A 144,179-nucleotide genomic window follows, 5' to 3' on the forward strand; every position below is an offset into this window, starting at 1 on the left:
CTCGTGCTTCACTCCGCCCAGCATATCCACTTCCTCCAACCACGGGGTAAAGGGGTATCCCATAAGGGGGGTTAGTAGTAACAACAGTTGAATATTCATACCCGACGGGTCGAGAATTCACAGGTACATGCACTTGTTGAACTTAAGCATTCGTACCTTGAATAGTCGGGGGAGTTGTCCCTTGTGGCTGAGGTTGAGTTGCCCCTATCTGGGCTTCCCCTTGAGTAGATGCATAAGTTGAATGGGGAGGAATCTCCACGGTTGACGAAATCACCTGAGTTGTCCCTGATGGTGTTCCTTCCTCCAGAGCTCTAATTGTTCTCCGTGTTCTCGCCATGGTTATTGTTGGGCTTTCCCATAGACGACGCCAAATGTTATGGATAAAAAACTAATATATATAATTGCTGTATTTATTACTAAGGTACGTGAGCTCAAGGCCTTTAATGGCTGCTCTCGTATTTCGTAGCTTAACTCTGCCTTTACGAGATGCCTACGTATCTCTGTGAATTAGAGAATCAAGCCAAAAAACATAGTTCTGATTTGTGGGGTGAGACCCCTTATATAGATGTTGGAAGTCCTTGAATTGGACTTGGTATAGGAGACTTGGTGGGCAAGTCTCATAATTAGAATGGACTTTGGAGTCCTAGATAGTAGGAAACTGATTCCTTATCCTTTTAGGTCCCCTTGAGGCCAATCTACAAGGATTTATATCCCCACTAGGACTTATCTTAATAGCTGTTTTCACCCTTATTCATTAATTATGAATTTAATCAGGGTTTTTGGGCCTTCTTTGTCTCATCAGGCCTGATCCGGTCCATCAGGCCTGATCAACATGTTAACCTTTCTGGTCTGAATGTCATACATTTTCTTATTAGGCCTTGGAGCCCAAACTATAATAACTAATTATGCAATCAGGATTTATTCATCCCTATCATTAGGTTAGAAAGGAGTTTTCGGAAGAGTTTCGGGTTGTAAAAAGGTAAAAACGGTTAAGGTTGGACGATTCCCGGCTTTAGAAAATGATTTTGTAATTATTCAGAAAATAATTAATAAATTCATAAATCAATATAAAATCATATAACCCTCCAAAAATTACCAAAAAATACCTTAATTTTTTATATTTTATTTTGGACATAATAAAATTAATATACTTAGACTTTACCACATATGACCATTAACATAACAACACCAATCGTCAGATAATTCACCAAAAATCACATAATAATCATTTATTAATAAAAACAATTACACGCTATATCCCGGATATTACATCCTTCCCCCCTTAAAAGGATTCTGTTCTCAGAATCGCATTAAGGATCATATAATGATATATTCCAGTATCTCACTTCCATTTTTCTCAGGTTGATCTCTCAACCTTACCACTTTTCAGAAACTTTTACTCGCAGTATTACTCATTACTCAACAGCCTCTCGCTGACATCATATTCTATTAGTTGCTCCTATAACTCAACTCAAGTCTCCATTTTATATATAATGGATCTTAATTACTTTTTGTGAATATACACATTTAAACACCCTATGAACCAGCTATACAAGTGGCGGTGAAGCCAACTCACTTACAATTATCTTCTCTATTTTATTATTTCTAAAAGGACCAACATAACGTCTATTAATTTTATTTTCTTTCTAATTCTAGAAATTCGTGCTCACAAATGTTTCCAATAGTTACTGGTTGCTGAATCTCATTCCCACATGTTTCTCTGTTCAATTAACCAAGTTTGTAATCGCTTTCAATCGCATTCGAGGCTCTTTAATCGTTCTCTTAATCCTCTCGTTCATCTGCGAATGATATACTGAAACCAGGGCGTATTCGATTTCTGACGTTTTCGAAATTACAGTAGAGTAAAATTAACGAGAAAATCTCGATGGGATACGATTAGCTTGAATCATTTGCATTATGGTAGCCAGATTCTTATCTTTTAGTTCTTCCTTACTTATTGTCCGTTCATCTAGGAGTGGTATATACTATTCCGGTTTGACCTAATTCCTCGCATTATAAATACTCATGTTAGTTCTCAAATCAATTAAATATAGATCATTTTCAATCAATTTCTGGATCTGATGACGTATCACCCTTTCTTCAAGCAATGACCATTCCACTTATTAGACAACTTTGGTTCTCAGGTGACTTCACTATGACATTTCCTGGAAAAATGTATCCATCTATTCTTTGACGTCCCGCCTTAGCTCTTGGGTAGGTCTAACATTTATCTATGTGTTGCCTCCCCATTTTATCTTTATGACTGGTCACTAGATATCTTCTTTTAGGCCTCAGTACTTGATCATTCTCCTGGGATGCATTCCCTATCTCCATTTGCCAATGTTTCCTAAAACATTTTTTCCATCTTACTTCTATTCCTCATGTTACCCATATCTTCTCTATAAATTTTCTTTATCATCCTTTTGATTCCACTTTCTTTCCTATTTCCGTTCTTCATTCTCATAGCGTATTCACACCCGAACTCCTGATATTAATACTTATTTTGATGTCATATCAAATTAGATATCAATACGAACTTTGATGCTCACAACATCCCATACTGAAGTAAACATCAATCATCTGTATTAATACCACTTTTGATATTTAACAACAACCTAAGTATCAATATCAATCAAAAACTGAACTAAAATGGTATCTCACCTTTTATCCAGAACAGAAATACTTGATAAATCATTTATTATATGATTATCAAAACAATTTGGAACCAAGACATTCTTAAATCTTTCGTACTTAAAACATCCTTCTCTCCTGTCCATACAAATAACTTTCTATCCCTATTATCCATTACTAAGGGCATATTCATCCAAGTAAAGCCTTACACACTTGGAGCAACTTCTGAACTCCACTGGTGTCTTTACCTTACCCAAATTCCTCATTGCTTTGATTTCGGATTTGAAAGTCACATCAAAATTTGACTTAATCTAATTGGAATCGATTTCCATCTAACTGATCATTAATTGGTAAAATTAACCAATTAACTTACTTAATTGATCAATTACACCAAGTGATGACTAGCTAAATAAAATCAAAGACCAATTATATGTAGTTGGATTGGCTGTAACAACCTCTTTCAAGAACCGAGATCAAAATCATCTGGAGTATTAACATGAATATCAATAACACACGGAAGTATACTTTATATCTTTAAGAGTAGGGTATTTTCTGAAAATTTGGGCAGCATCTCCTTTATATTATTGACTACTAGCCGGACTCAAGCCGACACCAACAATCAATTAAACAACCAACAATCAACTCACAAGTAGACCAATCAACTCACCATTTCACCATCACATATAATATTAACCAGTACAACCCATATTTTTGTTCAACTTAAGATTATAACAAATAATTCTTATTATATCATATCATTTTTCATATTCTTTGTTTATAACCGAATGTCACAACTGAGTACTATTATAAATTATTCAAAAACTCTTATAGTTAATGTTTCAATTCAAGCTCTCTCATTAACAATTCATCTATCCTTGACAATATACACTTGTACTTATTAGTTAACTCGTTCAACTTCTGATAACCAGCACATGGTCTCAACCAACACTCTCATAGTCTTATGAAAAAAAATTACTTTGGTTTTAAAGCATCACTTCTTAAAAATTCTTGTAGTTGAATCACCATATCTTCATCTCCACCTTATGTCTTTTCATACTGAACTTCTTTCTCTGGCTCACTTACGAGTATCAGATTTACCATAACTCATTTACTTAAGTAGGAAAACCCAACCGTTCCTTGGGGAACACCTTTTGAAGTTTATTCGTAACTAGTACTTCCTCGATCTTGAATCTTCATGAAAAAAATATCTCCCACATGATTAAGGTATGCTTCATTTTCACAATGTATTAATCGATTATCTGGTTATTATTAAGAATTTCTTCATTCGCTTCAGCTGTCCAACCAATCATTTTCCTTATCTGATATACGCAGCTTTACTTTCTTATTCTTTCAATTAATTTACCTCATACGGTTCGCTAACTATTCCAATTTAGGCCAAAATCTCATACTTGCAATGTATCATGTATACATATCTTTTCCTCTGATTTGATGTCCTTGCAACAATCTCGTTATCGGCATAATGGTTCTTCTCTATATGTAAATGTCCACCCTTTATCATCTTGCAATTATCCACACTTATCATATAACTTCATCGGCTACACAATTCCATTTCACTTTCCTTTTAAAACATTCAAGGAATAGACCTTACACAAGAAGGTAATTTGTTTATAAGATTCTGATTGGTAACCTTTTGTAAGGAATAAGAGTACAAGGAAACAATCGGAAGGATATTAACAAATCATGATTGAAGAAGGAATAATGGATAATGATTTAGATATGAATGAGACAACCATATTTGTACTCAAGATGGCCAGTCCTTCATACTATATGGCATACAGCACATGATTAGGTGGCGTCCCACCAGACTCTTTATCATTTCGATAAAGCGTCATACCATAACACTGTTTGTCTCAATCAGAAAGCAATATTTTGAAGGAGGAATGATTTGAAAGGGATTCAACAATTTTCTGGTCACCTTATAGAGCTGATCATGAAAGAGGTTCATACTTTATTCAAGAATCATAAGAATATATATGGTTTTATAGAAAAGAATGATATCATTGGTCATCATCCATATTACATCTGTTTACAGCTTCAATGCTTGTCCAACCAATAGGTCCCATTTCGAGTCATATATCAACTTTAGAAAGTTCTCAGAAAGGCTTTCTTGAATCGATTATTAAGATAATTTTCCCATTTATTAGGTCTTGTATCTTTAGCGTCATGCTTCCATGTTCAATATTCCTATACTTCAACCCAATTTGCATTCTTTACGATATTTACAATCACAACTTCCAAATTCCGCTTACACCACGGATCATATCCACTCCCTTGCTAATAACATTCTTCCTTCAGAAAGTCTGGAGATTTGCTTAATCTTCTTTCCTCGTACTCAGCTTCTCATGAATCGATATATTCTTCAATCTCTAATCATCTCAGAACTTGAATAAACAACTTCTCCGTACATTGCTCATGTTGTTAAACTTATCGAACAATATTTGCACTCTTCTGCTAGGAACAATCAAATCTTCTCCATAATAGTGGGTCTACTTGGCCTTCTAACTGAACTATACTAACTTCTAGAACAAGTATTCTCCTGGATAATCTGAATCTTATGACAAACAACAACTCAAGTAGTAGTTTTGACAACCAATTTTTAAAACTTGTTTTGTTTCAAGGACTTTTAGAAAAAATATTATTATGAATTTTTTTTTGAAAGCTGTTTAAAATTTTGAAAATCATACGCCTTATCGTCATTACTATATGAGTTGGTTGTCATCCTTCACTACTAAGTATCCAATTAGCAGAACACTCAGGTAATAACCCATTCATTTCCATATACCCTCTATCCCTTAATGGGTCCATTTTATCTTCATTGGTCAACAAAAACTCCAATTACCGTTGCATACTATCTTATTCAAAACTTCACTTCTGGTCTTCCATACTTGTAACATTCCCACCATCATCTCTTACAGTTACTAAGTATAACAAATCTATTCAGCGATCATCAGATTTATTTTATAACACAGGGCCGATCACATTACTTCTACACGTATCATACTTAGTCATAACATCATCTAATTCCAAGAAAACTCTCAATCTCCAATCCTCTGAAATTTCTTTAGAAATTCATCTCACTCACTTCACAAGATAGTCATGGGTGGCATACTCATTAGCAGTTCCATATAACCTGGTAGCATCTATCCTTCGGATTAACTAAATTTTCTCTCTAGGTTTCTTCTTACCCCTCTTAATATCTCGTGTATTCACCATATATTGTAGCTCTCGAATCCATCCTCATAGGTGCTATTACTTTACAAGATGGGTTTTAAAACTAATGGTATAGAACAAGGTGTAAGGGAGAAAAAAAAGATGCACCCACAGTTGAATATCCGGTAGAACCAGAATTAGTATGTGGGGAATTCTCAAATAGGTAGTCTCGCATCAGGGGATGAGATAAGAACTTGAAAAGGTACAATCGCCGCAACATGATATGACATGGCTAACACCAGTGGACGAGTAGGGCGTAGATCAGCTGACGGTCCTCCAACTGACGGCTCCGAGTGATCAGTTGGTACCGAAATAAAAGAATCTGCCATTGTCGCTATCTCAAAATCACGTCGCTAGATAAGGATCTCGAATCTCATCACATATCACCCTAAAACCTACTATTTAATCACACTCAACCTCTTGACATTCTATTTTTCTATTTTATAATACTAATCTTAACCCTCTACCCATTCCCGACAATCTAGGCTTGTTTCAGGGACTTATAACCTGTGGCTCTGATACCAAACCTGTGACGCCCTCAAAACCCAGGTCAGAAGTTTGGGGTTCACAACATACACACACACTCAATATATATAGATACCTGCTTATAAAAGTAATATATGTAAAGACCCTACTTACCATAATCATGGATCGCAACAGGTTAAAGTATGAAAACAAGCCACAACCTTAACTTTTATTACATCGTACCAAATCCCAACTAGTTCCGCTTACAACTGATAATGACATCATTCTTACAATCTTACATATCTCATCTACATTATAAAACTCCTGCTAACTCGGTCCGTCTTATCCTGGAATCCTAGCTCGCACACTGGACTGGGAATCCTCGTTATCAACCATTTCCTTTTCAACTGTAAAATAACATGACAGATTTGCAAGAGTGAGCTAACTTGCTCAGCAAGTCATAATAGCAATAACTGAGGTTCAACAATGATCAGTTGAAATTATTCATAAGAATCAAGTTTCGGGATAAGCAATGAATATAATTGGATATCCTTTTCATTTTTTAAAAAAAAATCAAGGTTAGGCTCCTGATCAGTCACGCATTAACCCCGGGCAAGGCTCCCGGCTTTGCTCTATATACTGGATCCAAGGCACGCATTAGCCTAATATGACCACGAATCTGGTCTGACCACGAATTTGGTCCACATTTATAAAACCATCCAATTCTAAAACAATTCCATAGAAATATCATTGCAATTCAATAAAACAGAATCATAATTAACATTGATAAAGCATTTATCTCAGAACATAAAGCATTTCACAGGTATCACCAGGATATGTCAAGGTGTAAATATGAAGAACGGTTTTAAGCCTGATGAAAAATCAAGTATCAAAAGAACAATGGTTCAAAGATAATACAGGGTATTGACCTTTGATGTGTTAGGGTATTCCATGGTGTATACGTTTTTGCATACTCAAGAAATTCTGTTGAAATACTTGGTTTATGGGGTGTATGTATTTGTGGAGTAGTATTGTATATGTTTGGCTCGTATCTGAGAATTCAACAATCAATGGTTTCCTGAAGAATAAGGCTCATGGCTCAAGATCAACTAGAATCAGGGTTCAAAGTTAAATAGTTTAAAGTGCTTGCAATATAAAATAAGATTTACTTTGAATAATAACAACATGTTATGAGAAATTTTATAAATATTCACAATATATCTCGAAGAAAGGTTCAGAAGGACTTGCCTTATCATAAATGATTTCCAACTTTACTTGTACTCATCTAACAGTTCTACTCATCATTCACTTTCCTTCTTTTTCTATGCCTTGCTTTATTCGTCCATCACTTGCCTTCTCTTTTTATGCTTTAATTCTATCTAAGGATCACTGACTTTCTTTGTCTATGCCTCGCTTACTCTGATAGGCATCATAACCATCTATCAATACTCAATCTTACATTATTCTAATCGTCACATAGACAACATATGCTTTTATCTAACCTTCGTTTTACCCAAATCCGATTTACGGATTGAAAGTTATGACCAAAATGGTCAAACAATAACCACATAGGCATATAACACATTAATCAGATAATACGTAGCACTTTGCATGCAAGATATTCAATAGAAATAATTTTTCAAAGAAGATTCGGGGTCAAAATTATTTTTCAAGAATTTAATAAGAAATTTTGAACATTTTTCAGAATTAAAATTGGACTCCGATTCATTTTATAATTAAATAATAGGGTTCGAACACCTGAATTTGGCTTTAAAATAATTTTATAATAATTATCGAGCCCTAAAAATAATTTAAAATAATATTTTAAAGCTCGAAACTATTTTTTGGAATTTTTAAACCAATTTTAAATAACTAAATCCAATTAAATAATCAATTAAAATTAATTAATAACTAAATAAATTAATTAATCAATTAATATTTAAATTAATTGACTAATTAAATAATTTATTATCAACTAAAATTAATTAATTAAATAATTAAGATTTATTTTAGAATAAAAATAATTTTCAGAATTGAAAATATTGATTTTTGGATTTTTAAATAAATAAAAACAATTTCTGTAAATAATTGTAAAAAGAAAATATCATTTTTATAAATAACTAAAATAGGAATACCATTTTTGAATATTCTGGAAAAGCCAGGGACTAATCTGTAAAATCCACTAAACCACAGGGGTTAGACGGTAATTCCACCGTCGTCTTCCCCGTTCGCCGGCTTCGGTGGTCGGCTGCCATTAACGGCGGCCACCAAGCTTTCCGGCCACCTTTAGATCTAAACCAGAATCCAGCCAAAACAACAGGGATGGATAATTACTCCTCCAGAAGCTGAATTATGAAATCAAAATCGCCAAAAAAGCAGCGAATCGGCCGGAAATTCTGGTCAAACTTCGCCGCCGGCGAAGCTTCCCCAGAATCCGGTGATCGATTCTGGCTTCCACTGCTAAAACGGATCCTACCTATCAATTCCTTTTCACACGATCTATTTAATGGTGTAAGTCTTAGGTTCCCTGGTTTTACTAATCGAAAATCCGGCCAAAGGTATGAGTTTTCCGGTGAAATTATTCAAGAACACGAAGAACATTCAAACTCAAAGAACAAATCAACTTTCCTACATGTTATTGAACTCAATTTTTGACATATAATATACCAAATTGACGAGGAAGAAAAGATCTACATGATTATGCCATCAAATCATATCAAAAATATCAAGAACAAAAATTTATAATTCAATCCATAATTAATTCGAATTAAAATAAATAAATTAGAAAAATACGTTGATTTCTGGGAAAAACTGATGGTTGATTCAGAAAGAAGATTTTGAGGGCTTCATTTTGATATATTACACGCGCGAATCGGAGTTCGATAAAGCCTTCGTTTATGTGATTGATTTTCAAGAATAAGGTGTTTTAATACAGTCTTCTCTGGTTTTCAGGGTTTGTACTTTCTGATTATGATTTTTGCGCGTGAAAATGAAATAAGAAAGGGCTATTTATATTTACAAAATATTAATAATTCTGGATCGTGTTGGATGGATAAATACGTTTGTTTTGGATAAACATTATCCTTTTTGGATAAACACTATCCTGTTTTGGATAAGCACTATCCTGTTTTGGATAAACACTATCCTCTTTTGGATAAAGTTATCCTATTTCGGATAATTATCAAAACCGGGCTTTTATAAAATGATTGTACAAAGATAATGTTATCGAAAAGGGTTAGCGTATCGAAAATATTGCGTCGGGTCGCGCACGGGTCAAACCGTAATCCGGATCGAAAAAGTCAAAACATGGAAAATGTCTGGAATTACCAGATTAGGTTAGAAAGGAGTTTTCGGAAGAGTTTCAGGTTATAAAAACGTAAAAATGGTTAAGTTTGGACGATTCCCGGCTTTAGACAATTATTTTGTAATTATTCAGAAAATAATTATTAAATTCATAAATCATTATAAAATCATATAACACTCCAAAAATTACCAGAAAATACCTTAATTATCTATATTTTATTCTGGACATAATAAAATTAACATACTTAGACTTTACCACATATTAACATTCACATAACAACACCAAGCGTCAGATAATTCACCAAAAATCACATAATAATCACATAATTATAATTTATCAATTAAAATAATTACGCGTTATGTCCCGGATATTACACTTAACCGACTGAAACTATTTGATAGTAACAATAGTTATAACTGGTGGTATTTGGGTCTCAGGACGAGGTGGCTGTTGTAACATTTGTTATTGAATCTGCTGCTGTTGTTGTTGCTTCTACTGTTGCATCATTACCATCTGTTGTTACATCAGATGGAACATTTGGTTCATGGTATCATTGGTTTGTTCTTCGGAATTGCTGTTAGATGTCTCAGTCCTAGTCTTTTTCTTGGGTGGCATTTGCTGATAATAAAATAAATGATGTATTTTTAACAATGTCTTAAATAATTGACAATAGGTAAGAAAACAATTTATTCTTTATTAACAAAATTTAGATAATGGTCTGAAGAAAGAAAATAGTTTGCTTAATATCAAAACAGGAACTATAAAAAATTTATGTTGATATAAAAACAGAAATGTAAACAGTTGAATGAAATGTTTGTTCTTTTGTTTTTCTTTTTTTCAGAATTTAAAGTACGAAAAGCTGTTAAACAATAAAGTCAAGGTAAATGTTGTAAAATTGTAAAGACTGAAATTTAAAACAACATAAAAGAAAATTTGAAAAGTTCATTTTATATATATGTGACACCAGCCTCAGGTGTTAGTGCTTGTACAAAAAGTCTCGCTCTGCTGGTCATGGCTACTGTTACTAGTCAAACTACTACTACAAGTCAAGCGGTTACTACACATATACACACTACTCACTATGTTATACTAGGTTGCATCTATGTACATATGTCAACTCCAATACGTCATTCCTCTGGTAGTCGAAATCTCAGAACCCCGGCGGAATACGCCTCAGCTCGTCTCGAAGTATCTAAACCAACGTCTGTGCTAAACGGAAAATCCTATAAAACTCTGCAAAAGAAGGTGGCCCGTCATATGTCAAATCATCTAACTCTCATGTAGCAATCATCAAAACAGACTGTAACCTCTGTCTCATTATATAATCTGGCTGTAATGCGGCTAATGGTCCTCGGTCTCTCTGATCAAATAAGTGCATAATCTCCATACACTGAGCTTTCCAGTACTCAACGTCCTCTCTCATAACACTGTACTCATGATACGGTACCATATGTGGCTGTGCAACATATCCTACTGACTCCTGTGACGGAACCCTCGGCATCCCTGCACCCTGCTGTGGGAACCCCATATGTAACTCTATCTCATGCTCACTCATACCCTCAACTGGAACCATCTGAAATATCTTTGGCTCTGGAGCATGTACATGAATAGGTGGTAAGACTGGTGGTGGTGGAAGCTCTGGCTCAATCCCTGGTATGAACTGGTACTCTACTGGCAATGGAGGTGGGAGCATCGGCTCGAAGAACTCTAACGGATCAAACATCTCTATAGGATTAGGAATCAGATCTGGAACTGGTGGTGCTGGCTCCTGGGGCAATGGTGGAGGAGGTGGAAGTGGTGGAAACATATAATCAGATACTGGTGGAATCACTGGTGCAACTGGTCCTGTCACAGTCCTCTCGGATGAACCTAAATATCCTGATGATGCCATCTGATAATATACCAAAGAAAGAAGAAAGGTCACTAAACCATTCCTAGAACTAATACCTTCTTATCCTAATCTTACCTAAATCCTAACACTACTCTTCCTAATTGACTATTCTTATCCTATGTGATCTCCCTATCTTATCTTAATCCTAATGTTCTTGTTTTCGGGGACCAAACTTATAGCTCTGATGCCAAACCTGTAACACCCTCCAGACCCGGGATAGAAGTCTGGGGGTTACTCGCTAATCACCAAACATGTGCAATCTGTATAGAAAATAATAAAGAAATATATCTAAACCCCTTCAACACTAACCGGGATCTTTTTCGGTTGAAGTATGAAAATAAGAACCACTAACCACTTTATTACAAACCAAATTCAAAATCTTACAAACTCTCTTTATTACAAACCATTGTCTAACCAGTTTTAAACCACTTTCATCTTTTATTCGAACACACACACTAACTATCTACAATCCACCTATTCGGGAAACTGAAAGCTTTCTTCCAGAATTGGGATCAACACCTTGGGTATGAGAGGATCCCGAGGCTTGACCCGCTTCTTTACTAGTCGAGTCCTGATGGGTTTCATATTCCTTCTTAACTGAAAATAATAAGTTGAATAACAACAAAAAGGGGTGAGCCAAAAATTGCTCAACCAGTCTGCAAAATATATACAGTGTTAAAGCAGTATAAATGAATCGGTAATCTGGGTATATCTGCAAAGATATCACCCCGTGCGAATAGAAAGAAACCCATTGCTGGCGAGTAAAAATGAACTAACTCGACACAAGTTCGCATCTATACCCTGCTGATCAACCAGGATACAGTGCAGATCTATATCCCACTATATAGATCATGTCGGGCACCCAGGCACTATGGCCCATCTCAAGGATATGGTTATGTTTCAGTCCTTAGGAATAAGTAAGTTGAATCCCCAAAAATATCATTATCCAGTCCATGGAGTAGCAACCGGAACAATCAGTATGTATATATATTCTAATCACCAGAATATACCAATGTGTATGTGTAACAATTGAAATAAAGAGAATGAATTAAAAGGAAAAGGAGAAATCAAGAATCGAAATGAAATATGAACAAGAGAATAACAAATGTGTATCAGTGTTTATGAACAAGAATTAAAAGAGTGCAGCATGACCAGAATATGAAGAAATATCACTATTCTGAAATTAGATTAGGGGAAAACTTGCCTTCTGTGCAACTCACTTCAATTATATCACCTTCGTCTATCACCGACTCAACCTCCCTTGCTTGCTTAGCTTCTGTTAGAGAAATAGACTGGTTTAGTCAATTCGTACTTCAATTGCGTCTTGAATCAACTTCACATCATTCCTATTGTCTACCCATGCGCTTATGACTGACTCGTATATCATTTATTAACAAGTAAGACTCCATTAATCACATGATACACATAAGCCCATAAGCACATAATCATTTTTATAGTTCAAATAATTTTTAGAATCAAAATCGACTCGCTAATCGCTCAACTAATCATTATCTGACTCGTGTCCTATTTTTCGGGATTTATCGGACTCTTCTCGGCATGCGATTCGGCCGATAATCAAAAAAATAACAAGGTCAACTAATTTCTAGAAGAAATTAGGTTTTAATATTATTTTTAATGAAAAGAATTTATTTTTTTAAGTCAAAGGGCTTTCGTTTCGCTCGAATCGGACTAACGGACTAATTATTATCAATTAAATACAGATAAATCAACTTATTATTCAATATAAATAATTATTACAAATTTTTAAACCCAAAAATAATTTTTAAATAATTTTTTAAGAAAAAATCAGAATTAAAAATGATTTTTCTATAATTTTTGGAATTAAAATGAATTTATTAACATTTATTGAAAATTATTTGATTAATTATCAAAATAATTATTCATTTTTAAATAATTAATAAATAATTATTAATTAATAAATAAATAATAAATAATAAATAATTGAGAAAATAATTAAATCTGATTTTTGGAAAATATTTCAGAATTATTTATAATATAAGTATATTAATGAAATAATTAATTAATTAATTTATAAAATAAATAAAACTAATTTTATAATTAAAATAAAAATAAAAATAAATTAAATTGCAGAAACATTTGTCAGAAATTAAATTCTGACATAAACAGATAAAACCCGGGTTGTAAATCGTGTTATAACCGATGTCTAAAGGCATTTTTCTAGTATTGAGTGGACCGCATATAACTTAACTTTCTCTCTATATATATATATATGAGTGATATAACCATTATTTATGATCAAAATTATTTTATTTTGTTTGCAGTTTTAACAGTCTGGAATCGGTTTGACTAGTACCACTTACTATTGTTTAATCAATTGATATTTTATTTTTTAATAAATATTTATCATTGATCCAACCGTATAGATATCAATATATATGTATGTATATATATATATAAATATATATATATATATATTTTAGTGGTATAACCAAAGTTTCAGATCAAAATTATTTTATTTGGTTTGTCGTTTTAACATTCAAATATGAGCTTGATTAATACCACTAACTAGTGCTAAGTCCCATATTGATGCTTCGATTTTCATAAAAATATTTATGAATGATCCAACCGTATAGATGTCAAGATCCATATATAATAGTGATATGACAAAATTTTCAGAAAAAAATAAAGTAAATTGGTTTCTATTTTAACAGTCAACCAGTGGTGACAAGTACATTTCACTACTAGAAAAAAGTCAATAGACATCACCCTTTTAACATCAGTCGGAAAAAAAACCGATGTAAAAAACATGTTTAACATCGGTTATTTTCAACCCGATGTTAAAGATATGTTTTTTTCATAATATTTTTAAATAACCGATTTCTAATAGTATTTTTTTCCAAAAATATAACCCTATGTTTCGCATTGGTTGTGTTTTAACTGATGTTAAATACTAACTTTCACATCAGTCGTTTAAGAACCGTTGTGGAAGTTTGGTATTCGCATCAGTCCTTAACTAACCGATGTCTATGTTAAAATTTAAAAGAAATAAAAAAATAGAAGGCCGGGAATAATTCCTCCTCTTTTGTACTTTCCCAAATATTTCCCCCGTTTCCCACATATTGCCCCATTTCTTTTTCTCTATTTCCCGCAGTTTGTCTCTCTTCTCACCAGATATACATCTCTCTCTCCCCCCTCTTCTCTCTATCTCATCCCTTAATATCACTCCCTATCCCTTTCCATCGTTGTTACCATCAATCAAGCCTTAATCGAGCAATCGAGTTTTAATATGTTCTACATACAACCCTAAATCGCGCAAAATCAATAACTAATCAAGCTGTAATCGAGTCAACCAATAGAGCCCTGATTTGTAAGTATTTATCATATTTGTTTTTCTTTTTTGTTTTTGTTTTTTAATTGAGCCCTAATTTATAAGTATTTTTCATATCTTATTTCTCATCTCGGTGTACCCGCTTCTCATCTCTTTCTCAGATTTTATAAGTCTTCGATTACACTTTTCGTTTAATTAATTTTTTCATGTATTTTTTGAATATATTTTTTGAATGTTTAAGCATGGTTGCAGTAACTTTGTATGTATTTTCTAATTTTGAATATATTTAAAATTATACTTCATCTTTTAAAGGTTTAGTACGACTTTGTGTGTTTTACTCATTTATGATATTGGAGATAAAGGTGAAGGATGGAAGTTGTCTACGTGGATGTGACACTTACACATTGGTGGAATGAAGCTTCACTTAGACTTTTAGAAGCTCTTAAAGTGATTGCTACTGTTTTATACCAAGAAAGTTACTGTGAATTAATTTTAGTGAAGCTTTGTGTTCTAATGATACATGTTTTCAGTGTCTCTTGTAGGGACGATTTAATTTCCAAGGTATTCAAACTATAGCTGTAAGGTACTTGGTGAATTAACATCTGAATGAATAGGATAACAATGTAGAACCTTTTTTTAATTCTGTTATAGTTGCACAAGTTTATTTAGCAGCCACATTTTTGTTGAAAATTTAATACATATGATGCTATGTGGTGACCTATTTTTATTGAAGTGTTCAGTCCTGTAGGTTTGTGAACCATTAAACTTTTCGATAAACCACAACTAGTTTATTTATTAATAATGTATCCAACTTAATTAATTTGTGTTTACACGTCATGTACTTGTTGCACTTTTTCAATATGCCTGATAGTATCTTAAACTCTTATACACCACTTCTCTTGAGCAGAATCACTACAACAAAAGCGGCTAAATTAAACCGACAGTATTCAGTTGAATTTAGCATAAAACCAACCGGATCCGGTTGAATTTATACTAAATTCAACCGTAGCCAATCGGTTGTAAATAAGGCCGTTAAAATTAGCATTCCGGTTGAATTTATGATTATATTTAACCATTTTCGGTTGAGTTTGCTGACACTATTTTCAACCACTTTCAGTTGAAATTAACTTTACACATTTCAAATAAAATTTAAAATTTGAATTTGATTTTCACCAAAAAAAAAATTCCCGCCAAAATTACTAAAAACAACCGAAAAAAGTTAAATTTATTTTTTTAAAACCAACCAGTTTTGGTTGATTCGTAAGCTAGCCCATTTTTTGTATATTAATTTCAACCAAATTTTGCTGAATATAGATTTCATATATAACCGTAAGTGGTTGATTAATTTTGATTATGTCTATTAAATACAACCATCTCTTGTTAAATTTAATGGGAAATTACTATAACTAATTCTTTAGATATATAACTATTAATAAAAAATAAAACAAAAAATTAGAGAAACCAAACTGAAATGCATACAAAAACACGCATTAGTTCAATGATTTCATACCTAATACAAAATATATAACTTGATATCATAAAACATAGGCCAAATTTTAAAGTTTGAGACCAAAATAACACATGCAAAATTAGGAAAGTTCTCAGGCAAAATAATCATAAGCTAGAATCTTCAGCTAAAGTGGGAAGTGATATTCCAAGTCGTCTATATGAACATCATTGTCATCTTCGTCCACCTCCATATGATCTGAGCGCGTATCCTCTGGTTAAGAATAAAAATTTGATTAGACTACACTGCCACAACAATATACACACAACTTTTTAATCATTTAAAAAAATCTATATCTATATCTTACTATTTAATCTATATCTATATTTTACTATTAAAGCCAAACTACAGGTAATCTGTAGGTCGGTTCTTTAAGCCTAAAGCAGACTACAATAATAGTTTGGATTTTTATATTAGCATAATATAAAGACTGAAATGTAAATTTTGGCACAATACTAATGGAAAAACAGTCATGTGCAGATAGTATGAGATACATGAGATTAATTGGAAAAACAGTCATGTCTAGATAGCTTAATAATAATAATAATTTATATTATTACCTCTATAATAATCTTTTTATAACGCTGACAAAGAGGAGAAGTCATGTGTGATGCTATTTGAATGTACTCTTCCCATAAAATTTTAGAAGTGAGATTCTCTCTGTTTGGATAAGCACGAGCAGCCAATTTCTGCACCTCTTCGTCAAGTTTAGCACGTGTAACTGATATCTGAAAGGAGGCAGTCATGCAAAGAAGAGGACAATTCCATAACTGAGCACATATAAAGTAGAATTCCCTAGATGTCATTCAAGTCCTAGGTACCTCACTTCACTAATCCGATGCAGACTGAACAAGTTTCACAAGTTCTGTACCATCTGAAAGGTGTGACAATTGCATGGAAGTTTGATCTTAAGGATTATGCAGAAACGAGCTCAAGTACCAAGATCATCTATCTTTTGAGGGGTAGGATTAGGAGGTTTGGTTTTGTTTAGCCTTAAGATGAAGTTCCATAACTTCTATTTTTGCTTGAGTGACCCATAACAATGTGGTACATAACGAATTCCCAAATTATGCACAATACATGACTAAACAAAATGGACACACACGACATGCTGGAAACTGAACGGTAGTAAAAACATGCTGCAGTTATAATATAAAAATAAAAGAACTAGAGACTAATTGAAGCATTCATCTTATAAGAACTAACCAAAGAACATAAAGAACTGAAGTTAAAAAAATTTAGGCAATACTTACTCTCACTATATCTCAAACTTGTAAATTCTTCCAAGGCACGGATGCCCACTTTCGAACTTGTAACAAATCTATGGCAGGATTATTTATTGACTTGTCATTTTGAAGACGCTTCTACAACATAAACAAGTAAGCAAGCTCTTAATTCAAAAATTCACATAACACCGACTTGGGTTTTAATACAAAAATGCAACAAGTTGAAAGACTCACAACATAATCAACATCAGCTGATGATTAACTAAAACTTAGATATTCTTTAGTTTACAAATAATAGGATGGATATAATTTAATCAACAATCTATTCCTCTGTGAAACACAACTCAGTACAACTCACCCAATCCGCAAAAAGCCTCATTAATAAGAGAGACTATAATCACTATAGATAATGGAGCAACATTTGTATATGGACTCACAGGGCTGCAACAAACAAAAACTTCTTATGGAATAGATGCAAAATAATTATTGAACGAAATTTAAGTTCTAAATAAATAGCAAATCTTGATTAACTTTTTCTCTTTCTAATGATCACCTGTAGCAAGTAGAAAGGAAAATAAGTAGAGACATAGCATAAACAAAGATTTTGCAAAGAAGCTTTATTAAGAAGGTGATATGTGAGAGGCTTGCAGTTCGAATGGAAATCAACAACAAAGTGATAGAAAAGGTCGAAGGACAACATATGGTGTCAGGTAGATTGTTTTAGACATTAATTAAGTACTTTATCAATTAACATGTCCAAATGGAGATTCAGAACCAAGACCCATGATCCAACAAAAGATGCAGATACCAAAAGCAGATAATTCCGTACGTTATCCTTACAAGTAAATGTGATATATTCTTTAACAAGTTAAAAGTCGAGGAAAGAAACAGAGAGTATAAGTTGCATATCAACCCATTAGCCTAAGAAATTCTTTTTAAGAGGGGAGGACCCAATCTTCACTTAACAAACAATCACTCATATAAAATATTCCAAGAGCTGCTAAAAGTTTGCTGAAATTTAAACAACCTAAACAAAACTTGGCCATTTTTTTGAGAAAGTTTGGCGGACACGCGTCATAATTCATGCAGTACTATTAAAATTGCTATTTTGAAATGATCACGCATCACTGACTTACATCCGCATACATACCTGACAGGTGTGAAAGATAACATGGATATCATAAGAAAGTAGCAGTTAGCCAGCCTCCTAAATTGCCATTTCGAACACAAACGAACTCAGAGAGCAGATAAGAGAAGTAGATGGATACACACAATATGAACTATAAGCTATAGTGTCATGCTGAAACTGCGAATTGGAAAGACATATTTTGTGTATGTAGGAAAATATATTGAAGTTATAGTTTAAAAACTCGAATTGACCCTATAGACTTGGAGGGTTACTCTGTGGTAAAAGAAGGGAGCAGATTCGGGGTCAGACACTTATAATGATAAATGAGCTTACCTGTTCATAGAACCCTTTAGGAAGAAATATCAATAAGTTATACTTTGTCGTTGATATAGAATTTCCCTGAAATATTTATTTAATATCAAACAATATCAACTGTATACTACATAAGTCTAACATTTTCCATTTAAATGAGTTAAATGTTAAACCAAAAAAGAACTGTCTTTCAGATAGAAATAATAACTTAATTTAGCAAGAACCATATATTGTCGCCTGAAATCATGTATGCTAATAACTTAATGAATAATGCAATTTATGTAATAACAATATCTTAGCCTAATATCACCGTCACTAATAAAAAAAGTTGAGGGATTTATATATGTAATATGCTTGCAATTTAGCAAATGGACTTCACCAACTTTGCCCAACAACCAGCCATTCTTTTTATGTTCTAAAAATACGTCAATATAAATGAATACACTAGCTACAAGTCATTTTTACGATAAGAATTTCTTGTAATGATCCCAATTTTACTACCAAGTAGGAAGTACTAACTTAACTTCCACGTGTTATTCTAAACAATGTCAATGTAACTAATTCAGTAGTACTATTATCCCAAATTTGTGAAAAAACAATATATTTATATGAATTATGAAGGAGGAAAAGCACCGAAAATAGTAGTAGGCGGGAGAAGATGTATACCTGAGGGAGCAGACAAGAAAATCCACGGAAAAGCAGACCAAGAATCGGATTGCCTGGAGGAATCTGTGCCTGAAATGTTGGCTAATAACAAGATTAAAAATAATAAAAAATAGAACAGTGTTCTCAGCAATGCGTTGTCGAATTGACATCCCCTCTTTTTCGATTGTGTTTTCTACTTTTTATTTCTTTCTTTAAACCCAAAAACTCCTTGGGTTTCTAGAGTTTGAGTTTTTTTTAAATGCTAACACCAGCCATATATAAAGCTCACTATACTTCTCTAATTTATCATCTCAACTGTCTTTCTTAATAATGCCCTCATATATAAATCTACAGGTTCATATAACTTCACTAAGTTCATTATATAACCCTAAATCGAGCCAAAACCATTAAAAATTCAAAAAATTACTACAATAATCTTCTCCTAAAGTCGAGATGTCCTCCAAAAACTCCTAAATTGACCTTAAGCCAAAACTCTAAACTGATTTTACAATAAACCTTAAATTTATACATGTGGAGAAAGCGATGAAAGCCCCATCATCCCAAAAGCCCTGAATCCGAGAAATCCAGTGACAGCAAGCCCAATAGTGAGAGCAGCAAGGCCTTTTAGGGTTCCGACTAGGGTTATTCCGGCGAGGAAAAGTAGGGGGTGTTTTTGGTGAGGAGGACTTGGGAGGTGGAGACGGAGTGGTTGGTGTGTTGTGAGGTGTAGGCGGAGTGGTTTGTGTTTTTGGGGAGGACTTAGGAGGAGAGTGCCATTCTCGATTTTGGAGGCGGCTTCCAGAGAGAGTTACACAAGAAAAGGTTTGTGAGAGAATATATTTTATTTCAGTTGTGAAGATATGACCCAAGTAAATGACACGGGTAAATGCAATCGAAAATGGTTGATTTTAGGAGTTAAAATCAATTAAAACTGGTTGGTTTAATACACCACTTCTTACCTCCTCCAGTAGCTACTGGAACCTGAGCCCTGCTTTTGCAACAATAATTAATTGGAGGCTAATATATATTTATCTAACATTTAAAATTTAATGTCTAATACAAATCAATATTACAATTGAAAAATTAAACACAACCATTACAATAATTTTCAACTTAAACATATTTTTTGTAAAATCACTAAAATTTTAAATTAAGCCATGTCATCTTCCTCACTTTCACTTTCTTCATCAATAATCATGTCTTCATCTTGATTTTGTTCTTCGTTGTACTCATCCGTAGAATTATCATTTTTAACAAATCTCAAATCAATAAAAAATTTTGAAGGATCATGAATCATCACGAGCTCGACATGAGATGATGAAGCATTTGAAACCTCATTTTGTAAGGCATCTTCACTTGATGTAAAGTTCCTTTTAGATTTCACTTCTACATTAACAAAACGACTCTTTGTTGTTAAAATGGTGTACCATGGTGATCTTGGATTAGAAATATGCCTTGCATAATACACTTGATGAGCTTGACTAGCTAACACGAACACATCTTCCGCATTTAATGTTGATCGAACATCCACCGTTGTCATCCTATTTCTATCCACCTTGACATGCTTTGTATGATCAAACCAATGACATTTAAATAATATACCTTTATGCCCATTACGGTAATGAAGCTCAAGTATTTCTTCGAGTCGACCATAATTATTTTCAAAACTCCCCTTACATAAAGATCCTACATATAAATGAGTAAATTTCTTAGGTACAAGCAATGCATTAATATAAAGAAAGAGAGAACAATAGATACGAAATAATTAAGTACCGTATATTTCTTACCAATGACAAGCACACCCGAATTTGGTGAAGTGCGTTCATTAGAATTTGCACAACCAAATTTGTAACCATTACAGTGGAAACCATTATAAATATCCACATCTCGCATCGGACCTTTTATTAAATCCTTAAAAACATTTTTGAGTTGTGGATCATCCGCTACCTAAAAATTTATATATATTTATAAGTGCATTACAATTATAATATTTGAGGACAATAAGAAACATTTATATGTATGTGTTTAGACACATACCCTTCTTTCAAACCAATTTGTGAATCGATCTTTTTGAAATTTTTCTTTTGCTGCATCATCAAACTCTGGGTATTTTCTATGTACCAACGTGTTAAATTCACTAAAAACAAATAACAATCATTACAATAAAATAAATCAAAGGAAAAAATATCATAGATTTGTTAAAGACCTTACCCCAAGTACTTTGCAACCTCCGGTATGTTGATAAGAACATAATATTTGATGAGTCTATCTTCATTAGCCGTCAAGATTCTATGCCCTTTTCTTATAATGGGTTTCACCGGATACGTGTAAACTTCTAACAAGTTAGGATCATTACACGTTTTGGGTGCCTCGTAACGATGCAATCGATTGTACATTGTTTCAACTTTGGATTCAAAATATAGAGAACAAAAGTGCACACATTCCTCCTCAATATAGGATTCAGCCATTGACCCCTCCAGATGTGCATTATTTCTAACATTCATCTTTAATCCATGTAAAAATCTTTCAAAAGGGTCATCCATCGATATGTAACAGGGCCACCCAACTTACACTCGGTGGCCAAATGTAGTGGCAAATGCTCCATCGGGTCAAAGAAACCGGGAGTAAAGATGGTTTCAAACTTAGACATTATCCTCGCAATATCTTTCTCCATTTTTAACAAATCAGAGTATTTGAAGGTAGATGAGCACAAATCTTGGAAGAAGTTGGACAATTCAATAATGGCATCAACCACTTGCCTCGGTAATAAGTCACGATAAATAATAGGCAATAATTTTTGCATGAAAACATGACAATCATGCTATTTCATACCACGAATAGTATGTTTTTCAAAATTCACACACCTAGCTATATTTGAAACATAACCATCCGGAAGTTTAAGTGTTGAAATCCACTAAAACAAATTATCAACTTGTTCCCTCAAGAGCGCATATGGAGCATGTGGCATTATGTCTCCATCTTGAACCCACAACTCACGTCGAATACCAAGTTCCTCACAATCATACCTTGATTTTAAGTTATATTTTGTCTTGTTCTTGTCAGCTAACATTGTGTAAAAAATGTTTTCAAAAACATTCTTTTCATTATTCATGACATCAATATTGTGACGAAGATCATGTGTCGCCCAATACGGGAGCTCAAAAAATGAAGAATAATGAGTCCAATTATGAGTAACACCATAGTCCCGAGGTCTTCTTTTTGTTAACTTTCCTGGAGGAGGAAATTGTATAAGATCACATACAGTCTTTGCCCTTCCACCTGAATGTCGAGCTGTGACCGAACGAACCTCTTTCTTTCCAAACTTTGTGCTACTCCTCAATGGATCACCTGGTTCCAAAAAATATCGAGCAGTGCCAAAGAAAGAAGGCTTACCACCATTCCTTAGTTGAAAGCCTTTGATATCACCACTACATACATGACAAGACAACTTACCCTTAGTCGACCATCCACTTAACATTGCAAGTGCTGGAAAGTCGCTAATAGTCCACATTAGTGCAGCCCTCATCTGAAAATTTGTGCGTGATGACCTATCATATGTTTCCACTCCTGTATGCCATAATAGCTTCAATTCATCAATTAACGGTCGGAGGTAAATATGTAGGTCTTTTGTATGATCACTAGGACAGGGAACAATGAGAGGCATGAACATATATGGAGCTTTCATGCACATAGATGGTGGAAGGTTGTAAACAACCACCACAACAGGCCATACGGTATAATCCCTGGCAAGTGGATCACGAAATGGGTCAAATCCATAACTAGAAAGGCCAAGTCTGATATTTCATGCCTCTTTTGCAAATCTCAGAAATCTAATATCGAATATTTTCGATTCATCTCCATCTACCGGGTAAGATAACTGGCCATCAACTATGACCCTATCATGGTGCCACATCATATACTTAGCAGTCTGCTCAGACATGTACAAACGTTGTAGTCTCGGTATAAATGGAAAGTATCGCAAGATCTTTCTTGGAATCAGCTTCTTTTGGTTATCCTTTCGGTCCTTATATCGACCTTTGTGACATATGTCACAACATGTCTTTTTACTATTTTCCTTGTAAAATAACATGCAATCATTCTCGCAAGCATCAATCTTTTCATATCCCATATTCAAACCACTTATCATCTTTTTCACATCATAATATGTCTCAGGTAGATTGTGTTTCTCCGCCAATACTGACCCAATAAGTTCAAGTAACTCATCAAAGCCCTTATTACTACAACCATGCTTGTTCTTGAAATATAACAACCTATTTACGAATGACAAAGTTGTAGAATTTGGACAATTTGGATAAAGAGGTTCAGAAGCACCGTCTAACATCTCATAAAAAATTTTTGCTGTTGCAGTCGGTTCCTCCTCACCATTCCCGAAATTTCCATGTGCATCCGCAAAGTCTTGTAGCATTTCACGTGCATCATACATATCATCATCTCTACGATCATTATTACCCAAACTAGTCTCAGCTTCAACCCCGGACCTACGCTTTTCGCCATGAAAAACCCATTTAGTATATGACTCCATAATGCCATGTCGATACAAATCATAAGTTATAATATTGGGTAATTTACGCCATGTATTTCCACACTCATTACATGGGCATCTTATCCTCCCCATTGAATCAACTTCCCCTTTCATAGAAAAATTGATGAAATTTTGTACACCATGTTTGTACTCCTCGGTTATATTATTCCTTGCATCAAACCTACGATGCATCCAACTTCGATCGGATGCCATCTACAATTATCATATTTTGATTAATTAGTTATTATAGATAAGAATAACATCAATAAACAACTTAATTAAATTAATATTTCATTGGTATGATTGATACAATCATTATATAACTCAATGTCTTACGATTATCTTAACATACTAAAAACAAGTAATAATCACACTAATTTAGCCACAACTGACAATATTAACACAATGGACATATAAAAAAATTAACAATATTAACACAATTGAAATATATGAATACAAGAATTACAAGTATATGTATGAAAAATGTGAAAGAATACTTACTTGGACATGAATGCTTTTAAAATTGAAGATTAAGAAATTAAAGGAGATAGGAGAAATGGTGAAAGAAGAAAAAAGAGGCCACTGAAAAGAAAGGATACTGACAGTAGGGTTTCACGCTCACCCAAAAATTGGTTGTTCTAAATTCAACCGGTTCTGGTTGACTATAAAGCAGTTGAATTTATTCGGTTGAATTTAACTTTGGGGGGGGGGAATTTACCGCCTAGGGAAAAGTTAGGAACACTATATTCAACGAGTTCTGGTTGAATTTAAAACCGGTTAAATTTAGTCGGTTGCATTTAGTGACGGTGGAATTTGTTCGGTTGAATTTGAGCGCATGTCAAAGGTCTAACAACGTTTAATTCAAATTCAACCATATACGGTGGATTTAACCGGTTGAATTTAACCCCATTTTCTAGTAGATAATATACTTGCATCACAATACTAAATGCCTATAATTACATGTGTTAATTGCATCAGATAAGATATTGTTGAGGCCAACATCAACAACACCTGATCTCATAAAAGAGACAATACTAGCAATAACATGAGGCGCGCCATTTCCTAAAATGGAAGCAGAGTAGTACCAGCTATAGTTGAAGGAAGAATAAGTATTTTCGATAGATTTTTGACGGAAGGACAGAAGTACTCAGAAGCTTTATTAGCAAGTAAATAAAACAAAAAAACAAGCCAGAGGATAACAAGGGAATAGCCTAACACAGGGAACTACCCACAGCTGCAGTAAAAGATTTCAAGCTAGTTTATATAACCTTTTGGCAGGCATGATTTGTTTGATCTAATGTATATACAGTTGGACTGATAATTAGTGTAGTTGTGCAGACTAGAGTAGCCATCATCTTGGACTAGGAGATTCGAAGATTGTGTGAGAACTATAGAGATGCACCAAAAACCCGGGCCCGAAAATCTGGCCCGGCCCGATCCAATCAAAGCCCAGTCAAAGCCCGGCCTGGTCCTGGCCCTGGCTTCGGGCCTCGATGGGCCCTATATTTTTAGGCAAAGCCCGGCCCGACGCGGTTAAAAGCCCGGGCTTCGGCCCGGCCCGACCCAATTAAAAGCCCGAAATAGCCCAGTGATAATCTGATTATTCTAATATATTTTCTTATATATTTATAAATTCACATTTCATATTTACTATAAATATAAATAATACTTTAAACACATATATATATATTTACATATTTGTGATTAATAATATTATTTATATACTTTGTTACATAAATAATGAAAGAAGATATAATAAGTACACTATATATATTTGGATATCATTGTTATCATAACAATGAAAAAACATATTGTTTTATAAACATGTTTATTTTTTGCCGAACTTAAATGTTTTCAACGAATTAATGTTTTCATAAAATATTTCATGTAAACTAATACATTTTTACGATGATCTAGTTGTAGTTTGCAGGTGATGTTTAATTGGAAAAACAATATAAGTTGGTAGTTAAATTACACGACAATAATAAAATGAAGTATGTATTAGAGAAGAGAGGAAGTTTCATGGTATTGATCAGAGAAAAAATTAAAGTGCTAAAGTTAGGATTTAAAGCAGTCCATGGATTAGGGAAAATAACTTAGTGTGTTTGGGGAAGTATTAATTTAGATAGTATCTCAAATCTCAATCATGTTCATAGAATTATTGTACAATGAGACAAAGTTGATGAGGGAGGTGCAAAGAATTTAAAGGTGGCGTCAAAATCCAACTTGTATTTTTTGGCATTTGGCATTTTTAATTGCACTGACACCTGGAGGTGTATTTTGTAATATGGCAGAAAGTATGTGGTTGCATTAATTCCTTGTTATATTAGCTAGCTTTTCTTTTTAACATGTACTAGTCAATTCTTTTTAATGAGTTCCTCTATTAATAAGCAGCATCTATACGTTTATGGTTTGATACAAATTACAATATTTATTTCTTCATGGTTTTATTATTAAATATGACTTCTTTATAGCAGTGCAGTGGTGTAATTGGATTTTTGATCTGTTCAACTGAAGGCACACCTGTGGATTTTAGGAACCCTGCAAACCGTATTGAGATGTTAGATGGAGCCCATAATTATAGGTGGGAACTTAGGTTCTACAATTCTGAGGTAATAACATCCTTGGCTCAGATTATCTGTCTGGTTTATCTTGTTCAATATTTTTCTAAACTCTTATACTACTAGTTCATATATTCCAGCATGTTATTTTGCCTTGCGCATTATTCTTCAGTGGGAATATTTCAAATAGTAAACTATGCAGGGGCAGGACATTACTTTGAAACAGTTCTTTTAATCTTTTCCCCTTATTTTAGTCGTCATAAATATCCAAATACACGTTGAAAAATTAGTCTGTAGCTTGGTCTGATGTACTTGTTTACCACTATTTGTTTAAGCCAATGTCAGGCTACTGCCCCTCCAAATTTTGCTCTAAAATGTCTGGTTTCAACATTCCTAGATGTCATGATTTGCAATACTAAAGGAGTGTTAGATTAATGTTTGCTATAAGTTTTATGCGTCAGATTTAACAGTATATGGGAGCTGTTACTTTGTGCCATCTTTACCAGATTCAAAAACTCAGGTGTTAAACTTATTTTTAGCTGAACTAGTGGATATCCTATCCGGTGATGATATTCAGGTACACACTTAAGCTTCCTCATCGTCACTGTGTTGTGTAAGTGCATATTCAGGTTAAAAGTTCTTTCTAATCTCCTCTACGAAGCATTTTATTTAAGCGTTTTGGGCTAGCAAAGCTGCTGCACTCAAAAGAACTTGCTTCTTCGGGATCTACTTTAAAATCTACTTTAAACAACCCATTTAGAATAATAGTAACTCCTCATAACAGCTTTCATAATTTTTTTAATCAGTATATTATTCTTTTATCTCAATACATACATGACTATTTTACTAAATTTGGCATGATGAAGCCAATGTAAGATCAACACATGATGGTGGATTAAGGAAATCACGAGTAAATGGTGCCCTGTTTCGGTATATACTAGGTGCAATATGTTTGATAATTTAGTAGTTTTGGAAAATCATGTTTTTGATTTTCTTACTGTATACTAAAATTCTTTGGATTGTTTTCGTAATGATAAATAATGTATTTGGATTTGTTTTGTAATGATAATTAACGTTTTAGTTATTTAAATATGATAACATTTGTTGGTTTTTGGTTTTAGCATTTTTTAGTATGTATATTGTTAGACCATGTAAATATTTAACATTAGTGAATATAAATGTGAATAATGTCCAAAATGTGTATTTACATTATAAACTTTTGAAAAAAAACCTATGTAAAAAGTTCAATCTCTACGCCCACGAACACATCAATTTTAAATTAATCAAACATCAGTTTATAGTTGATGTCTATAAATGAGACATGTCTATGACTGATGTCTATATACATATTAGACATTAGTGTTTTCAAGGAGCTCATGTCTGGGGTGACTTTTGACAACAGTTTTCAACCGATGTGAAAATGAAAATACTTTTCTCTCCCTACGCCATAAGTGCACAAAGGCAACCCCTACTATACAGTTGCATAAGGCCTAAATGGTGTTGCATAAGGTAATATCACTACAACATATTTGCAATCATACAACTGTTTTTTATCGTTGTGTGACGGGTAGAATTTCCGTTGTCTATCCAACACTCGTGTGATCGAAGGTTGGACAACGGTTGTTTATACAGTTGTATTAAGTGAGATTCAACAACGTTTTTTAATACTGGCTACAATCAAGAATTCACAACATGTACTCTATATTAAGCATTGTTAGGAAATTTTTTAAACAACCGTTTCTTTATTCAACTATTGTCTACCTAACTTAACAACAATGGTTTTGTAGAAAAACCATTATTGTTAACTTATTCGATATTTTCATAAACAACCGTTTATAAACTTCTTTTAACTAGTTAAAACTGTTGTCATGAATGTTTTTTGTTTAAAAGACAATGGTGTAAAAGATTTAAACCATTGCAAAGAATATCAATAGAAAACAGTTTTTTTAAAAATATTATGTACAATGAGACATACAACGGTTTTCATCATTTTTAAAGTGACTATCACACAACTGTTTATATAGGCAACACCAGGAAGGGTTGCTAATATGGACGTGGTCGTAGAGCCTTAAGGCAATGAATTATGCAACACCATGAAGCATTACATTATGCGTCTTTTGCAACAGTAAAAGCGTACAATGACTACAACAGTTAGTGTTTCATAAAATGAAGCCACATCACCACTGTGTCCTACGTGGCAAGTGACATGTCATATTGCCACGTCAGCAGTGGCCCTACTTTGACACGTCAGCAAGGGGTCCCATATTTGCCACATTAGCAGTGGGCTCCACTTTTGCCACGTCAAGAGTGGATCCCATAATATGTAATGCAATACTGATTTTAGTCATTTGCAACACCATTTTTATTCATATGTAACATCATTTTTAGTCTTATGCAACACCATATAGAGTCAAATGCAACACTTCAAAAATTAAAAAAATTGGCATAGTTATTTTGCTTTTACATTATTTCTGCCAAACAAGGCATCCAACAATTAATACAACAAGCATCGAATGAAATTTAAAACTTACTAAATTATCAAAGTACCAAATTCTAACTTCAAAAGAACAAATGAGCAATTTTTTTCTTTTCTTTTCTAAATAATGTCACCTACTCATTTCAACTATAGCCTTATAACTCATTTTGACGTTGTAAAGCATAATGTGTTTGTTTCCAGCCAGGTAGAGAACTGCCAGTCGATGTGATCCAGAGACAAAAATGCCTGTATTTGAGATGGCTTTAAACAGCATTGGGAAAGGCATCCATGTAGATTTACGCTTCTTTGTTGAGTTTGAACCAATATCTTTAGCAATTCCTGAAAGCAACAATTTTAGTAGACAATAATCAGTTAGTCGAGTGAATACTGTCAAACAAAATAAAAATTTATAAGAAAAACCATGCTCCAGCTTAGAGCATTATAGGCAAACCTATATTGAGATAACATTGCACCTTATTCTGGTAAAAACTAAATAAATAGTATGCATGGACATACATTTAATTGTAGGATCGAGATAAGAAACCGAAAAAATAAAATACCGACATATTAGTCTTCTATCCAAAAAAATTGCTTTGCACATAAATTCAGCACATAATCTAAGACAATCATGCCCCTTTTTCACAGTCATTATTGAGATTATCGATATTCTTTCCGGAGACAAGAAATGGGCCTTTCTCTGGCTTTTGAATTCGGATCCTTCCTAAGTCATCCTAAATAGCCTAAAAGAGATTAGGAGATATATAAGAAAAACTGAAACATTTCATTAAAGAAAGGATGAGATAAGACCACAAGAAACACATCAAACTATTATCATGTCACAGCTGGTTATAAGCTATTAAATTTAACTCTCTTAAATATTCACTTATCACTTTCTTACATGTTTTCATCAAAGACAAGAATAAATATATGCTTCAACTTTGGGATTCCATATTTTACTATTATAAAAGTTGACCTGAAATTTGGCTTTTGGTTCTAAAAACTGGAAAGTAAAGCTGAGAAGATTTTTGAAAAGAAGATGAAACATAAGGAATTTTAAAGATTTCGGAGAGGAACAGAGGATAGCAAAGAACTAGATAAAAGTGGTAAGAGTATTCAAGGAGAATATAGCAAGATACATATATTACATTTCCAGCTAACTCTTAGCCAATATTTATATAAACCAACTTTGTGAATTATTTTTGAACATCCCAGTACAACCTAGCTCTTTAGCACATAGCCACCATGATACACATTGACCAACTACTTTAATTAAAAATTTTCTCCTGAAAACTAAAACTCATCCCTAAAATAGCCACTGCTAAACTACTTCCGGGAAGGAGCTTCAGAATGCTAGCTTATAAAGCAGAAGTTGTTGGTAGATAGAGTATATACCATACACAAATTAATGAAGCAGAAGGTCTTTGTGACAGTGTAGACTATGGAATGAAGAGGAATCCAATGAAACAAAGTCTAATAGTGCCAATTTCTCAAAAAGGAACTCAAATTTGGTCATCAGGTCCCGGAGTTCGATATTAGATGAAGACGTATATGTATATAGAAAGTCAGAAAAACATAATTGAATTGAACTTGAAAATGTTACACTAAACAAAATGATTAATTCCGTAATTAAAGATTCATAATCTATTGAACAAAGTTCAGCATGTAATCTTATTCCAGCAGATAGCAGGAACAACAAAAGATTTACTAGCGGTTCGGTGGCCGGCTATTGGCAACAGAGACCCTAGATCCCCACTCGAGCAGCTCTTTGCTTGTATCATCCTTGTGACAAATCACTTCAATTGAAGTAAAGACAATCTTTTTTTTCTCCCGTTGCCGTCTCTATTGCTTTGATAAGATCTTCCTCACAGCGGACCTGGACAATTCAAGAAATGCCGGTGTCAACAATACTTTTTTTTTAAAAAATAAGCTTCACTTCTCTAACTTGTAAGTAAATGATATATTATGTATTAGGTTTTCTCGACTGACCTTAGTCGTCCAACATTTGCCTTCACCATTATGAATCGTGTAGTTCCAGTTCTTGATCACATTGTATGGTCCATCATGGATCTGAAGTTCAATGGTATAACCATCGTTATTTATCAGAAAAATTATTTGATTCTGACTACATCAAAATATTGTTGACACATCTTGAGCAGTAACCTGCAAGGGATATAGAATTTGTTAATATGAAATAAAGAAGGAATGATTCTGATAAAAATGGTGGGATTTCCAACAGTTAACACCATATATGTTCCATTATTGGAAAAAAACAAATAAGTAGTGATGAGTTACCTGAAAGCTTCCATCACCAATGAAAGAAATTAATCGCTTATCATTAGCAGCCTGTGCTTACCCTAGAGTTGCATCGACCGACCACCCAATGGACCCAAATTGCATTTGGAACTCATACCTGTATTATTACACTTACGTTAAAATTAATCGCTTATCAATACATGCAAACACATTATATACCTTAGGAAATTATATTGAAAGGGATGCTCACCCGCATCCTTTTGGCAATTTCATCTTCTGAAAATTAAACCAGGCATCCCCTGTCTCAGCAATTATATTGAAAGTCATGCGGAATTTGTTTAATTTCCTTGTTGCAGACTATTTCCTTACCAGGAGCCCTTTGTTCACAGAAAACCATCATTAATGAGTCATTCATGCTTGTTTCATCATTTATACAAGACATGTTTCCACCTGAGGTTGATACATCAGCTTCCCTAAGTTGAGAGGGACATAGATCTTCTTAGTATGAATTTCTCCTAACTGCCGCATCTTCCAGCATCAGATGTTCACTAGAACTTTGGATTGTAATTCCAGGACACCGAATTCTTCACCAAAATCACACCAAAAACATGAAACGCACTATCCGGAAACTACATACACCCTCCATAAAGCGAAATCAACACATTACAAACAACAACATCAAATACATACACCATTTTCGGAACCATCCCATGAACTTGCAATCCATGTCCAAAACCCCTACTTCCAAGCTTATAACACCCTCTCAAAACACTCCCAATATCATAACTATTCTGAACATACCCAGAAACCAAACAAGCCCAGTACACCATATTTCTGTCAGACATATCATCAAACACCAACCTTGCACAACCCAGATCACCCAATTTAACATACAAAATTAATAAGGGTATTCGACAAAAACACATCCCTAAACAACCCATCTTTAGTTATACACAAATGAATCTTTTTAGCCTCTTCAATATTAAAACAATTGTTGCACTGAAAAATAATTGCCAAATGGATTCGACCCCTTAGGCTTAACAGCACCCACAACACCCCCATTACACCTACTCATCAACTGACACCTTTCTCGTCCCTCTTCTTTCCCCAACTCTCGTCCCTCTCGAACCCTCCCCCTCTCCTCTCCCTTAAACAATCGAAAGCCCCAAACTTTCTACAATCGACCAGTATTAGCCATGGTTGGATTTCACGAAGGCTGAAAAGAAATGATTTTTATCTCAATTGTTTTGTTAGCGAAAAAGTTGGAAGATTCAGAGGAAAAGGGGAAGAACTGATGAGCGTAGGAAAAACTGATGAGTGTAAGAAAGTTGTACACTCCTATAGGTTTTGGAGTTTATATGAACCAACGATCAGAATTTATCCAAATTCTGTTTTTTTTACATTAATTGGATGGTCTTGATTAAAACTGAAGTTGCAGATCCGCGTGATGCATTCACCATCCAATACTCTTCTTCCATGTAGCAATCAAGTGGCTGATTTTCTAATTTCTATTTACTGAATTAAAGACTAATTAAAAATTAATATTAAATAGCTAGAAAATTTTAAAAATATCTTAAAAATTACTTTACACTCAAAAAATTGTCTAGATAATTATAAAAATAAATCATATTTTTATTATATTTCCCCATTTTCCAATATCTATAAAAAATAATACAAAATTGTAAAATTATAAAAATAATATAATATAAAATCTATTTTTTTCTAAAAAAAATGTACATCTAAAAAGTTAGTAGGTAACATCATATGTACGGTTGGATCATCGAACAAGAATTTTAAAAAAATAGAATCACCACTCGGGACAAGACTTGGTTATAGGAAGCCGGGTTGACCGTAATTTGTCTATTATAAAAACACACGATATAAAATCTAATATTTTTTTAAAAATATTACACATCTCTAAAATTAGTAGATAACATCATCCGTACGGTTGAATCATCAAACAAGAATTTTAATAAAAATAAAATCACCACTCGGGACAAGACTTGGTTATGGGAACCCTTGTTGACCGTAATTTGACTAATATAAAAATACACGATATAAAATCTAATTTTTTTAGAAGTTATACATCTCTAAAATTAGTAGGTATCATCATCCGTACGGTTGGATCGTTGAACAAAATTTAAAAAATAGAATCACCACTCGGGACAAGAATTAGATATAGGAATTCGTGTTGACCGTAATTTGTCTAATATAAAAACACATGATTTAAAATCTATTTTTTTTAAAAAAATTAGACATATCTAAAATTAGTAGGTATCATCATCCGTACGGTTGGATCGTTGAACAAAAAATTTAAAAAAATAGAGTCATCACTAGGGACAAGACTGAGTTATGGGAACCCGTGTTGACCGTAATTTGGCTATTATAAAAACACACGCTATAAAATCTAATTTTTTTAAAAAATATTTAGACATCTCTAAATTTAGTAGGTATCATCATCCGTACGGTTTGATCATTGAACACAAATTTTAAAAAAATAGAATCACCACCCGGAACCCGTGTGCACCGTGATTTGACTATTATAAAAGCACGTGATATAAAATCTATTTTTTTAAAACAATTACGCATCTCTAAAACTAGTAGGAAACAACATCCATACGGTTGGATCAATTAAAAATTATTCTAAAAAAATTAGAATATGAATATAACAAATAAATTTTAAGAATAATACAATAACTAAGGCAACAGTAAATAACCTACTGCAACACGAGAAAGCAAATGCAAGGCTTGAAGTGCCACGTCAGCTGCCACGCCAGCATGCCACGTCAGCATTTTGGGCCCCACATGTGGGTCCCATGAAAGCATGCCACGTCACTAGTGGGTCCCACATATGGGGTCCAAAATGCTGACGTGGCATGACACGTTAGCATGCCACGTCATCAACTATGGGTCCCAAACATGCCATCTCAGATTTATTTTCCATGTCAGCATTTATTAAATAAAAAAATATATCTAATGCAACGCTGTGACCTCTACAGTTGCATGCTGCGCAACACTAACAGTTATTAGCAACACTAGCTTCAATGTACTGCAACGCCTTCTCGACTTTGTTGCAATAAACTGAAAATTTTGTAGATAATGCAACGCTTTTCGTGCAACAGTGGATAAAAACCGTTGCCTATGGCGTAGTGTCTACACCCACGAAGACATCAGTTTTGAACAAAATAGACATTAGTGAACTGATGTCTGTTGACCTTTTTCTAGTAGTGAATTTAACCGGTATTTAGTTCCATATTGATGTTTTAATTTTTTTAAAAAAAATACTTATGAATGATTCAACCATAAAGATGTTACCATCGATAAATTTTAGTGACATGATAAAATTTCACTAAGAGCGTACGGTGAAATTTAGAATTCAGTTTAGTTAGACTTTATTTGTTAAAGTAATCAAGTTCAAATGATTAAAAATTCTTAAAATTTTGTGTTTAATATTTTTTTGTAACCATTTTAACATATGTACGGTTGGATCATTTTTTATCTATTCCGAATAAGTGGACCTTTCACTACACCATAGATTGCTTTAAGCAACCCCATAACTGTGTTGCTATATATAGGACCAACAAAATATTGCTAAAGACCCGAAAAGGGCTAAGACAACAACAAAGCTATGTTGACTCGTAGCTAGTTAGTATAGATATCTATAGCAACATAGAAACTACTCTATTGTAACATACCAATCTCTGTTACAATAGATCTCAATAATAATATATTTTGGACTCTATAGTAGCATACTCAGTGTGTTGCAAAAGATCTTAGAATGTTTTTCAGAATTGTGGGGTTCATAGGGGGCTCACATGCGGGGCCTATCTGTGGGGCCATGGGGCCCATATATGGACCTAGTTGTTTACCTATGGCAACACACCTGTAGCAACATCTTCTATTTTACAAAAGGTTAATTATTTACAACAGATTTAGTACCTACTGCAACATAGTTCCAGCCTAAAAAATAATTGAAATACACATCCTCAATATTGCATTTCACAAAATAAATACCAAGCAATTCCAAGGAATATTAATTTATACAACCAGTCATAGACATTAAATTCACTAGTACAAAATCAAACTTTTATGTCGCCTAATTTACGATGCGCGTAGAAGAATCCGACCTATATAAGACTTCATACATCGGGTTTTTTAAAAAGGCGACATATATTAACCTTCTGAAAGTACCATTTACGTCGGTTCAATAAACAACCAATGTATAAGGGTGACATATATATCGTCTCTAAATTGGTCGATGTATAAAAACTCATTTTATGTCAGGTCTAGTTCACCATCGTATAAGATCATTACTAATACTCATCATATACATCGATTTTTTAGCACTCGATATATATGTGATTGTATATACGTTGGCTGTTTCTAATCTGACATAAAATAAATTTTTTAATTATTAAAAAAATAGTTTAACCGAGACTTAATAGTGGTCGGGCCAATTTTAATCTATTTTTCCCCAAATCAAACTCTGTCCATTATAACATCGCTCGATGGAAACATTGGTCCCGGAAACCATCAAACCTCATTCATCTATCCAAGCAATTTCCTAACTTACATTTCTGGTATGAAGTATGTCAATACTAACGATTGAATATGTATACATACATAGCCATGTAACATATTTTTTCTTGTTAATTTTCCCATCACTTTTACCTAATTGGGTTTGTTAACTTCTTCGATCCCAGACCGTTGCATTCGTTTTCGGTAATCTCCCCCCCCCCCCTCTCTCCCTTCTTTCTCTTCCCTGCTCCATGTTCTCTTTCTTTACCTTCCCATTCTCGTCCCTTTGTTTTCCCGAATCTAATTATGTTACAAAAAAATATATTTGGCTGTTGATTAAAATTTGATATGTAATCTTTATTAATTTGACACAACATTTTTATATTTTATTATGAAACATAATCAGAGTAGAATTACTAATTATATGGTTTATTCTCTGGTCAATAGTGTGTCTGCTACTGTAAATTGGGTTGCAAAGAATGTCAATGGTGTAAATATAAGGTACACATTCGATTTATGGGATTCTTTCTTTTGAACATCTTTAATGTAATAATTTTCCTCCGTGTTAGTGATGAATTCACGGGCTTATGTAATGATTATTTGTTTCATATGTTTGAGTGTTCTGTTTCATGTTAACTACTAGCATATTCGATGATATGAAATAAAGTATAATAATGTATTTTTTTTTAAATATGTTAACCAGTGGATCAATTAATATACTTCTCTGCTCTTTTTTGTATCTAGATATAAAGTTAACAATTTTTTTGAATTTAGACATCTTTTTTGAAAGATTTAAATTACAATACAACTAGTCCAATGTAGTATGATGTTATCTGACTTAAAACATTACGAATCCATATAGCCTGGCAAGTTGTTGCAGTTGCAGCCATAAACTCCACCTCACAAGATGATAAAGCTACACACCTTTGTTTTTGGGACATCGAGATGGTGAACTTCCAATTCGTTCTTAGCAGCCAAATCTAATAGAAAATGAACCATTTCAGGCCTTGTCACAGGAGCATAGACTTCGTCAAAATCAACTACACGTTCTTGAACATAACCTTTGGGTACTAATCTCGCTTTGTGCTTCACAATTATTCCCTCAGCATTCTTTTTTAACTTGAATATCCATTTTAGGCCTATAACTTTCTTCCCAAGTGGCAGTTCAGACAATTTCCAGGTCTGATTTTCTTCAATTGACTGCATCTCTTTCTTCATGGCTAATTTCCAATTTATGTCTTTAGCTGCCTGTACAAAATTTATAGGTTCCTCGATTCCCATAAGGTATAACTCCTCATCCATTGGTGCTCCTCAGTCTCATTATAAATTTCACTCAGATTTATGATTCCCTTTAGTTCTGCATTATTATCATAATTCTCCGGTTTCAGTTGTTGCACAGGTGATTGTAGTATAGGAGGCTCTGCTGACTTGTTACTTTCAACGTCACTTTCATGATTAGTTTTAACACTTCATGATTCCCTTCCTTTTACCTCAGCCATACCCTCAATTATAAACATGGCAGCTTCGCTAACATCATTTGTCTCCCAAGGCCACGACTTATTTTCCTCAAATATAACATCTCGGCTCACGAAAACCTTGTTACTATTGGGATCATAAAGGCGATAAGCCTGATTTCCCGGTTCTTTACCCAGATTCACCACCGGTTTGCTCCTGTCATCCAGTTTGCTCATTTTCTGACTTGGAATTCGCATGTAAGAAATACACCGAAAGACCCTGATATGTCCAACTTGTGGCTTTTTCTCCTTCCACGCCTCATATGGAGTTATTCCTGACAGAGCTCTCATTGGAAGCTTGTTCAGCAAATACACGGAGTGTCTAACAGCTTTACCCCACATAAAAGAAGGGAGTTTCATCTCTTTTAAACAAATCTTGGCCATCTCCACAACAGTCCGATTTTGACGTTCCACAACACCATTCTGCTGTGGCGTATATGGTGCAGTGTAATGTCTTGTTATTCCATCCTTTTCATAAAACTTCATAAATTCGTTTGACCCAAATTCACCACCCCAATCAGTTATCACGACTCTAACCTTTCGTTCTGGACCTGTTTCAACCAAAGCATAAAAGATTTTGAAAGCCTCGAATGCTTCATCTTTGTTTCTCAAAAAATATACCCACATATATTGACTAAAATCATCAATGGGAAGAAAAAAAACCTCTTACCAGATGCAGTTTCAAGATGAAATGGGCTACAAAGATCCCCATGAATTAGTTCCAGAACTTTTGTTACATTATTACTTGCCTTCGAGGGAAATTGCTTTCTAGTTTGCTTCGATATCAGACAACCCTTACACAACTCCTCTGGATGATTGATCTTAGGCATTCCGTTCATCATTCGATCCTTGTTCATTAGTGACAAAGCATGATAATTTACGTGTCCCAAACACATATGCCACAATTTTGATAACTCATCTTATTTTGACAGTAAGCGCTTCGAATTGGCAATATTAAGAACAATTTTATAGAGTCTGTTTTGAGATCGCTTTACCTTCATGAGGAATGAGGTTGTTTTGAGATCGCTTTACCTTCATGAGGAGCTATTTTATTTCCTTCCTCCGACCGTTGTCCAAGACTTAATATATTATTCCGAAGAGTAGGGATATGTTATACATCGTCAAGGATTCAAACTTCTCCATTTTTGAAAGTGAAAGATACAGAACCCTTTACCTCTATCTTCATAGTAGAACCATCCCTAAAACTCACCTATCCAGTAATCTTTTCATTCAATTCCGTGAATTTTGATGTGAAACCCGTCATATGACTACTTGTCTGTTATCCAAATACAAAATATTTGATTTATTTTGAAATTTTATAAATTGAGAGGGCATTACCTACTTTTCACATAGGCGTGTAGCAGCTGCATCGTCATACTTTTCCAAGAGAAGAGTCGATTCCTCATCTTCATTGGCCTTGGCCAATTTATAACTTCCTTTAAATCTCTTGTACGCCTTGGTTTACGACAATCAGTAGCAAAGTGACCATAGGCAGAACAGTTGTAACACTTCAAATCACTTTTATCACGACCTCCATGATTTATAAAACTTGACGATGAGTTATATGTGTTGCTGCAATTATTTATTTTTAGCCAATGTTCACGAGTCAACAACAATTTCCCATCACTACTCTCACATTTTTGCCATTCTTCCTTGGTGAGCATGAGTTGTCCTCCATTTGATTAACCTTTTCTCACCCCCTTTCATTCATTCTTCATGAACTTTTAGATATCCTACTACCTCTTCCACATATAGAGTTTCTAAATTTCTAAAATACTTCAAAGTCGAAACAATTTGTAGTATTTTGGTTGGCATTGCACGAAGCAGTTTTTTGACCATATAGGCTTCTTTCGTTTCTCCACTGAGTGCTCTCATATTGTTCACCAACCCATTCAACCTCAAGTAGAAGTGATCGAGTTTTTCGCTGTCTTTCATGCATAATGATTCAAACTCTATTCTCAATGTGTGAACCTTAGCTTTCTTCACGCGTTCTGCATCTTGACACATAGTATTCAAGGCCTCTCAGGCCTCTTTTGCTGTTCCTTTTTCCGCAATTGAGGTAACATATTATCTGGCCGACCCTGATACAACATGGCTAATGTAACTTTTTCTGTCTTTTCTTCCACAGGCACCTTCACATCGCTTGTATACACCTTCATTTTTAGTGCCCAAGTTGTGTAGTTATTCTTGGCCAGTGTTGGATAGTTCAAACCTATCGACCCTCCTTGTTTGGCTTTCTTTATATCAATTACTAATGTTTGTGACTTTCACCGAGAAATCCTAAGCTCTAATACCAAATATTGTCAATATATTTATATTAACTGAATGATATAAAACTAAGAAAAGTAAAACACAGCTTTCCAGAAAAATACACCTTCTTATTTCTACAAACTAAGGCAATATAAAAAAAATACACTAGGAAACTGAAAATGCTAAAAAATAGGACACGATCACCTGCCCACAACCTACACTAATTCTACTTCCTTTACTAAATCAAAACTCCTAAAACAACGGACCTCAAAACAAACACTACACAAAATAAACGTTGGTAACTCTTTATTCGAAAATAAGGTATAACTCAAAGTTTAAGATTCACCAACAGTACTTTCATCCTATGAAATTTTGTCTAAAGAACTAACCTTTAATTATAAATTTTTTTCTTGTGGATAATAAATTTTTCTAAAATAGTAATATTGTTCTAATATACTTAGTATCCAGTACTCATTTATGTTTTTACTCTTCTAATATACTTAGTTTTCAGCACTCATTAAGTATTTTAGAAGTAGAAGGACCTCGATTTTGGATGTGGGTTCCAACTAACTTGTCCTAATTTCATGTTTCTTTGGGTTATTTTTGTTGTAGTATCATCCCTTGAAGCCTCTGACATCATTTAGACTTTGCATCATGTACCCACCCTAAAACAGTTTGTTGGCTGTACTATATGCTCATCACGCTTTTCTCATGGGGATATTCGAATTTATGTATACATAGTTTATTTTTTCTTTATATGTGTATTCTAATGGCTTACAATTTCTGAGAGAAATCCATGCTTATAACGATCAAAGACAATCCTAATCTGTGCACGTTCTTTTTTATATAATAACATTAAACATAATGTATTATATAAATAGTTTATTATGAGATATATAGATAAACCCATATCTAATGTACTTTTCATTTACGTACCATGTTTAATCCTAACACCATAGTGGTACATGTTAGTATATTTGAGATACCGGGAGATTGTTGGTACCCTTAAACCCCCCCTCCCCCTCTCCCTCTCTCTCTCATCTTGTAATTTTTTTTATGTTTTTTCTTAAATTCAATTCTGATGAAAAACTACTTACATTTGGGTATTGTTTCTAATTTTCTACTATATCTCTTTTAATTTGATGCAATCTACTTAGATGTCTCTATATATAGATTTATTGGTTTTTTATAATGTTTATGACTTTATTTGTTATGTAAATTTGTGTATACCCTGTAAAATATGTTTCTTTGTTTTTTAGGACTACATAATGTGTCAAACTTACAATTTTTAAAGATATTAGAATATGCAGAATTAAAGTGGATGATCCACACTATGAATGGTTGGATATTGCTAAAGAGATAATTTATCTTGCTTCCGATGTTGCTACTAAAACTGCTTCACTAGCAGCTTCTACTCCTTAAAGCAAGTACTAAGTCTTTCTATATATTCATATATCTAATAGACAGGGTTGAAGCCACTTTTATTAAGCATTTTTTAAATTCTAATAGAAAGAAAGGGCTTAGCATTCTAAGACCAAAAGCTAGGAGGGAAAGACTTAGAGTAACTTTCTCTTTAGGTACATGTATATATCTATTTTTTTCTTTTACATTTTTGCTATATATACTAGTTTCCTTCCGACAGTTTTATGCCTTGGTATATAATACTAGGCTCCTTTGTCGGGTGCACAAAAATGTTCATTTCTGCTCTTGTTTTTCTCATTCATGCTCACCATCTTCTAAACAAATAAGTCCAAGTACAGTATATGATAACAATGTTTCCTTTGTATAGGTCATTTAGAGCTCAATTCCCTAGTGTTAATCTGATCTTATTATGCTACCAAGTCCGTATAACTAACAAACATATTTGTTTACTTTCTTCCTCTGGAGCTTAATTTTGTCATATCTCATATCCTTCCGGCTGCTTATCATACTTACATGTGCATTTTGCATCAACTAACTATTTAACCGACATAAAAGATCAGTTTTGTACTAGTGAAACCACATCAACTAACTAGAAAATATTGCTTAAGCATACAAGTCTTCCGAATAACTTAAAGCGTAATCTACTACAAAGCATGGTCTTTTTGTAACCAACCATATAATAATGTCTTAAGCTGGATTGCAAAAGCTTAACTGGGATTACCATCAGCTCTGTGTCGCTTGAATAGGAGTAATTTGCTCTCGTGTTGGGTACCTCGGGGGCAGGCAACTTGCCAGGTAAAAATGTTTTAAAAGACTTCTTTCTTGCGTCAGCTTCCTCTCATGCAAACATACGAGCTGCTTCAATTCACTCCTGTCATTAACAATATATACTAGTTAAAAGTGTTTCCATGAAAACATTTATACTACCAATCAACAATATATGTGTATATGCCATAAAAATATAAATGTTAACGCACATGCAATCACGCGGCTAAAAGAGAATCTACACTATAATATATGTCAAAAAAATGAAGCAAGCACAAGAACATTAAAATTTTAAACCACAGAACACATAATTCTCATAGTATAAGTATACAAGCTCCAACTATAGGAAGATAACTTTTTGTTACATATAAAAGTTACTCTAACCTATGTCAATAAAAACAACCACTCAATTAATTGGTAAAAAAGGACAGACCTTCTGTTAAACTTACTTGAAATCCAACACACGCAGTGACTTGAGTTTATGGATAACATACAACTGATAGTTAGGTTTCTTGGTAATGTTGTTATCGATCAGACGAAGGAACATGAGCTCGAAGAGATATGCAAGTGGAGTTAACATTCTATTCCATTATGTTCGGCCGAACAATATAGAGCAATAAATTATTGTTGTCACTAGCTATCCAAATGTTGTTGTGACAGTAAGATTTGCTTCATAATCTGTCGAGGGATTCTAACCTGCCTTGGTGTGTTATTGGAGATGTTAATAATGTGGTGGATGTTTGTGACAAAGTAGGGGGATCTCAATACCCAAGTTGGCTCATTAAAGGATTCAATGATGCTCTACAAGATGCAGGGCTTACGGATATGGATATAGTCGGACATCAGTTCACTTGGGAGAGGGGACGTGACACTAATGAATGGATGGAAGTGCGTTTAGACAGAGCATTGGTTAATTTAGAGTGGCTGAATCTATTTCCTATGGCTAAGCTATACAATCTTGAAGGTACGTCTAGTGACCATAGCCCTATTCTTCTAGTCCCTCAAGTCATTACACAATTTAAAGCACAGTTTCGGTTTAAGTTTGAAAATGCGTGGATGATGGAACCAATGTGTGAAATTCTGGTGCAAGATGGCTGGTACAGTGACTCAGGGGCAAGTATTTTTCAAAAGCTCAAATGTTGCAGTAAAAAGTTGGCTATATGGGGTCGAGAGGTTACTGGTAACTTCAGTGGGCGTATTAAGAGCTGCAAAGTAGCTATGCAGCAATACAGAGGAGGTAGGGATGTTGATTCAAAAGAAAAATATAGGGAGGCTAGGAACGAATTGACAAAGATTCTGAATATACTTCTCTGCTCTTTTTTGTATCTAGATATAAAGTTAACAATTTTTTTGAATTTAGACATCTTTTTTGAAAGCTTTAAATTACAATACAACTAGTCCAATGTAGTATGATGTTATCTGACTTAAAACATTACGAATCCATATAGCCTGGCAAGTTGTTGCAGTTGCAGTCATAAACTCCACCTCACAAGATGATAAAGCTACACACCTTTGTTTTTGGGACATCGAGATGGTGAACTTCCAATTCGTTCTTAGCAGCCAAATCTAATAGAAAATGAACCATTTCAGGCCTTGTCACAGGAGCATAGACTTCGTCAAAATTAACTACACATTCTTGAACATAACCTTTGGGTACTAATCTCGCTTTGTGCTTCACAATTATATCCTCAGCATTCTATTTTAACTTGAATATCCATTTTAGGCCTATAACTTTCTTCCCAAGTGGCAGTTCAGACAATTTCCAGGTCTGATTTTCTTCAATTGACTGCATCTCTTTCTTCATGGCTAATTTCCAATTTATGTCCTTAGCTGCCTGTACAAAATTTATAGGTTCCTCGATTTCCATAAGGTATAACTCCTCGTCCATTGGTGCTCCTCAGTCTCATTATAAATTTCACTCAGATTTATGATTCCCTTTAGTTCTGCATTATTATCATAATTCTCCGGGTTCAGTTGTTGCACAGGTGATTGTAGTATAGGAGGCTCTGTTGACTTGTTACTTTCAACGTCACTTTCATGATTAGTTTTAACACTTCATGATTCCCTTCCTTTTACCTCAGCCATACCCTCAATTATAAACATGGCAGCTTCGCTAACATCATTTGTCTCCCAAGGCCACGACTTATTTTCCTCAAATATAACATCTCGGCTCACGAAAACCTTGTTACTATTGGGATCATAAAGGCGATAAGCCTGATTTCCCGGTTCTTTACCCAGATTCACCACCGGTTTGCTCCTGTCATCCAGTTTGCTCATTTTCTGACTTGGAATTCGCATGTAAGAAATATACCGAAAGACCCTGATATGTCCAACTTGTGGCTTTTTCTCCTTCCACGCCTCATATGGAGTTATTCCTAACAGAGCTCTCATTGGAAGCTTGTTCAGCAAATACACGGAGTGTCTAACAGCTTTACCCCACATAAAAGAAGGGAGTTTCATCTCTTTTAAACAAATCTTGGCCATCTCCACAACAGTCCGATTTTGACGTTCCACAACACCATTCTGCTGTGGCGTATATGGTGCAGTGTAATGTCTTGTTATTCCATCCTTTTCATAAAACTTCATAAATTCGTTTGACCCAAATTCACCACCCCAATCAGTTATTACGACTCTAACCTTTCGTTCTGGACCTGTTTCAACCAAAGCATAAAAGATTTTGAAAGCCTCGAATGCTTCATCTTTGTTTCTCAAAAAATATACCCACATATATTGACTAAAATCATCAATGGGAAGAAAAAAACCCTCTTACCAGATGCAGTTTCAAGATGAAATGGGCTACAAAGATCCCCATGAATTAGTTCCAGAACTTTTGTTACATTATTACTTGCCTTCGAGGGAAATTGCTTTCTAGTTTGCTTCGATATCAGACAACCCTTACACACCTCCTCTGGATGATTGATCTTAGGCATTCCGTTCATCATTCGATCCTTGTTCATTAGTGACAAAGCATGATAATTTACGTGTCCCAAACACATATGCCACAATTTTGATAACTCATCTTATTTTGACAGTAAGCGCTTCGAATTGGCAATATTAAGAACAATTTTATAGAGTCTGTTTTGAGATCGCTTTACCTTCATGAGGAATGAGGTTGTTTTGAGATCGCTTTACCTTCATGAGGAGCTATTTTATTTCCTTCCTCCGACCGTTGTCCAAGACTTAATATATTATTCCGAAGAGTAGGGATATGTTATACATCGTCAAGGATTCAAACTTCTCCATTTTTGCAAGTGAAAGATACAGAACCCTTTACCTCTATCTTCATAGTAGAACCATCCCTAAAACTCACCTATCCAGTAATCTTTTCATTCAATTCCGTGAATTTTGATTTGAAAGCCGTCATATGACTACTTGTCTGTTATCCAAATACAAAATATTTGATTTATTTTGAAATTTTATAAATTGAGAGGGCATTACCTACTTTTCACATAGGCGTGTAGCAGCTGCATCGTCATACTTTTCCAAGAGAAGAGTCGATTCCTCATCTTCATTGGCCTTGGCCAATTTATAACTTCCTTTAAATCTCTTGTACGCCTTGGTTTACGACAATCAGTAGCAAAGTGACCATAGGCAGAACAGTTGTAACACTTCAAATCACTTTTATCACGACCTCCATGATTTATAAAACTTGACGATGAGTTATATGTGTTGCTGCAATTATTTATTTTTAGCCAATGTTCACGAGTCAACAACAATTTCCCAGCACTACTCTCACATTTTTGCCATTCTTCCTTGGTGAGCATGAGTTGTCCTCCATTTGATTCACCTTTTCTCACCCCCTTTCATTCATTCTTCATGAGCTTTTAGATATCCTACTACCTCTTCCACATATAGAGTTTCTAAATTTCTAAAATACTTCAAAGTCGAAACAATTTGTAGTATTTTGGTTGGCATTGCACGAAGCAGTTTTTTGACCATATAGGCTTCTTTCGTTTCTCCACTGAGTGCTCTCATATTGTTCACCAACCCATTCAACCTCAAGTAGAAGTGATCGAGTTTTTCGTTGTCTTTCATGCATAATGATTCAAACTCTATTCTCAATGTGTGAACCTTAGCTTTCTTCACGCGTTCTGCATCTTGACACATAGTATTCAAGGCCTCTCACGCCTCTTTTGCTGTTCCTTTTTCCGCAATTGAGGTAACATATTATCTGGCCGACCCTGATACAACATGGCTAATATAACTTTTTCTGTCTTTTCTTCCACAGGCACCTTCACATCGCTTGTATACACCTTCATTTTTAGTGCCCAAGTTGTGTAGTTATTCTTGGCCAGTGTTGGATAGTTCAAACCTATCGACCCTCCTTGTTTGGCTTTCTTTATATCAATTACTGATGTTTGTGACTTTCACCGAGAAATCCTAAGCTCTAATACCAAATATTGTCAATATATTTATATTAACTGAATGATATAAAACTAAGAAAAATAAAACACAGCTTTCCAGAAAAATACATCTTCTTATTTCTACAAACTGAGGCAATATAAAAAAAATACACTAGGAAACTGAAAATGCTAAAAAATAGGACACGATCACCTGCCCACAACCTACACTAACTCTACTTCCTTTACTAAATCAAAACTCCTAAAACAACGGACCTCAAAACAAACACTACACAAAATAAACGTTGGTAACTCTTTATTCGAAAATAAGGTATAACTCAAAGTTTAAGATTCACCAACAGTACTTTCATCCTATGAAATTTTGTCTAAAGAACTAACCTTTAATTATAAATTTTTTTCTTGTGGATAATAAATTTTGCTAAAATAGTAATATTGTTCTAATATACTTAGTATCCAGTACTCATTTATGTTTTTACTCTTCTAATATACTTAGTTTTCAGCACTCATTAAGTATTTTAGAAGTAGAAGGACCTCGATTTTGGATGTGGGTTCCAACTAACTTGTCCTAATTTCATGTTTCTTTGGGTTATTTTTGTTGTAGTATCATCCCTTGAAGCCTCTGACATCATTTAGACTTTGCATCATGTACCCACCCTAAAACAGTTTGCTGGCTGTACTATATGCTCATCACGCTTTTCTCATGGGGATATTCGAATTTATGTATACATAGTTTATTTTTTCTTTATATGTGTATTCTAATGGCTTACAATTTCTGAGAGAAATCCATGCTTATAACGATCAAAGACAATCCTAATCTGTGCACGTTCTTTTTTATATAATAACATTAAACATAATGTATTATATAAATAGTTTATTATGAGATATATAGATAAACCCATATCTAATGTACTTTTCATTTACGTACCATGTTTAATCCTAACACCATAGTGGTACATGTTAGTATATTTGAGATACCGGGAGATTGTTGGTACCCTTAAACCCCCCCTCCCCCTCTCCCTCTCTCTCTCATCTTGTAATTTTTTTTATGTTTTTTCTTAAATTCAATTCTGATGAAAAACTACTTACATTTGGGTATTGTTTCTAATTTTCTACTATATCTCTTTTAATTTGATGCAATCTACTTAGATGTCTCTATATATAGATTTATTGGTTTTTTATAATGTTTATGACTTTATTTGTTATGTAAATTTGTGTATACCCTGTAAAATATGTTTCTTTGTTTTTTAGGACTACATAATGTGTCAAACTTACAATTTTTAAAGATATTAGAATATGCAGAATTAAAGTGGATGATCCACACTATGAATGGTTGGATATTGCTAAAGAGATAATTTATCTTGCTTCCGATGTTGCTACTAAAACTGCTTCACTAGCAGCTTCTACTCCTTAAAGCAAGTACTAAGTCTTTCTATATATTCATATATCTAATAGACAGGGTTGAAGCCACTTTTATTAAGCATTTTTTAAATTCTAATAGAAAGAAAGGGCTTAGCATTCTAAGACCAAAAGCTAGGAGGGAAAGACTTAGAGTAACTTTCTCTTTAGGTACATGTATATATCTATTTTTTTCTTTTACATTTTTGCTATATATACTAGTTTCCTTCCGACAGTTTTATGCCTTGGTATATAATACTAGGCTCCTTTGTCGGGTGCACAAAAATGTTCATTTCTGCTCTTGTTTTTCTCATTCATGCTCACCATCTTCTAAACAAATAAGTCCAAGTACAGTATATGATAACAATGTTTCCTTTGTATAGGTCATTTAGAGCTCAATTCCCTAGTGTTAATCTGATCTTATTATGCTACCAAGTCCGTATAACTAACAAACATATTTGTTTACTTTCTTCCTCTGGAGCTTAATTTTGTCATATCTCATATCCTTCCGGCTGCTTATCATACTTACATGTGCATTTTGCATCAACTAACTATTTAACCGACGTAAAAGATCAGTTTTGTACTAGTGAAACCACATCAACTAACTAGAAAATATTGCTTAAGCATACAAGTCTTCCGAATAACTTAAAGCGTAATCTACTATAAAGCATGGTCTTTTTGTAACCAACCATATAATAATGTCTTAAGCTGGATTGCAAAAGCTTAACTGGGATTACCATCAGCTCTGTGTCGCTTGAATAGGAGTAATTTGCTCTCGTGTTGGGTACCTCGGGGGCAGGCAACTTGCCAGGTAAAAATGTTTTAAAAGACTTCTTTCTTGCGTCAGCTTCCTCTCATGCAAACATACGAGCTGCTTCAATTCACTCCTGTCATTAATAATATATACTAGTTAAATGTGTTTCCATGAAAACATTTATACTACCAATCAACAATATATGTGTATATGCCATAAAAATATAAATGTTAACGCACATGCAATCACGCCGCTAAAAGAGAATCTACACTATCATATATGTCAAAAAAATGAAGCAAGCACAAGAACATTAAAATTTTAAACCACAGAACACATAATTCTCATAGTATAAGTATACAAGCTCCAACTATAGGAAGATAACTTTTTGTTACATATAAAAGTTACTCTAACCTATGTCAATAAAAACAACCACTCAATTAATTGGTAAAAAAGGACAGACCTTCTGTTAAACTTACTTGAAATCCAACACACGCAGTGACTTGAGTTTATGGATAACATACAACTGATAGTTAGGTTTCTTGGTAATGTTGTTATCGATCAGACGAAGGAACATGAGCTCGAAGAGATATGCAAGCGGAGTTAACATTCTATTCCATTATGTTCGGCCGAACAATATAGAGCAATAAATTATTGTTGTCACTAGCTATCCAAATGTTGTTGTGACAGTAAGATGTAAAGAAAAATTAGATAATAACATATATGTAACTTAGTGGCATAAAAAAATAAACAATCATGAAAAGAACATTGTAATCCATAAAAATAATTTAAAGGCTTATATCAAATTAGTGCTTCTAGAGATATTTCTCCTCTGCTGCTGCAAATTTTGCAGGGTGTTTGTTGTACTTGCCATTCTCGCATTAAGTTCAAGGAGAGCTTGGCCATAGGGAGGTCTTCTGTTTAATTTCCTTGAAGGCTTAACAATACCAGAAGTCTGACCAATTGCTTTTCTGATCTCCTTAGGTTGTATGTCAAATTCTTCAGATGCAAAAAGTAAGGAGACTCTGATTTAGCAAAAAGAGTAAGGAGACTTTAAACTACAAACCATATTTAGATAAAGAATATTATTAGAGAAAGAAAATTAGAAGTCTAACCATCATCTTCAATGTCAATGATGATAGTTTTACCCTTGTCTAAACAAGGTTTTTTTCTGCTTGTCCCAGAGTATTAGTTGTCAGTTCCGGCGTCCTCCAAGTAACACCCTTAGCGAGAGTTGTCACAGCCTTGGAAAGTTCACAATCAACCAAATTTTAATTCTTTCCCAACATCTTCCAACTCGTAGATTTTGGAGCATTTTCTTCTTTGTTTAATGGATTTTGGGGTTTCAAGGGGAAAGACAAAGAAAGGGATGCTTTTTAAGAAAACAAGAGGCTCTACACCTTTAGTAAGGATAAAAGAGGCTTTATAAGGGGAGGAAAGGAGGGCTAGGACAGGGGAAGAAGGAGGCTAGGAGAAGTAGGAGAAGAAGGCCACACTTTGAACTTTAATGGACTGTATAGATTAAAACCCTAATTTAATAAACGCCCTAGACTAAATAATTTAAAAAATCCCTAATTCCAATGGATGATTAAAATCCTAATTAAAATTTACAACTCACATATCTAGCAAATTCACTCGTCCATCATATTCACTAAATAAAAAAAATCAGTTATATCATATTTCTGCAAATAAAAACTTTAAATCATGAAATTTAATTAATAAATACTAGAACAATTTTTACCAAGTAAATATTATATTTTTTAGTAAATATTGTATTTAAGAGACTCAAAATTATTTTTCTTAATTTTGATGTTGATTATTAATAAAAAAATATTTAATTTTGGAATATATTGTAGTTTTTACTTTTAATTATTATATGACACTAAAATATAAAGTTTACTTTCTCTTTACAACACTACTCAATAAAAAATATTTTAAAAAAAATAGGAAGTGATATAATATTTTTATTCATGAGGCATGCATATAAATATTTTCGTTTCTTAATTCTTTTTATATGTTAAAAAAATTATTTTGCTTTTTTACGAAATGAAAATTATTTTATACTACTATGATACAATGTGATACCAATATAATAAGTTTGTTTATGCAAATCACATTTATCTATGTGGGTCTTGTGTGTATATTTTAAAATTTATAAAATTTAATTTATTTCACAAATTTGTAATGCAAAATGATTGAAATTTATGAAATACTATAAATAAAATTTATTGAGGAATTAAATTATTTCTTAATTTAGTGTATGGACTTATAAATTAAAATATACTTAAAAAAAGAATTAAAACGAGAATCAATTAATTGTTAATCTTTAGATATTTTTAACAACATGAAAGAGAAATGTAAATGAATATAAATAAATTTCGTTATTATATAAATTTTACTACATTAGTGTACCATAACTATAATATCTGGGATATCGTGTAAAATTATTTTTATCAATAAATGAATTATTATATGATTATTATGTGAATTTTGGTGAATTATCTGATGATTGATATTTATATTTACATGTTTATATTTGATAAGATATGAGTATGTTAATTTTAATATTCCCAGAATAAAATATAGATAATTTTGATATTTTTCTGGTAATTTTTGGATCATTATATGATTTTATAATGATTTATAGATTTAATAATTATTTTTTGAATAATTATAAAAATTACAATATAAAGCCGGAAACCGTCCAACCTCAACCATTTTTACGTTTTTACAACCTGAAACTCTTCCGAAAACTCCTTCATAACCTAATCTGGTAATTCCAGACATTTTCCGTATTTTTACTTTTTCAATCAGATTACGGTTTGACCCGTACGCATCCCGGTCTACAATATTCGCTACGGTAATTATTTCGATATATCAACAAAACCCGTATTCTAGAAAGAAGGGATAATATTACATTATTTTCGTATAAATTGTTTTATAAGAAGCCCAGTTTGGATAATTATCTAATACGGATATTAAATCATATCGTTTTTTGTAATTACTTAGCGGTTAAGTAACTAATTTATCGATCCAAAATGATCCAGCACGAATCAATATTCCATAAATATATAAAGCCCTTTTATTATTTCATTTTATTCGTATAATCATAATCGATGAGTAAAAATATAGAATTTTCAGAGAAAAACCCCAAAAACGTCGTGTTCTTAAAACTAAGAAAACGTTATCGAACTCCGATTTAAGTGTGCAATATATCAAATCGAAGTCTTGAAAAACTCTTTCTCAATCCACCATCTATTCAAGTGCAATAATCAAGGTATTTTTTCTTATTAATTATTTTAATTCGAATTATTTATGGCTTAAATTAGGAATATTTGTTCTTGATGTTTTTGATGTGATTTGATGGCATAATCATGTAGATCTTTTCTTCCTGGTCATTTTGGTATATTATATGATGAATTTGGAGTCGAATAACATGTAGAAATTGATGTTTGATTCTCGGATTTTTTAATTAAGGTTCTTAATATGAATGTGCTAAATTGAAAATTGGGTTTTTCTAGGTTAAGGGTTATTGTTTAAAATTGATGTTACCATTCTGTGATCGTTGAACAAAGAACTGATTGGTATATACCAGATTAACAATCGATACCGGAGAGGTGATGATCGAAAAAATAATCTGGGTGGCGGCGGAAATTTTAAACGGATTTTCCGTGCGATTCATCGATTGTTTGGCTGATTTGTTACAACAGATGTGTTTCTGGGATTGCATAGATTATACACCCGTGTTTTGGTTGAATTTCGGGTTATTTTTGGCCTGCCCGAAAAGCTCCATGGCGGCAGCCATGGAGTCCGGCCGGCGGATTGTCGGAGAAGGTGACCGGGGGTGGATAAATTACAGTTTGGCCCCTAGTGGTTCTCCTAATTTACACATATAGTATTCTAGTTTTAAAAATATACAAATATCATATTTATGTTTTAAAATTTTATAAAAACAGGATTGTTGTTTAGTTATTTCCAAAAAGAGTAATTTCTTTTTATAATATTTTTGGAAAAATTGTTTTTAATTATTTTAAATTCCAAAAATTATTATTTTAATTCTGAAAATAATTTTTATTTCAAAAATAACTCTTAATTAATTAATTAATTAATTTTAATTAATAACTAATTATTTATTTGATGAATTAATTTGAATATTGATTGATTTAATTAGTTATTAATTTATTTTATTTGATTATTTAATTAGATTTAATTATTTCTTTTGATTTAAAAATTTTGAAAAATAGTTTCGAGCTTTAAAATATTGTTTTAAGCTTATGTTTAAGTCAGATTCGGGTGTTGAGACTCTATTATTTAATTATATAATGATTCGGAGACTCGTTTTAACTCCAAAAAATGTTCAAAAATTCGTAATAAATACTTAGAAAATTATTTTAATCCCGAATCTTCTCTGAAAAATTATTTTAACTGAATCTTCTATGTGTTACGTGTTATCTGATTGATGTGTTATATGCCTATGTGGTTAGTGTTTGACTGTTTTAGTCATAACTTTCAATCCGTAAATCGGATTTGGGTAAAATCAAGGGTAGATAAAAGTTTATGACATCAATGTGACGATTAGAATGATATGAGATTGAGTATTAATAGATACTTGTGATGCCTAGAAGAGTAAGCGAGGCATAAAAAAGAAATCCAGTGATCAGTAAATAGAACTGAAGTGAAGAAAAAGAAAGCAAGTGATCGATGAATAGAAACAAGGCATAAAAAAAAAGAATGTGATGGAAAAGTAAAACGGTGAGATGAGTACAAGTAAAGATGGAAATCATCTGTGATAAGGCATGTATTTCTGAACCTTCTTCAAGATATATTGCAAATATTTTTAAACTTTCTGATAACATGTTACTAGTATTCAAAATAAATCATGTTTTATATTGCAAGCGCTTTCAGCTATTCAACCTTGAACCCTGATTCTTATTGATTTTAAACCATAAGCCTTATTCCTCACAAACTATTGATTATTGAATTCTCAGATATGAGCCAGAAATATACAATACTACTCCACAAATACATATCTACCACATAGTGATTTCTGATATTGAATTGCTTGACATACCAATCCTTATTCCCTGTTTAACAGAAGACCAAACCTTGTAACCCTTGAACCCTTGGTCTTCTACTTTCTAATTCTTTCTTTGATTGAAAGCCAACCTTTATGATTCCATTGTTATACCTTCTTGGAATTATGAATCACCCTATGCTTCGAGATAAATTTTGTTTATAATCCAGTTATTTGATTTACATCGTTTATCATATTTTTATTTTAGAATGGGATGGTTTTATAAATGTGGACCAGATTCATGGTCAGACCAGATTCGTGGTCATATTAGGCCAATGCGTGCCTTGGATCCAGTATAGAGAGCAGAGCTGTGTGCCTTGCTCGGGGTTAGTGCGTGACTGATCAGCAGCCTAACCTTGGTTTTTTTTTAAAATGAAATTGAATATCCAATTCTAATCATCGCATATCCAGAAACTTCATTCTTATGAATCATTTCAATTTATCATTGTTTAATCTCAATTAATTCTATTATGACTTGCTGAGCTAGTTAGCTCACTCTTGCTAACCTTTTTACGTTTTTAATACCTGAAAAGGAAATTGTCGGTAAAGAGACTTCCTAGTCCAGTGTGCGAGCTAGGATTCCAGGTTAAGTTGGATCGAGCTAGAAGGAGCTTTATATTGAAGATAAGTTATGCATGATTATAAGAATGATACCATTATCAGATATAAGTTGAAATAGTTGGGATTTGGTACGATGTAATAAAAGATAAGGTTGGGGCTTGTTTTCATACTTGAACCTGTTGCGATCCATGGTTGTGAAAAGAAAGGTCAATGCATATAATATTATATATACAGGTTTATATATTGGGTGTGTGTGTGTGTGTTGTGAGCTCCAAACTTCTGACCCGAGTTTGGAGGGGGAACAGGTTTGGTATCAGAGCTACAGGTTATAAGACATTGAAACAAGCCTAGATTGTCGGGAATGGATAGTGGGTTAGGATTAGGATTAGGAATTAGAAAGATAGGACGTCGAGAGGTTGCGTGTGACTAAATAGTAGGTTTTGGTATGATTCGTGATGAGATTCGAGATTCTTATCTAGGACGCGATTGTCAGATAGCGGTGATGTCATATTCTTTTATCCCAGGATTGTCTGATCATTCGGAGCCTTCAGTTGGAGGAATATCATCTGATTCACACCCTACTCTTCCATCGGTGTTAGCCATATCACCTTCGATTGCGATAATTGCACCTTTTATCTCATCCTCTTATGCGAGACTACTTATTCGAGAATTTCTCACATGCTAATTCTGGTTCTACCGGATATTCAGCTGTGAGAACATCTTTTCAGTCTATCCTACACCTTGTTTTATACCATCACTTTAAAACCCATCTTATGAAGTAATAGCACTTATGTGAATGGATTCGAGAGTTACAACATATGGTGAGTAGACGAGATATTAAGAAGGGTGATAAGAAACCTAAAGAGAAGGTTCATGTGTTCCGAAGAATAGCTGCAACCAGGTTATATGGAGCTACTAGTAAGTATGCCACCTATGGTTATCTTGTGGAGTGGGATAGATTGATTTTAAAGAAGTTTGAGAATATTGGAAATCAAAAGTTTTCTTGGATATAGATGATGATGTTATGACCAAGAATGATACGTATAGAAGTAATGTGATACGATATTAGTCGACCTTGTTTTATAAAATAGATTTGATAAGTACTAGATAGACTTGTTATACTCAGTAAACTTAAGAGATAATGATAAGAGTGTTACCAGTATGGAAGACTGGAAGTGAAGGACGACGACCAACTCATATAGTAATGACGACCAGGCGTGTGATTTCCAAAATTTTAAACAGTTTTCAAAAGAGATTTTCTTAACAATTTTTTTCTAAAAGTCCTTTAAACAAAACAAGTTTTGAAAACTTTGTTGTCAAACTACTAATTGAGTTTCTTGTCTTCTATAAGATTCAGATTATCGAGAAAAACAATTGTTCTAGAAGTTAGTATGCTTCATTTAGCAGGCCAAGTGGACCCGCTATTATCGAGACGATTTAATTGTTCCTAACATGAGTACAAATATTTCTTGATAATTTTAACGACAGAACCAATATACTGAGAAACTATTCATCCAATTTCTGAGACTATTAAAGTTCGAAGAATATGTCAATTTACAAGAAGCCTGGTAGAAGCACAGAAGATTGAGAGAATCTCCAGACTTTTATAAAGAAAGAATGTTATTAGCAGAGGAGTCGATATGTTGAATGATCGGTAGCGTAAGACAAATTTGAAATTATGATTGTAAATCTCGTAAGAGTGCAAATAGGTTCGAATTATAAAAATATTAAGCATGGATGCGTGACGCTAAAGATACAAGACCTAATGAATGGGAATTTATTTTAATGATCAATTAAAGAAGGCATTTCAGAGAACTTTCTAAAGTTAATATATGACTCGGAATGTGGTCTATTGATCGGATAAGGGTTGAAGCTATAAATAGATAAAATGTGGATGGCGACCAATGATATTATTCTTTTCTATACTACTATATATTTTTATGAATCTTGAATAAAGTATGAACTTCTTTCATGATCAGCCCTATGAGGTGATAAGGAAATTGTTGTATTTCTTTCAAAATCATTTCTCCCTCAAATTTTATTTTCTGAATGAGACAATCAGTGTTTTGATGTGACTCTTGAGTACAAATATGGTTGTCTCACTCATATAGTATGGAAGACTGGCCATCTTGAGTACAAATATGGTTGTCTCACTCATATCCAAATCATCATTTATTCCTTCTTATTCAATCATAATTTATTGATTTATGGATCCTTCCAATTGTTTCCTTGTACTCTTATTCCTTACAAAAAGGGTTTCCAGTCAAAATCATATACAAAAATTCCTTCTTGTGTAAGGTCTATTCTTTGAATATTTGAAAAGGAAGTTAAATGAACCCGTATAGAAGATGGAGTTATGTGGATAATTACAAGACAATAAAGGGTGGATATTTATGTGCATAGAAGAACCATTATGCCGATAACGTGGTTGTTGTGAGAACATCAAATCAGAAGCGCAAATCTTTATACATGATACGTTGTAAGTATGAGATTTTTGAAAGGAATATGTCCTAAGTCCAATCATTTATTAGGATTTAGGAATAACTTCCTGTGTAATATGTTTTGATTTCATTGATATTAATAAAATACTTGTTTTGTTTTTATTACGGGCTTTATCTATTTAAGTGTTTAAATAAGATATACCATAGTTTAGAGTAAAGCTTTTTATGGATTATGATGAGATCATAATAGTGAGACCTAAAAGATGATAACTCTAAACTTAAATAGTTCCTGGTCATAGGATTACTAACTGGTAATTAATAATCCGCAAAGATCGGTACATACTATGTTTGCTTCATTATGAAGGATGTCTGTTCTCATAGACATTTGTGTGGTGACACTATAGCTAGTATGTAGGTGCTTATTATAGAACAAGTTCACTGAACATGACTCGCCCAGCTGAACAACTGATGGAGTTCACTCACGTGTCAGTAGTTGTTCACATAGTGATAGTTGTACACGTATCCTTAGACTTGAGGTCTTCATAGTCATCTTGTGTACACTGAACTATGTTTTGGTTTAGTTCTTAGTCTCCAGGGATAATTATTAGGGCTCTACTGGGTATAGGAATTTGTATACGAATATAGTGTATGATCAATAAAGGATCTACCCCTTCAGGTGAAGGAAGCGAATGTTCAAGGCTGATCCACTTATGCTAGTTCAGGAATCTCTGGCCAGAGTGAATAAAATTAGAAAGGAGTTTCTAATTTGCATAGAACTAAGCATAGTAAATGGTAAGTAAGTGATTAAATTAGATAGGCTTGACACGAGATCCACGCCTTGTATTTAATTGGGACATTGTAGGGTAGAAGGAGTTTATTGTACGGTAACTATTCACTGAATAGGTTCTTGGTATTCTAAGCAGTGAATTCGTATTATCCGGATAGTCGCGATATGCTGAGAAGTATCCCTCACGATGTAGAATAAATGTGATTAATTAATTAATCATATTTAATAAATTAGAGAATTTATATAAATAATGATAAAATAGTTTTATTATTATTTATTTCTACTACCGGCTTAATATTGAACCTACAGGGTCACACCATAAAAAGAGAATGATTTAATGGTGGAGGAATTAATTAATAATGGCTAATAATTATTTATTTATGAAATAAATAATTAATTGGAAAATTTAATAATTGATTAAATGAGATTTAATTGATTATAAATTAATTAAGAAAAGTACTTAATATTATTAATTAAGGATTTAATTTTTGGAAATTAAATCAAGAGAGAGAATTATTTCTAAAGTGTTTAGAAAAAGGATTAATAATTAAAAGGTGTTTTAATTATTAATGAGAATAATAAATGGGATAATAATAATATTTATGGGAAAATTTCAGCTGAAAATTTTGCCTATAAATATAATATTATAAACGCTATTTTTATTCTAACCCTAATTTTTAGAAAAACCTAATTCTCTCCACCTCCTCCTCCTTAACGTCGTTTTCTTGGTGGATACCGGTGGAGTGTTTCACGTTTGAGGAGCAGCTGCTAAGGATCTCCGATCGTTGCTTTTGGATTGCATATTAATGGTTAGTAATCGATCCCTATGTTTTTACCATGATTTATATGCTTTTATTTGGATTTTATATGTGTAAAAGTGTTTTACCATGCCTCCGCTGCGATTAAAATCCAACAATTTTGGCGTGAATTGGAGTAAGTAACGAACCGTATGAGGTAAATTAACCAGAAGAATAAGAAAGTGAAGCTGCGTATATCGGATAAGGCAAAAAATTGATTGGATAACGGAAGTGAATGAAGAAATTCTTAATAATAACCAGATAATCGATTAATACATTATGAAGATGAAACATACCTCAATCATGTGAGAGATAGATTTTATGAAGATTTAAGATCGAAGAAGTTCTAGTTACGAATAAACTTCAAGGGTATTCTTCAAGGAATGGTTGGGTTTTCCCTCTAATGTAAATGAGTTATGGCAAATTTGATACTCATAACCGAACTGGTAAAGGAAGTTCATTATAAAAAGGCATAAGTGGAGATGAAGGTATGGTGGTTTAACTGTAATAATTTTTAAGAAATGATGCTTTAAAAGGAAATAAATTCTTTCATAAGATCATGATAGTTGAGACCATGTGTTGGTTATCAAAAGTTGAACAAGTTAGAAAATAAGAATAAGTGTATGTTTTCAAGGATGGATAAATTGTTAATTAGAAAGCTTGAATTGAAACACGAACTAGAAGGATTCTAGAATAATTTATAATTGTACTCAGTAGTGATATTTTGTTGTAATCAGAAGATATTAGAAAATGTATGGTATAATAAGAATTGTTCGCTATAATCTTAAGTTGAACTAAAGATATGAGTTATACGGGTTAGTATTATGTATGGTGGTGAAATGTTGAGTTTAGAAGGCGGAAGTTGATTGTTGATTGTGTGATTGATTGTTGGTGTCGGCTTGAGTCCGACTTGTAGTCAATAATATAATGGAGATGCTACCCAAATTTTCATAAAATACCCTACTCTTAAAAATAGAAAGTATACTTCCATGTTTTATTGATATTCATGTTGATACTCTCCACAATTGTGACCTCGGCTCTTAAAAAAGGGTAGTAACAGCAAATACGACTATATATAATTGGTCTCTGATTTCATTTAGCTAGTCATCACTTGGTGTAATTGATCAGTTAAGTGAGATAATTGGCTAATTTTACCAATTAATGGTCAGTTAGATGGAAATTGATTCCAATTAGATTAAGTCAAATTTTGATGTGACTTTTAAATTCAAAATCAAAGCAATAAGAAATTTGGAGAAAGTAAGGAACAAGTAGAATTCAGAAATTGCTGCAAGTGAGTGAAGATTTACTTGAATGAATATGCCCTTTTTAATGGACAAGAGAAATGAAAAGTTAATTGAATGGATAAGAATGGACAAGTGAGAGAAATATTCTCATGAACTAAAGGTTTAAGATAGAGCAAAGAGAATGAAGGAAATAAGGAAAGGAAGAAGGGAGGTGGAATAAACAAGAGATTAATAACTACACAAATACAAATTTTATTAGACAATCAAAGAGATTTTATCATCTGTAATAAAGTTTATTGAAGGACATCGTGTTTCTAAATTATTTTGATAATCATACAAAAATGATTTACCAAGTATTTCTGTTTTGTATAAAATGTGAGATACAATTTTAATTCAGTTTCTGATTGATGTTGATACTTAAGTTATTGTTAAATATCGAAAGTGGTATTAATGTAGGTGATTGATGGTTAGTTCAAAATTGGATGTTATGAGCATCAAAGTTCGTATTGATATCTAATTTAATATGACAAAATTTCACTAAGAGTGTAAGGTGAAATTTAGAATTAAGTTTAGTTAGACTTTATTTATGAAAGTAATCAAGTTCAAATGATTAAAAATTCTTGAAGTTTTGAGTTTAACCTTTTTTTCTAACCATTTTAACATATGCACAGTTGGATCATTCTCTATCTATTCCGAATAACTGGACCTTTCAATACACCATAGATTGAATTAAGCAACCCCATAACTGTGTTGCTATATATAGGACTAAAAAATGTTGCTAAAGACCCAAAAAGGGCTAAGGAAACAACAGAGCTATGTTGACAAGTAGCTAGTTAATATAGATATCTATAGCAACATAAAAACTACTCTATTGCAACATACCAATATTTATTACAATAGATTTCAATAAAAAAATATTTTGGACTCCATAGTAACATACTTAGTGTGTTACAAAAGATCTTAAAATTTCTTTCAGAATTGTGGGGCTCACAGAGGCCCACCCGCGGGGCCTATCAGTGGGGCCCATATGTGGGACCTATATGTGGGGCCCACATATGGACCTACTTATTTACCTATGGCAACACACCTGTAGCAACATCTTTTATCTTACAAAAGGTTAATTATTTATAACAGATTTAGTACCTACTGCAATATAGTTTCAGCCTGAGAAATAATTGAAACACACCTCCTGAATATTGCATTTTCCAAAATAAATACCAAGCAATTTCAAGGAATATTCATTCATACAACTAATCATACACATCAAATTCACTAGTACAAAATCAAACTTTTATGTCGCCTAATTTACGTCGCACATAGAAGAATTCGGCGTATATAAGACTTCATCTATCAGGTTTTTTAAAAAGGCGATGTATATTAACCTTCTGAAAGTACAATTTATGTCATTTCAGTAAACAACCAATATATAATGGTGAAATATACGTAGTCTTTAAATTGGTCTACGTATAAAAACTCATTTACGTCACGTTCAGTTCACCATCGTATAAGATCATTACAAATACTTAGCATACATTACTTTTTCAGCACTCGATATATATGTGATTGTATCTACGTTGGCCGTCTCTAATCCGATGTAAAATAAAATTTTAAATTATTAAAAAAATAGTTTAACTAAAACTTTATAGTGGTCGGGCCAATTTTAGTCTATTTTTCCCAAAATCAAACTCTATCCATTATAACATCGCTCGACGGAAACATTGGTTTTGGAAACCATCACACCTCATTCATCTATCAGAGCAATTTCCTAACTTACATTTCTGGTATGAAGTATGTCAATACTTACGATTGAATATGTATACATAAATAGCCATGTAACAGATTTTTTCTTGTTAATTTTTCCATCAGTTCTACCTAATTGGGTTTGTTAACTTCTTCATCCTAGACCGTTGCATTCGTTGTTGGTAATCTCCCTCCCCCCTCTCTTCCACTCCCTCTCTCCCTTCTTTCTCTTCCCTGCTCTTTCTTTACCTTCCCATTCCCGTCCCTTGGTTTTCGCGAATCTAATTATATTACAAACCTATATATTTGAGTGTTGATTAAAATTTGATATGTAATCTTTATTAATTTGACACAACATGGAGTTGTAATATGGAGTTGTACGAGTAAATAATAAATTTATTATTTAGTTTGATCATTCATTATCTATTCTGGACCTAGTTTCTAGGGATATCAACCCCTAAATTCAATTTTGTATAAATAAATAATATTTATATAGTTAAATTAGTTGATTTTTTCCGGATAAACCCTTTCCTTTTGAGAATAATCACATCCTTAAGTAAAAAATTTAAAAATTCTAAATTCTAACTCTAATCCATACCCTAAATCCTTAATCCATAACTAGTAAATTATATATCTAAGAATACTAACTATTCATATGTACCGATTTAAGAACAACTTTATTATTAGCTAAATAATTCTTTTCTAAAAAAATTATAGTGCATGAAGCACATAGATTTGAAACTCTTGAATTTTTTCTTAATTTTTCAAATATATTAAACAAATATTAGAACTTTAGAATGTTATCAAAACAAAATCAAAATTCTCCTATAATATATTATATTGTTTAACTTTTTATGTTTTATGTGTTTTTTGTTCACTAAATACAACTGCTTGCAATCACTTTTATTAATTCAACAGATTTAGGTTAAAATCATTTTTTTTCATTTGGGTGTTTCTTTTTTCCCATTTGAGAAAATTCGAACAAAATAGATGGAAACTATTGCACCATTTGGTAAAGAAAATTGGACATCTTAGGTTTAGTAGTCACACCAGGCCCTGTTGTAAAGACTACTACCTTCTCTTGTTGAGTTTAATTTTCATTTATTTTTACTTTCAATTTTTTTATGAAATACTATTTTAGAAAACATACATAAGGAGAAAACACAAGCAGGTGGATGCACACATGCTTCCAAAGACTAAAAACATCTCATAAACAAACAAAATTTAAAAACATTTGTTTGAAAATGGTATATCTTATAAACTTTAAGGGTGTGTTTGATAGGAATAGAATGAACTTCTATAGGTTGCTCTATGAGAAACAGTCGAGGGGAATAAATTAAGGGGACTAGGTATGGTAGTGCCACTCTTTGTGGAACTTTGGTCCATATTTTATGGGATAAAGTTGGCTTGGGAGATAAGTGATACAAAAATATGTTGTCCTACAATTTGATTCTCAAAAGGCGGTGAATGAAGTTAATAATATGAATCCAAAATTTTGCCTTGTGGAATTTGGTGGTGTTGATCAAAAACTGGAGAATGAGGCTTGAGAGTCATGTCACATTAAGCATATTTCTAAAGCTAAAAATGAGGTTATTACTGCTCTTGTATGAGAATGCTCTCAACTTGATGTTAAAGGTGGAGTCATGGAGCTTGCTAGCTGTTGTTCCTCCTTTCATATAAAAACCATTTTTGTTGTTGATCTTGCTTTATTGCCCTACTTATCCTTGTTTCTTCATGCCCTATTTGTTAGTTTATGTTTCATTCTAAGTCTCTGTTATGGTGAAACAAGATTGTAGTGGTGTATTGTTAAATATAATCTATTATCATTTCTGTTATTAAATAACTAAATCTATTTTACAGTGAAACATACTTGTACATTTAACATGACAATGGTTATAACATTAAGAGAAATGAGCAATAGAAACACAATGCTTTCTTTCTCAACAAAAGTAATGAACTAGATAATTTCATGTTTTTTAATAAATGTGTTGATGTGCACAAATGAGCATATTATAAGAATAAACAAGGAAATTATTGCTTTACACTTAGCCTATATATTTCATGGCTCAATCTTAGACATTGAATCTTAACCGTTTCAATCTCGAAGGTTCATTTCATAAGTGCCCTAAATGTAGCTTCTTTTGGAACCCAAATCCATTTTGGGCGCAATGACAGTGGGCCGTCAAGACAAAACAACACAGAGGAGATAGATACAGACATGACAGATGAGGCTCAACTGGGTGCTTTGGTGTCAAAAAACGGGTTAATGGCGGAGTCTGCAAGGCAGACCCGCCAGACATTATGAATACGTTAAGCTGGAACTGCCGAGGGGTGGGCCTTCCTTGGACTATTCAGTTCCTATCTGACGTGCTACATCAAGAAAAGCCTATAATAATCTTTTTATGTGAAATGTTAGCTAAGAAGTCAAAGATGGAGTGGGTTCAGCTGAAACTGGGATACCAGGGTATGTTTGTGGTCGATTCTGTTGGTAGAAGTGGGGGTCTAGCTATACTGTGGAAAGAAAAGGACCAGGTGGAGCTGATGGGTTTCTCTCAGAGTCATATTAATGTACGAGTAAATATGGAACATGGAACCTCATGGCGTCTAACAGGTCTTTATGGAGAACCTAATAGAGCGCTGCGTCGAAGAACTTGGGATTTGCTTCACAATCTGTCGAGGGATTCCAACCTGCCTTAGTGTGTTATTGGAGATGTTAATAATGTGGTGGATGTTTGTGACAAAGTAGGGGGATCTCAATACCCAAGTTGGCTCATTAAAGGATTCAATGATGCTCTACAAGATGCAGGGCTTACGGATATGGATATAGTCGGACATCAGTTCACTTGGGAGAGAGGACGTGACACTAATGAATGGATGGAAGTGCGTTTAGACAGAGCATTGGTTAATTTAGAGTGGCTGAATCTATTTCCTATGGCTAAGCTATACAATCTTGAAGGTACGTCTAGTGACCATAGCCCTATTCTTCTAGTCCCTCAAGTCATTACACAATTTAAAGCACAGTTTCGGTTTAAGTTTGAAAATGCGTGGATGATGGAACCAATGTGTGAAATTCTGGTGCAAGATGGCTGGTACAGTGACTCAGGGGCAAGTATTTTTCAAAAGCTCAAATGTTGCAGTAAAAAGTTGGCTATATGGGGTCGAGAGGTTACTGGTAACTTCAGTGGGCGTATTAAGAGCTGCAAAGTAGCTATGCAGCAATACAGAGGAGGTAGGGATGTTGATTCAAAAGAAAAATATAGGGAGGCTAGGAACAAATTGACAAAGATTCTGAGTCAGACGGAAGTTTTCTGGCGTCAAAGATCAAAGCAACTTTGGCTCCAAGCAGGTGATCAGAATAGTAAGTTCTTTCACATGTATGCCTCAAATAGAAGGAGGAATAATCAGATAAACAAGCTCAAGAACGAAGAAGATCAGTGGGTGGAGTGGGAGAGTGGTCTTGCAGAGTTAATGTCAGGCTATTTTTCTACTTTGTTTACAGCTATGGATGTGGACTGGCAAGAAGTTGTGGGCTGTATTCCTACTACTATTACAGAAACGCAAAATGGGAATCTTTTATAACCTGTTTCTGTTGAGGAAGTCAAGGAAACATTGTTTCAAATGAACCCAGACAAAGCGCCGGGCCCAGATGGAATGACATCTGGTTTTTATCAAAGATACTGGCACATTATTAAAAGAAAAATATAGGGAGGCTAGGAATGAATTGACAAAGATTCTGTGTCAGACGGAAGTTTTCTGGCGTCAAAGATCAAAGCAACTTTGGCTCCAAGCAGGTGATCAGAATAGTAAGTTCTTTCACATGTATGCCTCAAATAGAAGGAGGAATAATCAGATAAACAAGCTCAAGAACGAAGAAGATCAGTGGGTGGAGTGGGAGAGTGGTCTTGCAGAGTTAATGTCAGGCTATTTTTCTACTTTGTTTACAGCTATGGAGGTGGACTGGCAAGAAGTTGTGGGCTGTATTCCTACTACTATTACAGAAACGCAGAATGGGAATCTTTTATAACCTGTTTCTGTTGAGGAAGTCAAGGAAACATTGTTTCAAATGAACCCAGACAAAGCGCCGGACCCAGATGGAATGACACCTGGTTTTTATCAAAGATACTGGCACATTGTTAAAAGAAAAATATAGGGAGGCTAGGAACGAATTGACAAAGATTCTGAGTCAGACGGAAGTTTTCTGGCGTCAAAGATCAAAGCAACTTTAGGTCCAAGCAGGTGATCAGAATAGTAAGTTCTTTCACATGTATGCCTCAAATAGAAGGAGGAATAATCAGATAAACAAGGTCAAGAATGAAGAAGATCAGTAGGTGGAGTGGGAGAGTGGTCTTGCAGAGTTAATGTCAGGCTATTTTTCTACTTTGTTTACAGCTACGGAGGTGGACTGGCAAGAAGTTGTGGGCTGTATTCCTACTACTATTACAGAAACGCAGAATAGGAATCTTTTATAACCTGTTTCTGTTGAAGAAGTCAAGGAAACATTGTTTCAAATGAACCGGGACAAAGCGCCGGGCCCAGATGGAATGACACCTGGTTTTTATCAAAGATACTGGCACATTGTTGGAAAAGACATAGTCGAGATGGTACGGGAATTCTTTCGGACAGGAATGATGGTGGAAGAGCTAAATGCTACGAATATAGTTCTGATACCTAAGAAAAATTGCCCGGTTGTGGTTGGTGATCTCCGTCCAATTTCGTTATGCAATGTGTTAGTAAAAATCATTACTAAAGTCATCGCTAATCGACTAAAAGGGGTACTTGATCAAGTAATATCTGAGAACCAAAGTGCCTTCTTGTCGGGTCGTTTAATTTCTGACAATGTAATGATTGCATATGAGGTAATGCATACGGTGAAAAGAAAAAGAAGAGGGAAAGATGCTTATATGGCTTTAAAGCTTGACATGAGTAAGGCTTATGATCGCATTGAGTGGAGTTATCTGCAAGCTATCCTCACGAAAATGGGTTTTAATGGTGAGTGGGTGCATCTGATTTTGCAGTGTGTCAAGACAGTATCCTACCAGATAGTGCATGCTCGAAGAGAAATAGGTCCAATTCTGCCAACTCGAGGGTTACGCCAAGGGGACCCGTTATCCCCTTATTTGTTCATATTGTGTGCAGAGGGGCTTTCGGCAATGCTGAACAAGTTTGAAAGTCAGAAGTTGATTCAGGGTGTTAAAGTCTGTAAACGAGCTCCTCCAATTAATCACATGTTATTTGCAGATGACTCGTGTCTTTATTGTAAGGCATGGGAGAGTGAAGTGTATAGAATTATGGAGATTTTGGGAAAATTTGAACTGGCATCAGGGCAAAAGGTTAATCGAATGAAATCTTTGATATTTTTTAGCACAAATATGAGCACAGAATCAAGACAGCAGCTTGGTAATATTCTGCAGATGGAGGAAGCGGATGACAACTGTAAATATCTGGGGTTACCAAATATGATGCAGAGAAGCAAGGTAGCCACTTTTGGTTTTTTGAAAGATAAAGTGAAGAAGAGAGCATTAAGCTGGAATGGTAAGATTTTTTCGCAAGGGGGAAAGAAACTATAGTGAAGTCAGTTTTACAAGCTCTACCAACTTATGCGATGAGCGTGTTCTTACTGCCTTTAGAGATCATTAAGGATATGGAAAGAAGTATCTCATGTTTCTGGTGGAATACGAAAAAGGATGACAGTAGAAGCATTCACTGGATGAGCTGGGATCGATTAAGTCGTCATAAAGCAAGTGGAGGAATGGGGTTTAGGGATTTCAGGGATTTCAATTTGGCTATGCTCGGAAAACAGGCATGGAGGTTCATAACTAATCCCAACAGTTTGGTTAGTCGACTGTACAAGGCTCGATATTTCCCAAATAGTACATTCATGGATTCATCCATAGGAAGTAACCCTAGTTTTGTGTGGCGCAGTATATGTGAAGCTAGGCAAGTGATTTTAGCAGGTATGAGGTGGAAGATCGGTTCTGGCAACTCAGTTAATATTGTAGGACAGCCTTGGCTGTTAGATGATAGCAACCCGTTCATAACTTCCAATCCTCAAGGTTTGGAAAATCACAAGGTTAGTGCTATTATGTCTATGGAGTACCGAGGGTGGGACGAGGAGATTTTGAGTGATATGTTCAATACTAGGGATCAACATTGCATTAGGCGGATTAGTTTAAGTGAGAGCTCGAATGAAGATGTTGCTTATTGGAGTAAGGAGGCAACGGAGCAGTATTCAGTTCGCAGTGCGTATAGACTATTGCAAGCTCAAAAACATATCTGGAGGCAGGATGATCAGAGTAGTACATGGAGGAAAACCTGGAGAATAAAAGCACCACCAAAAGTTCTGAATTTCATGTGGAGATCGCTGTCTAACTATTTGCCTACGATGAATATGTTACTGCAGAAAAACGTATCAGTGGATCCTCTATGTCAAGTTTGTAGGATGGGAGCAGAAACAGTTGAGCATATATTGTGTAATTGTGCTCTGGCAGTACAATGTTGGCAAATTATTCTCCCTCAGATGCTCATCAACAATTGCACCAGCTTGATACAGTGGTGGGAGAAAGTATTGGAGGTCTGTGATAATGAAAAAAGGGCAGAGGTAGTAACAGTTTGTTGGTCGATTTGGAAGGCAAGAAATGAGTTAGTATGGAATAAAAAGTACACTCGAATAAATGTCATCATTGCAAGAGCTAAGCAGTATCTTCTACAATGGAAGTTAGCCCAGAAGCAAAAACCACAGTCTTAATACCCTTATTTTGTTGAGGGAGATGGGAAGGAACTTTGGGTAGCACCACAGACAGATTATATGAAGATCTCGGTTGATGCTGCGACGTTTGCAGAGTATAATGCTTCAGGCATGGGCCTCGTTACTCGAGATAGCACAGGGCAGGTCATACAAGCGAGAACGTAGTGCAGTATGGGTCTGATTTCAGCTGATATGGCGGAGGCTATGGCTGTAAAGGAGGCGTTAAGCTGGATCAAGGATGAAGGCTGGAGTAAGGTAGTGGTGGAGACAGATTGTTTGACGGTTGTTCAAGCAATTCGAAGCAAAGCTCCGCTGCAATCGCCTCTAGGAAGTGTTATTCACAGTTGTCGTGATATGCTAGGAAGTCTAAACACAGTGTCTCTGTTTTTTGTTAAACGGTCTGCTAATATGGCGGCACACGAGTTAGCTCGCTTGTCATATTCATTCCCAGATCGCGTTTTCGATAGGAGTTCTATTCCTATTCGGGTCAAAGATGTATTGTTAAGTGATTTATCGTATGAATAAAATTGCATTGTTTGTCAAAAAAAAAAAAATCCATTTTGGGCGCCTATGTAAAGAGTCACACTACACTCTTTTTTGTTTTTATTAACTTCCGACAACTAAACACAAACAACTTGTAAAGCTGGAGAAAAATTTTAGGAAAAATATTGTTGATATAATTATTGTTGATATAGTTAATTTGTCATCATCCTGCAACTAGTGTGACCATTAGGGCTGAGTAATAAATAATACTCTTTCCAATATTATTTAATCAGTCCAGAATCTATTATTTTTACATAAGGGACTCAAATGAATATTCAACTCCTATGGTTAATTTGATAATTGACTCGTGCTATTTTAATAAATCCAATTGTTATGCTAATTGGTCCAAATTTTTAGCTTTTGTGTAATAAAGGGTGTATATGTAATTATAATTTGTACTTTCTACATTTAAAATTTTAGTTGATATTCCCTTAAGTAGTAAATTAATTCTTTAAATTGGTAAGAAGTATTTCATTATTCTTATGAGAAAAAGGATAATAGAGGAATAATTTGGCATAAGTATAGATACAAAATCCTGTCATCATTTTATTTTATTTTATTTTATTTTATTTCAACCTTTTTATTTTCAATTTTTTTTAAAAAAATTAGTTTTCAAAAATTTATAAAGTCTTTATTTCATAAAAATATTTCCTAAATATTTTGGGACTTTAGTTAATTTTCTTAAAAGGTGAGTATTTAATTATTTTCCTAAATTGTATTTTCTTTTCTATTAAATGAGTAAATAGGAAATTATAGCTAAAGTATAATTAATTAGAAAACTCTACATTTATGTAGGGTGTTCTAGAGAATACTAACCTCTATGGTTAGCCATTAGATTAATGTTAACACTAGTTAAATTTTTCTGTAAAAATGTGGGACTCCATACCCATTTCACTTCTCTTATAATCAAATTTCAAAAAAAAATAGTAATATAATTATCATAAGTAGAGTGTAGATTGGGTAAAAGAAAGAAGCAATTGAGTGAAGTGTTAGCTATTGTGTTGGGTGGTGAAGTAGATTCTATAAGATCTTGATCATTCGTTCTTGTAAAGGTAATCCTAATCTTGATGATTTCATTTTTGTTTGTTTTATTTATTTATTTTAGATATTTATTTGTAGTAATTAAATCACTTGATTGTTGAGTTGTATTAATAATCTTAATCGATGCTATATTAATTAAATATGTAATTAGGAACTCATGAATATGTAATTATCATGACTATTTTTTTTATTAATTATTGGATCTTAGTATTTTCTTAACATGATTAATGGTAATTAGCAATTGATGAGAGAATTGGTACTTGGCTTTGGTGTTCGTCAAACAAAAAGAGGTTCAACCCAAGATCTATAAATACATATATGTGTAAGTAGAATAATAAAAATAGAAGTAGTAATTGATTTAATTGGGGTTTGATTGAATTGGGTGAAAATATGAAGTTGGGGTTTTTGATTATTGATTGTTGGATGGGAATTGAGGAGTAAACATTTGGGCGTGTGTTTGTGATGTGTTGGGGAGGGGGCGGAGCCACCACCGGAGGCGGTGGTGGTGGTGATCGGCGAAGGTGAGAGAGAGGAGAGAGAGAGAAAAAGGGAAGAGAAAGAGGACAGAAAGAGAGGAGAGAAAGATGAGAGAAAGAGGAGAGAGTGAGAGAGAGAGGAGAGGCCGATGGAGAGATACAGAAACGGGGAGAGGGAAAGACTCACCGGAGTTTGGCCGGAAAACCAACTCTGGGGTTGTGATTTCGAAATGGTTTGGATAATATTATAGATCGGGAAATAGGGATTAAAACGAAGGAAGAAAAATTGAATTCCGACACTCATTGGAAACCACCACCGGGCGATAGCCGCCGCCGGTGCCTCCATGGCAATGGTGGTGGCGAGGAAGAAGAAGAAGAAGGGGGTAGTTTGGTAATTCAGTAAATTGATTAATTTTTTAAAAATTTTAAAAGAAGTGGATATTATTGGATTAATAAGTAAAAGATAAATAATTAATAAGGATAAGTTGTTGATTTAAAAATAGTGAATTAAATTATGAAAGAGTGATATATGGGATTTAATTAAATTTTTAATGGGAGAGATTAAAAAGAGTATGTATACTTATATAATTAGAAGAGAGAGCTAATACTATTGGGGTGAGATTGGAGTTGATCAAGTGAGGTTTCAAAGTTTGATCTTCCAAGAGAACCGTAAAATCACTAGTAAGTAGTTTATGGTGATATTTTAACTAATTGGTGACTTTATAATGTTAATTAATTGGTTAAGTCTACAATCTAATATTTTATTAGTTTGTGGTAAATATATTTTTATGAGATTTTGCTTGACAGTGTAAAAATTAATTATCAGTTGAAAGATAAAATTATAAATAATATGAGTACATAATAAAATTGGTAAGAGTAGGGAAGTAAATTGGGAGTGGCTAAAAAAATACCCAAATTGAAAATATGGGTTAGGATTTGTAATCATAAAAGTGGGGTTTTTTTATGTAGTGGAATTGGAAGAGGTCGGGGATGATACGACGATCGGATTAAGGGGCTTTGTTGTTTGGAAAATGGTCGAAACGGAAATAACGACCTCCTCCCGTCACAGACAATGTGACGAAGGTGGGTGGCAGCGATGGATGTGTGAAACAAAGTGGAAAATGCCGAAAAAATGGAAAATGCGGGGAAAAGATTGGGTTTGATTTGAGGATCATTTTAATGGTTGTTTGCGGCTAAATGAGTGAGAGATGAAGGTGGTCCGACAGGAAAAGTGAGTGGTGGCGAGAGAAAGAGGTTTGACGAGGGAGAGATTAGAGGAAGAGAGGCCGAGAATTAAGGAAGTGAGGGTGGTCTCTGACGCTTTGGCCGGTCGGTGGTTCGCTAAGGGAGGAGTGAGGTGACAGAGAAGATGGTTGGGGAAGATGAGGGTATTGTGGTAATTTGATAATTAATAAAAAATAGATATTGTCGAGGATTTAAAATAATGTAAAAGGTTATATTTGGGAATGTATTGGAAAGGTATTTTGTTTTATTAAAATTGGTGATGTTGGTATAATTTATGTATACATATTGTATTTTGAGGGTATTCTAGAATATATTAATATGTGACATAAGAGTGTTGGTGGGTTAATTTGAGATTTGTTAAAGAGTTGTAAATAGCGGAAAATCATATTAGTTTTACGATAAATTAATTGCATTATTCGAAAGTAGAGTAAAATTTAATTACAAAGTGAATCGAAGATTTGGTATCGAAAAGGATAGATATTATTTAATAAAGTTATTTTATAAGCACAAATATAAATTGATAATTAGAATTAATTTTAAATCAGTTAATATGGAAAATGATTAGTATACGCTAAAGGAACATTATTAAATTTTATTAAAATATGAAGTGAAATGTTTGTTCAATTTTTGTAATAATGTTTTCAAAGTGTAATTATTGATCTAGTAGTCAATATTTATGAATTATTAAACTATTAAATAAAAATAGTATAAGAATTCATGGTTTAATTATTTTGTACTGAAATATTGTGTGGATTATTATTTTTAGAATTTCTCCACGCGAGAAGTATTTAAGTAGGAAAGTTGAGATTTCTTGAGCAGTGAGCTAATAAATGGAAATATGGCAAGTTTTATCTCCTCCCTTTCCTAATTTTGATGTTGGTAATTGTTGTGCCTTTTTTAATTTAAAATTTACAAGTTTATTATTTGAGCTTTATTCGCGATTATATTTAACTCGAAACACATTCCCTCGTTCGAGACACCCGATTAAAATGCCTTATTTATATTGACCAAATAAATTTATTTCATTACATGACTATCCCTATTGTTCAGGATAATTTTTTAATTTTTATTGATGAACATAAATTTCAATGTTCGTCTAATTTATTTCAAAGTCTTGAATCAATTTATTTTCTGGATCAATTTTTTAATTTCTATCAAGTTTTAAAATAATAATTTATCAATTCATTAAACCCTTCCAAGTCTCATGATTGATAAATTGATTACTTATTCTACCTTTATTTTTTCACATAAATATATATACTGGTCAACGTGGGGTTTGACCTCCGATTATATATATATATATATATATATATATATATATATATATATGATTAAAGTTCTATGTAGTCCACTGTTTAATTGGATTCCTCGAGTTCATCTATATTTTGCAAATAAAATATTTTTTAAAACATGTTATCTTGCAAAACATGTTTCACAAATATCATTATTTCTATAAAATTATGCAAATCTCGTACATTTACAAGTACAATATATTTGTTGTGCAACATGACCATTTTATGTTCTACAAACTAAAAGTATTTTGGAAAATAATATATTTTGTAATGTTATACTTGTACAATGTATACAATGTGCAAGATTTTAAAAAAATAGTGGACATCATATAACTTAACTTTATCTCTCTATATATATATTTGAGTGATATAACCATTATTTATGATCAAAATTATTTTATTTTGTTTGTAGTTTTAACAATCAAGAATCGGTTTGACTAGAACCGTTTACTAGTGTTTAGTCAATTGATATTTTATTTTTTAATAAATATTTATCATTGATCCAACCGTATAGATATCAATATATATGTATGTATATATATAAATATATACATACATATATATATATATATTAGTGGTATAACCAAAGTTTCAGATCAAAATTATTTTATTAGGTTTGTCCTTTTAACATTCAAATATGAGCTTGATTAATACCAGTAACTAGTGCTAAGTCCCATATTGATGTTTCGATTTTCATAAAAATATTTATGAGTGATCCAACCCTATAGATGTCAAGATCCATATATAATAGAGATATGATAAAATTTTCAGAAAAAATATTGGTTTCTATTTTCACAGTCAACCAACCAGTGGTGACAAGTACATTTCACTACTAGAGAAAAGTCAATAGACATCACCCTTTTAACATTAATCGAAAAAAACCGATGTAAAAAACATATTTAACCTCGGTTATTTTCTACCCGATATTAAAGATATGTTTTTACATAATATTTTTAAATAACCGATTACTAATAGTATTTTTTTTCAAAAATATAACCCTATGTTAAACACTAACTTTCACATCTGTCGTTTAAGGACCGTTGTGAAAGTTTGGTATTCGCATCGGTCCTTAACAAACCGATGTCTATGTTAAAATTTAAAAAAATTAAAAAATAGAAGGTCGGGAATAATTCCTCCTCTTTTGTACTTTGCCAAATATTTCCCCCGTTTCCCACATATTCCCCCATTTCTTTTTCTCTGTTTCCCCAACTGTTTTTCTCTCTTCTCACCGGATATACATCTGTCTATCCCCCCCTCTTCTCTCTATCTCATCCCTTAACATCACTCCCTATCTCTTTCCATCACTGTTACCATCAATCAAGCCTTAATCGAGCAATCGAGTTTCAATATGTTCTACATATAACCCTAATCGAGCAGAATCAAGCCCTAATCAAGTTGTAATCGAGTCAACCAATAGAGCTATGATTTGTAAGTATTTATCATATTTGTTTTTCTTTTTTCTTTTTATTTTTTAATTGAGGCCTAATTTATAAGTATTTTTCAGATCTTGTTTCTCATCTCCGTGTACACGCTTCTCATCTCCTTCTCAGATTTTGTAAGTCTTCGATTACATGTGTTAATTGCATCAGATAAGACATTGTTGAAGCCAACATCACCAACACTTGATCTCGTAAAAGAAGATTGTAAAAGACATTGTGTAGGCCAACATTACCAACACCTGATCTCGTAAAAGACATTGTTCAGGCCAACATCACCAACACCTGATCTAGCAATAACATGAGGAGCACTATTTCCCAATGGAAGGAGAGTAGTACCAGCTATAGTTGGAGAAAGATTAAGAATTTTCGACAGATTTTGGACGGAAGGACAGAAGTACTCAGAAGCTGTATTAGCAAGTAAATAAAACAAAAAACTAAGCCAAAGGAGAAAAAGGGAATAGCCCAACACAGGGAACTATCCACAGCTGCAGTAAAAGATTTCAACGCAGTTTATATAACCTTTTGGCTTGCATGATTTGTTTGATCTAATGTATACACACTTGGACTGATAATCAGTGTAGTTGTGTAGACGAGAGAAACCATCATCTTGGATTAGGAGATTTGAAGATTGTGTGAGAACTGCAGGTAGAGATGCACAAAAAGCCCGGGCCCGAAAATCTGGCCCGGCCCGATCCGGTCAAAACCTGGTCAAGTACGGTCCGGTCAAAGCCCGGCCCGGTCCTGACGCGGGCTTCAGGCCTCGACGGGCCTTATATTTTTAGGCAAAGCCCGGCCCGGCCCGGCCCGGTTAAAAGCCTGGGTTTCGGCCCGGCCCGACCCGATTAAAAGCCCGAAAAAGCCGGGTTATAATATGATTATTCTAATATATTTTCTTTTATATTTATAAATTCACATTTACTATAAATATAAATAATATTTTAAACACATATAATTATTTACATATTTGTGATTAATAATATTATTTATATACTTTGTTGCATAAATAATGACAGAAGATATAATAAGTACACTATATATATTTGGATATCATTGTTATCATAACAATGATAACACATATTGTTCTATAAACATGTTTATTTTTTGCCGAACTTAAATGTTTTCAATGAAGTAATGTTTTCATAAAATATTCCATGTAAACTAATACATTTTTACGATGATGTTTAATTGGAAAAAGCATATAAGTTGGTAGTTAAATAAGAGGACCATAAGAAAATGAAGTATGTATTAGAGAAGAGAGGAAGTTTCATGGTATTAATGAGAGAAAAAATTAAAGTGCTAAAGTTAGGATTTAAAGCGGTCCATGGATTATGGAAAATAACTTAGTGTCCTTTAGGGAAGTATTAATTTTGATAGCATCTCAAATCTCAATGATGTTCATAGAATTATTGTACAATGAGACAAAGTAGATGAGGGAGGTGCAAAGGATTTAAAGGTGGCGTCAAAATCTAACTTGTATTTTTTGGAATTTGGAATTTTTAATTGCAATGAGACCTGGAGGTGTATTTTGTAGTATGGCAGAAAATATGTGGTTGCTTTTCTTTTTAACATGTAATAGTCAAATCTTTTTAATGAGTTCCTCTGTTAATAAGCATCATCTATTCGTTTATCGTTTGATACAAATCAGAATATTTATTTCTTCATGGTTTATTATTAAATATGATTTCTTTATGGCAGTGCAGTGGTGTAATTGGATTTTTGATATGTTCAACTGAAGGCACACCTGTGGATTTTAGGAACCCTTCAAACCCTATTGAGATGTTAGATGGAGCCCTTAATTATAGGTGGGAACTTAGGTTCTACAATTCTGAGGTAATAACATCCTTGGCTCAGATTTTCTGTCTGGTTTATCTTGTTCAATATTTTTCTAAACTCTTATACTACTAGTTCATATATTCCAGCAAGTTATTTTGCCTTGCGCATTATTCTTCAGTGGGAATATTTCAAATAGTAAACTATGCAGGGGCAGGACATTACTTTGAAACAGTTCTTTTAATCTTTTCCCCTTATTTTAGTCGTCATAAATATCCAAATACACGTTGAAACATTAGTCTCTAGCTTGGTCTGCTACTGCCCCTCCAAATTTTGCTCTAAAATGTCTGGTTTCAACATTCATAGATGTCATGATTTGCAATACTAAAGGAGTGTTAGATTAATGTTTGCTATAAGTTTTATGCGTCAGATTTAACAGTATATGGGAGCTGTTACTTTGTGTCATCTTTACCAGATTCAAAAACTCAGGTGTTAAACTTATTTTTAGCTGAACTAGTGGATATCCTACCCGGTGATGATATTCAGGTACACAAACTTCCTCATAGTCACTGTGTTGTGTAAGTCCATATTCAGGTTAAAAGTTCTTTCTAATCTCCTCTACCAAGCATTTTATTTATAAAGCGTTTTGGGCTAGCAAAGCTGCTGCACTCTGAAGAACTTGCTTCTTCGGGATCTACTTTAAAATCTACTTTAAACAACCCATTTAGACTAATACTAACTCCTCATAACAGCTTTCATAATTTTTTTAATCAGTATATTATTCTTTTATCTCAATACATACATGACTATTTTACTAAATTTGGCATGATGAAGCCAACGTAAGATCAACACATGATGGTGAATTAAGGAAATCATGAGTAAATGGTGCCCTGTTTCGGTATATACTAGCTGCAATAGGTTTGATAATTTAGTAGTTTTGGAAAATCATGTTTTTGATTTTCTTGCTGTATACTAAAATTCTTTGGATTGTTTTCGTAATGATAAATAATGTATTTGGATTTGTTTTGTAATGATAATTAAAGTTTTAGTTATTTAAATATGATAACATTTGTTGATTTTTGGTTTTAGCATTTTTTGGTATGTATATTGTTAGACCATGTAAATATTTAACATTAGAGTATATAAATGTGAATAATGTCCAAAATGTCTATTTACATTTTAAACTTTTAAAAAAAAAACCGAAGTAAAAAGTTCAATCTCTACACCCACGAACTCATCAATTTTAAATTAATCAAACATCAGTTTATAGCTGATGTCTATAAATGAGACATCGTCTAAAACTGATGTCTATGTACATATTACACATCAATGTTTTCAAGCAGCTGATGTCTGGGGTGACTTTTGACAACAGTTTTCAACCGATGTGAAAAAGAAAATACTTTTCTCTCACTACGCCATAAGTGCACATAGGCAACCCCTACTATACAATTGCATAAGGCCTAATGAATTAAGGCAACACCAGGCAGGGTTGCCAATGTGGACGTAGTGGTAGAGCCTTAAGGCAATGAATTATGCAACACCAGAAAGCGTTGCATTATGCGTCTTTTGTAACAGTAAAAGCGTACAATGACAACAACAGTTAGTGTTGCATAAAATGAAACCACATCACCTCTGTGTCCTACGTGGCAAGTGACACGTCATATTGCCACGTGAGCAGTGGCCCTACTTTGACACATCAGCAAGGGGTCCCATATTTGCCACATCAGCAGTGGGCCCCACTTTTGCCACGTCAAGAGTGGGTCTCATAATATGTAATGCAACACTTATTTTAGTCAGTTGCAAAATCATTTTTATTCACATGTAACATCATTTTTAGTCTTATGCAACACCATATAGAGTCAAATGCAACACATCAAAAATTAAAAAAATTGACATAGTTATTCTGCTTTTACATTATTCGTGCCAAACAAGGCATCCAACAATCAATACAACAAGCATCAAATGAAATTTAAGATTTACTAAATTATCGAAGTACCAAATTCTAACTTCAAAAGAACAAATGAGCAATTTTTTTCTTTTCTTTTCTAAAGAATGTCACCTACTCATTTCAACTCTAGCCTTTCAACTCATTTTGATGTTGTAAAATAGATAGTGTTTGTTTCCAGCGAGGTAGAGAACTGCCAGTCGATGTGTTCGAGAGACAAAAATGCATGTATTTGAGATGGCTTTAAACAACATTGGGAAAGGCATCCATGTAGATTTACGCTTCTTTGCTTAGTTCAAACCAATATCTTTAGCAATTCGTGAAAGCAGCCATTTTAGTAGACAATAATCAGATAGTCGAGTGAATACTGTCAAAGAAAATAAAAAAAAATATAAGAAAAACCATGCTCCAGCTTACGGCATTATAGGCAAACCTATACTGAGATAAATTACACCTTATTTTGGTACAAACTAAATAAATTGTATGCTTGGATATACATTTAATTGTAAAATCGAGACAAGCAACCAAAAAAATAAAATACTAACATATTAGTCTTCTATCCAAAAAAATTGCTTTGCACATAATTTCAGCACATAATCTAAGACAACCATGCCCCTCTTTCACAGTCATTATTGAGATTATTGATATTCTTTCCAGAGACATGAAATGGGCCTTTCTCTGGCTTTTGAATTCGGATCCTTCCTAAGTCATCCTTAACAGCCTAAAAGAGATTAGGAGATATATAAGAAAGACTGAAATATTTCATTAAAGAAAGGATGAGATAAGACCACAACAAACACAACAAACTATTATCATGTCATAACTGGTTAGAAGCTATCAAATTAAACTCTCTTAAATATTCACATATCACTTTCTTACATGTTTTTATCACAGACAACAGAATAAATATATGCTTCAACTTTGGGATTCCATATTTTACTATTATAAAAGTTGACTTGAAATTTGGCTTTTAGTTCTAAAAACTGAAAAGTAAAGCGGAGAAGATTTTTGAAAAGAAGACGAACATAAGGAATTTTAAAGATTTCGGAGAGGAACAGAGAATAACAAAGAACTAGATAAAAGTGGTAAGAGTATTCAAAGAGAATATAGCAAGATACATATATTACATTTCCAGCCAACTCTTAGCCAATATTTATATAAACCAACTTTGTGAATTATTTTTGAACATCCCAGTACAAGCTAGCTCTTTAGCACATTTCCACCATGATAAACATTGACCAACTACTTTAATTAGAAATTTCTCCTGAAAACTAAAACTCATCTCTACAATAGTCACTGCTAAACTACTTCTGGAAAGGAGCTTTAGAATGCTAGCTTATAAAGCAGAAGTTGTTGGTAGATAGAGTATAGACCATACACAAAGTGATGAAGCAGAAGGTCTTTGTGACAGTATAGACTATGGCAAGAAAAGGAATCCAATGAAACAAAGTCTAGTAGTGCCAATTTCTCAAAGAGGAACTCAAATTTGGTCATCAAGTCCCGGAGTTTAATATTAGATGAAGACACATATGTATATGTATAGAAAGTCAGAAAAACATAATTGAATTGAACTTGAAAATTTTACACTAAACAAAATGATTAATTCCGTAATTAAAGATTCATAATCCACTAAACAAAGTTCAGCATGTAATCTTACTCCAGCAGATAGCAGGAACAGGAAAAGATCTACTGGCAGTTCGGTGGGCGGCAGTTGGCAGCAGAGACCCTAGATCCCCACTCGAGAAGCTATTTGCTTGTATCATCCTTATGATAAATCACATCAATGAAGCAAGGACAATCTTTTTTTTCTCCCCTTGCTTTCTCTATTACTTCAACAAGATCTTCCTCACAGCGGACCTGAACAATTCAAGAAATGCCAGTGTCAATAATACTTTATTAAAAAAAATAAGTTTCACTCCTCTAACTTGTAAGTAAATGATACATTATGTATTACGTTTTCTCGACTGACCTTAGTCGTCAAGCATTTGCCTTCACCATTGTGAATCGTATCAATCAGTGCAGTATAGTTCCAGTTCTTGATCACATTGTATGGTCCATCACGAATCTCAACTTCAATGGTATAACCACCGTTATTAGAAAAATGATTTGATTCTGACCGCATCGCAATATTGTCGACACATCTTGAGCAGTAACCTGCAAGGGATATTGAATTTGTTAATGTGAAATAAAGAAGTAATGATTCTGGTAAAAATGGTGGGATTTCCAACAGTTAACACCATATATGGTCCATGATTGGAAAAATACAGATAACTTTTGATGAGTTACCTGAAAGCTTCCATCACCAATGCAAGCAATTATTCGCTTATCCTTAGCAGCCTGTGCATACCCTAAAGTTGCACCAACTGACCACCTAATGGATCCATATATTTCTTCTAAATGCCGCATCTTCGAGCATCAGATGTTCACTAGAACTTTGGGTTGTAATTCCAGGACACCGAATTCTTCACAAAAATTACACCAAAAACACGGAACACACTATCCGAAAACTCCATACACCCTCCACTATGTTGAAATAAACTGAAAATTTTGTAGATAATACAACACTTTTTGTGCAACGCTGGATAATAACCGTTGCCTATGTTCACTTATGGCGTAGTGTCTACACCCACAAAGACATCGGTTTTGAACAAAGTAGACATTAGTGAACTGATGCCTATTGACCTTTTTCTAGTAATGAATTTAACCGGTATTTAGTTACATATTGATGTTTCAATTTTTTTAAAAAAATACTTATGAATGATTCAACCATAAAGATGTTACCATCTATAAATTTTAGTGATATGACAAAATTTCACTAAGAGCGTACGATGAAATTTAGAATTAAGTTTAGTTTGACTTTATTTGTTAAAGTAATCATGTTTAAATGATTAAAAATTCTTCAAATTTTCGATTTAACATTTTTTTGTAACCATTTTAACATATGTACAGTTGGATCATTTTTTATCTATTCTGAATAAGTGGACCTTTTACTACACCATAGATTGCTTTAAGCAACCCCATAACTGTGTTGCTATATATAGGACCAAAAAATTATTGCTAAAGACCCGAAAAGGGCTAAGGCAACAATAAAGCTATGTTGACTCGTAGCTAGTTAGTATAGATATCTATAGCAACATAAAAACTACTCTATAGCAACATACCAATCTCTGTTATAATAGATCTCAATAATAATATATTTTGGACTATATAGTAACATACTTAGTGTGTTGCAAAAGATCTTAGAATTTTTTTCAGAATTGTGGGGCTCATAGGGGGCCCACATGCGGGGCCTATCTGTGGGGCCCATACGTGGGACCTATATATGGGCCCACATATGGACCTAGTTATTTACCTATGGCAACACACCTGTAGCAAAATCTTTTATCTTAGAAAAGGTTAATTATTTACAACAGATTTAGTACCTACTGCAACATAGTTTCAGCCTCAAAAATAATTGAAATACACATCCTGAATATTGTATTTCCCAAAATAAATACCAAGAAATTCCAAGGAATATTCATTCATACAACCAGTCATAGACATCAAATTCACTAGTACAAAATCAAACTTTTATGTCGCCTAATTTACGATGCACGTAGAAGAATCTGACGTATATAAGACTTCATACAACGGGTTTTTTAAAAAGGCTACATATATTAACATTCTGAAAGTACCATTTACGTCGGTTCAGTAAACAACCAATGTATAAGGGTGACATATACGTCGTCTCTAAATTGGTCGACGTATAAAAACTCATTTTACGTCAGGTCCGGTTCACCATCGTATAAGATCATTACAAATACTCAGTATTTTACGTCGGGCCAATTTTAATCTATTCTTCCCAAAATCAAACTATGTCCATTATAACATCGTTCGATGGAAAGATTGGTCCCGATAACCATCACACCTCATTCATCTATCCGAGCAATTTCCTAACTTACATTTCTGGTATGAAGTATGTCAATACTAATGATTGAATATGAATACATAAATAGCCATGTAACATATTTTTTCTTGTTAATTTTCCTATCACTTCTACCTAATTGGGTTTGTTAACTTCTTCGATCCTAGACCGTTGCATTCGTTGTTGGTAATCTCCCTCCCTCCTCTCTCTCTCCCACTCCCTCTCTCCCTTCTTTCTCTTCCCTGCTCCATGTTCCCTTTTTTTACCTTCCCATTCCCGTCCTTTTGTTTTCCCGAATCTAATTATGTTACAAAAAAATATATTTGGGTGTTGATTAAAATTTGATATGTAATCTTTATCAATTTGACACAACATTTTTATATTTTATTATAAAACATAATCAGAGTAGAATTACTAATTATATGGTTTATTCTATGGTCAATAGTGTGTCTGCTGTTGCAAATTCGGTTGTAAAGAATGTCAATGGTGTAAATATAAGGTACACATTCAGTTTATGGGATTTTTTCTCTCGAGCATCTTTAAATTAATAATTTTCTGCCGTGTTAGTGATGAATTCACGTGCTTGTGTAATGATTATTTGTTTCGTATGTTTGAGTCTTCTGTTTCATGTTAACTACTAGCATATTCGATGATATGAAATAAAGTATAATAAGGTAATTTTTTTAAATATATTAACCAGTGGATAGATTAATATACTTCTCTGCTCTTTTTTGTATCTAGATATTTAGTTAACAATTTTTTTGAATTTAGCCATCTTTTTTGAAAGATTTAAATTACAAATATATATATATGGGTTCCAATATATATTGCACATATATGGGTTCGACTTGTCGGGGCTTTTAGTTTATATGCTATAATTTGCTCATCTTTTGCATATACAATAACTTCAAATAAAAGTAGTGAAAGTTCTGCTCAAACAACATGTGTGGTATTTATTGTCAATATATTTATATTAACTGAATGATATAAATCTAAGAAAACCAAAACACAGCTTGCCAGAAAAACACATTTTCTTATTTCTCGAAATTGAGGCATTATAAAAGAAATACAAGGAAACTACGAAATTGAAAATGCTAAAAAACAGGACACGATCACCTGCCTACAACATACACTAACTTAACTGCCTTGACTCAATTAAAACTCCTAAAATAACAGACCTAAAAACAAACAGTACACAAAATAGACGTTGACAACTCTTTATTTGAAAATAATATATAACCAAAGTTTAAGATGTCCACTTTCTGGAAACCACTACTCATATGCTCCAGAACAATGTCTCCTCTCTCAATACATTCCCTTATGAAGTGATACCTGATATGTATGTCTTTTCTCCTGCCATGAAATACATAATTCTTTGCCAAATATATAGATGATTTATTATCGATAAACAATACAACTGGTCCAATGTAGTATGATGTTATCTGACTTAAAATATTACGAATCCATATAGCCTAGAAAGTTGTTGCTGTTGCGGCCATAAACTCTACCTCACAAGATGATAAAGCAACACACCTTTGTTTCTGAGACATCGAGATAGTGAACTTCCAACTCGTTCTAAGCAGCCAAAGCTAATAGAAAATGAACCATTTCAGGTCTTGTCCAAGGAGCAAAGACTTCGTCAAAATCAACTACACGCTCTTGAACATAACGTTTGGGTACTAATCTCGCTTTATGCTTCACAATTCTTCCATCATCATCCTTTTTTAACTTGAATATCCATTTCAGGCCTATAACTTTCTTCCCAGGTGGTAGTTCAGACAATTTCCAGTTCTGATTTTCTTCAATGGACTGCATCTCTTTCTTCATGGCTAATTTCCAATTTATGTCCTTAGCTGCCTATACAAAATTCATAGGTTCCTCGATTCCCATAAGGTATAACTCCTCATCCAATTGCTGCTCCTCAGTCTCATTATAAATTTCACTCAGATTTATGATTCTATTTAGTTCTGCACTATCATCGTAATTCTCCGGGTTCAGTTGTTGCACAGGTGATTGTAGTATTGGAGACTATGCTGACTTCTTACTTTCAATGTCACTTTCATGATTAGTTTTAACACTTCATGATTCCCTTCCTTTTACCTCATCCATACCCTCAATTATAAATATGGCAACTTCGCTAACATCATTTGTCTCCCAAGGCCACGACTTATTTTCCTCAAATATAACATCTCGGCTCACGAAAACCTTATTACTATTGGGATCATAAAGGCGATAAGCCTTAGTTCCCAGTTCTTTACCCAGATTCACCACCGGTTTGCTCCTGTCATCCAGTTTGCTCATTTTATGACTTGGAATTCTCATATAAGAAATACACCCAAAGACCCTGATATGTCCAACTTGTGGTTTTTTCTCATTCCACGCCTCATATGGAGCTATTCCTGACAGTGCTCTCATTGGAAGCTTGTTCAGCAAATACACGGAGTGACTAACAGCTTCACCCCACATAAAAGAAGGGAGTTTCATCTCTTTTAAACAAATCTTTGCCATCTCCACAACACCATTCTGTTGTGGCATATAGGGTGCAGTGTAATGTCGTGTTATTCCATCCTTTTCATAAAACTTCTTAAATTCGTTAGACCTAAATTCACCACCCAGATCAGTTATCACGACTCTAAACTTTCTTTCTGGACCTGTTTCAACCAAAGCATAAAAGATTTTGAAAGCCTCCAATGCTTCATCTTTGTTTCTCAAAAAATATACCCACATATATCGACTAAAATCGTCCACGGGAAAAAAAAACCTCTTACCAGATGCAGTTTCAAGATGAAATGGGCCACAAAGATCCCCACGAATCAGTTCCAGAGCTTTTGTTACATTATTACTTGCCTTCGAGGGAAATTGCTTTCTAGTTTGCTTCGACATCAGACAACCCTTACACACCTCCTATGTCTGATTGATCTTAGGCATTCCGTTCATATTCGATTCATTTTGAAATTTTATAAATTGAGATGGCGTTACCTACTTTTGACATAAGCATGTAGCAGTTGCATCGTCATACTTTTCCAAGAGAAGAGTCGATTCCTCATCTTTATTTGCCTTGGCCATTTTATAACTTCCTTTAAATCTCTTGTACGCCTTGGTTTATGACAATCAGCAGCCAAGTGACCATAGGCAGAATAGTTGTAACACTTCAAATCACTTTTATCACGACCTCCACGATTTATAAAACTTGACGATGAGTTATATGTGTTGCTGCGATCATTTATTTTTAGCCAATGATCACGAGTCAACAAAAATTTCCCATTATTACTCTCACATTTCTACTATTCTTCCTCGGTGAGCATGAGTTGTCCTCCATTTGATTCACCTTTCTCACCCCCTTTCATTCGTTCTTCATGAGCTTTCAGATATCCTACTACCTCTTCCACATATAGAGTTTCTAAATTTTTAAAATGCTCCAAAGTCGAAACAATTTGTAGTAATTTGGTTTGCATTGCACGAACCAGTTTTTTGACCACATAGGCTTCTTTCATTTCTTCACTGAGTGCTCTTATATTGGTCACCAACCCATTCAACGTCAGGTAGAAGTGATCGAGCTGTTCGTTGTCTTTCATACACATTAATTCAAACTCTATTCTCAATGTGTGAACCTTAGCCTTCTCCACGCGTTCTACACCTTGACACATAGTTTTCAAGGCCTCTCAGGCCTCTTTTGTTGTTCCTTTTTCCGTAATTGAGGTAACATATTATCTGGCCGACCCTGATACAACATGGCTAATGTAACTTTGTCTATCTTTTCTTCCACAGGCGCTTTCACATCGCTTGTATACACCTTCATATTTTTTGCCCAAGTTGTGTAGTTATTCTTGGCCAGTGTTTGATAGCTCAAACCTATCGACCATCCTTGTTTGGCTTTTTTATATCCATTACTGATGTTTTCGACTTTCACCGAAAAATCCTAAGTCTGATACCAAATATTGTGAATATATTTATATTAACTGAATGATATAAAACTAAGGAAAGTAAAACACAGCTTTCCAGAAAAATACACATTCTTATTTCTGCAAACTGAGACAATATAAATGAAATACACTAGGAAACTGAAAATGCTAAAAAATAGGACACGATCACGTGCCCACAACCTACACTAACTCTACTTCATTTACTCAATCAAAACTTATAAATCAACGTACCTGAAAACAAACACTACACAAAATAGATGTTGGTAACTCTTTATTCGAAAATAACATATAACCCAAAATTTAAGATTCACCAACAGTACTTTCATCCTATGAAATTATTCTAAAAAACTAACCTTTAGTTATAATTTTTTTTCTTGTGAAAAATAAATTTTGGTAAAATAGTAATATTGTTCAAATATACTTAGTATCCAATACTCATTTAGGTTTTTACTCTTCTAATATACTTAGTTTTCAGCACTCATTAAGTATTTTAGAAGTAGAAGGACCTGGATTTTAGATGTGGGTTACAACTAACTTGTTCTAATTTCATGTTTCTTTGGGTTATTTTTGTTATAGTATCATCCCTTGAAGCGTCTGACATCATTTAAACTTTGCATCATGTACCTACCCTAAAACAGTTTGTTGGCTGTACTATATGCTCACCAGGCTTTTCTCATGGGAATATTCAAATTTATGTATACATAGTTTATTTTTATTTTATATGTGTATTCTAATGGCTTACAATTTCTGAGAGAAATCCATGCTTATAACGATCAAAGACAATCCTAATATGTGCACGTTCTTTTTTATATGATAACATTAAACATAATGTATTATATAAATTATTTATTATGAGATATATAGCTAAACCCATATCTAATATACTTTTCATTTACCTACCATGTTTAATCCTAACACCATAATGGTACATGTTTGTATATTTGAGATACCAGGAGATTGTTTGTACCCTTAAACCCCCCCCCTCCCCCTATCCCTCTCTCTCATTAAAAGTTATACTTTGACTATCCTTTCACTAGAAATCATTAAATTTCTATACGAGGATTAATATACTTTGACTATATTAAAAGTTACTTTTGATCGGGTGATGATAAAAGTGGACATCGGGTATATCATCAGTCGTATGAGAAATATGAATGATAGATAAAGGATTTAACCCTCCCATAATTAGGAGAGATATTATTGGCCTCTTAATTGACTGAGATTATAAAAGCATGGCCATGCTCAAATAATGATTTGTCTTGATAATCTACTCATGGATCAAGTAAACCCGGATTAAATATTGAAGAGGATGACTAAATACATGCCTCGAGTTTAATCTATAATATGTATGGTTAAAGGGATTATATTACACGAAAAACATTAATCAAGAAAGGTTTTATCTAATCACAATTTAATTATTGTTTAATTGGGTAACAATGATGTATTACTAGATACCGCTCATTGTTTATAATTTTATTAGAGAATAAAATTATTGTCAATTAAATAATAGCCTATAGGGTCGCACAAATAGAGCATTTAATGGAATAGTTAATTTAAATTATGGATTTAAATTAATCGATGATTATTCGAATTTTATCTCAATTAAGTAAGACTTAATTGAGATAATATAAATTCGAATTAAAAGGAATGTTTTTTGCCCATAATAATTAAGTATGACTTAGTTATTAATTAAATAATAGAAATTCGTTTTTATTATTTAATCCAATACCTGCTAGGGTTGGGCTTTACTGTTATGGGCCTTTTTAATCAGCCATTATAAATACATAATGATAGGTTAAAGAGACTTGTACGTTTTTGGAGAAAACCCTAGCAGCAAAGAGAGGGAGAGGCAATTCGCATCATCAAGAAGGAGGCTAGTACATCCATTCCATAGTCAAGTTCGTGAGACCTTCTTGGAGGTGCTCGTGTGGATACCATAGAGGTGTTTCTCCGAGAGGTAGACACAAAGCGTGATAGCTAGGATCTCCGTTGAGTTCGTGAAAGTTAAGCTCTTGAAAGCGTCAAATTTTTTTTTGTTTTATTTACGTTTATCCGCTGCGTTTTATGCCTCGGAACCCAACAATTAGAATATGCAGAATTAAAGTGAATGATCCACACTATGAATGGTTGGATAGTGCTAAAGAGATAACTCATCTTGCTTCGAATGTTGCTACTAAAACTCCTTCACTAGCAGCTTCTACTCCTTAAAGCAAGTACTAAGTCTTTCTATATATTTGTATATCTTTATATATACTTATACTTTTGTATTTGTCTCCTTATTTCCTTGAAGACTTATGATATATGCAAACTTTGCAGGTAGTTAAGGTAATAGACAGGGTTGAAGCCACTTTTATATAGCATTTTTTAAATTCTAATAGAAAGAAAGGGCTTAGCATTCTAAGTCCAAAAGCTAGGACGGAAAGACATCGAGTAACTTTCTCTTTAGGTACATGTATATATCTAATTTTTTCTTTTACATTTTTGCTATATATACTAGTTTCCTTCCGACAGTTTTATGCCTTGGTATGTAATATTAGGCTCCTTTGTCGGGTGCACAAAAATGTTCATTTCTGCTCTTGTTTTTCTTATTCATGCTCACCATCTTCTAAACAAATAAGTCCATGTACAGTATACGTCATTTAGTGCTCAATTCCCTAGTGTTAATCTGATCTTATTATGCTACAAAGTCCGTGTAACTAACAAACATATTTGTTTACTTTCTTCCTCTGGAGCTTGATTTTGTCATATCTCATATCGTTCCGGCTGCTTATCATACTTACATGTGCATTTCATTGCATCAACTAACTATTTAACGGACGTAAAAGATCAGTTTTGTACTAGTGAAACCACATCAGCTAACTACAAAATATTGCTTAAGCATACAAGTCTTCTGAATAACTTAAAGTATAATCTACTACAAAGCATGGTCTCTTTGTAACCAACCATATAATAATGTCTTAAGGTGGATAGCAAAAGCTTAACTGGGATTACCATCAGCTCTGTGTCTTAGCGGAGTTAACATTTTATTCCATTCTGTTCCGGCGAACAATATAGAGCAATAAATTATTGTTGTCACTAGGTATCCAAATGTTGTTGTGACAGTAAGATGTAAAGAAAAATTGGATAATAACATATAGGTAACATAGTGGCATAAAAAAATAAACAATCATGAAAAGAACATTGTAATCTATAAAAATAATTTAAAGGCTTATATCAAATTAGTGCTACTAGATATTCTCCTCTGCTGCTAATTCTGCAGGGTGTTTGTTGTACTTGCCATTCTCGCATTAAGTTCATCAAGGAGAGCGTGGCCATAGGGACGGCTTCTGTTTAATTTCTGTGAAGGCTTAAGGATACGAGAAGTCTGACCAATTGTTTTTCTGATCTCCTTAGGTTGTATGTCAAATTCTTCAGCTGCAAAAAGTAAGGAGACTCTGATTTAGCAAAAAAAGTAAGGAGACATTGAACTAAAAACCATATTTAGATAAAAAATATTATTAAAGAAAGAAAATTAGATGTCTAACCATCATCTTCAATATCAATGATGATAGTTTTACCCTTGTCTAAACAAGGTTTTTTTCCGCTTGTCCCAGAGTATTAGTTGTCAGTTTCGGCCTCCTCCAAGTTACACCCTTAGGCAGAGTTGTCACAGCCTGTGGAAAGTTCACAATCAACCAACTTTTAATTCTTTCCCAACATCTTCCAACTCGTAGAGCGAGTGACCAAGGATACATAGCAAACTTGGAGGAAGAACTAAAATAAATTAGTTTTCAAAAAATAAAATTTCTAGAAATATTACCTCTAGGTAGATTTTGGAGCATTTTCTTCATTGTTTAATTATTAAGAAAAGGATACAAAGAGTAGGTATAGTAAATATATATATTAGTGCACCTTTAGTAAGGATAAAAGTGGATTTAAAAGGGGAGGGAAGGAGGGCTAGGACAGGGGAAGAAGGATGCTATGAGAAAAAGGCACTTTGAACTTTAATGAACAGTATAGATTATTAAAACCCTAATTTAATAGACTGCCTACACTAAATAATTTAAAATATCCCTAGTTCCAATGGCTAATTAAAATCCTAATTAAAATTTACAACTCACATATCTAGCAAATTCACTCGTCCATCATATTCACTAAATCAAAAAAAAATCAATTATATCATATTTTTGCAAATAAAACTTTAAATCATGAAAAATAATTAATAAATACTAGAACATTTTTTATCAAGTAAATATTATTTTTTTAGTAAATATTATATTTAAGAGTCTGCAAATTATTTTTCTTAATTTTGATGTTGATTATTAATAAAAATATATTTAATTTTGGAATATATTTTAGTTTTTACTATTAATTTATTATATGACACTAAAATATAAAGTTTACTTTCTCTTTACAACACTATTCAATAAAAAATATTTTTAAAAAATAGGAAGTGATATAATTTTTTATTTATGAGGCATGCATATGAATATTTTCGTTTCTTAATTCTATTATATGATAAAAAAATTTATTTTGCTTTTTGCAAAATGAAAATTATTTTATACAACTACGATACAATTTGATACCAATATAATAAGTTTGTTTTTGCAAATCACATTTATCAATGAGGGTCTTGTGTGTATATTTTAAAATTTATAAAATTTAATTTATTTCACAAATTTGTAATGCAAAAAGATTGAAATTTATGAAATACTATAAAAATATGTATTGAGGAATTAAATTATTTCTTAATTTAGTGTATGGACTTATAAATTAAAATATACTTAAAAAGGAATTAAAACGGGTATCTATTAATTGTTAATCTTTAGATATTTTTAACAACATGAAAGATAAATGTAAAAGAATAAAAGTTAAAATTCTTTATTATATAAATTTTACTACATTAATGTACCGTAACTGTAATATCTAGGATATCGTGTAAAAATATTTTTATCAATAACTGAATTATTATATGATTATTATGTAATTTTGGTGAATTATCTGATGATTGATATTTATATTTAAATATTTATATTTGATAAGATATGAATATGTTAATTTTACTATGCCCGGAATAAAATATGGATAATTGTGATATTCTTCTAATAATTTTTGGATCATTATATGATTTTATAATGATTTATAGATTTAACAATTATTTTCTGAATAATTATAAAAATTACATTATAAAGTCACGAATCGTCCAACCACAACCATTTTTACGTTTTTACAACCCGAAACTCTTCCGAAAACTCATTTCTAACCTAATCTGGATTACGGTTTGACGCGTACGCATCCCGGTGTATAATATTCGATACAATAATTATTTCGATATATCAACAAAACCCGTATTCTCGAAAGACGGGATAATATTACATTATCTTCGTATAAAGTGTTTTATAAGAAGCCTGGTTTGGATAATTATCCAATACGGGTATTAAATCCGATCATTTTTTGCAGTTACTTAGCGGCTAAGTAACTAATTTATAGATCCAAAATGATCCAACACGAACCAATATTCCATTAATATATAAAGCCCTTTTATTATCATTTTATTCGTATAATCATAATCAATGAGTAGAAATATAGAATTTACAGAGAATAACCCCAAAAATGTGGCGTTCTTCATAATCAAATGCACATACGAAGGTGTTATCAAAGTCTTGAAAAACTCTTTCTGAATCCACCATCTATTCAAGTGCAGAAATCAAGGTATTTTTCTTATTTAATTGTTTTAATTCGAATTATTTATGGATTAAATTATTAATTTTTGTACTTGATATTTTTGATGTGATTTGATGGCATTATCATGTAGATCTTTTCTTCCTGGTCATTTTGGTATAATATATGATGAATTTGGAGTCCAATAACATGTAGAAATTGATGTTTGATTCTCAGATTTTAAAATTAATGTTCTTGATTTGAATGTTCTAAATTGAAAATTGGGTTTTTCTGGGTTAAGGGTTATTGTTTAAAATTGATGTTACCATTATGTAGATCGTTGAACAAAGAACAGATTGGTATATACAAGATTAACAATCGATACCCGAAAAACAATCGGGGTGGCGGCGGAAATTTTAAACGGATTTTCCGTGCGATTCATCGATTGTTTGGCTGATGCGTTACGGCAAATGTGTTTCTGGGATTGCATAGATCATACACCCGTATTTTGGTTGAATTTCGGGTTGTTTTGGATTATTTAAAATTCCAAAAAATATTATTTTAATTCTAAAATTATTTTTATTTCAAAAATAAATCTTAATTAATTAATTAAATAATTTTAGTTCATAATTAATTATTTATTTGATCAATTAAATTAAATATTAATTGATTGATTGATTTAATTAGTTATTAATTACTTTTCTTTGATTATTTAATTAGATTTAATTATTTCTTTTGATTTAAAAATTTCAAAAAATAGTTTTGAGCTTTAAAATATAATTTTAAATTATGTTCAAGGATCGATAATTATTATTAAATTATTTTAAAGTCATATTCGGGTGTTCAGACTCTATTATTTGTAAATCGGATTTGGGTAAAATGAATGGTAGATAAAAGTTTATGACGTCTATGTGACAATTAGAATGATATGAGATTGAGTATTAATAGATACTTGTGATGCCTAGAAGAGTAAGCGAGGCATAAAAAAGAAAGCCAGTGATCAGTAAATAGAACTAAAGTGAAGAAAAAGAAAGCAAGTGATCGGTGAATAGAAACAAGGCATAAAAAAAGGAAAGTGATGGAAAAGTAAAATGGTGAGATGAGTACAAGTAAAGTTGGAAATCATCTGTAATAAGGCAAGTATTTCTGAACCTTCTTCAAGATATATTGCAAAAAATTTCGAACTTTCATATAACATTTTACTAGTATTCAAAATAAATCATAGTTTATATTGCAAGCGCTTTAATCTATTCAACCTTGAACCCTGATTCTTATTGATCTTGAGCCATAAGCCTTATTCTTCATAAAATATTGATTGTTGAATTCTCAGATATGAGCCACACATATACAATACTACTCCACAAATACATACATATCTACCACATACTGATTTCTGATATTGAATTGTTTGACATACCAACCCTTATGCCCTGTTTAACAAAAGACCAAACCTTGTAATCCTTGAACCCTTGGTCTTCTACTTTCTAATTATTTCTTTGATTGAAAGCCAACCTTTATGATTCCATTGTTATACCTTCTTGGAATTATGAATCACCATATGCTTCAAGATAAATATTGTTTATAATTCAGTTTATTGATTTACATCGTTTATCATATTGTTATTTTAGAATTGGATGGTTTTAGAAATGTGGACCAGATTCATGGTCAGACCAGATTCGTGGTAATATTAGGCAAATGCGTGCCTTGGATCCTGTATAGAGAGCAGAGCTGTGTGCCATGCTCGGGGTTAGTGCGTGACTGATCAGCAGCCTAACCTTGGTTTTTTTTTAAAATGAAAGTGAATATCCAATTCTAATCATCGCATATCCAGAAACTTCATTCTTATGAATCATTTCAATCTGTCATTGTTTAATCTCAATTAATTCAATTATGACTTGCTGAGCTACTTAGCTCACTCTTGCTAACCTTCTTACGTTTTTAATACCTGAAAAGGAAATTGTCGGTAAAGAGACTTCCTAGTCCAGTGATTCTGGGATTGCATAGATCATACACCCGTGTTTTGGTTGAATTCCGGGTTATTTTTGGCCTGCCGGAAAAGCACCATGGCGGCAGCCATGGAGTCCGGCCGGCGGATTGCCGGAGAAGGAGACCGGGGATGGATAAATTACAGTTTGGCCCCCAGGGGTTCTCCTAATTTACACAGATAGTATTCCAATTTTAAAAATATACAAATATCATATTTATGTTTTAAAATTTTATAAAAACAGGATTGTTGTTTAGTTATTTCAAAAAATAGTATTTTCTTTTTATAATATTTTCTGAAAAATTGTTTTTAATTATTTAAAATTCCAAAAAATATTATTTTAATTCTGAAAATTATTTTTATTTCAAAAATAAATCTTAAATAATTAAATAATTTTAGGTAATAATTAATTATTATTTGATCAATTAATTTAAATATTAATTGACTGATTGATTTAATTAGTTATTAATTAATTTTATTTGATTATTTAAATAGATTTAATTATTTCTTTTGATTTAAAAATTCGAAATATAGTTTTGAGCTTTAAAATATTTTTTTAAATTATGTTCAAGCTTCGATAATTATTATTAAATTATTTTAAAGTCAGATTCGGGTGTTCAGACTCTATTATTTAATTATAAAATGATTCGGAGACCCGTTTTAACTCAAAAAATGTTCACAAATTCGTAATAAATACTTAGAAAATTATTTTAACCCTGAATCTTCTCTGAAAAATTATTTTGACCGAATCTTCTATGTGCTACGTGCTATCTGATTGATGTGTTATATGCCTATATGGTTAGTGTTTGACTGTTTTAGGCATAACTTTCAATTCGTAAATCGGATTTGGGTAAAATGAAGGGTAGATAAAAGTTTATGACGTCTATGTGACGATTAGAATGATATGAGATTGAGTATTAATAGATACTTGTGATGCCTAGTGAGGCATAAAAAAGAAAGCCAGTGATCAATAAATAGAATTGAAGTGAAGAAAAAGAGAGCAAGTGATCGGTGAATAGAAACAAGGCATAAAAAAAAGGAAAGTGATGGAAAAGTAAAATGGTGAGATGAGTACAACTAAAGTTGGAAATCATCTGTGATAAGGCTAGTATTTCTAAACCTTCTTCAAGATATATTTCAAAAATTTTTGAACTTTCCCATAACATGTTACTACTATTCAAAATAAATCATATTTTATTTTGCAAGTGCTTTAATCTATTCAACCTTGAACCCTGATTCTTATTGGTCTTGAGCCATAAGCCTTATTCTTTATAAAACATTGAATGTTGAATTCTCAGATATGAGCCAGACATATACAATACTACTCCACAAATACATATCTACCACATACTGATTTCTGATATTGAATTGCTTGACATACCAACCCTTATGCCCTGTTTAACAAAAGACCAAACCTTGTAATCCTTGAACCCTTGGTCTTCTACTTTCCAATTATTTCTTTGATTGAAAGCCAACCTTTATGATTCCATTGTTATACCTTCTTGGAATTATGAATCACCATATGCTTCGAGATAAATGTTGTTTATAATTCAGTTTTAATTATTTACATCGTTTATCATATTATTATTTTAGAATTGGATGGTTTTATAAATGTGGACCAGATTCATGGTCAGACCAGATTCGGGGTCATATTAGGCCAATGTGTGCCTTGGATCCTGTATAAGGAGCAGAGCTGTGTGCCTTGCTCGGGGTTAGTGCGTGACTGATCAGCAGCCTAACCTTTGTTTTTTTTAAAAAAATTCAAAGTGAATATCCAATTCTAATTATCGCCTTTCCAGAAACTTCATTCTTATTAATCATTTCAATTTGTCATTGTTTAATCTCAATTAATTCAATTATGACTTGCTGAACTAGTTAGCTCACCCTTGCTAACCTTCTTACGTTTTAAATACCTGAAAAGGAAATTGTCGGTAAAGAGACATCCTAGTCTAGTATTTCTGGGATTGCATAGATCATACACCCGTGTTTTGGTTGAATTCTGAGTTATTTTTGGCCTACCGGAAAAACTCCATGGCGGCAGCCATGGAGTCCGGCCGGCGGATTGTGGGAGAAGGTGACCTGGGGTGGATAAATTACAGTTTGGCCCCCAGTGGTTCTCCTAATTTACACAGATAGTATTCGAGTTTTAAAAATATACAAATATCATATTTATGTTTTAAAATTTTATAAAAACAGGATTGTTGTTTAGTTATTTCGAAAAATAGTATTTTCATTTTATAATATTTTCGGAAAAATTGTTTTTAATTATTTAAAATTTCAAAGAATATTATTTTAATTTTGAAAATTATTTTAATTTGAAAAATAAATCTTAATTAATTAATTAAATAATTTTAGTTAATAATTAATTATTTATTTGATCAATTAATTTAAATATTAACTGATTGATTGATTTAATTAGTTATTAATTAATTTTATTTGATTATTTAATTAGATTTAATTATTTCTTTTGATTTAAAAATTGAAAAATAGTTTTGAGCTTTAATTTTTTTTTTTAAATTATGTTCAAGGCTCGATAATTATTATTAAATTATTTTAAAGTCAGATTCGGGTGTTCGGACTCTAATATTTAATTATAAAATGATTCGGTGACCCGTTTTAACTCCAAAAAATGTTCAAAAATTTGTAATAAATACTTATAAAATTATTTTAACCCTGAATCTTCTCTGAAAAATTATTTTGACCGAATCTTCTATGTGCTACGTGCTATCTGATTGATGTGTTATATGCCTATGTGGTTAGTGTTTGAATGTTTTAGTCATAACTTTCAATCCATAAATCGGATTTGGATAAAATGAAGGGTAGATAAAAGTTTATGATGTCTATGTGACGATTAGAATGATATGAGATTGAGTATTAATAGATACTTATGATGCCTAGAAGAGTAAGCGAGGCATAAAAAAGAAAGCCAGTGATCAGTAAATAGAACTGAAGTGAAAAAAAGAAAACAAGTGATCGATGAATAGAAACAATGCATAAAAAAAGGAAAGTGATGGAAAAGTAAAATGGTGAGATGAGTACAAGTAAAGTTGGAAATCATCTGTGATAAGGCATGTATTTCTGAACCTTCTTCAAGATATATTACAAATATTTTTGAACTTCCTCATAACATGTTACTAGTATTCAAAATAAATCATGTTTTATATTGCAAGCGCATTAAGTTATTCAACATTGAACCCTGATTCTTATTGATCATGAGACATAAGCCTTATTTTTCACAAACTATTGATTATTGAATTCTCAGATATGAGCCAGAAATATACAATACTACTCCACAAATACATATCTACCATATACTGACAGACCAACCCTTATGCCCTGTTTAACAAAAGACCAAACCTTGTAATCCTTGAACCCTTGGTCTTCTACTTTCTAATTCTTTCTTTGATTGAAATCCAACCTTTATGATTCCATTATTATACCTTCTTGGAATTATGAATCATCCTATGCTTCAAGATAAATTTTGTTTATAATTCAGTTTATTGATTTACATCGTTTATCATATTGTTATTTTAGAATTGGATGGTTTTATAAATGTGGAGCAGATTCATGGTCAGACCAGATTCGTGGTCATATTAGGCCAATGTGTGCCTTGGATCCAGTATAATAGAGTAGAGCTGTGTGTCTTGCTCAGGGTTAGTGCGTGACTGATCAGCAGCCTAACCTTGGTTTTTTTTTAAAATGAAAGTGTATATCCAATTCTAATCATCGCATATCCAGAAACTTTATTCTTATGAATTATTTCAATTTGTCATTGTTTAATCTCAATTAATTCTATTATGACTTGCTGAGCTAGTTAGCTCACTCTTGCTAACCTTTTTACGTTTAAAATACCTGAAAAGGAAATTATCAGTAAAGATACTTCCTAGTCCAGTGTGCGAGCAAGGATTCCAGGTTAAGTTGGATCAAGCTAGAAAGAGCATTATATTGTAGATGAGTTATGCAAGATTATAAACATGATACCATTATCAGATATAAGTTGAAATAATTGGGATTTGGTATGATGTAATAAAAGATAAGGTTGTGGCTTGTTTTTATACTTCAACCTGTTGCGATCCATGGTTATGAAAAGAAAGGTCAATGCATATAATATTTTATATACAGGTTTATATATTGTGTGTGTGTTGTAAGCCCCAAACTTCTGACCCGGGTTTGGAGGGCGTCACAGGTTTGGTATCAGAGCTATATGTTATAAGATACTGAAATAAGCCTAGATTATCGGGAATGGATAATGGGTTAGAATTAGGATTAGGAATTAGAAAGATAGGATGCCGAGAGGTTGAGTATGAATAAATAGTAGGTTTTGGTATGATTCATGATGAGATTTGAGATTCTTATCTAGCGACGCGATTGTCAGATCGTGGTAATGTCATATTCTTTTATCCCAAGATCGTCTGATCATTCGGAGCCTTCAGTCGGAGGACTATCATCTGATTCACGCCCTGCTCTTCTATCGGTGTTAGCCATATCACCTCCTGTTGCGACGATTGCACCTTTTATCTCATCTTCTTGTGCGAGACTACCTATTCGAGAATTTCCCACATGCTGATTCTGGTTCTACCGGATACTCAGCTGGGAGCACATCTTTTCAGTCTATCCTACACCTTGTTTTATACCATCACTTTAAAACCCGTCTTATAAAGTAATAGCACCTATGGGAATGGATTGGAGAGCTTCAACATATGGTGAGTACACGAGATATTAAGAAGGGTGATAAGAAACCTAAAGAGAAAGATTCATGTGTTCTAAAGATTAGATGTAGCAGGTTATATGGAGCTACTAGTAAGTATGCCACTTATGGTTATCTTGTGGAGTGGGGTAGATGGATTTTAAAGAAGTTTGAGAAGATTGGAAATCAAAAGTTTTTTTGGAAATAGATGATGATGTTATGACCAAGCATGATACGTATAGAAGTAATGTGATGTGATATTAGTCGACCTTATTTTATAAAATAGATTTGATGATTACTAGATAGACTTGTTATACTCAGTAATCGTAAGAGATAATGATAAGAGTGTTACCAGTATGAGAGACTGAAAGTGAAGTTATGAATAAGATAATATGCAACGGTAACTGGAGTTTTTGTCGACCAATAAAGAAAATTGAACCCAATAAAGGGTAGAATGTATGCGTAGGGAAGTAAACTGGGAGTGGCTAAAAAAATACCCAAATTGAAAATATGGGTTAGGGTTTGTAATCATAAAGTGGGGCTTTTTATGTAATGGAATTGGAAGAGGTCGGGGATGATGCGACGATTGAATTAAGGGGTCTTTGGTGTTTGGAAAATGGTCGAAAAGGAAATAACGACCTCCGCCCGTTGCAGACAATGTGACGAAGGTGGGTGGCAGCGATGGATGGGTGAAACAAAGGGGAAAATGCAGGGAAAGATTGGGTTCGATTTGAGGATCATTTTAATGGTTGTTTGCGGCTAAATGAGTGAGAGATGAGGGTGGTCCGACAGGAAAAGTGAGTGGTGGCGAGAGAAAAAGGTTTGACGAGGGAGAGATTAGAGGAAGAGAGGCCGAGAATTTAGGAAGTGAGGGTGGTCTTCGACGCTTTTGTCGGTCGGTGGTTCGCCAGAAAGAATGGTGAGGGAGGAGTAAGGTGACGGAGAATATGGTTGGGGAAGATGACGGTATTGTGGTAATTTGATAATTAATAAAAAATAGATATTGTCGAGGATTTAAAACAATGTAAAAGGTTAAATTTGGGAATGTATTGGAACAGTATTTTGTTTTATTAAAACTGGTGTTGTTGGCATAATTTATGTATACATATTGTATTTAGAGGGTATTCCAGAATATATTAAAATGTGACATAAGAGTGTTGGTGGGTTAATTTGAGATTTGTTAGTGAGTAGTAAATAGCGGGAAATCATATTAGTTTTACAATAAATTAATTGCATTATTTGATAGTAGAGTAAAATTTAATTGCAAAGTGAATCGAAGATTTCGTATCGAAAAGGATGGATATTATTTAATAAAGCTATTTTATAAGCACAAATATAAATTGATAATTATAATTAATTTTAAATCTGGTAATATGGAAAATGATTAGTATAAGCTAAAGGAACATTATTAAATTTTATTAAAATATGAAGTGCAATGTTTGTTCAATTTTTGTAATAATTTTTCAAAATGTAATTATTGATCTAGTAGTCAATATTTATGAATTATTAAACTATTAAATAAAAATAGTATAAGAATTCATGGTTTAATTATTTTGTACTGAAATATTGTATGGATTATTATTTTTAGAATTTCTCCACGCGAGAAGTATTAAAGTAGGAAAAGGTGAGATTTCTTGAGCAGTGAGCTAATAAACGGAAATATGGCAAGTTTTATCTCCTCCCTTTCCTAATTTTGATGTTGGTAATTGTTGTGCATGTTTTAATTTAAAATTTACAAGTTTATTATTTGAGCTTTATTCGCGATTATATTTAACTCGAAACACGTTCCCTCGTTGGAGGCACCCGGTTAAAATGCCTTATTTATATTGACCAAATAAATTTATTTTCTCGCGTGACTATCCCTATTGTTCAGGACAATTTTTTTATTTCCTATTGATGGACATAAATTTTTATGTTCATCTAATTTATTTCAAGGTCTTAAATCGATTTATTTTCTGGATCAATTTTTTAATTTCTATCAAGTTTTGAAATAATAATTTATCAATTCATTAAACCCTTCCAAGTCTCATGATTGATAAATCGATTACTTATTCTACCTTTATTTTTTCACATATATATATATATATATATATATATATATATATATACTGGTCAACGTGGGGTTTGACCTCCGATTATATATATATATATATATATATGATTAATGTTCTATGGAGTCCACCTTTTAATTGGAGTCCTCGGAGTCCATCTATATTTTGCAAATGAAATATTTTTTAAAACATGTTATCTTGCAAAACATGTTTCACAAATATCATTATTTCAATAAAATTATGCAAATCTCATACATTTACAAGTATAATATATTTGTTCTGTAACATGACCATTTATTTTCTACAAACTAAACGTATTTTGTAAAATAATATATTTCGTAATGTTATACATGTAAAATGTATACAACGTGCAAGATTTTCAAAAAATAGTCAACTGCATATAACTTAACTTTCTCTCTCTATATATATATGAGTGATATAACCATTATTTATGATCAAAATTATTTTATTTTATTGGCAATTTTAACAGTCAAGAATCGGTTTGACTAGTACCGCTTACTAGTATTTAGTCAATTGATATTTTATTTTTTAGTAAATATTTATCATTGATCCAACCGTTTAGATACCAATATATATATATGTATATATATACATATATATATACATATATATATATATTAGTGGTATAACCAAAGTTTCAGATCAAAATTATTTTATTTGGTTTGTCCTTTTAACATTCAAATATGAGATTGATTAATACCACTAATTACTAATGCTAAGTCCCATATTGATGTTTTGATTTTCATAAAAATATTTATAAATGATCCAACCATGTAGATGTCGAGATCCATATATAAGAGTGATAAGACAAAATTTTCAGAAAGAAATAAAATAAATTGGTTTCTATATTAACAGTCAACCAGTGGTGACAAGTACATTTCACTACTAGAGAAAAGTCAATAGACATCACCCTTTTAACATCAGTCGAAAAAAACCGATGTAAAAAACATGTTTAACATCGGTTATTTTCAACCTGATGTTAAAGATATATTTTTAAATAATATTTTTAAATAACCAATTACTAATAGTATTTTTTCAAAAATATAACCCTATGTTTCGCATAAGTTGTGTTTTAACTGATGTTAAACACTAACTTTCACATAGGTCGTTTAAGGACCGATGTCTATGCTAAAATTTAAAAAAAAATAAAAAAAGAGAATTCCGGGAATAATTCCTCCTCTTTTGTACTTTGCCAAATATTTCCCCCCTTTCCCACATATTCCCCCATTTCTTTTTCTCTGTTTCCCGATGTTTTTCTCTCTTCTCACCAGATATATATCTCTCTCTCGCCCCCCTCTTCTCTCTATCTCATCCCTTAACATCACTCCCTATCTCTTTCCATGGGTGTTACCGTCAATCAAGCCTTAATCGAGCAATCAAGTTTTAATATGTTTTACATACAACCCTAAATCGAGCAGAATCAAGCCATAATCAAGCTGTAATCGAGTCAACCAATAGAACCCTGATTTGTAAGTATTTATCATATTTGTTTTTCTTTTTTGTTTTTGTTTTTTAATTGAGCCCTAATTTATAAGTATTTTTTAGATCTTGTTTCTCATCTCCGTGTACCGGCTTCTCATATCCTTCTTAGATTTTGTAAGTCTTCGATTACACTTTTTGTTTAATTTATTTTTTCATGTATTTTTTGAAAATGTTTTTTGAATGTTTAAGCATGGTTGTAGTAGGATACATGAATGTATTTTACTGGTATGTATTTTGAAGTGGTTAAGGTTAAAATTATACTTCATCTTTTAAGGGGTTTAGTGGGACTTTTTGTGTTTTACTCGTTTATGATATTGGAGATAAAGGTGAAAAATGGAAGTGGTCTAGGCTGGATGTGACACTTACACATTGGTGGAATGAAGCTTCACATAAAGTTTCAGAAGCTCTTAGAGTGATTTCTACTGTTTTATACCAAGAAAGTTACTGTGAATTAATTTTACTGAAGCTTTGTGTTCTAATGATACATGTTTTCAGTGTCTCTTGTAGGGACGATTGAATTTCCAAGGGATTCAAACTATAGCTGTAAGGTACTTGGTGAATTAACATCTGAATGAATAGGATAATAATGTAGAACCTTTTTTTAAGTCTATTATAGTTGCCCAAGTTTATTTAGCAGCCACATTTTTGTTGAAAATTTAATACATAGGATGCTATGTGGCGACCTATTTTTATTGAAGTGTCTAGTCCTGTAGGTTTGTGAACCATTAAACTTTTCGATAAACCATAACTAGTTTATTTATTAATCACTTGCTCACTAATAATGTATCCCACTTAATTAATTTGTGTTTACACGTCTTGTACTTGTTGGACATTTTCAATATGCCTGATAGTATCTTAAACTCTTATACACCACTTCTCCTGAGCAGAATATACTTGCATCACAATGCTAAATGCCTATAATTACATGTGTTAATTGCATCAGATAAGACATTATTGACGCCAACATCACCAACATCTGATCTCGTAAAAGAGACAATACTAGCAATAACATGAGGAGCACCATTTCCCAATGGAAGCAGAGTAGTACCAGCTATAGTTGGAGAAAGATTAAGAATTTTCAACAGATTTTGGACGGAAGGACAGAAGTACTCAGTAGTTGTATTAGCAAGTAAATAAAACAAAAAAAACAAGCCAGAGGAGAAGAACGGAATAGCCCAACACAGGGAACTACCCACAGTTGCAGTAAAAGATTTCAAGGTAGTTCATATAACCTTTTGGCTTGCATGATTTATTTGATCTAATGTATACACACTTGGACTAATAATGAGTGTAGTTCTGCAGACCAGAGCAGCCATCATCTTGGACTAGGAGATTTGAAGATTGTGTGAGAACTACAGGTAGAGATGCACAAAAAGCCCGGGCCCTGGCCCGGCCCGATCCGGTCAAAGCGCGGTCAAATCCTGGCCCGGGCTTCGGGCCTTGACGGGCCCTATATTTTTAAGCAAAACCCGGCCCGGCCCGGTTAAAAGCATGGGTTTCGGCCCGGCCCGACCCGATTAAAAGCGCGAAAAAGCCCGGTTATAATCTGATTATTCTAATATATTTTCTTATATAATTATAAATTGACATTTACTATAAATATAAATAATACTTTAAAAACATATATATATATATATATATATTTACATATTTGTGATTAATAATATTATTTATATAATTTGTTGCATAAATAATGAAAGAATATATAATACGTACACTATATATATTTGGATATCATTGTTATCATAACAATGATAAAACATATTGGTCTATAAACATGTTTATTTTTTTCCGAACTTAAATGATTTCAATGAAGTAATATTTTTATAAAATATTCCATGTAAACTAATACATTTTTACGATGATCTAGTTGCAATCTGCAGGTGATGTTTAATTGGAAAAAGCATATAAGTTGGTAGTTAAATAACAGGACAATACGAAAATGAACTATGTATTAGAGAAGAGAGGAAGTTTCATGGTATTGATGAGAGAAAAAATTAAAGTGCTAAAGTTAGGATTTAAAGCAGTCCATGGATGATGAAAAATAACTTAGTGTCCTGTGGGGAAGTATTAGTTTTGATAGTATCTCAAATCTCAATCATGTTCATAGAATTATTGTACAATGAGACAAAGTAGATGAGGGAGGTGCAAAGGATTTAAAGGTGGCATCAAAATCCAAATTGTATTTTTTGGCATTTGGCATTTTTAATTGCACTGAGACCTGGAGGTGTATTTTGTAGTATGGGAGAAAGTATGTGGTTGCATTAATTCCTTGTTATATTAGCTAGCTTTTCTTTTTAACATGTACTAGTCAACTCTTTTTAATGAGTTCCTCTGTTAATAAGCAGCATCTATACGTTTATTGGTTGATACAAATCAGAATATTTATTTGTTCATGGTTTTATTATTAAATAGGACTTCTTTGTGGCAGTGCAGTGGTGTAATTGGATTTTTTATCTGTTCAACTGAAGGCACACCTATGGATTTTAGGAACCCTGCAAACCCTATTGAGATGTTAGATGGAGCCCTTAATTATAGGTGGGAACTCAGGTTCTACAATTCTTAGGTAATAACATCCTTGGCTCAGATTTTCTGTCTAATTTATCTTGTTCAATATTTTTCTAAACTCTTATACTATTAGTTCATATATTCCAGCAAGTTATTTTGCCTTGCACAATATTCTTCAGTGGGAATATTTCAAATAGTAAACTATGCAGGGGCAGGACATTACTTTGAAACAGTTTTTTAATCTTTTCCCCTTATTTTAGTCATCATAAATATCCAAATAAACGTTGAAACATTAGTCTGTAGCTTGGTCTGATGTACTAGTTTACCACTATTTGTTTAAGCCAATGTCAGGCTACTGCCCCTCCAAATTTTGCTCTAAAATGTCTTGTTTGATGTCATGATTTGCAATACTAAACGAGTGTTAGATTAATGTTTGCTATAAGTTTTATGCCTCAGATTTAACAGTATATGGGAGCTGTTACTTTGTGCCATATTTACCAGATTCAAAAACTCAGGTGTTAAACTTATTTTTAACTGAACTAACGGATATTACACATCAGTTTATAGCTGATGTCTATAAATGAGACATCGTCTAAAAGTGATGTCTATGTACATATTACACATTAGTGCTTTCAAGCAGCTGTGTGGGGTGATTTTTGACAATAGTTTTCAACCGATGTGAAAAAGAAAATACTTTTCTCTCACAACGCCATAAGTGCACATAGGCAACCCCTACTATACAGTTGCATAAGGCCTAAATGGTGTTGCATAATAGGCAACACCAGGCAGGGTCGTGGACGTGGTCGTAGAGCCTTAAGGCAATGAATTATGCAACACCAGAAAGCGTTGCATTATGCGTCTTTTGCAACAGTAAAAGCGTACAATGACGACAACAGTTAGTGTTGCAGAAAATGAAACCACATCACAACTGTGTTCTACGGGAAAGTGACACGTCATTTTTCCACGTCAGCAGTGGCCCTACTTTGACACATCATCAAGGGGTCCCACATTTTCCACATCAGCAGTGGGCCCCACTTTTTTCGCGTCAAGAGTCGGTCCCACAATATATAATGCAACACTGATTTTAGTCATTTGCAACACCATTTTTATTCATATATAACATTATTTTTAGTCTTATGCAACACCATATAGAGTCAAATGCAACACTTCAAAAATTAAAAAAATTGACATAGTTATTCTGCTTTTATATTATTCCTGCCAAACAAGGCATCCAACAATCAATACAACAAGCATCAAATGAAATTTAAAACTTACTAAATTATCAAAGTACCAAATTCTAACTTCAAAAGAACAAATGAGCAATTTTTTTTCTTTTCTTTTCTAAATAATGTCACCTACTCATTTCAGCTCTAGCCTTTCAACTCTTTTTGACGTTGTAAAGCAGATATTGTTTATTTCCAGCCAGGTAGAGAACTGTCAGTCGATGTGATCCAGAGACAAAATTGCCTGTATTTGAGATGGCTTTAAACAACATTAGGAAAGGCATCCATGTAGTTTTACGCTTCTTTGTTGAGTTCGAACCAATATATTTAGCAATTCCTGAAAGCAACCATTTTAGTAGACAATAATCAGATAGTCGAGTGAATACTGTCAAACAAAACAAAAATTTATAAGAAAAACCATGCTCCAGCTTAGGGCATCATAGGAAAACCTATACTGAGATAACATTGCACCTTATTCTCGTAAAAACTAAATAAATAGTATGCATGGACGTACATTTAATCGTAGGATCGAGACAAGCAACCAAAAAAATAAGATACTGACATATTAGTCTTCTATCCAAAAAATTGCTTTGCACATAATTTCAGCACATAATCTACGACAACCATGCCCCTCTTTCACAGTCATTATTTAGATTATCGATATTCTTTCCAGAGACATGAAATGGGCCTTTCTCTGGCTTTTGAATTCGGATCCTTCCTAAGTCATCCTTAACAGCTTAAAATAAATTAGGAGATATATAAGAAAAACTGAAATATTTCATTAAAGAAAGGATGAGATAAGACCACAAGAAACACAACAAACTATTATCATGTCACAGCTGGTTAGAAGCTATCAAATTTAACTCTCTTAAATATTCACATATCACTTTCTTACATATTTTCATCACAGACAACATAATAAATATATGCTTCAACTTTGGGATTCCATATTTTACTATTATAAAAGTTGACTTGAAATTTGGCTTTTAGTTCTAAAAACTGAAAAGTAAAGCTGAGAAGATTTTTGAAAAGAAGACGAACATAAGGAATTTTAAAGATTTCGGAGAGGAACAGAGGATATCAAAGAACTAGATAAAAGTGGTAAGAGTATTCAAAGAGAATATAGCAAGATACATATATTACATTTTCAGCCAACTCTTAGCCAATATTTATATAAACCAACTTTGTGGATTATTTATATATCCCAGTACAAGCTTGCTCTTTAGCACATTGCCACCATGATACACATTGACCAACTACTTTAATTAGAAATTTCTCCTGAAAACTAAAACTCATCTCTACAATAGCCACTGCTAAACTATTTCTGGAAAGGAGCTTCAGAATGCTAGTTTATAAAGCAGAAGTTGTTGATAGTGTAGACTATGAAAAGAAGAGGAATCCAATGAAATAAAGTCTAATAGTGCCAATTTCTCAAAGAGGAACTCAAATTTAGTTATCAGGTGCCAGAGTTCGATATTAGATGAAGACACATATGTAAATGTATAGAAAGTCAGAAAAACATAATTGAATTGAACTTGAAAATGTTACACTAATCGAAATGATTAATTCTATAATTAAAGATTCATAATCCACTAAATAAAGTTCAGCATGTAATCTTACTCCAGCAGATAGCAGGAATAACAAAAGATCTACTAGCGGTTCGGTGGGCGGCTGTTGGCAGCAGAGACCCTAGATCCCCACTCGAGCAGCTCTTTGCTTGTATCATCCTTGTGACAAATCACTTCAATGAAGCAAAGCCAATCTTTTTTCTCCCGTTGCAGTCTCTATTGCTTCAATAAGATCTTCTCACAGCGGACCTGAACAATTCAAGAAAGGCCGGTGTCAAAAATACTTTTTTTAAAAAAATAAACTTCACTGCTCTAACTTGTAAGTAAATGATACACTGCTCTCGACTGACCTTAGTCTTCCAGCATTTGCCTTCACCATTGTGAATCGCATCAACCAGTACAGTGTAGTGCCAGTTCTTGATCATATTGTATGGTCCATCATGGATCTCAACTTCAATGGTATAACCACCGTTATCAGAAAAATGATTTGATTTTGACCGCATCGCAATATTATCAACACATCTTGAGCAATAACCTGCAAGGGATATTGAATTGGTTAATATGAAATAAAGAAGGAATGATTCTCGTAGAAATGGTGGGATTTTCAACAGTTAACACCACATATGGTCCATTATTGGAAAAACACAGATAACTTGTGATGAGTTACCTGAAAGCTTCCATCACCAATACATGCAATTATTCGCTTATCCTTAGCAGCCTGTGTATACCCTAGAGTTGCTCCAACTGACCACCCAATGGATCCATACTGTATTTGGAACTCATACCTGTATTATTACACTTACATTAATACCTTAGGAAATTATATTGAAAGGGAAGCTCACCCGCATCCTTTTGGAAATTTCATCTTCTGGAAATTGAACAAAGAATCCCCTGTCTCAGTAATTATATTGAAAGTCATGCGGAATTTGTTTAATTTGCTTGTTGCAGACTATCTCTTTACCAGGAGCCCTTTGTTCATAGAAAACCATCATTAATGAGTCATTCATGCTTGTTTCATCATTTGCACATGACGTGTTTCCACCTGAGGTTGATACATCAGCGTCCCTAAGTTGAGAGGGACATAGAACTTCTTGGTATGAATTGCTCCTAACTGCCGCATCTTCCAGCATTAGATGTTCACTAGAACTTTGGGTTGTAATTCCAGGACACCGAATTCTTCCCAAAAATACACCAAAAACACGAAAAGCACTATCCGGAAACTCCACTGTGTTGCAATAAACTGAAAATTTTGTAGATAATGCAACGCTTTTCGTGCAACGTTGGATATAAACCGTTGCCTATGTGCACTTATGGCGTAGTGTCTACACCCACGAAGACATCGGTTTTAAACAAAATAGACATTAGTGAACTGATGTCTATTGACCTTTTTCTAGTAGTGAATTTAACCGGTATTTAGTTCCATATTGATGTTTCAATTTTTTTGAAAAAAATACTTATGAATTATTCAACCATAAAGATGTTACCATCTATAAATTTTAGTGATATGACAAAATTTCACTAAGAGCGTATGGTGAAATTTAGAATTAAGTTTAGTTAGACTATATTGTTAAAGTAATCAAGTTCAAATGATTAAAAATTCTTGAAATTTTTGGTTTAACATTTTTTTGTAACCATTTTAACATATGTACAGTTGGATCATTTTTTATATATTCCGAATAAGTGGACCTTTCACTACAGCATAGATTGCTTTAAGCAACCCCATAACTGTGTTGCTATATATATGACCAAAAAAATATTGCTAAAGACCCGAAAAGGACTAAGGCGACAACAAAGCTATGTTGACTCGTAGCTAGTTAGTATAGATATCTATAGCAACATAAAAACTACTCTATTGCAACATACCAATCTATGTTACAATAGATCTCAATAATAATATATTTTGGACTATATAGTAACATACTTAGTGTGTTGCAAAAGATCTTAGAATTACTTTCAGAATTATGGGGCTCATAGGGGCCCATACGTGGGACTTATATGTGGGGCCCACATATGGACCTAGTTATTTATCTATGGCAACACACCTGTAGCAACATCTTTTATCTTACAAAAGGTTAATTATTTATAACAGATTTACTACCTACTGCAACAAAGTTTCAACCTCAAAAATAATTGAAATACACATCCTGAATATTGTATTTCCCAAAATAAATACCATACAATTGTAAGGAATATTCATTCATACAACTAGTCATACACATCAAATTCACTAGTACAAAATCAAACTTTTATGTCGCCTAATTTACGATGCACGTAGAAGAATCTAACGTATATAAGACTTCATACATCGGGTTTTTTAAAAAGGCGACATATATTAACCTTCTAAAAGTACCATTTATGTCGGTTTAGTAAACAACCAATGTATAAGGGTGAAATATACGTCGTCTCCAAATTGGCCGACGTATAAAAACTCATTTTACGTCAGGTCTGGTTCACCATCGTATAAGATCATTACAAATACTCAGCATATCCATCGATTTTTCAGCACTCGATATATATGTGATTGTATATACGTTCGCTGTCTCTAATCCGACATAAATTAAAATTTTTAATTATTAAAAAAATAGTTTAACCAAAACTTAATAGTGGTCGGGCCAATTTTAGTCTATTCTTCCCAAAATCAAACTATGTCCATTATAACATCGCTCGATGGAAACATGGGTCCAGGAAACCATCACACCTCATTCATCTATCCGAGCAATTTCCTAACTTACATTTCTGGTATGAAGTATGTCAATACTAACGATTGAATATGTATACATAAATAGCCATATAACAGATTTTTTCTTGTTAATTTTTCCTTCACTTCTACCTAATTGGGTCTGTTAACTTCTTCGATCCTAGAACGTTGCATTCGTTGTTGGTAATCTCCCTCCCCCCTCTCTCTCTCCCACTCCCTCTCTCCCTTCTTTCTCTTCTCTGCTCCATGTTCTTTTTATTTACCTTCCCATTCCCGCCCCTTTGTTTTCTCGAATCTAATTATGTTACAAAAAAATATATTTGGGTGTTGATTAAAATTTGATATATAATCTTTATTAATTTGACACAACATTTTTATATTTTATTATGAAACATAATCAGACTAGAATTACTAATTATATGGTTTATATTTGCAAAGAATGTCAATGGTGTAAATATAAGGTACACATTCGGTTTATGGGATTCTTTCTTTCGAGCATCTTTAACGTAATAATTTTCCATCGTGTTAGTGATGAATTCACGTGCTTGTGTAATGATTATTTGTTTCGTATGTTTGAGTGTTCTGTTTCATGTTATCTACTAGCATATTCGATGATATGAAATAAAGTATAATAAGGTAAATTTTTTTAAAATTAATTAATCAGTGGATCGATTAATATACTACTCTACTCTTTTTTGTATCTAGATAATTAGTTAATTTTTTTTTTGAATTTAGCCATCATTTTTGAAAGATTTAAATTACAAAAAAAGGAATAAAATATATGGGTTCCAATATATATTGCACATATATGGGTTCGACTTGTTGGGGCTTTTAATTTATATGCTATAATTTGCTCATCTTTTGCATATACAATAACTTCAATAAAACTTCATTTTAAAACTAAAGTGAAAGTTCTGCTCAAACAACATGTGTAGAACTTATTGTCAATATATTTATATTAACTAAATGATATGAATCTAAGAAAACCAAAACACAACTTGCCAGAAAAACACATTTTATTATATCTGCGAATTGAGGCAATATAGAAGAAATACAATGAAACTACAAAACTGAAACTGCTAAAAAAGAGGACACGATCATCTGTCTACAACCTACACTAACTCTACTGCCTTGATTCAATCAAAACTCCTAAAATAACGGACCTGAAAACAAACACTACACAAAATAGACGTTGACAACTCTTTATTTCAAAATACCGTATAACCAAAGTTTAAGATGTCCACTTTCTGGTTTTCAGTACTCATATGCTCCAGAACAATGTCTCCTCTCTCAATACATTCCCTTATGAACTGATACCTGATATGTATGTGTTTTCTCCTGTCATGAAATACATAATTATTTTCCAAATCTATAGATGATTTATTATCGATAAATAATACAACTGGTCCAATGTAGTATGATGTTATTTGACTTAAAATATTATGAATCCATATAGCCAGGCAAGTTGTTGCAGTTGCGGCCATAAACTCCACCTCACAAGATGATAAAGCAACACACCTTTATTTCTGGAACATCGAGATGGTGAACTTCCAATTCGTTCTTAGCAGCCAAAGCTCATAGAGAATGAACCATTTCAGGCCTTGTCACAGGAGCAAAGACTTTGTCAAAATCAACTACACGCTCTTGAACATAACCTTTGGTCACTAATCTCGCTTTATGCTTCACAATTCTTCCCTCATAATCCTTTTTTAACCTGAATATCCATTTCAGGCCTATAACTTTCTTCCCAGGTGGCAGTTTAGACAATTTCCAATTCTGATTTTCTTCAATTGACTGCCTCTCCTTAGCTACCTATACAAAATTCATAGGTTCCTCGATTCCTCTAAGGTATAACTCCTTGTCCAGTTGCACCTCCTCAGTCTTATTATAAATTTCACTCACATTTATGATTCTCTTTAGTTATGTACTATCATCGTAATGTTTTGGGTTCAGTTGTTGCACATGTGATTGTAGTATTGGAGACTCTACTAACTTGTTGCTTTAAATGTCACTTTCACCAAAATTAGTTTTAACACTTCATGATTCCCTTCCTTTTACCTCAGCCATACCCTCAATTATAAACACGGCAGCTTCACTAACATCATTTGTCTCCCAAGTCCATGACTTATTTTCCTCAAATATAACATCTCGGCTCACGAAAACCTTGTTACTATTGGGATCATAAAGGCGATCAGCCTTAGTTCCCGGTTCTTTACCCAGATTCACCACCGGTTTGCTCCTGCCATACAGTTTGCTCATTTTTTAACTTGGAATTCTCATGTAAGAAATACACCCAAAGACCCTGATATGTCCAACTTGTGGCTTTTTCTCATTCCACGTCTCATATTGAGTAATTCCTGACAGAGCTCTCTTTGGAAGATTGTTCAGCAAATACACGGAGTGTCTAACAGCTTCACCCTACATAAAAGAATGGAGTTTCATCTCTTTTAAACAAATCTTGGCCATCTCCACAACAGTCTGATTTCGACGTTCCACAACACCATTCTGCTGTGGCGTATATGGTGCAGTGTATTGTCGTGTTATTCCATCCTTTTCAAAAAACTTCTTAAATTTGTTAAACCTAAGTTCTCCACCCCGATCAGTTATCATGACTCTAACCTTTCTTTCTAGACCTATTTCAACCAAAGCATAAAAGATTTTGAAAGCCACCAATGCTTTATCTTTGTTTCTCAAAAAATATACCCATATATATCGACTAAAATCATCCACGGGAAGAAAAAAACCTCTTACCAGATGCAGTTTCAAGGTGAAATGGGCCACAAAGATCCCAAAAAATCAGTTCCCGAACTTTTGTTACATTATTACTTGCCTTCGAGGGAAATTGCTTTCTAGTTTGCTTCGACATCAGAAAACCCTTACACACCTTCTCTGGCTGATTGATCTTAGGCATTCCGTTCATCATTCGATCCTTGTTCATTCGTGACAAAGCATGATAATTTACGTGTCCCAAATACATATGCAACAATTTTGATAACTCATCTTATTTTGACAGTAAGCACTTCGAATTGTCAGTATTAAGAACAATTTTATAGAGTCTATTTTGAGATCGCTTTACCTTCATGAGGAGCTATTTTATTTCCTTCCTCCAACCGTTGTCCAAGACTTATTATATTATTCCGAAGAGTAGGGATATGTTATACATCATCAAGGATTCGAATTTCTCCATTTTTTCAAGTGAAAGATACAGAACCCTTTACCTCTATCTTCATAGTAGAACGATCCCTAAAACTCACCTATCCAATAATCTTCTCATTCAATTTCGTGAATTTTGATTTGAAACCCGTCATATGACTACTTGTTCCGTTATCCAAATACCAAATATTCGATTCATTTTAAAATTTTATAAATTGATAGGGCATTACCTACTTTTCACATAGGCGTATAGCAGCTGCATCGACATACTTTTCCAAGAGAAGAGTCGATTCTTCATCTTCATTGGCCTTGGCCATTTTATAACTCCCTTTAAATCTCTTGTACCCATTAGTTTATAACACTTCAAATCACTTTTATCACGACCTCCAAGATTTATAAAACTTGACGATGAGTTATATGTTTTGCTGTAATTATTTATTTTTAGCAAATGTTCACAAGTCAACAACAATTTCCCATCATTACTCCCACATTTCTGCCATTCTTCCTCGGTTAGCATGAGTTGTCCTGCATTTGATTCACTTTTCTCACCCCCTTTCATTCGTTCTTCATGAGCTTTCAGATATCCTACTACCTCTTCCACAAATAGAGTTTCTAAATTTCTAAAATGCTCCAAAGTCGAAACAATTTATAGTAATTTGGTTGGCATTGCACGAAGCAGTTTTTTGACCACATAGGCTTCTTTCATTTCTTCACTGAGTGCTATTATATTGGTCACCAACCCATTCAACCTCAAGTGGAAGTGATCGAGCTGTTCACTGTCTTTCATGCATATTGTTTTAAACTCTATTCTCAATGTGTGAACCTTAGCCTTCTTCACGCGTTCTGCACCTTGACACATAGTTTTCAAGGCCTCTTGGGCCTCTTGTGCGGTTCCTTTTTCCGCAATTGAGGTAACATATTATCTGGCCGACCCTGATACAACATGGCTAATGTAACTTTGTCTATCTTTTCTTCCACAGGCGCCTTCACATCGCTTGTATACACTTTCATTTTTAGTGCCCAAGTTGTGTAGTTATTCTTCGCCAGTATTGGATAGCTCAAACCTATCGACCCTCCTTGTTTGGCTTTGTTTATATCCATTACAAATGTTTCCGACTTTCATTGAGAAATCTTAATCTATGATACCAAATATTGTCAATATATTTATATTAACTGAGTGATATAAAATTAAGAAAAGGAAAACACCGCTTTCTAGAAAAATACACCTTCTTATTTCTGCAAACTGAGGCAATATAAAATACACTAGGAAATTGAAAATACTAAAAAATAGGACACGATCACCTGCCCACAACCTACACTAACTCTACTTCCTTTACTCAATCAAAACTCCTAAAATAATGGACCTGAAAATAAACACTACACAAAATAGACGTTGGTAACTCTTTATTCGAACATAACGTATAACCCAAAGTTTAAGATTCACCAACAATACTTTCAGCCTATGAAATTCTGTCCAAAGAACTAACCTTTAGTTATATTTTTTTCTTGTGGAAAATAAATTTTGGTAAAATAGTAATATTGTTCTAATATACTTTGTATCCAATACTCATTTAGGTTTTTAATCTTCTAATATACTTAGTTTTCAGCACTCATTAAGTATTTTAGAAGTAGAAGGACCTGGGTTTTGGATGTGGGATACAACTAACTTGTTCTAATTTCATGTTTCTTTGGATTATTTTTGTTGTAGTATCATCCCTTGAAGCGTTTGGCATCATTTAGACTTTGCATCATGTAACTACCCTAAAACAGTTTGTTAGTTGTACTATATGCTCATCACGCTTTTCTCATGGGGATATTCGAATTTAGGTATACATAGTTTATTTTTCCTTTATATGTGTATTCTAATGGCTTACTATTTCTAAGAGAAACCCATGCTTATAACGATCAAAGACAATCCTAATATGTGCACGTTCTTTTTTATATGATAACATTAAACATAATTATTTGCCAAATCTATAGATGATTTATTATCGATAAACAATACCACTGGTCCAATGTAGTATAATGTTATCTGACTTAAAATATTACGAATCTATAAAGCATGGCAAGCTGTTTTAGTTGCGGCCATAAACTCCACCTCAAAAGATGATAAAGCAACACACCTTTGTTTTTGGAACATCGAGATGGTGAACTTCCAATTTGTTCTTAGAAGCCAAAGCTAATAGAAAATGAACCATTTCAGGCCTTGTCATAGGAGCAAAGACTTCGTCAAAATCAACTACACGCTCTTGAACATAACCTTTTGGTATTAATCTCGCTTTATGCTTCACAATTCTTCCCTCAGCATCCGTTTTTAACTTGAATATCCATTCCACGCCTATAACTTTCTTCCCATGTCGCAGTTTAGACAATTTCCAGTTCTGATTTTCTTCAATTGACTGCATCTCTTTCTTTATGGCTAATTTCCAATTTATGTCCTTAGCTACCAGTAAGGTATAACTCCTCGTCCAGTTGCTGCTCCTCAGTCTCATTATAAATTTCACTCAGATTTATGATTCTCTTTAGTTATGCACTATCATCGTAATTTTTCGGGTTCAGTTGTTGCACAGGTGATTGTAGTATTGGAGACTCTGCTGACTTGTTGCTTTCAATATCACTTTCACAAAAATTAGTTTTTAACACTTCATGATTCCCTTCCTTTTATCTCAGCCATACCCTCAATTATAAACATGGCAGCTTCGCTAACATCATTTGTCTCCCAAGGCCACGATTTATTTTCCTCAAATATAACATCTTGGCTCACGAAAACCTTGTTACTATTCGGATCATAAAGGCGATAAGCCTTAGTTCCCGGTTCTTTACCCATATTCACCACCGGTTTGCTCATTTTCTAACTTGGAATTCTCATGTAAGAAATTCACCCAAAGACCCTGATATGTCCAACTTGTGGCTTTTTCTCATTCCACGTCTCATATTGAGTTATTCTTGATAGAGCTCTCATTGGAAGCTTGTTCAGAAAATACACGTAGTGTCTAACAGCTTCACCCTACATAAAAGAAGGGAGTTTCATCTCTTTTAAACAAATCTTGGCCATCTCCACAACAGTCCAATTTCGACGTTCCACAACACCATTCTGCTGTGACGTATATAGTGCAGTGTAATGTTGTGTTATTCCATCTTTTTCAGAAAACTTCGTAAATTCGTTAGACCCAAAATCATCACCCCGATCAGTTATCACGACTCTAAACTTTCTTTCTGGACCTGTTTCAACCAAAGCATAAAAGATTTTGAAAGCCTCCAATGCTTCATCTTTGTTTCTCAAAAAATATACCCACATATATCGCATAAAATCATCCATGGGAAGAAAAAAAAACCTCTTACCAGATGCAGTTTCAAGATGAAATGGGCCACAAAGAACCCCATGAATCAGTTCTAGAACTTTTGTTACATTATTACTTGCCTTCGAGGGAAATTGCTTTCTAGTTTGCTTCGACATCAGACAACCCTTACACACCTCCTCTGGCTGATTCATCTGAGGAATTCCGTTCATCATTCGATCCTTGTTCATTAGTGACAAAGCATGATAATTTACGTGTCCCAAACACATATGCCACAATTTTGATAACTCATCTTATTTTGACAGTAAGCACTTCGAATTGGACGTATTAAGAACAATTTTATAGAGTCTATTTTGAGATCGCTTTACCTTCATGAGGAGTGAGTATGTTTTGAGATCGCTTTACCTTCATGAGGAACTATTTTATTTCCTTCCTCCGACCGTTGTCCAAGACTTATTCTATTATTCCGAAGAGTAGGGATATGTTCTATATCGTCAAGGATTCGAACTTCTCCATTTTTCCACGTGAAAGATACAGAACCCTTTACCTCTATCTTCATAGTAGAACCATCCCTAAAACTCATCTATCTAGTAATCTTCTCATTCAATTTCGTGAATTTTGATTTGAAACCCGTCATATGACTACTTGTTCCGTTATCCAAATACCAAATATTCGATTCATTTTGAAATTTTATAAATTGAGAGGGCATTACCTACTTTTCACATAGGCGTGTAGCAGCTGCATCGTCATACTTTTCCAAGAGAAGAGTCGATTCCTGATCTTCATTGGCCTTGGCCATTTTATAACTCCCTTTAAATCTCTTGTACGCCTTGGTTTATGATAATCTGCATCAAAGTGACCATAGGCAAAACAGTTGTAACACTTGAAATCACTTTTATAACGACCTCCCTAATTTATAAAACTTGACGATGAGTTATATGTGTTGCTGTAATTATTTATTTTTAGCCAATATTCACGAGTCAACAATAATTTCCTATCACTACTCCCACATTTCTGCCATTCTTCCTTGGTGAGCATGAGTTGTCCTGCATTTGATTCACTTTTCTCACCCCCTTTCATTCGTTCTTCATGAGCTTTCAGATATCCTACTATCTCTTCCACATATAGAGTTTCTAAATTTCTCAAATGCTCCAAAGTCGAAACAATTTGTAGTAATTTGGTTGGCATTACACGAAGCAGTTTTTTGACCACATAGGCTTCTTTCATTTCTTCACTGAGTGCTCTTATATTGGTCACCAACCCATTCAACCTCAGGTAAAAGTAATCGAGTTATTCGCTGTATTTCATGCACATTGTTTCAAACTCTATTCTCAATTTGTAAACCTTAGCCTTCTTCACGTGTTCTGCACCATAACATATAGTTTTCAAGGCCTCTCAGGCCTCTTTTGCTATTCCTTTTTTCCACAATTGAGGTAACATATTATATGGCCGACCCTGATACAACATGGCTAATGTAACTTTATCTGTCTTTTCTTCCACAGGCGCCTTCACATCGCTTGTATACACCTTCATTTTTAGTGCCCAAGTTGTGTAGTTATTCTTGGCCAGTATTGGATAGCTCAAACCTCTCGACCCTCCTTGTTTGGCTTTGTTTGTATCCATTACTGATGTTTCCGACTTTCACCGAGAAATCCTAAGCTCTGATACCAAATATTGTCAATATATTTATATTAACTGAATGATATAAAAATAAGAAAAGTAAAACACAGCTTTCGACAAAAATACACCTTCTTATTTCTGCAAACTGAGGCAATATAAAAGAAACACTAACTCTACTTCCTTTATTCAATCAAAACTCCTAAAACCTACACTAACTCTACTTCCTGCCCACAACCTACACTAACTCTACTTCCTTTACTCAATCAAAACTCCTAAAACCTACACTAACTCTACTTCCTGCCCACAACCTACACTAACTCTACTTCCTTTACTCAATCAAAACTCCTAAAACAATGGACCAGAAAACAAACACTACACAAAATAGACGTTGGTAACTCTTTATTCGAAAATAATGTATAACACAAAGTTTAAGATTCACCAACAGTACTTTCATCCTATGAAATTCTGTCTAAAGAACTAACCTTTAGTTATAATTTTTTTTCTTGTGGAAAATAAATTTTGGTAAAACAGTAATATTTTTCTAATATACCTAGTATCCAGTACTCATTTAGGTTTTTACTCTTCTAATATACTTAGTTTTCAACACTCATTAAGTATTTTAGAAGTAGAAGGACCTGGATTTTGGATGTGGGTTACAACTAACTTGTTATAATTTCATGTTTCTTTGGGTTATTTTTGTTGTAGTATCATCCCTTGAAGCGTTTAGCATCATTTAGACTTTGCATCATGTAACTACCCTAAAACAGTTTGTTGGCTGTATTATATTCTCATCACGCTTTTCTCACGGGGATATTCGAATTTGTGTATACATAGTTTATTTTTCCTTTATATGTGTATTCTAATGGCTTATAATTTCTGAGAGAAATCCATGCTTATAACGATCAAAGACAATCCTAATATGTGCACGTTCTTTTTTATATGATAACATTAAACATAATATATTATATAAATTGTTTATTATGAGATATATAGCTAAACCCATATCTAATGTACTTTTCATTTACCTGCCATGTTTAATCCTAACACCATAGTGGTACATGTTAGTATATTTGAGATACCGGGAGATTGTTGGTACCCTTAAACTGCTAGAGAAGCAGTTTAAGTAGAAACATCCTAAGCAAGCACAAGAACTTTATAATTTTAAACCACAAAATACATAATTCTCATAGTATAAGTATACAGGCTCCAACTATAGGAAGATAACTTTTTGTTACATATAAAAGTTACTCTAACCTATGTCAAAAAAAAACCCACTCAATTAATTGGTAAAAAAGGACTGACCTTTTGTTAAACTTACTTTATGGATAACATACAATCGATACTTAGGTTTCTTGGTAATGTTGTTCTCGATCAGAAGAAGGAACATGAGCTCTAAGAGATATGCAAGCGGAGTTAACATTCTATTCCAATCCGTTCCGGCGAACAATATAGAGCAATAAATTATTGTTGTCACTAGCTATCCAAATGTTGTTGTGACAATAAGATGTAAAGAAAAATTGGATAATAACATATACGTAACATAGTGGCATAAAAAATAAATAATCATGAAAAGAACATTGTAATCTATAAAAATAATTTAAAGGCTTATATCAAATTAGTGCTACTAGAGATATTTCTCCTCTGGTGCTCCTAATTCTGCAGGGCGATTGTTGTACTTGCCATTCTCGTATTAAGTTCATCAATGAGAGCTTGGCCATAGGGACGACTTCTGTTTAATTTCCGTGAAGGCTTAACAATACGAGAAGTCTGACCAATTGCTTTTCTGATCTCCTTAGGTTGTATGTCAAATTTTTCAGCTGCAAAAAGTAAGGAGAGTCTGATTTAGCAAAAAAAGTAAGGAGACATTGAACTAAAAACCTTATTTAGATAAAAAAATATTATTAAAGAAAGAAAACTAGAAGTCTAACCATCATCTTCAATGTCAATGATGATAGTTTTACCCTTGTCTAAATAAGGTTTTTTTCTGCTTGTCCCAGAGTATTAGTTGTCAGTTCCTGCCTCCTCCAAGTTACACCCTTAGGCAGAGTTGTCACAACCTCTGGAAAGTTCACAATCAACCAACTTTTAATTTTTTCCCAACATCTTCCAACTCGTAGAGCCAGTGACCAAGCATACATAACAAACTTGGAGGAAGAACTAAAATAAATTAGTTTTCACAAAATAAAATTTCTAGAAATATTACCTCTAGAGTAGATTTTGGAGCATTTTCTTCATTGTTTAATTATTAAGAAAATGGTACAAAGAGTATGTATAGTGAATACTCGATAAGCATAAAATTAGAGGAAAAATTACTAGATTGGATTTGGCCTAGAAATAACTATTTGGGGTTTCAAGGGGAGAGACAAAGAAAGGGATACTTTTTAAGAAAACAAGAGGCTCTACACCTTTAGTAAGGATAAAAGAGGCTTTATAAGGGGATGGAAGGAGGGCTAGGACAGGGGAAGAAGGAGGCTAGGAGAAGAAGGCGGCACTTTGAACTTTAATGGACGGTATAGATTAAAACCTTAATTTAACAGACCGCCTAGACTAAATAATTTAAAAACTTCCTAATTCTAATGGCTGATTAAAATCCTAATTAAAATTTACAACTCACCTATCTTGCAAACTCACTCGTCCATCATATTCACTAAATCAAAAAAAAATCAATTATATCATATTTCTGCAAATAAAACTTTACAACCTGAAACTCTTCGGAAAACTCCTTCCTAACCTAATCTGGTAATTCTGAACATTTTCCGTGTTTTGACTTTTTCGATCCGGATTACGGTTTGACCTGTACGCATCCCTGTGTACAATATTCGATACAATAATTATATCGATATATCAACAAAACTCGTATTCTCGAAAGACCGGATAATATTACATTATCTTCGTATAAAGTGTTTTATAAGAAGCCCGGTTTGGATAATTATCCAATACGGGTATTAAATCAGATAATTTTTTCCAGTTACTTAGCGGCTAAGTAACTAATTTATCGATCCAACACGAACCAATATTCCCTAAATATATAAAATCCTTTTATTATTCCATTTTATTCGTATACTCATAATCGATGAGTAGAAATATAGAATTTACAGAGAAAAACCCCAAAAACGTCACGTTCTTCATAATCAAATGCACAAACGAAGGCGTAACCGAACTCCGATTTAAGCGTGCAATATATCAAATCGAAGTCTTGAAAAACTCTTTTTGAATCCATCATCTATTCAAGTGCAGAAATCAAGATATTTTTCTTATTTAATTGTTTTAATTCGAATTATTCATGGATTAAATTAGGAATTTTTGTTCTTGATATTTTTGATGTGATTTGATGGCATAATCATGTAGATCTTTTCTTCCTGGTCATTTTACTATATTATATGATGAATTTGGAGTCCAATAACATGTAGAAATTGTTGTTTGATTCTCGGATTTTAAAATTAAGGTTCTTGATATGAATGTTCTAAATTGAAAATTGGGTTTTTCACGGTTAAGGGTTATTGTTTAAAATTGATGTTACCATTCTGTAGATCGTTGAACAAAGAATTGATTGGTATATACCAGATTAACAATCGATACCGGAAAGGTGATGATCGGAAAAACAATCGGGGTGGCGGCGGAAATTTTAAACGGATTTTCCATGCAATTCATCGATTGTTTGGCTGATTCGTTACGACACATGTGTTTCTGGGATTGCATAGATCATACACCGTGTTTTGGTTGAATTCCGGGTTGTTTTGGTTAATATTAATTATTTAATTGATTAATTAATTTAAGTATTAATTGATTGATTGATTAAATTAGTTATTAATTAATTTTATTTAATTATTTAATTAATTTTTATTTAATTATTTAATTAGATTTTATTGATTGATTTTGTTTAAAATTTCGAAAAATAGTTTCGAGCTTTAAAATATTTTTTTAAATTAAGTTCAAGGCTCGATAATTATTATTAAATTTAAGTTTATGACGTCTATGTGAGGATTAGAATGATATGAGATTAAGTATTAATAGATACTAGTGATGTCTAGAAGAGTAAGTGAGGCATAAAAAAAGAAAGCCTTGATCAGTAAATAGAACTGAAGTGAAGAAAAAGAAAGCAAGTAATTGATGAATAGAAATAAGGCATAAAAAAAGGAAAGTGATGGAAAAGTAAAACGGTGAGATGAGTACAAGTAAAGTTGGAAATCATTTGTGATAAGGCAAGTATTTCTGAATCTTCTTCAAGATATATTGTAAATATTTTCGAATTTTCTCATAACATGTTACTAGTATTCAAAATAAATAATGCTTTATATTGCAAGCGTTTCAAGCTATTCAACCTTGAACCTTGATTCTTATTGATCTTGAGCCATAAGCCTTATTCTTCATAAACCATTGATTATTGAATTCTCAGATATGATCCAACCATATAATACTACTCCACAAATACATATCTACCATATACGGATTTCTGATATTGAATTGCTTGACATACCAACCCTTATGCCCTGTTTAACAAAAGACCAAACCTTGTAACCCTTGAACCCTTGGTCTTCTACTTTCTAATTCTTTCTTTGATAGAAAGCCAAACTTTATGATTCCATTGTTATACCATCTTGGAATCATGAATCACCCTATGCTTCGAGATAAATGTTGTTTATAATTCAGTTTATTAATTTACATCGTTTATCATATTGTTATTTTAGAATTGGATGGTTTTATAAATGTGGACCAGATTCGTATTCAGACCAGATTCGTGGTCATATTAGGCCAATGCGTGCCTTGGATCCGGTATTAGAGAGCAGAGCTGTGTGCCTTGCTCGGGGTTAGTGCGTGACTGATCAACAGCCTAACCTTGTTTTTTTAAAAATTAAAGTGAATATCCAATTCTAATCATCGCATATCCAGAAACTACATTCTTATGAATCATTTCAATTTATCTTTATTTAATCTCAATTAATTCTATTCTGACTTGCTGAGCTAGTTAGCTCACTCTTACTAACCTTTTTATGTTTTCAATACCTGAAAAAGAAATTGTCGGTAAAGAGACTTCTCAGTCCAGTATGCGAGCTAGGATTCCAGGTTAATTTGGATCGAGCTAGAAGGAGCTTTATATTGTAGATGAGTTATGCAAGATTATAAGAATGATACCATTATCAGATATAAGTTGAAATAGTTGGGATTTGGTATGATGTAATAAAAGATAAGGTTGTGGCTTGTTGCGATCCATGGTTATGAAAAGAAAGGTCAATGTATATAATATTTTTATATACAGGTTTATATATTGTGTGTGTGTGTATTGTGAGCCCCAAACTTCTGACCCGAGTTTGGAGGGCGTCACAGGTTTGGTATCAGAGCTACAGGTTATAAGACACTGAAACAAGCCTAGATTGTCGGGAATGGATAGTGGATTAGGATTAGGATTAGGAATTAGAAAGATACGACGTCGAGAGGTTGATTACGAATAAATATTAGGTTTTGGTATGATTCATGATGAGATTCGAGATTCTTATCTAGCGACGCGATTATCGGATAACGGTAATGTCATATTCTTTTATCCCAGGATCGTCTGATCATTCGGAGCCTTCAGTCGGAGGACTATCATCTGATTCACGCCCTGCTCTTCCATCGGTGTTAGCCATATCACCTCTGGTTATGACGATTGCATATTTTATCTCATCCTCTAATGCGAGACTACCTATTCGAGAATTTCCCACATGCTGATTCTGGTTCTACCGGATATTCAGCTGGAAGCATATCTTTTTAGTCTATCCTTCACCTTGTTTTATACCATCACTTTAAAACCCGTCGTATGAAGTAATAGCACCTATGGGAATGGATTCGGGAGCTACAACATATGGTGAGTACATGAGATATTAAGAAGGGTGATAAGAAACCTAAAGAGAAGATTAATGTGTTCCGAAGAATAGTTGCAGCAGGTTATATGGAGCTACTAGTAAGTATGCCACATATGGTTATCTTATGGAGTGGGATAGATAGATTTTAAAGAAGTTTGAGAAGATTGGAAATCAAAAGTTTTTTTGGAAATAGATGATGATGTTATGAATAAACATGATACGTATAGAAGTAATGTGATGTGATATTAGTCGACCTTATTTTATAAAATAGATTTGATGATTTCTAGATAGACTTGTAATAATCAGTAATCGTAAGAGATAATAATAAGAGTGTTACCAGTATGGAAGACTAGGAGTGAAGTTATGAATAAGATAATATACAACGGTAACTCGATTTTTTGTCGACCAATAAAGACAAAATGAACCCAATAAAGGGTAGAATGTGTATGGAAAGGAATGAGCTCTTATCTGAATGTTTCCCTAATTTGATACTTGGTAGTGGATGAGAAGGACGACAACCAACTCATATAGCAATGACGATCAGGCGTGTGATTTCCAAAATTTTAAACAGTTTTCAAAAGAGATTTTCTTAACAATTTTTTTCTAAAAGTCCTTTAAACAAAACAAGTTTTAAAAACTTATTTATCAAACTACTAATTGAGTTTCTTGTCTGCTATAAATTCAGATTATCCAGAAGAATACTTGTTCTGGAAGTTAGTATGCTTCATTTAGCAAGCCAAGTGGACCTGCTATTATCGAGAAGATTTAATTGTTCCTAACTGGAGTACAAATATTGGTTAATAAGTTTAACAACAGAAGCAATGTACGGAGAAACTATTCATCCAATTTCTGATACTATTAAAGTTCGAATGATACGTCGATTTACAAGAAGCCGAGTAGAAGCAAAGAAGATTGAGAGAATCTCCAGACTTTTCTAAAGGAAGAATGTTATTAGCAAAGGAGTCGATTTGTTGAATGATCGGTAGCGTAACAAAAATTTGAAGTTATGATTGTAAATCTCGTAAGAGTGCAAATAGGTTCGAATTATAAAAATATTGTGCATGGAAGCATGACGCTAAAGATACAAGACCTAATGAATGGGAATTTATTCTAATGATCAATTAAAGAAGGCATTTCAGAGAACTTTCTAAAGTTAATATATGACTGGGAATAGGATCTATTGATGGGATAAGCGTTGAAGCTGTAAATAGATTAAATGTGGATGGCGACCAATGATATCATTTTTTTCTATACTACTATATATTGTATAGTATGAACTTCTTTCATGATCAGCTCTTATGAGGTGATAAGGAAATTGTTGTATTTCTTTCAAAATCATTTTTCCCTCAAATTTTATTTTCTAAATGAGACAAGCAGTGTTATGATATGACTCTTTGTCAAAATAACGAGGAGTTTGGTGGGACGCCACCTAATCATGTGTTGTATGCCATATAATATGAAAGACTAGCCATCTTGAGTACGAATATGGTTCTCTCACTCATATCCAAATCATAATTTATTCCTTCTTCAATCATAATTTGTTGATTTATGGATCCTTCCAATTGTTTCCTTGTACTCTTATTCCTTACGAAAAGGGTTTCCAGTCAGAATCATATACATAAATTCCTTCTTGTGTAAGGTCTATTCTTTGAATATTTTAAAATGAAGTTAAATGAACCTGTATACCAGATGGAGTTATTTGGATAATTGCAAGCCAAAAAAGGGTGGACATTTAAATGCAGAGAAGAACCATTATGTCGATAACATGGTTGTTATGAGGACATCAAATCCGAAGCGGAAATCTATATACATGATACGTTGCAAGTATGAGATTTTGGCGTGAATTGGAGTAATTAACGAACTGTATGAGGTAAATTAACTAGAAGAATAAGAAAGTGAAGTTGTGTATATTAGATAACGTAAAGAATTGATTGCACAATGGAAGCAAATGAAGAAAATTTTAATAATAACAAGATAATCGATTAATAAATTATAAAGATGAAACATACCACAATCATGTGAGAGATATTTTTCGTGAAGATTCAAGATCGAAGAAGTTCTAGTTATGAATAAACTTCAAGGGTATTCTTTAAGGAATGGTTGGGTTTTCCCACTAAAGTAAATGAGTTACGGCAAATTTGATACTCACTACTGAACTAGTGAAAGAAGTTCAGTATAAAAAGGCATAAGTGGAGATGAAGGTATGGTGGTTTAACTATAATATTTTTTAAGAAATGATGCTTTAAAAGGAAATAAATGCTTTCATAAGATCATAATAGTTGAGACCATGTGTTGGTTATTAAAAGTTGAACAAGTTAACAAATAAGAATAAGTGTATATTTTCAAGGATGGATAAATTGTTCATTAGAAAGCTTGAATTGAAAAATGAACTAGAAGGATTCTAGAATAATTTACAATTGTGCTCAGTAGTGATATTTTGTTATAATCAGAAGATATGAGAAAAGGTATGGTATAATAAGAATTATTTGCTATAATCTTAAGTTGAACTAAAGATATGAGTTATACGGGTTAGTATTATGTATGGTGGTAAAATGGTGAGTTTAGAAGGCGGAAGTTGATTGGTCTACTTTTGGGTTGATTGTTGGTTGTATGATTGATTGTTGGTGTCGGCTTGAGTCCGACTTGTAGTCAATAATATAAAGGAGATGCTGCCCAAATTTTCATAAAATACCCTACTCTTAAAAATAGAAAGTATACTTCCATGTTTTTTTGATATTCATGTTGATACTCCAAACTATTGTGATCTCAGCTCTTAAAAAAGTATAGTTACAGCAAATCTGAATATATATAATTGGTCTCTGATTTCATTTAGCTAGTCATCACTTGGTGTAATTGATCAATTAAGTGAGATAATTGGCTAATTTTACCAATTAATGGTAAGTTAGATGGAAATCGATTCCAATTAGATTAAGTCAAATTTTGATGTGACTTTCAAATTCGAAATCAAAACAATAAGAAATTTGGAGAAAGTAAGGAACAAGTAGAATTCAGAAATTGCTGCAAGTGTGTGAAGCTTTACTTAAATGAATATGCCCTTTTTAATGGACAAGAGAAATGAAAAGTTATTTGAATGGTCAAGAATGGACAAGTGAGAGAAATCTTCTCAAGAACTAAAGGTTTAAGATAGAGCAAAGAGAATGAAGGAAGGAAGAAAAGGAAGAAGGGAGGTGGAATAAACGAGATTAATAACTACACCAATACGGATTTTATTAGACAATCAAAGAGATTTTATTATCTGTAATAAAGTTTATTAAAGGACGTCGTGTTTCTAAATTATTTTGAAAATCATACAATAAATGATTTACCAAGTATTTCTGTTTTGGATAAAATGTGAGATACAGTTTTAATTTAGTTTCTGATTGATGTTGATACTTAAGTTGTTGTTAAATATCGAAAGTGGTATTAATATAGGTGATTGATGGTTACTTCAAAATTGGATGTTGTGAGCATCAAAGTTCGTATTGATATCTAATTTAATATGACAAAATTTCACTAAGTGCGTAGGGTGAAATTTAGAATTAAGTTTAGTTAGACTTTATTTATTAAAGTAATCAAGTTCAAATGTTTAAAACTTCTTGAAATTTTGGGTTTAACATTTTTTTCTAACAATTTTAACATATGCACAGTTGGATCATTCTCTATCTATTCTGAATAAGTGGACCTTTCACTACACCATAGATTGAATTAAGAAACCCCATAACTTTGTTGCTATATATAGGACCAAAAAAATGTTGCTAAAGACCCAAAAAGGGATAAGGAAACAACAGAGCTATGTTGACTAGTTGCTAGTTAATATAGATATCTATAGCAACATAAAAACTACTCTATTGCAACATACCGATATATGTTATAATAGATCTCAATAGAAACATATTTTAGACTCTATAGTAACATACTTAGTGTGTTGTAAAAGATCTTAGAATTTCATTCAGAATTGTGGGGCTCATATGGGGCCCACCTGCGGGGCCTATCTGTGGGGCCCATACGTGGGACCTATATGCGGGGCCCACATATGGACCTAGTTATTTATCTATGGCAACACACCTGTAGCAACATCTTTTATCTTACAAAAGGTTAATTATTCACAACAGATTTAGTACCTATTGCAACATAGTTTCAGCCTGAAAAATAATTGAAATACACCTCCTGAATATTGCATTTCCAAAAATAAATATTCAATTATACAACCTGTCATACACATCAAATTCACTAGTACAAAATCAAACTTTTATGTCGCCTAATTTACGTCGCACATAGAAGAATCCGACGTATATAAGACTTCATACATCCGGTTTTTTAAAAAGGCGACGTATATTAACCTTCTGAAAGTACAATTTACGTTGTTTCGGTAAACAACCAATATATAAGGGTGACATATACGTAGTCTCTAAATTGGTCTACGTATAACAACTTATTTACGTCAGGTTCGGGTCACCATCGTATAAGATCATTACAAATACTTAGCATATACGTCGGTTTTTCAGCACTCGATATATATGTGATTGTAGATACGTTGGTCGTCTCAAATCCGACATAAAAAAATTTTTTAATTATTAAAAAAATAGTTTAACTAATACTTAAATGTGGTCGGGCCAAATTTAGTCTATTCTTCCCAAAATCAAACTCTATCCATTATAACATCGCTCGACGGAAACATTGGTCCTGGAAACCATCACACCTCATTCATCTGTCGGAGCAATTTCCTAACTTACATTTTTGGTATAAAGTATGTCAATACTTACCATTGAATATGTATACATAAATAGACATGTAACAAATTTTTTCTTGTTAATTTTTCCATCACTTCTACCTAATTGGGTTTGTTAACTTCTTTATCCTCGACCATTGCATTCGTTGTTGGTAATCACCCTCCCCCTCTCTCCTACTCCCTCTCTCCCTTCTTTCTCTTCCCTCTCTTTCTTTACCTTCCCATTCCCGTCCCTTTGTTTTCGCGAATCTAATTATGTTACAGACAAATATATTTGTGTGTTGATTAAAATTTTATATGTAATCTTTATTAATTTGACACAACATGGAGTTGTAATATGGAGTTGTACGAGTAAATAATAAATTTATTATTTAGTTGGATCATTCATTATCTATTCTCAACCTAGTTTCTAGGGATAGCAACCCGTAAATTCAATTTTGTATAAATAAATAATACTTGTATACTTAAATTAGTTGATTTTTTCGTAAACTCTTTACTTTTGATAATTATCACATCCTTATGATTGGATTATTTTTTAAAAAAATTTAAAAATTCTAAACTCTAACTCTAATCCATACCCTAAATCCATAACTAGTAAATTATATATCTAAGAATACTAACTATTCATATGTACCGATTTAAGAACAACTTTATTATTAGCTAAATAATTCTTTTCTAAAAAAATTATAGTGCATGAAGCATATAGATTTGAAACTCTTGAAAATTTTCTTAATTTTTCAAATATATTAAACAAATATTTGAACTTTAGAATGTTATCAAAACAAAATCAAAATTCTCCTATAATATATGATATTGTTTAACTTTTTAAGTTTTTCTGTGTTTTTTGTTCAATAAATACAACTACTTGCGATCACTTTTATTAATTCAACGGATTTAGGTTGAATTTTAGGTTTAGTAGTCACACCAGCCCTGCTCTAAAGACTTCTACCTTCTCTTTTTGAGTTTAATTTTCATTTATTTTTACTTTCAATTTTTTTATGAAACACTATTTTAGTAAACACACATAAGGAGAAAACACAAGCAAGTGGATGCACACATGCTTGCAAAGACAAAAAAACATCTCATAAACAAACAAAATTTAAAAACTTTTGTTTGAAAATGGTGTACTTTATAAAGTTTGTTGGACATGCTGTATTTTGAAAAAAATGCTGAAAAATGATGTAATGAGATTATGTTGTATGGTTTTATGACAAATTTACTTTTGCTCTATTGATATTGACTTAGTATTTAAGTTATTTTTTGTAGAGACAAGTTTGAGTACATTCTAAGTTCAAATTTTTGACTAATTTTCAAAGGGGTTAAGCAAGGATTTAATGCTTGATCAACTATAACATATCACATATTTCTCTATTTTTTTATTATCATGGGAGGGTGGAGTAAGCCATCTTATAATATAGCCAAAGTAAACGGTGTGTTTGATAGGAATACAATGAGCTTCTATAGGTTGCGCCATGAGAAATAGTCGTGGGGAATATATTAAGGGGGCTAGGTATGGTAGTGCCACTCTTTGTGGAACTTTGGTCCATATTTTATGGAATAAAGTTGGCTTGGGAGATAAGTGATACAAAAACATGTTGTGGTACAATTTGATTCTCAAAAGGCGGTGAATGAAGTTAATAATATGAATCCAAAATTTGGCATTGCGGAATTTGGTGGTGTTGATAAAAAATATGGAGAATGAGGCTTGAGAGTCATGTTACATTAAGCATATTTCTAAAGCTAAAAATGAGGTTATTACTGCTCTTGTATCAGAATGCTCTCAACTTGATGTTAAAGGTGGAGTCATGGAGCTTGCTAGCTGTTGTCCCTGCTTTCATATAAAAACCATTTTTGTTGTTGATCTTGCTTTATTGACCTACTTATCCTTGTTTCTTCATGCCCTTTGTTAGTTTATGTTTCATTCTAAGTCTCTGTTATGGTGAAACAAGATTGTAGTGGTGTATTGTTAAATATAATCTATTATAATTTCTATTATTAAATAACTAAATCTATTCCACAGTGAAACATACTCGTACATTTAACATGACAATGATTATAACATTAAGAGAAATGAGCAATAGAAACACAACACTTTCTTTCTCAACAAGAGTAATGAACTAGATAATTTCATGTTTTTTAATAAATATGTTAATGTCCACAAATGAGCATATTATAAGAATAAATAAGGAAATTACTACTTTACACTTAGCCTATATATTTCATGGTTCAATCTTAGCCATTAAATCTTAACCGTTTCAATCTCGAATGTTCATTTCAAACGTGCCCTAAACGTAGCTTCTTTTGGAACCTAAATCCATTTTGGGCCCTATGTAAAGAGTCACAGTACACTCTTTTTTTGTTTTTATCATTTTCCGGAAACTAAACACAAACAACTTGTAACGCCCCAGAAAAATTCTCGGAAAAATATTGTTAATAGATTTATTGTTGATATAGTGAATTGGTTAGATAAGGGATCATCATCCCGCAACTAGTGTGACCATTGGGGTTGAGTAATAAATAATGTTGTTTCCGATATTATTTAATCAGTCCAGAATCTATTATTTTTAATTAAGGGAGTCAAATGAATATTCAACTCGTATGGTTAATTTGATAATTGACTCGTGCTATTTTAATAAATACAATTGTTATGCTAATTCGTCCAAATTTTTAGCTTTTGTGTAATAAAGCGTTTATATGTAATTATAATTTAAACTTTCTACATTTAAAATTTTAGTTGATATTCCCTTAAGTAGTAAATTAATTCTTTAAAGTGATAAGAAGTATTTCAATATTCTTTTGAGAAAAAGAATAATTTGGCATAAGTATAGATACAAAATCTTGTCATCCTTTTATTTTATTTTATTTCATCCTTTTTATTATCAAATTATTCAATTTTTTTTAAAAAAATTAGTTTTCGAAAATTTATAAAGTCTTTATTTCATAAAAATATTTCCTAAATATTTTGGGACTTTTGTTAATTTTCTTAAAAGGTGAGTATTTAATTATTTTCCTAAAGTGTATTTTCTTTTCTATTAAATGAGTAAATAGGATATTATAGCTAAATTATAATTAATTAGAAAACGCTAGATTTATGTAGGGTGTTCTAGAGAATACTAACCTCTATGGTTATGTGGGACTCCATACCCATTTCACTTCTTTTATAATCAAATTTCAAAAAAATAGTAATATAATTATCACAAGTAGAGTGTAGATTGGGTAAAAGAGAGAAAGCAATTAAGTTAAGTGTTAGCTATTGTGTTGGGTGGTGAAGTAGATTCTATAAGATCTTGATCATGCGTTCTTGTAAAGGTAATCGTAATCTCCTTGATTTCATTTTCATTTGTTTTATTTATTTAATTTAGGTACTTATTTGTAGTAATTAAATCACTCGATTCTTGAGTTGTATTAATAATCCTGATGGATGCTATATTAATTAAATATGTAATTAGGAGCTCATGAATATATAATTATCATGACTATTTTTTTGTTAATTATTGGATCTTAGTATTTTCTTAACATGATTATTGGTAATTAGCAATTGATGAGAGGATTGGTACTTGGCTTTGGAGTTCGTCAAATAAAAAGAGGTCTAACCCAAGATCCATAAATACATATATGTGTAAGTAGAATAATAATAATAGAAGTAGTAATTGATTTAATTGGGGTTTGATTGAATCGGGTGAAAATATGAAGTTGGGGTTTTTGATTATTGATTGTTGGATGGGAATTAATGAGTAAACATTTGGGCGTGTGTTTGTGATGTGTTGGGGAGGGGCGGGAGCCACCACCGGAGGCGGTGGTGGTGATCAGCGCAGGAGAGAGAGAGGAGAGAGAGAAAGAGGGACGAGAAAGAGGACAGAAAGAGAGGAGAGAAAGATGAGAGAAAAAGGAGAGAGTGAGAGAGAGGAGAGGCCGATAGAGTGATAGAGAAACGGGGAGACAGAAAGAATCACCGGAGTTTGGCCGGAAAGTCAACTTCGGGGTTGCAATTTCGAAATGGTTTGGATAAAATTATAGATCGGGAAATAGGAATTAAAACGAAGGAAGAAAAATTGAATTCTGATACCCACTGGAAACCACCACCGGGGGCAGCCGCCGCCGGTGCCTCCATGGCAATGGTGGTGGCGAGGAAGAAGAAGAAGAACGAGGGTAGTTTGGTAATTCAGTAAATTGATTAATTTTTTTAAAATTTTAAAAGAAGTGGGTATTATTGGATTAATAAGTCAAAGATAAATAATTAATATGGATAAGTTGTTGATTTAAAAATAGTGAATTAAATTATGAAGTGATATATGGGATTTAATTAAATTTTTAATGAGAGAGATTAAAAAGAGTATGTATACCTATATAATTAGAAGAGAGATCTAATACTATTGGGGTGAGATTGGAGTTGATCAAGTGACATTTCAAAGTTTGATCATCAAAGAGAACCGTAAAATCACTAGAATGTAGTTTATGGGGATATTTCAACTAATTGGTGACTTTATAACGTTAATTAATTGTTTAAGTCTATAATCTTATATTTTATTAGTTTGTGGTAAATATATTTTTATGAGATTTTGTTTGACAGTGTAAGAATTAATTATCGGTTGAAAGATGAAACTATTAATAATAGGAGTACATAATAAAATTGGTAAGAATAGGGAAGTAAATTCGGAGTGGCTAAAAATATACCGAAATTGAAAATATGGGTTTGGGTTTGTAATCATAAAAGTGGGGTTTTTTTTATGTAATGGAATGGGAAGAGGTCGGGGATGATTCGACGATCGGATTAATGGGTCTTTCGTGTTTGGAAAATGGTCGAAACAGAAATAACGACCTCTGCCTGTCGAAGACAATGTGACGAAGGTGGGTGGCAGCGAAGGATGGGTGAAACAAAGGGGAAAATGTGGGGAAAAGATTGGGTTCAATTTGAGGATCATTTTAATGGTTGTTTGCGGCTAAATGACTGAGAGATGATGAGGGTGGTCGGAGAGGAAAAGAAAGTGGTGGCGAGAGAAAGAGGTTTGACGAGGGAGAGATTAGAGGAAGACAGGCCGAGAATTAAGGAAGTGAGGGTGGTCTCCGACGCTTTTTCTGGTCGGTGGTTCGCCGGAAAGAATGGTGAGGGAGGAGTGAGGTGAAGGAGAATATGGTTGGGGAAGATGAGGGTATTGTGGTAATTTCATAATTAATAAAAAATAAATATTTTTGAGGATTTAAAGCAATGTAAAAGGTTATATTTGGGAATGTATTGGAAAGGTATTTTGTTTTATTAAAATTGGTGTTGTTGGCATAATTTATGTATACATATTGTATTTAGAGGGTATTCTAGAATATATTAAAATGTGACATAAGAGTGTTGGTGGGTTAATTTGAGATTTGTTAGTGAGTAGTAAATAGCGGGAAATCATATTAGTTTTATGATAAATTAATGGCATTATTCGAAAGTAGAGTAAAATTTAATTGCAAAGTGAATCGATGATTTGGTATCGAAAAGGATGGATATTATTTAATAAAGCTATTTTATAAGCACAAATATAAATTGGTAATTAGAATTAATTTTAAATCAGTTAATATGGAAAATGATTAATATACGCTAAAGGAACATTACTAAATTTTATTAAAATATGAAGTGAAATGTTAGTTCAATTTTTGTAATAATTTTTTAAAGTGTAATTATTGATTTAGTAGTCAATATTTATGAATTATTAAACTATTAAATAAAAATAGTATAAGAATTCATGGTTTAATTATTTTGTACAGAAATATTGTGTGGATTATTATTTTTAGAAATTTCTCCACGCTAGAAGTATTTAAGTAGGAAAAGGTGAGATTTCTTGAGCAGTGAGGTAATAAACGAAAATATGGCAAGTTTTATCTCCTCCCTTTCCTAATTTTGATGTTGGTAATTGTTGTGCCTATTTTAATTTAAAATTTACAAGTTTATTATTTGAGCTTTATTCGCGATTATATTTAACTCGAAACACGTTCCCTCATTCGAGACACCCGGTTAAAATGCCTAATTTATATTGACCAAATAAATTTATTTCCTTGCGTGACTATGATAATTTTTTTATTTCCTATTGATGGACATAAATTTCTATGTTCGTCTAATTTATTTCAAAGTCTTGAATCGATTTATTTTCTGGATCAATTTTTTAATTTCTATCAAGTTTTGAAATAATAATTTATCAATTCATTAAACCCTTTCAAGTCTCATGATTGATAAATCGATTACTTATTATACCTTTATTTTTTCACATATATATATAATGGTCAACGTGGGGTTTGACCTCCGATTATATATATATATATATATATATATATATATATATATTTATGTGATTAAAGTTCTATGGAGTCCACCTTTTAATTGGAGTCCTCGGAGTCCATCTATATTTTTCAAATAAAATATTTTTCAAAACATGTTATCTTACAAAACTTGTTTCACAAATATCATTATTTCAATAAAATTATGCAAATCTCATACATTTACAAGTACAATATATTTGTTCTGCAACATGACCATTTATGTTCTACAAACTAAACGTATTTTGTAAAATAAAATATTTTGTAATGTTATACTTGTAAAATGTATACAATGTGCAAGATTTTCAAAAAATAGAGGACTGCATATAACTTAACTTTCTCTCTCTATATATTCATGAGTGATATAACCATTATTAATGATCAAAATTATTTTATTTTGTTTGCAGTTTTAACAATCACGAATCAGTTTGACTAGTACGACTTACTAGTGTTTAGTCAATTGATATTTTATTTTTTAATAAATATTTATCATTGATCCAACTGTATAGATATCAATATATATGTATGTATATATATATGTATATATTATTAGTGGTATAACCAAAGTTTGAGATCAAAATTATTTTATTTGGTTTGTCCTTTTAACATTCAAATATGAGCTTGATTAATACCACTAAATAGTGCTAAGTCCCATATTGATGTTTTAATTTTCATAAAAATATTTATGAATGATCCAACCGTATAGATGTCAAGATCCATATACAATAGTGATTTGATAAAATTTTCAGAAAAAAATAAATTAAATTGGTTTCTATTTTAACAGTCAACCAGTGGTGACAAGTACATTTCACTACTAGAGAAAAGTCAATAGACATCACCCTTTAAACATCAGTCGAAAAAAACCGATGTAAAAAACATGTTCAACATCGGTTATTTTCAACCCGATGTTAAAGATATGTTTTTACATAATATTTCTAAATAACAGATTATTAATAGTATTTTTTTCAAAAATATAACCCTATGTTTAAGGACCGTTGTGAAAGTTTAATATTCGCATTGGTCCTTAACTAACTGATATCTATGTTAAAATTTAAAAAAATAAAAATAGAAGGCTGGGAATAATTCCTCCTCTTTTATACTTTGCCAAATATTTCCCTCGTTTCCCACATATTCCCCCATTTCATTTTCTCTGTTCCCCCGTTGTTTTTCTCTCTTCTCACCAGATATACATCTCTCCCCCCCTTCTTCTCTCTATCTCATCCCTTAACATCACTCCCTATCTCTTTCCATCGCTGTTACCATCAATCAAGCCTTAATCGAGCAATCAAGTTTTAATATGTTCTACATACACCCCTAATCGAGCAGAATCAAGCCCTAATTAAGTTGTAATTGAGTCAACCAATAGAGCCCTGATTTGTAAGTATTTATCATATTTGTTTTTCTTTTTTGTTTTTGTTTTTTAATTGAGCCCTAATTTATAAGTATTTTTCAGATCTTATTTCTCATCTCCGTGTACCCGCTTCTCATCTCCTTCTCAAATTTTGTAAGTCTTCGATTACACTTTTCGTTTAATTAATTTTTTTATGTACTTTTTGAATATAGTTTTTGAATGTTTAACCATGGTTGTAGTACGATACATGAATGTATTTTACTTGTATGTATTTTGAAGGGGTTAAGGTTAAAATTATACTTCAACTTTTAAGGGGTTTAGTGCGACTTTGTGTGTTTTACTCGTTTATGATATTGGAGATGAAGGTGAAAGATGGAAGTGGTCTAGGCTGGATGTGACACTTACACATTGGTGGAATGAAGCTTCACTTAGAGTTTCAGAAGCTCTTAGAGTGATTGCTACTGTTTTATACCAAGAAAGTTAGTGTGAATTAATTTTAGTGAAGGGACGATTTAATTTCCAAGGGATTCAAACTATAGCTGTAAGATACTTGGTGGATTAACATCTGAATGAATAGGATAACAATGTAGAACCTTTTTTTAAATTTTATTACAGTTTCCCAAGTTTATTTAGCAGCCACATTTTTGTTGAAAATTTAATACATAGGATGCTATGTGGCCACCTAAGGTTTGTGAACCATTAAACTTTTCGATAAAGCACAACTAGTTTATTTATTAATCACTTGCTCACTAATAATATATCGAACTTAATTAAATTGTGTTTACACGTCATGTACTAGTTGGACTTTTTCAATATGCCTGATAGTATCTTAAACTCTTATACACCACTTCTCTTGAGCAGAATATACTTGCATCACAATGCTAAATGCCTATAATTACATGTGTTAATTGCATCAGATAAGACATTGTTGAGGCCAACATCACCAACACCTGATCTCGTAAAAGAGACAATACTAGCAATAACATGAGGAGCACCATTTCCCAATGGAAGCAGAGTAGTACCAGCTATAGTTGGAGAAAGATTAAGAATTTTCGACAGATTTTGGATGGAAGGACAGAAGTACTCAGAAGCTGTATTAGCAAGTAAATAAAATAAAAAAACAAGGCAGAGGAGAAGAATGGAATAGCCCAACGCATGGAACTACCCACAGCTGCCGTAAAAGATTTCAAGGCAGTTTATATAACATTTTGGCTTGCATGATTTGTTTGATCTAATGTATACACACTTGGACTCATAATCAGTGTAATTGTGCAGACCAGAGCAGCCATCATCTTGGACTAAGAGATTTGAAGATTGTGTGAGATGCAAAAAAGCCCGAGCCCAAAATTCTGCCCCGGGGTCAAAGCCTGGTCAAGCACGGGCTGGGCCCGGTCCCGGCCCGGGCTTCGGGCCTCGACGGGCCCTATATTTTTAGGCAAAGCTCGACCCGATTAAAAGCCCGAAAAAGCCCGATTATAATCTGATTATTCTAATATATTTTCTTATATATTTATAAATTCACATTTACTATAAATATAAATAGTACTTTAAACACATATATATATTTACATATTTGTGATTAATAATATTATTTTTATACTTTGTTGCATAAATAATGACAGAAGATATAGTAAGTACACTATATATATTTGGATATCATTGTTATCATAACAATGATAAAACATATTATTCTACAAACATGTTTATTTTTTTCCGAACGTTAATGTTTTCAATGAAGTAATGCCTTCATAAAATATTCCATGTAATCTAATACATTTTTACGATGATCTAGTTGCAATCTGCAGGTGATGTTTAATTGGAAAAAGCATATAAGTTGGTAGTTAAATAACACGACAATAAGAAAATGAAGTATGTATTAGAGAAGAGAGGAAGTTTCATGGTATTGATGAAAGAAAAAATTAAAGTGCTAAAGTTAACATTTAAAGCCGTACATGGATTCACTACAACAAAAAGAACTAAATTCCACCAACTAAAAGTTACCAAAGTTAAATTCCACCGATTTGGGTGCAATTTAAAGTCAACTAAAATTTCCATTGACAAATAAATAAAATCCACCCCGTGCAGTGGAATTTAAATTCGGTCGCTTTTAATCGGTGAAATTTATAGTCGATCGCTTTTAATGGTGGGGATTTAATCTTAGTTGTCCTTTTATTTATATTAAATTCAATAATAATAGGCGAGAAATTTCCCTCCAAAAATTACAAATATTGGAAACAACAAAAGCAACTGTATACGGTGGCTTTTATGTTAATAATAAATTTAAAATAATTTAATTTACCCATATTTAAATATTTTAAAAAAATAAAAAGTTAAATATGAGAGTAACATGAATTACATGTTTTAAATTTTTTTGATTAAAATTACAAAGAAAAGTCTAATACAATTTTTTTTAACAATATTTAAAGAATACAAATTTTTTTTTTTTTTACTTTGAAACTCCCCACCCACCCAGTCCCACCCACCACCCCCTCCCACCCACCACCCCCTCCCCTGCTCCCCTCTTCTCACTCATCCCTCCCCCCTTCTCTCTCTCTTTCCTCTCTCTCCCCCTCCCTATTAGTCTAATTTGATACAATTGATCGAATCTGGTTTGGTATGATTTATATATATAAGTGTTTCAATCTATCTCTGTTTATGAAATATTAAAATTTCTTTGACCATCAAATATTTTGAAGTCCTGCTTATGATTGTGATCTATGTGCTCCATTACACTTGCCCTTCATACAGAAGTCGAAGAAGCAAGACTCGAAGTCTCGGAGTAAGCCGAATCGGCTACCACAACTGACGTCCTAGTTACAGCCGATCTCCCATCGAGACAACAAGGTACGGTGCATCACCTCGTAACCGAGGATGAAATGGTGAGAGATGGCGTCGCCGGAATTTTTTCCGGGAGGTGGCGGGCGGTTGCACGGTTGATGGGTGGGGGTGGTTCTTTTTTGTTGTAATTTATTCAGGAGCCGGAGATTCAAATTTTCATAAAATTTTGAATTTCAAATTCCAAATTTTATAAAAGCAACCAAAGCTTCGGTAGATTTTATATAAATTTCACTGCAAAACTTAAAATCCACCGTGTTGAAAGCCACCAACATGTGTCGGTCGATTTTATACTAAAATCCACCGGATATGGTCGATTATAGCTAAATTCTACCAATATTTGGTGGTGGATTTTAGTAATTTTTCTTGTAGTGATTATGGAAAATAACTTAGTGTCCTTTGGGGAAGTATTAATTTTGAGAGTATCTCAAATCTCAATCATGTTCATAGAATTATTGTACAATGAGACAAAGTAGATGAGGGAGGTGCAAAGGATTTAAAGGTGGCGTCAAAATCCAACTTGTATTTTTTGGCATTTGGCATTTTTAATTGCACTGTGAGACCTGGAGGTGTATTTTGTAGTATGGCAGAAAGTATGTGGTTGCATTAATTCCTTGTTATATTAGCTAGCTTTTCTTTTTAACATGTACTAGTCAACTCTGTTAATAAGCAGCATCTATACGTTTATGGTTTGATACAAATCAGAATATTTATTTCTTCATGCTTTTATTATCAAATATGATTTCTTTATGGCAGTGCAGTGGTGTAATTGGATTTTCGATCTGTTCAACTGAAGGCACACCTGTGGATTTTAGGAACCCTGCAAACCCTATTGAGATGTTAGATGGAGCCCTTAATTATAGGTGGGAACTTAGGTTCTACAATTCTGAGGTAATAACATCCTTGGCTCAGATTTTCTGTCTGGTTTATCTTGTTCAATATTTTTCTAAACTCTTATACTACTACTTCATATATTCCAGCAAGTTATTTTGCCTTGCGCATTATTCTTCAGTGGGAATATTTCAAATAGTAAACTATGCAGGGGCACGCCATTACTTTCAAACAGTTCTTTTAATCTTTTTCCCTTATTTTAGTCGTCATAAATATCCAAATACACGTTGAAACATTAGTCTGTAGCTTGGTCTGATGTACTTGTTTACCACTATTTGTTTAAGCCAATGTCCGGCTACTGCCCCTCCAAATTTTGCTCTAAAATGTCTGGTTTCAACATTCCTAGATGTCATGATTTGCAATACTAGAGGAGTGTTGGATTAATGTTTGCTATTAGTTTTATGCCTCAGATTTAACAGTATATGGGATCTGTTACTTTGTGCCATCTTTACCAGATTCAAAAACTCAGGTGTTAAACTTATTTTTAGCTGAACTAGTGGATATCCTATCTGGTGATGATATTCAGGTACACACTTAAGCTTCCTCATAGTCAAGTCCATATTCAGGTTAAAAGTTCTTTCTAATCTCCTCTACCAAGCATTTTATTTAAGCGTTTTGGGCTAGCAAAGCTGCTGCACTCGGAAGAACTTGCTTCTTCGGGATCTACGTTAAAATCTACTTTAAACAACCCATTTCGACTAATAGTACTCCTTATAACAACTTTCATAATTTTTTTAATCAGTATAATATTCTTTTATCTCAATACATACATGACTATTTTACTAAATTTGGGAGGATGAAGCCATTGTAAGATCAACACATGATGGTGGATTAAGGAAATCATGAGTAAATGGTGCCCTGTTTCGGTATATACTAGGTGCAATATGTTTGATAATTTAGTAGTTTTGGAAAATCTTGTTTTTGATTTTCTTGTTGTATACTAAAATTCTTCGGATTGTTTTGGAAATGATAAATAATGTATTTGGATTTATTTTGTAATGATAATTAACGTTTTAGTTATTTAAATATGATAACATTTGTTGCACTACAAGAAAAACAGCCTTTTCCTACGAAGCAAATCAAACGAGAAAAACTTGGTAGGAAATGGTAGAGCATTTCCTACAAACGCGTAAACTGGTAGGAATTGCTCTAGGTGGGGCCTAGATTCTATACACGCAAGCACCAAAACCTACCAATATTGGTGGGAAATTCAAAACCTACCAATGTTGGTAGGTTTTGACCAAAATTTGATACCGGAATGGTCCGATCAACCACGTCATCAGCCCTCATTTATTTTATTGTTTAAAATTTTTTATGAAAAAAGAAATAATATCTTAAATTTGAGACCATTTCCTACCAAGTTTGGTGGGAAAGTGTTTCCTACCAAGATTGGTAGGTTTTGGTAGAATCTTATTGTGAAAATAACCCCACCGACCAGATCAGCAGGCCACATATTATTAAGAATATAAAACATTTTTCTGAAGTATAAAAAAATATTAATAATTCAGGTCATTTCCTACCAATATTGGTAGGAAAAGGACATCTGGCCGTGAAAAGCATTTCCTACCATATTTGGTAGGAAAAGGCCTGGAATTAATAATATTTTAAAAATGGACCCACCACATTTTTAGTTTTGTTTTGGGTGGTGTTAATAGAATGAAGATAAGATTAAAATTTAGAAAGAAGAAGAGAAAGATAAGAAAGATGAAGAAGAAGGAGAAAAGGGAGAAGTTTATTTTTCTTTAAGAATCACTTTCATTGTAAATGTATAATTTGATCTCATTGTTCTTTATTTCAATATTGTAAGTTTTGTTTTGTTCTATGTTAGTTAGGATGATATTGTGTATGATTTGAATGTATAATTTGTATATGCTTTATAATTGAAGAGAAAAAATGTGAAGTTAAATTGAAATGGTGTTTGTTTATATTGTAGATGGTGAGAAAGATGTTATAATTTGTATGTTAATAATTGATATATGTTTGAAATGTTAACAATTCCAAAAAGTGAAGTTAAATTGAAATGTAGTTTTGTTGATATTGTAGATGTCAAATGTAAATCGGGGTTGGATGTCACGTCGTATGAAAAGTGATCGCATTACGTTAACAGATGAGTATAAAAATGGTGTGGAAGAATTTTTAGATTCGGCAAAAAGGTTTGGGTTGACAAAAGATAAGACGTTGTGTCCTTGTAAGAATTGTGGGAATGGTCATTGGGAAAATTTAGATACCATAAAGTTTCACTTGTATGCTTCCGGATTTTTTGAATCATATACCGTGTGGACTTTCCATGGTGAGAAAGAGCCAACAACGGAGTCTCGACGGACACGTCATCGTAAATGACGTGCACCACCAATTGTGGAACCACCGGTGGATATGTTTGGGTTGTTACGAGATAGTTCCGGGCAAGATTTTTATAGCTTCAATGATATGAGGGGTAGTAATAGTAGTAGTATGAATGATGCCGAAGAATCTCAAAATTTTGATGCTTCTCAATTTTACACCGATGCCAATGAGTCGGGAGCTCCTATTTACCCCGGTAACAAAAATTATACAAAACTCTCTTTCACTACGAGATTGTTACATTTCAAAGACGTATCTCGTTGTAGTGAGAAATCATTTAATTTACTACTTGATATTATTGGGGAAGTGTTGCCACGAGATCATAAGCTACCGGTTTCTTATTATGCAATGAAGAAAATGGTAAAAAAATTGAAGTTGGGATATGAAAAAATTGATGTATGTGCAAATAATTGTATGTTATTTTATAATAAGGACGAAAAAAAAGTTGTTTGTGACATTTGCAAAGAGGATCGTTACAAAGATATCATGGGAAAAAATGGAAGGAAAATACCAAAGAAGGTGTTAAGACATTTTCCGCTAATTCCCCGTTTACAACGATTATACATGTCGAAGCATACGGCTAAACATATGACTTGGCACAAGAATAGAGAAATAAAAGAGGGAGAGCTAAGTCACCCCTCGGACGGAGATGATTGGAAAAATTTTGACAAGCGATACCCATCTCTTGATAAGGAGTTTCGTAATGTTCGACTTGGATTGTCGAGTGATGGTTTCAATCCATTTAGAAATTCCGGAAACAATGTATACATATTGTGGCCGATTGTAGTGATCGTGTATAATCTACCTCCTTCTATCTGTATGAAAAGACCGTTCATGTTTATGACACTACTAATTCCCGGTCCGGATAATCCGAAAAAAAATCTCAATGTGTTTCTAAGGCCCCTTATGAACGAATTATTTATTTTGTGGCAAAGCGGGGTTGAAACTTATGATCAACATTTGAAAACAAATTTCATCATGAAGGCGGCACTTATGTGGACAATTAGTGATTTTCCCGCTTTAGGTATGCTTAGTGGTTGGTGAACAAAAGGGAAGATGGGATGCCCGGTTTGTGTTAGAAATGTACAAGGTTTCCAACTCAAGAATTGCGGAAAATGTTGTTTCTATGGAACATATCGCACATTTTTGGATAAAAATGATCCGATGCGAAAGAAAAATAAAAAATATGCTACAACGGAACTTAAAGTATTTGATGGTCGTACCAAGGGTGAGAAATTACTATCTTCTTTATTGCAAATAGATTTCGCTCCACCCGGAAACACTTTTAGTAAATTCAAGCCTAGGGGCTATGGAGTAGATCCTCATTGGACCCACTTTTCAATGTTTTGGGAACTACCGTATTGGGCATCTCATGATCTACGACATTGTATTGATGTTATGCATACCGAGAAGAATGTGTTCGAGAATATATTTTACACAATTGTAAATGATCGTATCAAGACTAAAGATAAAAAAAAATCAAGGGCGGATTACAAATATCTAGATGCACGACATGATTTGTGGATCGATGAAAAGGGGATCATGCCTAAAGCACCTTACACAATTACTAGAACTCAACTCCGGCTTTTGTGTAATTGGATCTCTAAACTTAAACTTCCTGATGGATGTGTCTCGAATATATCTCGTTGTATCAAATGGGATACTTTAAGAATTACCATTTTTAAATCGCATGATTGTCATATTTTCATGTAAAAGTTAATGCCAATTGCTTTTCGTGAATTTTTACCATGTTATATTGTGGAAGCTCTCACCGCTCTTTCAAATATTTTCCTTGATATTTGCTCATCCGTTTTACTACGTGAAGATTTGGATGTCTTGGAAAAATGTGTAGTGAGGACAATGTGTGTGCTCGAAACCTTCTTTCCACCGGCTTTATTTGACATTTTGGAACACTTACTTGTACACTTGATTGAAGAATGTAGACTCGGAGGACCGGTTTACTATCGCTGGATGTACCCTTTTGAGCGATTGTTGAAGCATATGAAAGATAAGGTCGGCAATAGAGCACGGGTGGAAAGTTCAATTGCGGAGAGATATGTTGAGGAAGAAATGATCAATTTTTCTTCATTTTACTTTCGCTCTTCCATAAACATGGTTCATAATACCGCACGTCGTAATGAAGTTGTGGTTGAAGCACAAGAAGAAAATGATTTAGAAGTTTTTAGATATCCTCTTCAAACTATTGGGAAGCACGTTGTTAGGTATTTAAATAAAAGTGATTTGATGATTGCGAAATATTATGTGCTACTAAATATGCCGGAAGTACAACTGTACATTCAGTAATTTACTACATGTGTCTTTTGTAATTATATGTTAATGTACTACATGTGTCTTTTGTATAGTTTTATATATAATTTAGTAATTACTTTTGTATTTCAGGGAATTTGATGCCCACATACGTGCGAATGATCCACATATATCAAATGAAAGATTGGAGTCGCTCCAGAAAACCAAATTTAAGCCTTGGTTTAGAGAAAAGGTACTTTCATTAATCCGCATATTATATGGTATATTTGATAT

At 33.0% G+C, this 144,179-nt stretch overlaps 4 protein-coding genes, 2 long non-coding RNA genes and 3 pseudogenes across 7 annotated transcripts; 4 read left to right on the top strand and 5 right to left on the bottom strand.

The window, feature by feature from the left end:
- Positions 1 to 23,453: 23,453 nt before the first annotated feature.
- Positions 23,454 to 24,407, bottom strand: LOC141674331 (uncharacterized). The gene has a single exon (XM_074481059.1). It carries the CDS (start codon positions 24,405 to 24,407, stop codon positions 23,454 to 23,456), a length of 954 nt encoding a protein of 317 aa, XP_074337160.1.
- A 4,771-nt stretch (positions 24,408 to 29,178) lies between these two features.
- Positions 29,179 to 80,006, bottom strand: LOC141674334 (pyruvate decarboxylase 2-like; annotated as a pseudogene).
- Positions 29,565 to 32,846, bottom strand: LOC141675276 (pyruvate decarboxylase 3-like; annotated as a pseudogene).
- On the top strand, positions 42,779 to 43,523 carry LOC141674332 (uncharacterized). The gene is made up of 2 exons (XM_074481060.1): positions 42,779 to 43,190; positions 43,402 to 43,523. The coding sequence occupies exons 1-2, from the start codon at positions 42,779 to 42,781 to the stop codon at positions 43,521 to 43,523; spliced, it is 534 nt and encodes a 177-aa protein (XP_074337161.1).
- Positions 63,922 to 64,683, top strand: LOC141674333 (uncharacterized). The gene has a single exon (XM_074481062.1). It carries the CDS (start codon positions 63,922 to 63,924, stop codon positions 64,681 to 64,683), a length of 762 nt encoding a protein of 253 aa, XP_074337163.1.
- Positions 80,007 to 84,788: 4,782 nt separating the features above from the next.
- Positions 84,789 to 85,151, bottom strand: LOC141674335 (uncharacterized). The gene has a single exon (XM_074481064.1). The coding sequence runs from the start codon at positions 85,149 to 85,151 to the stop codon at positions 84,789 to 84,791; it is 363 nt and encodes a 120-aa protein (XP_074337165.1).
- Positions 85,152 to 101,029: 15,878 nt separating this feature from the next.
- On the top strand, positions 101,030 to 104,864 carry LOC141672230 (uncharacterized). 2 transcript variants are annotated; one of them, XR_012555411.1, is made up of 4 exons: positions 101,030 to 101,279; positions 101,356 to 101,406; positions 102,236 to 102,510; positions 102,587 to 104,864. It is a non-coding gene; the product is annotated as an uncharacterized LOC141672230 (long non-coding RNA). The 2 variants fall into 2 exon arrangements; XR_012555410.1 differs by having other exon boundaries at positions 102,595 to 104,864.
- Positions 104,865 to 106,601: 1,737 nt separating this feature from the next.
- Positions 106,602 to 107,510, bottom strand: LOC141674336 (pyruvate decarboxylase 2-like; annotated as a pseudogene).
- Positions 107,511 to 135,365: 27,855 nt separating this feature from the next.
- On the top strand, positions 135,366 to 137,038 carry LOC141675165 (uncharacterized). Its single transcript, XR_012555923.1, has 3 exons — positions 135,366 to 135,598; positions 135,675 to 135,725; positions 136,490 to 137,038. It is a non-coding gene; the product is annotated as an uncharacterized LOC141675165 (long non-coding RNA).
- The last annotated feature ends 7,141 nt before the right edge of the window (positions 137,039 to 144,179 follow it).

Source organism: Apium graveolens, chromosome 7, assembly GCF_009905375.1.
Source record: "Apium graveolens cultivar Ventura chromosome 7, ASM990537v1, whole genome shotgun sequence".
NCBI lineage: Eukaryota > Viridiplantae > Streptophyta > Magnoliopsida > Apiales > Apiaceae > Apium > Apium graveolens.

What these genes read in the sequence shown, in the direction of transcription:
- LOC141674331 (XM_074481059.1), bottom strand. Translation starts at nt 24,407, where the DNA reads ATGGCATCCGATCGAAGTTGGATGCATCGTAGGTTTGATGCAAGGAAT.
- LOC141674332 (XM_074481060.1), top strand. Translation starts at nt 42,779, where the DNA reads ATGGATATAGTCGGACATCAGTTCACTTGGGAGAGGGGACGTGACACT. An exon ending in TATGCAGCAATACAGAGGAG is followed by an intron (nt 43,191 to 43,401) that starts GTAGGGATGTTG and finishes GAATCCATATAG; the next exon opens with CCTGGCAAGTTGTTGCAGTT.
- LOC141674333 (XM_074481062.1), top strand. Translation starts at nt 63,922, where the DNA reads ATGGATATAGTCGGACATCAGTTCACTTGGGAGAGAGGACGTGACACT.
- LOC141674335 (XM_074481064.1), bottom strand. Translation starts at nt 85,151, where the DNA reads ATGTGTCAAGGTGTAGAACGCGTGGAGAAGGCTAAGGTTCACACATTG.